We start from the raw sequence: 144,179 nt of genomic DNA, 5'->3' as shown, positions 1-144,179 counted from the left end.
AGCGGAGGAGTTGTGCCAAATAAGTTGACCGCCAGCTCAGATCCAGAGGAAAGTGGTAATGTGGCGACAACTGATGTGTATTTCCTGAAACAGATTGTCAAATGCGACGTAAAGTGAACGTTTTCCCAAATCCGAATCTGCAAACACAGTGGCTGAGCAAGGACTATCTTTCAGAACCGATCGTCAAACACAGCTGTTTCAAGGATTCAACTTAGCTCCATTTGATGGTCTTACAAATAATGTTGGCCTTTATTCCAAACAGTTAGAGCAGATGTATGCTGCACTACGCCAAAAATATCCTGCGTTGGTGAACCAAAAGCGTGTCCTGCTGAAACAGGATAATACAAAACCACACTTGGCTCGGAAAAGACAACCAAAATGTAGGAATTGGTGTCGTACCTAGCACACAATCTTACTATGTGTCAGTCTGTGGCACACTTCCTGAAATCACGAAGTTTCGTCAACCAGTGAGAGATGGAAACAGCAATGAGTGCCATGTTTGGCTCTAACGACAAGTTGTAGTATCAAGTGTAGTCGAGGAACTGATAGGTAGAAGGCTTCAGACAGTCCAACATAAGGAGCTACACTTTGAACATTAGTCTACTTTCATTATACTATAAGAAATACATGTATGTTGTGTATCAGAATATTACAAGACTTACGTCTCATTTTCGTATTATAGTCAATTAACAAAATGTTATGTATCATTTAGGTTACTAAGTATTTCCAGCATAAATGTTTCTAGTTTATGAATAATTTACATTATGCATTTATAATTTAAACTTGTATTGGGAAAATAAACTCTTGCTCACAATTATTATTAAATTCTTTAATAATATTAATATCCGAAGGGGAAAAAGTGTCTAAAGTCCAACGATATATCTTGTTGAGCAGAACAAAATTATGTAAAAGCTCATGCGTAGCTCATGAGAAAATGGGGAAAATATAATTAATTTGTATATCTAAAACTGATATTGCATTAAAACCATGCAACTTATTATGGTGAAAATAATACTGAAGTCTATTCTCAAGAAGCTATTTATTTTGACACTAGAATGACACTACATAATTTAGTTAATGAGATATAGCCTAAAATTATCATTAAGTATTGAGTTTTAATTTCTGCTTAATAGAGATAATACTACTCCAAGTTGAACAAAATAACATACTTGAAGATAGACTGCTCCAGTTGAACAAAATGACATACTTGAAGATAGACTGCTCCAAGTTGAACAAAATAACATACTTAAAGATACACTACTCCAAGTTGAATAAAATAACATACTTGAATTTAGACTACTCCAAGTTGAATAAAATAACATACTTGAATTTAGACTACTCCAAGTTGAACAAAAAACATACTTGAAGATAGACTACTCCAAGTTGAACAAAATAACATACTTGAAGATAGACTACACCATGTTGAACAACTTATCATATTTCAAGATAAGCTACTCTAAGTTGAACAAAATAACATACTTGAAGATAAACTACTCCAAGTTGAACAAAAAACATACTTGAAGATAGACTACTCCAAGTTGAACAAAAAAACATACTTGAAGATAGACTACTCCAAGTTGAACAACATATCATATTTCAAGATAAGCTACTCCAAGTTGAACAAAATAACATACTTGAAGATAGACTGCTCCAAGTTGAACAAAATAACATATTTGAAGATAGACTGCTCCAAGTTGAACAAAATAACATACTTAAAGATACACTACTCCAAGTTGAATAAAATAACATACTTGAATTTAGACTACTCCAAGTTGAATAAAATAACATACTTGAATTTAGACTACTCCAAGTTGAACAAAAAATATACTTGAAGATAGACTACTCCAAGTTGAACAAAAAAACATACTTGAAGATAGACTACTCCAAGTTGAACAACATATCATATTTCAAGATAAGCTACTCTAAGTTGAACAAAATAACATACTTGAAGATAAACTACTCCAAGTTGAACAAAATAACATACTTGAAGATAGACTACAACAAGTTGAACAAAAAAACATACTTGAAGATAAACTACTCCAAGTTGAACAAAATTACATACTTGAAGATAGACTACTCCAAGTTGAACAAAATAACATACTTAAAGATAGATTCCCATGTGTAGTTGCGTAAAGAAGTCACAAAAAGTCGACTTTTTGTGACACTAAAATGTAAACGTTCGTTACCAATAATACTAGACTGATTCTTTGCTGGAAGAAATTTCTATTTAATTATGTGCTGTATATTTAGCAGAATACACTACTAATTTGTTACTTGTCCTAGCTTATTGGTAATACATATATTAGGGTGTCCCTTATGTTGGGTAATTTAGTGTTACAATACGCACATATTCCTAATGTATTCTATGTGACCATAAAAACGCATTAGTGAAATAGCAGCTATCTACGAGAATGTTAACCCGTGCCGACTTGACGACAAAGTCATGAAATGGCGTTTTCACATTATAATATAATTTAGAATTTCCAACCGTGATAACGGATATACTGAAAGAGACAGAAAATCAAAACTTTGCACGAAGCAACTAAAGAAAGGGCGACATCTGTTCGTGTATTAGCAAATAGCATCGGATGAACAGTGTTGACAACATAAGACAAAATTTTGTTTTTATAAATAGAATGACCTAAATTGAACATCATCATTAGAAGTAGCAGTGAAGGTAAAGACAAAAGAGATTGTAAAGGAAGATCAGTGTTGCAAACGTTTCGAGCAATAACGTGTAATATGTGTTAGCGCACAGAGGGAGTGAGGTACTAGCGTTTTGTACACCTTAAATCAGATATTGACAAGAATTGTTTCCGTTGACTCTGTCTAGAAACATTCGCTGAACAGTGTGCCTATCAACAGAAGGGAGAAATTGATTCCGGAATAGATGCAATAACTCGGAAAAGGTCACTAGTACTGTGTGGTTTAAAACCTATAATGCAAGGCAGAAGAGCATGATTAATAGTGCCGTGGTTATGTGAGACTGATAACTCATTTACTCACATATATTTTCGGTATCTTGTTAAAACAAACAACTAAGGTTTGTACAAGATGGCAACGCTGCACAGCAGCAGCTTTTTTACTCTTGATTTCATCATTGTTATCAGCGTTCTCAAAAGCCCACGAGTAGATAAACCCATGCAAATTGAACGTTGTTTTCATATTTTAGCCAGGTTGTTGGGATTCCAACCCGTTGTGCAGCGTTGCAACCTTTCACAAACCTTACTTGTTAGTTTTTACAAGGTATCGTATATCTCGGTCAGTAATCGATCTCACATAACCACGGTTCTATTCCTCATGCTCTACCGCCTTGCATTATACGTTTTAAAGCATACAGCACTAGACCTTTTCCGAATTATTGTCTCCCTTCCAAACTCAATTTGTCTCTTCTGTTTATGGCAACACTGTTCAGCGGATGCTTCTAGACTTAGAGTCAATGCAAACAATTCTTGTCAATATCTGATTTAAGGTGTACAAAACGTTAGTACCTCACTCCCTGTATGCGCCAACACATATTATTTGTTATTTCTCGAAAAGTTTGCAACACTGATCTGCCTTTACAATCTCTTTTGTCTTTACCTTCACTGCTGCTTCTAATGATGGTATTCAGTTTAGGTCATTCTATTTACAAAAAAAAAAAAAAAAAAAAAAAAAAAAAAACTTTGTCTTATGTTGGTAACACTGTTCATCTGATGCTATTTGTCAATTCACGAGCAGATGTCGCCCTTTCTCTAGTTGCTTCGTGCAAAGTTTCGTTTTTCTATCTCTTTTAGTTTATCCGTTATCACGGTTGGAAATTCTAAATTATATTATAATGTGAAAACACCATTTCATGACTTTGTGTTCAAGTCGGCATGGGTTAACATTCTGGTAGAGATCTGCTATTTCACTAATGCGTGTTTATGGTCACATATAATACATTTGGTGGGGGTGCGTATTGCAACACTAAAATACCCAAAATAAGGGACACCCTAACATATATTCTTTACTCATAGCTAGTTATAAACCAACAAAGGTAGAAAGAAAATTGGGAATATTAACCAATGAACTTTTCAATTCCAATTTATTTCGTGGCCAGACCTGACAAAAAGGAAGTCCGCTAGATGGGAGTGTTGTACCATTTAAAACTAACTGCTCAATTGAACAGTTCAAGTTTGTTTCATGAGAAAGTAAATTTCCCGTACTTTTGTTCGAAATATTCTACATTAGCTTCGGTTGCCGTGCCTACACTTTGATTTCGATATTGTTCATTCAGTAGTATTTGACTAAATTTGTCAACTATGCAACTACCTTATTTTTTGTGGCTTTGAACATAACAACTTCAGTACAGTGATATGTGAATGTAACATCTGCATTGTTTTTCCCGTACATGAATAAATTGTAGAGTATATTATTAGTGCAAAACCAAGTGACAATACTTAAAATAGAAAAAAATAAGAATAATCCAACAAAGTAACATGCCTTAGTGTGAATGCAAATGATGTAATGTTAGAATTTTTGGTAGGTAACTTATATGTTCGACTGTTTTCAGAAACCTAGCGTATACTTATCCCTACATGCTTACCCTTGGCAAATCTAAGGTGAGTATAGGGTTATAAGAAATTAAATGGATATACGCTCTATTACATTCCTCTGTGAATTCTTATGCTTTGTTTTGAAAAAAAAAAAGTACTTTCGTAAACTTAAAGCTGTACTTAATGCTTTTGATAAAGTAGGTACTTTCAAATAACTAGGATCAATATTAACAGATGAAAATCATATTCACGAATAAATTAAATGTCGACTAAAAGAAGGGAATTCGTGTTATTATTCGATTCAAAATCTCTTGTCGCGAATTCTGTCGAGGAATTTGAAACTTAAAATATATAAAACGATAATCATGCCATGTTGTTCTGTATGTCTGCGAAACATGATCGCTTACTCTGTGGGAAAAACATATACTGAAAGTATTTGCGAACAAGATCCTGAGACGAATATTCGGATCCAAGAAGAACGGTAATGGGGAATGGCCGTTACTTCATAATGAGGAACTACATAATTTATAGGTTTACCGAACATTGTTAGGGTCTTCAAGTCTAGGAGGCTTAGATGGGCAGGTCATATACCTAGGATGGGAGAAAGTAGAAACGCTTTCAAAGACTTGACTGGAAAACCAATCGTAAAACGATCATTAGGAATACCTAGGCAAAGATGGGAGGACAATATTATGATGGATCTCGCAGAGATTGGAACACAAAGTAGAAACTGGATGCAGTTAGCTAAGGATAGAAGTCAGTGGAGAGCTTTTGTGAGCGTGGCATTGAACCTCCGGGTTCGATAACCTATAGAGTTAGTTATTTAGTTAATGTTGTACTATCATCCCGTTGCCTATTAATTGCAACTATGCCGAATTGTACTTCAATTTTTATGACCCCAACAAGACTGCAGTACAGTATGCTTAATGACACATGGTACAATTTCACTATTAACTCTTAACCTCCAATTGTTCTTTAATTATATCATCCAATGATTACAAAAATGTTAACCAATATACGGGAACCAGTTGAATTAAATGGTGTATTCGAGGGTGAATGTATAAAAGGAGTTTTCGATAAGAACAGGGAAATGAAACTAATTTTCATGACGCTAAAACTTACGAAAAGTTTAATTATTTATTGCGTATTGTGCACTAAAAAGTTTTAAGTATATAAGATTACACAAAATGTGCTGTTATGTATATCAGATTACTTAAAAAGTCGCTGATAAATGTACCAGATTACATAAGAATACCCTGTTAAGTATATCAAATTACATAAAAACAAGCTATTAAGTATATCAGATTACATAAAAAATACGCTGTTAAATATACCAGATTACGTAAAACTACGCTGTTAAGTATATCAGATTGTGTGTATTGTTGTTGCAATTCTTTTTACGCTGGCAAATATTCTCCTAATGTTGTTGTCTTGTATACTCTTCACAATCAAAAAGACATTCTTAAAAGATCTTGTTTGGTATAAACAATATATATATATATATATATATATATATATATACTCTTCTTTCTTAAATTTAGGAGATGTTCTTCCCAAACAACGCTTCTGACTCATAACATTGATACAATACTGCTAATAAGTTTTCTATAGACAATTAGTTTCCGACTTTGGATTTGCCGCAACAATCCCTCGAGATATGGTATCCATGATGTAGATGAGACTTGAGATACGTGCAACGATGTAAGATGGTTTCTTGAATGCTGTACATTCGTCAGGGATATGAAGGGGTGTTCGTGGACGACTGGCGACACGAGACCAGACTGTCCCCACCAAGAGAAAATCTCTCCTGAAATAAACGTGGATACAATGCATATTGCAGTGCAGATACGTGCGAGAGACAAGTTGCTAGCAATGAATTGATGAGTCGTATAAGATACATGATGGCTAGCGATAGAATTCGACAATACATTGAATAAGTACATACCCTTCGTGATTATGCTGTAACAGAATGTGAGATTACACAAGTGACATTGAGTAAAACCAATATGATGAAAAAGAATGTGATTAAAGGTAACTATATAGGCCTAGTGTGTATACAACATCTGATGTAAGATTTACATTTCGGTTTCATTAATTACAATTTCGTATCTCTCTCTCACGTCTCATGAATGTTAAGATGTCCAGTGCCTTAGAGAAGCCTGTCAATTTTTCAATTGAGTTTTGCATATAGAGTAAGTGAATAAGGTTACTAGCTTGTAGTGTAAAACATGTAGTTATAAGAATAGTTTAGATTAGTTCATTAATTTATGTTATGGCTATCTCCCAATCTTGTTAGTAACATACCTAGTAATTAATATTAATAATGTAGAGTGCTTGCCTGTTTAGGAATATATGTAGATGTAGTTATGACATAATGCAACTTAGTTCATATTAGGAAGTAGTTTGTTGAATGCCCGATTGTACATAGTGTTAACATTAGTAAAAAGTGTTATTTTTAGTTATGAGTTGCTTATATTGCTTACTGTAATAGCATTAGGAGATTGTGCAATGGTGGATAATAGTATTACCATTTCACATGTACCATCATTAACTTTGTTGATATTAAAAAATCTTTCTTTGCCGTTCATAGTCGTAAATTTATCATGTCGTGCTATTATTTAGATTATTATTATCATTCTTTGAGTTCTTCATGTATTTATCTCATTAATGTTATTTTGTTTTATTATTACTATTAACCAACAACAAAATTTTTCAAGCATATGCCTATATGCTTAACAAATAACTTATCATAAACTCCATTACCTCCACTAATAAATTAGTATTTCAAATTGTTTCCTCTTAAGAACAACGTATTACGATGCGCAACAAGTTGGAATTCAATTAAATATACGTTCAATGCTCGCAATGATTATATAATCTAGTGACATTGAGATTTCAGAAGAATTTCCTCGTGGCTAAAAGGTTAACATACGTGTATTTGGCATTGGAGACCCTGATTCGATTCTCGGCGGAAGCGCACGTTGTTCTGATCCAATAAATATTTCGTGAAAACAATCATATTTCTGTTATGCTGACAACCAAAACCATAATTATGTAGTTTATGGTTAAACAATTTATAACAAAGCACTTGACAGATAAACAGGTCACCGTGTAAACACATGAATTAAACATTATTCCAATTTATCATTTTTGGAATCCATTTTTGGCATCCAAGCAGTCCATATGCTTTACACTGTATGAGACATATACAGAAATAATGACCATAATTGTAATTCATTAAGATAATATTGTATGAAGTTTACTGGAATTATAAATTATTTATAGTTTTTATTTATTTATTTTATCATAAAAGTTGTATGAAAACCCGTAGGGCTCTTTAGCTTAAAACTTCGTATGTTCCTTTTCCCACATCATCATTATGAATCTTCAATATGCTGAACGGTAATTACTGTTGTTGCGCAAGTGTAAAGAATCTTCCACTGTAGGGACTAGATAATTATTTTGCAATTTATTATTATTATTTACCTAAAATTAAATTGGAGCTTATTTCTCGATGTATGAAACCTTATGAAAACAATCATATATATTATGCCTTTTTGCATAATATTCGAATTGCAACATTAATTTACTTCTATTTATTTTAGTAAACGATCTGCCAGCGCAGATATTTATTGCCAGTAGCAGTTTAGCAGAATTTTCCCAATACAGGTAAATATTACGTCGACATCGTTTGAAACAATAGTAAAACAGAAAATAAATGCATTGGATAATAAATGAACAACAGATAAGTAAACAAATAGAACAATAAAATGAAGATTAAACTGAAATTGATAATTATTTTCTTTCTTCCTTATTTAATGATCTCATGAAACAATTCTACTTTAGTTTAACAGGGATAACAGTACGAATCAGAGATGGGCATCCTCACTCATTTTTGCCCTCAGGAGGGCCGCCATCACTTTTATTTCGGTAAATGAGCGTGAGGATGAGCGCGACGGAGTCAACAACATGGTGGAGATGATGCCAACTAGACGGCTTGTGATACTTATTTCTTTGGTGATATCCTCGCAGTTAAAGCTAACTATCCAGAAAGAAGTTCGGTACTTCTTTCTTCAAGTTGTTCCCCAATTGTCCTCATGACGCTGGGCAAATTTCACAGTGTCAACATAGGGTTGTTCGATAAGGCCGAGGACCTATCGAACTTTGGGAGTGAAAATTTATCGAGTTGTCATCGGATACTCGAAACCGTTCGAGCATTTGAAATTATCGAAGTTTCGGGTATTATCAACATTTCGAGTATTATCGAAGTTTCGGGTATTAACGACATTTCGAGTATTATCGAAGTTTCGGGTATTATCAACATTTCGAGTATTATCGAAGTTTCGGGTATTATCAACATTTCGAGTATTATCGAAGTTTCGGGTATTATCAAAAGTAGTGATGAACAGTTCGGTTCCTTCACCTCTCCAATGATTTCTTCTTGCAGCCAAACTAGTCAAACAACTTTTTTTCATCTGACAAGTTATTGCAAAATAGTATTTGTCGAAATCATATGTAAAATTATTTTTCTGTTTGCCCCGTTATTGGCGCAATCGGCAAAGTGACTATTAGTAAACTAATGTTGTCTTGGATCCCAATTCCATTCGGGTGATGCATGTTTTCTCTTCCTCTTTCTCTTTTCTGACAGACTGCTTAAACCTTGTACAGATCTGTGGGGAAAAACTTTTCCTTCACTACATTGCTAAGGAGAGAAGTTTTAAAATGAACACACTGCATATATGTAATACATATTATATACAACTATGATAGCCTCGAATACACCGTTTCTTTCGAACACTCCGATAATTCCGAACTTTTCTAAATATTCAAGCGACTAGACAAATGCGATCATATTGATATATTTCTGTATTTGCTGCTTTCAAACAATTCGAGATTCTCGAACAGTTCGAGTATCTCGAAGATGTCTAATGTTTCTTACATTTCGAGTGCCTCGAACACTTCGAGAGTTTCGAACATTTCGGGAGTCTCGATCATTTCGAGAGTCTTGAACATTTCGGGAGTCTCGATCATTTCGAGAGTCTCGAACATTTCGGGAGTCTCGATCGTTTTGAGAGTCTCGAAAGTTCGATAATTCGATAAAATTAAAATTCTTTATCGATGAAACGGTTTTAAAATTTTTATCGAATTGTTATCGATTACTCGATTATCGGAACAGCCCTATGTCAACACCATCTACTGACTACGATCACATCTGCCTTCTGACAGTACCCGACCACTTCACTTAGCTGATCTCATGAGAAGTGGTATTCTAGTGCGGTAAAGCGACGGTTAATACAAGTATTTTAGTTAACTCATCCAAGGATTCATACACATCGCGCCTAATCTAATAGGCTTAAGTTAAAATAAGATCATATTATTTTTTATTTCCTACACACAGATAATGTTTTAGTTTCAACATCAATCTTCGAATATCCTAAAAATCCATCATTACAGCCTAATAATGATTTTTCTTTGATACGTACCTAAAAATTTAATTATATGAACCATTAATGACTACACACCAACTAATAACGCAACCGCATTGCCATTACAGAATATGATATTAATATATACATGAATTCCGTGCATTGCCAATAACTTTCCCTTATTCTGTTAACGTAAAATTAACCTATGTTCCCGACAGTAGTATCTGGCTTTTAACATATTGGAGTAGCAATTCATGGAAATAAAGTTTTCGTGTAGGTGTACAAAAGGAAAATAGAGAGCACTAACAGTAGTTCTTCTCCTTGGTAGCAGATTAGGTAATAGATGTTTTTAATATGAAACAGAAGTTATGTATATTTCTCACTAAAACACATTACGTGCACTTCTTATTCAAAATGCTTCGACTATGATAAGATAAAAAACATTAATATTTCACACTTAGTAGAAAGCACTGATACAAACGTGGCTTTATGTTGTTATATACTGGTGCCCCGTGAAATTTCACAACGATCATTTTCATTTCTCCGATTAGTGTAATGAGAAACATGTATTTAAGAACTGACGTAGCAGACGGTGAATGAATAATGTCTTTAGTATCTTGCTTTTAGCATCCTGCCCAAATCTAGCATAATTTCAGTAAGTTCATCAAAAAGCCGTAAAACCTGAAGATGAGAAAGAAGTTGATGGTGAGAAGAAAAAGAACGGCAGAAATGTATCCTCTTCCATTGATTCATACAGTCGGTAAACCATTCAGGCAGTCTTATTTTCCGAAGTAAGTTAGAAACGGCTTTGGGATTTTTTTTTTTTTTTTTTTTTTTTGTGGTTCCACTCAGGCATTTTCTAATACTTTAACTGCGAGGCATGGGTGGAGCTATGGGGGCCATTCTTCCCCCAACGTTTTGACACCTTCACCATCTTTATTTCTGACTTCATGACCATAAAGGTCCGAGACCGACCAAAAATCTGCTCCCCCCCCCCTCCAGCAGACAATTCCCAACTCCGCTTATGCTTCCAGGTAATTTTCTTTCAAAATATGTAAACAAACACTTTGCATTCATTTATACCATATATACACCATTGAGTCTGGCAACGACTGCACTAGTTTAGTTGAGTTAAAGCTTTGGTGCGCGAAGTATTGAGTTCTATCCACGCATTCTTGCGCTCTGCGTATTTTAAGTTACGTTATCGTATGTCAGCTTCGTTTTCTTCTTTTAAAACTCCTGAATTAGTAATTATGAGGATCTAGTATAATTTGACAGAATCTAGCATGATTTCGATTAGGTTTTGGAATAATTCCGAGCAGGAGTCTGGCAACGCTGGAGAGGAGGGACGGGTGATTGACAAATATTAAAAACTATTGCGAGTGAAGAAGCAGTTATGAAAACACGAGCGAGCAGTGATGATTTCAGAACATTTTCCCCCGAGCGGAGGGAATATTAATACACAGAGGGGAGGGGGAAGAAAAGTACAAACCATAAATGTCCTACAACAGTTCCCGCTATAATTCTTACTTGAAGAAGGGGCATAAATATTTATCGACTCTGGAAAGGTTAACAAAAATTGTGGAAAACTATTTAAATATTTTACAGTTAAAGTCTACTAATAGAGAGCAAATTTTTTAAATTTTAGAAAGCTGAGTTGTCGATACATATTCCTATATATTTGAACTGACAATTCGAAGACACAAGCTCGTGCACACACACACACAGACAAATACTTGTAACATACACTGAGCATAAACGAGGATATGACGTTAGGAAATTTTGATAATATATATGAAGAACTTATACATTATTCTGATCATTCGTACAGCTTATAATTGTGTCTCATAGAAGTAGACAAATCTGCACAGTAGTTACAAACTTGCATATAGTATAAATATCGTAATATATTATAGTATATCTAAGGGCGCCCATGATGTGGTTTCCAAGGGGGGGCAAGTATAAGCTACGTTTCAAAAATAGTTTCAAATTTTGCTGTAACTAATGTAAAAAATTCTATTGGATTTTCGATATTCTGAAGTACAATTTTCTCTAGGAAAGGGGAGCAAGCACCCCACCTTGCTTCTCCTGATGGGCCTCCTTGAGTGTATCATAATCATAGTACAGTATAGTATATCATAGTATATAATAATATATAATATAACATAATATAAATAACATAATAATAAATCATTATATCATAAATAATACATTATTCTTACACTTAAAAAGCTCTTAAACTTAACACTATTCTTAAACTTTAAATTTCATTATTTCCACTTTCTTTTTAACTGACAATAACGCAATTAGAGGTAATAAATGGTTATCAATATGAAAAAGGTAATATAAACTTAAAAATTTACAGCATTACAAATGTTTAATTACACTGAGAGACAAGTGTCGAGTTAGACTTATTTAACTGATAAAACGTACGCACAAATTCTGTAAATGAAAATTATTTATTGTATATGTGAGAAAAAAGCTTTCTTGAGATTTCCAATCACACACTATATTTCAAATTATTATTATAAAATGTAACAAAATAGAGCAGTCACATTTTTAAAAAAATATATCAGTCGAATGCGCCTGGGTTTCTTCGCAGCATACCTGTTGATAACCTCGTGAATAAATTCTTCTGTAGGCTCAATGCCTGCTTCGATCGATACTTTTAAACATGACTGAAGAGTATCTTGACGGATACGATTTCGCAATTTTGTCATGATTCTGTTCATAGCACTTAATGACCTTTCTACAGTAGCAGTAGAAACAAGGATACACAACACACACTCAGCCAGAGGTTAAAGAGCCTCATAACGAATACCAGCTTTTAAAATAAAAGATGCAACATCTGTTCCAGAATTTTCAAGTTTGCTGCGTGCAACATATCTAAAAGAACGTAAACCCGCAACGACAGCATCGACATCATTAATTCCAAATATAGCACAGAGTTCTTTACATTCATTTTCATTGATCTGTCAAAATGTAGCAAAGTTTAGAAAATACGTACCTAGTAGAATCAATTTCATGACCTTATCATTGAATCTTTCGTGCATTTCATTAACGACACTTTTCACAAATTGTTTTAATAATTATAAGGAGAAGACTGAAGCACCCGGGGGTGAATTTTGTAGCTCCGGGGAAAAATTCCGCCCGGGCCACCCCCTGAAATCATCACTGTGTGTATCCACATATCTACGCCGGAGATCCGTTTTACCTCTCAGTGATGATAAGATAATGCATCTTCTCCGTATTGTGCTTGTTAGATTTGTTGAGAATCAGAGTCAGAAAATGACTTCTACGATAGGTCGGGAAATGACTACCTGATACTTTATATGTTTTAGCTTTGGAAGAAAATACAGTTACAAAGTGTAAGCCAAATTTGAGGAGGAAAGAATGATAGTGAATATACATTAGTTTGAACGAACTAATAATAATAATAACACGAGAATAGGTAATAATCATGCAATGTTCTGGTTTACAACATATTTGTATCTTTTACAGCCCAAAGAAAGAAGGTGAACGTTGAAAGTCCTCGTTTTGGACTGTTTACAGTCATCTTCGTGTCAGTTCCTCGATAATACGTCTTGTCCCTAAAGACAAAGAAGGCAGTCACTTTTGAATATACCTCCTACTTGTTATTGAAGTATCGTGATTTTAGGAAGCGCGTTTTGGACCAAAACATGTAGTAACTCGAAGAGTGAAACAAAATCAAAAACTATATATCGGATGTGGCATCACTTTGATCCCATGAAATCCCTGCATTTTATTGTGGTTTTCGAGGCAAATGTGGTTTTCTGTTATCCTGTTGCAGCAGGGACAGCTTTCGGTTTACCAATCCATGATATTTTGAAGTAGTGTAGCATATATCTATTCTAACTACTTATTATAATGGTCAGCATTGATAATATGACCATTAGGAATGAATCCCAAATGTATTTCATCCTAGTGGTTAGAACAAGTTTATTTTCAAAATTTCCGTCTTTGATCGACGGGTTCTGGAAGTTGATCCTTACTCAACCACTGATTTTGCATATTCGGATTTCAGAAAAAACAACCAATTATCATCGTATGTTAGAATCCGTTTCGGGAAAAGCATATCAAGAGAATTTTGTAGCAATAATCGGTGCACACTCACTCTTCTATTGGCTTGAGCTGCGTCCAACTCATGTGTCACAATTCGACAACTCCTGATGGTTTTCCAGATTTCGTAAAAGTGACGCACTACACTGGACTGTAACAAGCAGATTTGGTTTCACAATCGTCATGTGCTTGTGGATTGAGTTTTCTTAATAGTATATTGTATGATCATGTAATCTGTCATCCTGGGGAGTCTGGACCTTGGCAGATCTTCAACATTTTTACAAGTTACACGAAATTTCTGGAACCAAAGAATTGCTGTGCTGAAACCAATGGGTTCACTACACCTTTCCTCTTGCATGATTGATGTTTTAAATTGCTGCCAAACATCAAGAATGGTCATCTGAAAGTATGTAGTTTTCTCAGTGTAAGCAATAACTGGGAAGTTTCCTCCGTCCATTTTCCAGTTCAGATGAAAAATGAATGATGTGCGTTGACAATCGTGAAGGTCAGGACAGTGGGTTTGATCGTGATCAACTTTAAGGATGGTTTCTTAAACCACCTTTCCACTCACAGAAGATGTTGATGCTGGCATGGTGGTTGTAGGATCGATAAATCATGTCTTTCTTAAAAGAGGTGAAATCATCAATTCAGATAGTGGCAGAACTAAAATTAAATGAAATTCACCGCAAAATGCATCCAACAATGATCAACAGACATAGTGTTCTCTTGTCCCAAGAAAATTCTCAAAAACATTTTGTGCAAAAAAATAATGCTGGCCAGGAGCGTCATTTCAGATTTTGCTTGGAGGGCAACATCCCTTGATGTCAGTAAAATTTCGCTTTTTTCACTGATTTACTCCAATTTTATTAATAAAATCTATATAAATTTCCAATTCAGGGGGGCAATTGCCCCTCCCCGCCCCTAAATAACGCCCCTGATGAGTTGCAGAATGATACCCTTCGAATACGGATATATATATATATATATATATATATATATATATATATATATATATATATATATATATATATATATATATATATATATTTTTTTTTTCAACCTCCCTGCATCGGGTCTAATAATAATGTGGATTAAGAATGCTTTATGTGATGCAGTTAGGTCGCTTCTGTCCATTATCCGGAATGGACAGGAATAAACCATAATTTAGCGAGAGGTTATAATAAATAACTGACATCAAATTACTTTAAATAACAACTATATTCTGAATTAATAAGTTAAGTGTGATGTGTGATGTTTAGTGTTTGGATATGACATGACACTCTCAGACTCAGAACCTACAAACTTCTGAGAATTTAAACGTAGGCCACAACACAGCCGATGACATACCTGGATACGCCTGTTGTCTGGACCATGGGTGATGAATTGGAACTATGTCTGGTGTCCAGCTGTCAACCGACAACTGGAGGTCGTCTGGTCTCGAACCTGAGACCGAGGTTTCACGCACCTCGTTCACTTCTTCCTAGGATGTTCACGCTTGAATCGCTCTATCCAAACTTCCTCTCAATCCAACAAAGAATAGCTTTTTATTCCATCTTCCAGACGATGGAATGTGTCCCCTCAACTTTGGAATGACGTCAAAATGTCATAGCTGTTAGAAACTTTCGTTTCTCCATTGCTGTGCCATGTCCAAAATTCTCAGGCAGCTTATTTCTGCTAGTCTGCATATTATGTCATATCCGAAATTATGTATTCTGTGAACAAAGCTGAATACACAAATATTTTACATCATCATAGAGCTTACAAGCTCTTTTCTTAATTTCTGTCTTTTCATCATAATGTACACATTATGTCTAGATGTTTGCATCCGGATAATGCACAGAAGCGACCTAACTGCATCACATTAAGCATTCTTAATCCACATTATTATTAGACCCGATGCAGGGAGGTTGAAAATATATAGATAGATATAGATAGATAGATAGATATAGATATTGCATCAACCTAATAGTGTCTGTAAATCCCTCCCTCCGTAAAACTGATACCGCGGGAAACGTGGGAGCAAAAACGATCGGCTCATGAAACTGGTCTTGATTGACCGAAATTTAAGTAAGCAAGCGGTCTTATCTGCATAATTAAATATCCCTTCATTGCCTGTCCGAGTGGTGCGCTCACTTGCTTTTACTACTTTTTTTTTATTATTATTATTAAATTGAGTAGTGTTTCGAATTTTGCCAGGAACAGTCAAGATTCTTCATCGACATAGGAGTTTCAGGTTTTTTGCTAGGATATTAGTATACAATTTAATAAAATGTATGTGCTTGTCAAATTCAGAGGGGCAATTGCGCTCCTCCGCCCACGCCAAAAGCTCCCCTGATTAATATCAGTACAGAACAAATTGCGTATATTATAAAATTATTAGAAATTAGACAGTGACAATAGTTTTTTTTGTAAACAAATTGGTGGTATCTGAAATAATTTTACGACATGTAAAAAAACTCCTCGAACTTACAGATTTCATGTACTATAAATTAAATTATATCCAAATACACGTTTATTCTGTTTGATTATTTAATTCTTATTGTTTCCATGCTGATTAATTACTTAACAATTTTGTAACAGGGATGAACATTTGTATGTAGAACGTCTGTAGACAAATAATAATAATAATAATTTAATGAAGTCTTTCATAAGTAACTTTATATTCGTGGCTTATATTTAGGTATGCATTTCGTGTACTTTTATAACCCTTCTAACCTTGCAAATTGTTCGTTTGTTTTGCGACTTCCTTTAAAGATCCATAACGCTGCCATCTCGTGCTGAGAAGATGGAGGAACATGTTAAATTTTTCCTATATTTGTCAGTGTCATCTGTTGAAAGATGCGGGACCACATGATGAAGGCTAATTATACAATAAAGAAGACGGAAATGAATCATTAGTGAGATGGCGTTGTCGCAACACTCGTCAACTCAAACACACACACACACACAAAGTCATTAGACACAAACACGGAGAAACTTTTGCAACAAAACATTATTTTTTCTTCTTGCTGTTATTTGCACAATACGTTGTGTTGTTTCTTACGAGATACGATTGTTTTATTTTCTTTCCTTTAAAAAAACATCTTTATTGTTTGCTAGCACCATCTTGACGTGTAAAAGACAAAATCATCTCTGATGTTAATTACTATTATGCCTTGAAGTTTTAATTATCGCATGGAATGAGATGTACGTATTTAAAGCAAACAGCTTCTACGAGCTCCCAAGTGGCTATGTAATCGGCGTACGCGTTTTCAGCACGGGGGACCCAGGTTCGATTCCAAGCGGGAGCTGATATGAGTCGGATTTCACAATTAAGCTGTAAGTCTACGTTTCATACAAGGGCGCCGATTTCTCTGTAAATTTGGGGGAGGGGCATTCAAATGCAGAAGGTATATATGTAAGGATTTTAAGACAAATTGCATTCAAATTATGCCAAATATTATATATTCCTAAATACAACAGAGGGCCCACATGAGCTTTGGGGGGCCCGGGCCCCTGGCCCCCAGGATCGGCGCCCTTGGTTTTATATACGAGGATTGCTTCAAAAGTTCTAAGATTACCTATGAAGGGAGCAGCAGAGTTTATGGATGGTGTTACTTATCAACATTATCACGTAACAAGTCAATTCATTTTGCCCATCGATGTTCAAGTTCGTTAGTGCTGGTGATAAAAAAAAAATAATAATTTGTCGAAGGGGTGTAAAAGTTCATCTACGGCATGCATGACATCATCAATGTCAAAATGAGTATTTTCCAAATTCTTTTCAAACTTTGGAAAGAGATGAAAGTCAGAATGTGCCAAATCAGACGAATAAGGTGGGTGGGATACAAATCCGTAGCGCAACCGTGAATCGCTGTCATTGCGATGACTAACTTGTGGCTAAATGCATTGTCCTTATGGAGAAGCACACTTGCTGTCAGTTTCCAAAGACTCTTCTGCCGAATATTATCACTCAGCTGTCGTAGAAGACATGTATATATAAGACTCCCTACTCACTGTTCCATCATCCCTATCCTGTTAGAATCCCAGAAAACTGTAGTCGTCAATTTTCCAGTTGAGGGCACTGACTTGGCCTTCTTCGGAGGAGGGATGAGAGATGATTCCACTGCATGGAACTTTGTTTGGACTGTGATTGGTTATTGTGGACCTGGGCCACATCTACTTTTATGAATTTGAGTGCGAAAAGCATCTGGGTTTGTCCGGAAAAGATATATATGTTGAGTTTTTGATGAGGTGTCAAAAGTTTTGGCACGCGAAAACCTTGCTCATTCTCAGATGCTGGGTGATGATTTCAGTCCACTGTCTCAGCAATCTGCCTGATGATGATTTGACGATCATTCATGATGATTTTATGCACTTTGTCAATGTTCTCCTTATTTAGTGCTTCCATAGACCTTCCTGATCGAGTGTCATCTTTAATGGAAGTTTCCTTTCTTAAATTCGGCTGCACGTTTCTTCACTGAAGCATATGAAGGAGCGCTATCATTTAAAATAGCAACAATGTCAGCGTGGATTTTCTGCTGCTTTAAACAATTTTGGTGGAGATATCCAATAACAGCTCTCCCTTTTAATTACTTCATTATTGATACCGGTACTCAATAACAGCTCATTGTTCTGTCTTTCTGGACCTGTAACAACAGAATAAAAGTACATACCGTATTAATACCAAATTTGATATGACATCATAGGGAGGTTCAAGAAATAGATATGAACTAAAAGTATTACGTGCTTAGTTGTTATATTTCTCTGTTAGACGAAAAAGAGGCTAAACTATTATAAACAGGTTTCTAACCTGAGGCCAACTCCCTTAACAGTCTTCGTCCCGGCGAAATTAAAATACCGCTAATTTTACAGTAATTATGTGATATCTTCAAATAGATAAAAGATAATCGAAATGTGGAACAAGCGCGCCCTAGACAATATTATTTTGCGTGAGGTACCGTTATCACAAGTCACCTAGTGGCTTTCGGTTTTCAGCTGTTTAGAAACGCGAAAATAAATGCCGATTTTCAAAATGGCTCGAAATCGAAAGCAGATAAGTGAGTCGTGATAACGGTTTCTCATGTAAAATAATATTGTCTAGGGCGCTATTGTTCCACATTTCGATTATCTTTTATCTATTTGAAGATATCACATAATTACTGTAAAATTAGCGGTATTTTAATTTCGCCGGGATGAAGACTCTTAAAGGGACGTGAAGCGCGAGCAAAGGAGACACATACTACTGAAAGGAATAAACCACGAAGTAATGAATACCGGTACTAGTTAAAATTTACCTTTACTTTACTTTAAAAAACACAGATGTTTTACTACTATGCACAGGGACGTATGCTTTGGTTGGTCATACGTGTCATATCCCTGCGAAACTCGGTACTTTTCGGTAAATTTAGTTTGATTTTTGTGGGTGGTTTTACAAATCTTAACCCTAGGAACACCAAGGGGGCCTCGGAGGCCCACAAATTATTTTTTGTAACATTTTGTAACATTTCTAATTGCATAAAAAAATCTGAAAAAAAAAAGCTTTTGTCAAGCTTGACCCCATTGATCATAAAACGTACTTTTAGTGTTTTGTTTTCTCTATTTAGACATGAAGAAAGTGCTGTGGACCTCAGAGCCCCCCTTAGAGTACTAAGGGGCTATTCACCGCATACGTCAACTGCTGTTTTCCAGTGTTTTCCTTATTTATTTCATTTTTCCTTTGAAAAAAAATGGCATTACAACATGCAGGGTTACCCTAAGCTATTATTCTGTGGAAATGTTGCCAACTGCACTTTATAAAAATTTACTATATACATTTTTCTGATTATTTTTAACACATGAATATTAAGTTCAATTTAGAAAGAACTTAAATAACTTTTAAATGAATCTGAGATAGAGGGTAGTGAGCACGAATATTGCAAGGTGGAAATAACACTGTCAGATTTTGATGCAACGGACAGTGATTTGAACATTTCATTTGATAACACAAATGGAACAAATGGAATTAGTGGTATATTTCTTGCAATGAATCCCTCGTAATATTCATGATGTTCTAGTGCTGTTAGTTTACAAAACTGACAGACAAATTGTAGTTTGTTTGCTTACGTTTTACATGTACATTACATAGGTGCAAAAAATTGACGCTGTGTTACTAGAAAAATTGTAACTTGTGTTGGCAACACTGTTTCTCTGGTGATATCCCTCTATAGTATCCAATGAACGTCCCTTACACTGTCTATCTTTTCGCTGAAACAAGATTTGAAAAAAAAATCGCCATTCCAAGGATAACCGGGATGGAGTTATAAAAGATTAATCCTGAAATCATTGTATTACTGAAGTATACCCCACTCTTCCCCATTCTACCCCACTTTACTGCACTACCACAAAATGCTTTCAGAAGCCTCCTTTGTACACATACTACACTCTACTAAGTTACTATTGATCTGCTTGATAGTTTTTCTACACAAACAAATAAAATAAATAGGTCATTGTTACGGACATAAATTTAAAAAATGGAAAAAACAATTACACACATATAGTTGGAAACACTGTACTTAGAATCAGTAATAATAGAGAATAAAAATATATGATGTCTTAGACATCTCAAATTTACGTCAGACAAAATAAATTATTTTCCGTGAGAAATAATGACCTTTTCACTGTGGGCCTCTGAGGCTCCTCCCCCCCCCCTTTGATGTTATATTTAACCCAAAAATACCTTGGTGCTCCTAGGGTTAATATAATTTATCCTTAAATTGGGACTGGAAACAGCGAAAAAGCTTTGGACTTCCCTTAAATAAATTTTTGAGTACGTGCCTCTTACATGTATATACCAAATCCTGCACTCTTTCTACATTACCCAAAACTATTCGTTTTTAAAAGTTTCTATTAAAAATACTAATTTCTTTGTTGTCGCTGATGGAAATGTTGAGAAAATATATAAGTGATATTAAACAAGTTATAACTGGTTAGAAAAAACCAGGAATGTATACTTAATTACAGTAATTCTTATACGAGGGCTATCCAGAAAGTAGATTACGTTTTGGAATAAAAAATCAACAAAGTATAGGAAACAAATTTTATTATATACAGATGAAAGCCACACACAAATACTACTTTTCGACATAGTCACCATTCAAATTAAGGCATTTATCGTAGCGATGTACGAGCTTGGAAATTCCTTCGTCGAAAAATTCGGCCGCCTGCGACTTCAACCACTTCGTTACCTCTTCTTGCAGCTGTTCGTCGTCATCAAAACGCTGCATAGCCAGCCACTTCTTCATTGCTGGGAATAGGTGGAAGTCGCTCGGTGCCAGGTCGGGACTGTACGGCGGATGAGGAAACAACTCCCACTGAAAAGATTCAAGAACTTCACGCGTGACATTTGCCGTGTGGGGCCGGGCGTTGTCGTGAATCAACAAGATCTTAGAGCTCAACATTCCTCTGCGCTTGTTTTGAATTGCTCTTCTGAGGTTTTGCAGAGTTTGGCAATACCTTTGAGCGTTTATTGTAGTGCCTCTTTCCAGGAAGTCCACCAAAATCACACCTTTTCTGTCCCAAAAAACAGTCGCCATCATCTTCCTTGCCGACATTGTTTGCATGCATTTCTTGGGTTTTTGGGGAGAACCTGTGTGCCCCCACTGCATTTATTGCAATTTCGTTTCACAGTTCACGTGTTTCACCCATGTTTCGTCACCAGTAACGATGCGATCGAGTAAAGAGTCACCATCCTTATTGTAGGCGTCCAAAAAGTGCAACGCTGCAGCCATTCGCTGATTTTTGTGGTCCTCTGTCAAGATTTTTGGAATCCATCTTGCACAAAACTTGTGGTAACCAAGCTTTTCGCTGATGATTTCGTGCAACAAACTTCGCGAAATTTGTGGAAAACTCAAAGAAAGTTCCGTTATTGTGAACTTTCGATTTTCACGGACTTTAACATCGACTTTTTCGACAAGTTCGGCAGTCACTTTGCTGGGTCTCCCACTTCGATCTTCGTCGTGAACATTGGTTCGGCCATTTTTAAATCTTATGACCCACTGTCGCACTCCACCTTCAGTGATAATGTTGTCCCCATACACTTCACACAGCTGCCGATAGATTTCTATCGGTTTACAGTTTTTTGCTGTCAGAAACCTTATTACTGCACGCACCTCGCAGCTCGCGGGATTTTCAATTAACGCAGACATTTCAAACCGTCACAGTATCTTAACGGAGCACAGCACGAACCTCTCACTAGCACGGCTAGATGCCGACTGAGCTGCGCAACGCTCTGACCCCAAGATGGCCGCGCTAGCCCCGCCCCTAGCGGACACAGACGAAAACGTAATCTACTTTCTGGATAGCCCTCGTAATTATTTAACTCCATACAAATTCCGTGTTACGAATAGCAACAGTAGCAAAAAAAAAAAAAAAAAAAAGTAAAATTGATAATGTGCGTGATGATTTTGGACGGACTAGATAGATAAAAACAAAAATACTAACATGTACGTAACAAATGAGTTGAAGTACATATTTAAAGAAACTTCATACATGGATATATATATATATATATATACATATAAACTACATTTGAATGCAAAGAAATATTTGGGAAACCCTAGGGCACACATTTCACACTGTAATATATGAAAATATCTTAGAACATATATGATAACGGCATTTTCTGTTAAGTGAAACCATAGCTTTCGTAATAGAAACCGGCATTTCAACAGAAAGCAAGATGATGGACCAACATGAACCAAACACAGAAAAAGAAATTCAAAAATGAATGAATTGTTGTAAACGAAATGAAAACCAGAGTTAATGTCAATACAGCTGCTTGCTACACCACCCACTGCACTGTCACCTATGATTACGAATGTTGTAGAAAAAAGAGGAGGTATACGTATTAAATTAATGTTGTGCAAACAAAATAACAATTGAGTGAGAACTGTGATTCCATTAGGAACAAAGGTGGCCAAAAATAAGGCATTAGTACTGTACCGCCGGACCAATTTGAAAATTAAAAAAGCACGAAAATGTACTACATTCGGTTATATTAGGTTAGGATTACATTAAGTTACGGTAGATTACGTTACATCAGGCGTGCAATATTACTATACGAATCCATAGTATAAGTAGTAGTAGTACTAACAATGCGTTAGAAGCCCCGCAAGAGTTGGTTGGGTTCTGTTCTCGATATGAAATGGGCAAATTAAAGAATTGCCGGAATTTTTCTGCACATTTTACAATCTATGGATCCGTATAGTAAAACAAGTGTACCCCTTCGCGATATAGTACATCCGCTTCCACATACAATGCAGCTTACAACACCAAAAACAGCCAATAAATACAACCACTTTCTTAGCTTTTAGTATTCCCCTTACCTGACTTTCACTCATTCTTTCTCACAAACTTAAATAAAGTCTCCAATTGAACCCATAAATTTCCTAAAGTTGGTCTGGCAATACAGTACTTAACCCAAACGTGATACTGCACTAAAATGTTATTCAAAAGTTTTGATGGAAATAAACATAAATTGTGAGATAATAGTCCTGGAACCTTATAAAAACTCGTCTTGAAAGGCAGAAAACCCATTTTTCCCTTATCTATCCTACGGTGTCGCTATACTAATGTTAAGTATATCATTTTCAAAATCTATAAAATTAGAAAATAGAAACTGTAACGCAATCCGATACGGAAACCACCAATTTGTAATGTGCTTATTTTTGTATATTTTATAGCGTTACACTATAGCCCACAGTTCGAATATGTCTAAAATCTAATCTACTATTTTACCAAAATTCCACTTAAACACTCCATCTTGATATTAACTTTTATTATAATACGTAATGAAGGAAACATTTACACGCTTTAAATAACATACATGTAGATTATACAAAATGGATCCTTTGTTATATCTTATATCTCTTGTTACTATGACGACCAATAACACATATCGTCAGATTACTATATTAATACAACATCAATCATAATATCAGAAAGAAATTAATTTTTTTTAATTTTTAAAATAACAATGATTATTTAAAAAACAACTGTTATAATGAAAATTTAAAATGAAACAGTAAATATCTATTCTTCGGTACTTTGTTCCCATAATGTTCGGCGGGTAGTACTAAATATTCTGCTTTCAAAGACTCCAACCTGTCATGTTATGTCACTGTCTCGGTACAGCATTCATGCCGTAATTTTTCATATAAACTTATGGACTGTGAGCTGTCTCTCCATACTCCTTGCTCGGTTGCTACATAAATTGATGCACCAATGATGTTTGTTTTTCTCCTAACCTCCCTTCTCCGCAATTACAGAAGAAAGACTTCTTCTAGCTCTTTACTAGTGGGTAACGTTCCCATTATAGCCGACACGTTCCCACGTTGAATGGCTATGCTTATGCGTTGAATCAGGAAACTTTTAGCTCGATTATCTCCTGATTTAATCGATAGACGGTGGCCGATTTCTTTTATAAATTTGAGGCCTTCTTCTTCCCAAGAGCCGCTAGACTCAATTGCTATTGCGACAAAGCAATAGTTATCGAGTAGATTGCTATATTTATTTCTTTTTTCTTTCGCTCTTCGAGCAGCTACGAGTCCAGCTTGTACTGAGGCATATTGTAGGTTGGAGGGGGCATAGGTGTCTGAATATGTGAAGTCCCAAATCAATGCCTTTCCTTTCTTCCAAGGTACTAATGTCATACCATCGGGTCTTTTTCCGTCAGATCGGCTGCATCCAATCGGTTCCCTCACTGCTGGGACTCCTGCTGATATTAATGCTCTTAATATTATATCATTTACACTTGAATGACGTGGGTGTCTGCCTGCGCTGCTTTTGCACGACAAACCATGTAATCCTTTTTTATCTACAAAGGTGTTACAAATGGGACAGCGGTGTGGTTCACATATATCTGCTCCCAACCGTAGTGCAACTGATACTCGGAAGGTCTCATTGGATAGGTGTAGGCCCAGAGATGGTGATGGTAGAGCTTGAAGCCATGCTCCGTTTTCTGGGGACATGACCGCTAAAAGTCTGGGTTTATCTCCAATGTTATTTGTAGTCTGCAATAAAGAAGCTACCTGGCAATTAATTCTATTTCTTTTTACATTTTGTTCTCCTTTTATCTAGCTTGTGCATATTTTAATAGCACACATTGCCCGTAAATACAAGTAACAATATTCAAAATACACAATATAGTTATAAAACTACTCTGTCACTAACTTTTTTTAATATTTGAGTGGATTATTCGCAAAACTCGATCTTCTCAACCCCTAATAAGTAATTTCCTTAATTAAAGGAGACATTTGAAGTTGATGTAAAGAAGCACGCTTTATTATCAGAATTATGGTATTTCTATCACGCTTTTCCACCATAATGTTCAACTGAAGGTAAACTACAAACTCCATTCTTCAATTATTCCGTGGGGGATGTTTAAAAAATTGGCTGTTTCTCGTTTGGTACTTTACTTCCTTACGTTCATGATATAAAAAAAATACATCAGAATACAATTTATGGTCCTTGTTGCTTGTGTTTTGAGATTCACAAGTTTGTGTATTAATCACTTTCACACTAACGTGCACTTTCCAATAACAAAATTTAACAATTAGCATGGTTTCACGTTTATTCAAAAGTCATTAGCGTACTTTCCACTTATAGAGAATTTTTTTGGTAAAATAAATATATGAAAAATCCCATATATGCTGCCAATTTTCAAGAAAGTTCCCTTTATCTCCATTTGAAAAAATAATGTAAAAATCCCACAAAATGGAATTTTCCCCACCGGTTGGCATCACTGGTTGTAGTGCTTTGTAGCTACTACAACCACCACCAGAATGCTATCACTACTTGATTATGTGATAGTAAGACTATTCATGGCTTTGGATTAATTGTTTTAGGAAAAGAGACACTGACCAAAGCTTAAAACTTTATTTTTAAAAAGTTTTAAGCTTAAAAAGGAAGTTTGAATAACATAGAGAAAAATAAATAAATAAAATAAAAAATAAATAAATAAATAAATAAAAATTTAAAAAATAAAAATAAAAATAAAAATAAAAGGCCCTTATAAGAACCAAAAATGAAGGAAGTGATGAATTGGAAAGTGAACACGAAGACTTATAGGATTGGCTGAAGGACTCGGTAAATAAGAAAAATAAATAAATAAATAAATAAAAATAAAAAAGTACAACAATGACTCTATATATGACTGTTAAAAGAATTTAAATTTTTTATAACAATGGATATATATACGACGGTTAATGAATTTAAACTCTGTTATAACAACATTTATATATATATGTCTGTATTTTCATTAATTTCGATCGTGTGTGAAGAAGGATATGCTAGATATCCGAAACAGTTACAAATTATAATTTAAAATAAAGTTTTAAGCTTTGGTCAGTGTCTCTTTTGCTAAAATAAAATTGATTATGTGATCTTATTTCAGCAGCCCTTCCAGCTTGGATGCATACACTAATTCGGTTGAGAAGGTGTCATACAGATGTTCTCTCTTTTGAAGCAAGTTGGCCCACGATTGTTGTAACTGGGATTTGATATTCTGACTATTGACATTGGGACGATTTGACGCCCGAACTGATCGAACACATGCTCTATCAAGGAGAAATCGGGAGAACTTACTGGCCAACAAATTACCTGAACATTGTGTATGTACTTCATAGGGGCATGTGTTGTGTGCGGATGAGCGTTGTAGTGTTGAAAGATTGTATATTGCCTAATCAACGGTAACATACGAAGACGCAGAATACCCGTAACGTGTTATTGTACCGTCAGAATTCTCTTAATCACTATCAGAGGTAACTTACAGCGATAACCGATAACTTATCTTTCTACAGCATAATTCAATAAGTAATACCAAAACAATGATACCAAAATAATGACAGATTATATTATTTTCCCTCGGTGCCGCCATACTCACAGACAATAGTCATCAAAGTTGGTACTGAAATATGATTCGACGTCACTGGTCAGCATTCCACGTTTCCTGGAAATGGCACTACTCCAAACGCAGGTGGTGTGTGTTATGGTGTTAATGGTAGGTAGGTAGGTTAATGGTAGGTATGTTGGCGATTCAGTAGTACTGCTGCTTCTGTAATAAGTCCATTACTTTTGGCCGGATGGTAGATGCAGATGTGAAGGGGCTACTACTTGGTTCGGGCAATATACTACGATTTTTCTTTAGTGTATTTAAACTTGATCGATACCTTAACGACAGGTGTGGTTGTCCCCATGTTTGCATTTAGGTTGAGCCAATGAGCATCCGAATACCCCATCATTGCCTGGATATTGTACGATTCAACCATCTAACCACATGCTGATTCGCAAAGAGGCCCCTTTCAAAATGTGTTAGATGGTTGTAACGTTGTCTCACACGAGTACATGTCATTCTCCGTGCTCCTTTACTGTGCTCACTGATCGGCTGACGCTTCCCATGTCTCTTATATACTACGTATATCAGGCAGTTCTAGCCACCACAAATTATTGCAATTTCAATCGTTTACATACATGTCCATAGCATGTACGTGTACGAAACGACTTCGACATCACACCGCTCATTCGGTGATTAACTTCTTTTGTCAGACAGTGTATTATTGTTAATGAAGATCTCATAATTCAAAGCTGCAACTGAAACAGTAGAAGTGGTCAAACAAAAAGTATGTATGACCAACGAACTGGAGGGAGAAGTGTTTGAAATATGCAGGATTTACAAATGGAGTACCGGATAAAAAAGATTGCTAACCACTGCTCTAATCCACTGATCCATCCATAGTTTTATTAAAGGCATATGACGTATGATTTAACTTGGAATCCATATCTTGTGAAGATTCTCGACTCACCCTCCCAAATTCTTCTGACACGAATCCGTAAAAAAGTAATGTTTCCGTCTGAACTTTGTCAGTAATTCTGATCTCCAATACGTGCTTCTCAAAGATACATACCGGTGATTATGAAAATAATAGAGACACCCTAAGAAAATGCAACTTATTTATTATTTGAGGTTGCCATTTTGAAACAGTGTATATAGTCCCAAAAAACTAGTATATAAAGACGGAGCAAATATTCTGTCTGTAGAAAATAAGGACGATCTGGAATATAATGTATGTTTGACAGGAAATTTTACTATTTACATCTTTCACAATGGCAATAATGACTACTTTTCGTTATTACATAGTCAGGCAGTTGGAGCACCATAGGTAATGGTTCCTTTTCTGATTAAAGAGAAAACGAATTAACTTGACATTTAGCTAAGAGGAATATTTGTACTATTTCATATGTAGTGCAGTAGTTAGTTCCGTCAGAGAATAAAAGAAAAATATCTGCTTTAGGATTTTCAGCACTGATCATAGGTATACTATAATGTTGAGGTCTTGTGATTCGGTGGAACGTGGGATATTGTATTCATCCGGATGCTCATGAAAGAAAAGGCTCAACAGATCCTAAAAGTGCCCACGAGATAAGAATTAAGGCTGACGCATCTCGAAATTTTGTAGTGAAAGAGATATCTCGTCTCGAAAAATGTATCTGTTTCAATTGGAAGAGATCTGTCTCGTCTAGAATCTCGTCACAAAAATTTTGTCTCATCTCGTTTTGTGTGCAACCCTAACAGCTCGAGTAATCAGACTTGAAGCATTATCATTTTGGAAATTTGATTCATTACCCGGACACAACATCCAGCTTTCAGGATACACGTAGCCACCCAAAGCTATCGATGGCAGCAACTCGTTTCTACGAGAGCAATCGCAGGAGTTACGGCCCGCCGACCATACGAGGTGCTGGGCCCAATTGGAAACATTCCCAGCTAACTTCGCAGGTCTACAAGATTCTATATGTAATACAAAATTGTACTTCAATACAAAATTTCATACATCTAATCCTGCAAGTAACTAACGATCACGTAAGAAAAGTACATTGTCACAATTCTAGTGTGTAAACGAATATGAAATTATTTATTAAAAAAAATTATATTTCTTTAGAAAAATTTGAAAATAAGAGTATTATAAAAGTAACCAAGAAAGTTTTGTCGCTTTTTGAGGATGTATGTGTTCTATTAGCACTCACACCGTGATTTGAATGCGAATGGAGATAAGGTGATCAGTTGTTGGTATGGCTATATACAACATACTATCTGGTTGTGGCAGTTCAGTTACACCACGAACTTGCGTAGGTACTGAGTTAACATGGGACCTCGAAAGAGCGTCATATGGGCATGTATGCTGTAGAGTTCAAACTGGGCCCAAACGCTGCTGCAGCGGGACGGAAGATATGCCAGACCTTTGGTAAGGGTGTCGTGACCACGCGGACAGCGCAGCGGTGGTTTAACAAGTTTAAAGACTATAACGAAACATTCGAAGACTCACCTCCTGCCGCAAGACCAATACATGTACAAACTATAGATCTTCAGGCAGCAATTGAGGCAAACAGTGGTCAGACATATGAGGAACTGGGAAGCACTACACGTTGGGTCGATAAGTCCCACATGATTCGACTCGGGGCCAAAAGGCAACGTGAGCAGACACTTGTGTTACTTTGCTGTCTCATCTGAGGAAGGAGCCATTTCTGGACAGGATATCGACATGTGATAGGAAGTGGGTCCTGTACGAAGCTCCACGGCGCTATCATTGTTTAGCATCCCATGAACCGGTTCCAAAACCGTCGAAACCAGCACTGCACCAGAAGGTGATTCTCCTGTGTGTTTGGTGGACTGCTCCCGCCATTGTGTATCGGTAACTGCTACCAACTTGTCAGAACATCAACGGAACTGTGTACTGTCAGCAGTTGAGCCGCGTTCAAGAAATAATCAAAACTCTGGAGCCAGCACTTCTGAATTACAAAGGGGTCTTCCTGTTACAGGACAACGATAAAACCCATGTGGCTAGGATGACCCAGGACACCATTCTACGCCTTGGATGGGAAACGCTATTATATTTACCATACTTTCGAACATTGTACCGTGTGATTATCACCTATTCTATTCCTTGAACAATCACCTTAGAGAACTCCAGTTTAAATCCCTAGTAGAGATGCAAAATGACTTGATAACTTCTTCGCTTCAAGGCCCACCAAGTTCTGCCGCGATGTAATTCATGGATTTCCATAACGCTAGTAGAAAGACGTCGATGCTGATGGGGACTATTTTGGATCTTCCAGGCACGTCTTAGATGACATATCGATGTTCGAAGGTGGTGGGTGAAAGTGCGACAGAACTTTCATGGTTACCTTTATAGAAACAAATTATGGAGCTAAGTACTGACAATTAACATTTATAAAGTATAAATGAGTCATATTGTTTTTATTTCTTTTTATTAAACTTACTTTTGTACATTTTCCTCTACAAAAGTCTTTTAGAATCTTGTCTGATGCAACCATTTACTAATTTCTAATTCAAACGTACTTGCTTAGTTGATGATCTCGTTTAAATTCAATCAATTTCAATTTGAAAAAAAGTCTTCCTGAAAATGCCATCGATACTGACATTGTTAAGAAAAGTGTACATTCCAGTATATTTTTTATATGTATTCAACAACCGAGAGCATATTACACTCTAGCGCAAGACTCCCTTAGGTGCAAGCTAAAATTCGAAACAATCGCTCCAATCGGTTTAAATTGAGCCCTGTAACGGAATATCACGAGATTGCGGTCTACAGTATCCACCACCATAAGATGAGAAAAGACATAGGAAGAAAAGGGAAGTTTACAATGGTTATAAGAAGATGTTTATATCTCGGAAATCCTTAAGTTTAGGGACATAAAATTTGATATTTGGATATTATTAAGCTGTACACAAATGTCAGCTATTTTCATGCTTTACCTAGAAACAAAAGTAATGTGTGTATGGGGGTAGGGAATTCACTAAGATACGATGCTTCGAGTTCAGACAAATTCTCTATTTATTGTACAATTTCATGCCTAGTGAAACGACGCAGAAACAAGATATCACTTTCTATCATATTCTGGACTAATGGAAATCCTACTTGTTTGTTTGTTTAGGATTTTGTTTTGTATCTATACTCCTTCCTAATTTCTCACTGCTTTGTATTTTCCTACTTGTCAAGAGCTTTCTTTCCTATAACTTTTATTTACCTTGTTGTCCTTTCAAAATCACAAATGTCACTGGTCACCAGCGAAAATGCTTCGGCGATTCTGAACTAATTCTCACTAATTTTAAAGTGCTAATAACGAATATGAAATTAGTTTTTAAAGATTAGTTGGGGTTTCAATTAAATACGCTATCACCAAATGTGCTTTTTTTGGTTATATAAGTGAGTGTGTACCTTTTTTTATTTTATTCTCACACATACAATAATAAAAAAGGTACACACTCACTTACATAACCAAAAACAAGTTTTCACACATATACACCGTTACACTTAGAGTCTCTACGCGGACCATAATGACGGGTCATTATTGCACTATTTTATCCTACACACACATTTGAATAACACTTGGATAAAGTAGCACTTGCTAGACATCCTACCTTTTCTTTCTGAGTCGGCTAATGACATGACTTGACTTGACATAACTTGTTATTGATGCATTAGCAAAATATACAAATTTTCGGTATAAGTTTAGCGATGGCAACAGTCCGTCCTATACACATTATATTCGTGCCGTTTATGGTTTGTTTGGAGTGTTATTTATGAGCGGTTAATATAAATGTTCTACTTGAGTGCAAAGAAAGCCGGTTGAGAACGATTTGAACGTGGCAATCCACCGCCAAAGAAATTACGGCTTTCTGCAGGTCAACATACCGAAAGAGATATAAACGTAGAAAGCGAAACAGAAACGCTAGCAGACGAAGAAACTTTTGACAATCGAGACTAGTGTCACCATCATGTAACATATCAGGTTCATACACGCTAAGAGCTGTCTGTCGAAGGTACCATTTTCCTCTCCAATAATTGTGAATGTACTATTTTCGCATATAACCAGACAGCGATTTATGGGTGTTATGTTATGATCATTTACTAAATACTGAAACCAAAATGTAGTTATCAAAACAGTAAGTGTAGGTATTATAGCCCAAAAACTTTGCCACTCTTTATTTCAAAATGCTTTAATTGTAACATATCAGGTTGTTGTATGCACTCACAGACTTAAACTCGAACTAATTCAGCATTTTTATATTATTTTCGTACTCAGCATCCTCATTTCCATAAGAAAATGTATTTCTCATTTACGAAGCATGAAGAAAGTTACAATTTGTTGTGCAGTCTATCCATAACAGACAACTCTTGCTTGGCAAATCCCAAACAAATTCAATTCCCAATGGGAGATCGTGTGCTTTGGATCCCATATTGTGTTGTAGATCCAAGCATCATGGAAACTCACTGTATGAAAGGGACGTTAAGTTTGTAGTCAACCAAACAAGATTGCGTTGTTTGTTTTCATAAAAAACAGAGAAAAACACTTAATGAGCTATAAGATCACATCATACTACGCCATAGTTTTATCCTAATATATGTTTACTATTTAACATTCTGCGCAAAAATAATGTGGGATAGATACAGTAATAATTTATTAATATTCACAAGAAAATGATTTCTGGAAAGTACTTGACACTGACAAAAACCGGAAAGTGTGAATATTATAGAATACTTTTAGAATGCTCAGATCAGGGATTATCATCTTTAACTATGGAACGTAACTGGTCAATTCATGTTCTGACATGCTTTGAGACAGCGAAAAGGAATTAATTCCACTTTTGACGTTTTTTTAAGTTATAAAAGAGTTTGTTCTTTTGATTGTGAAAATTGACGCAATTACTAATTCTGTTCAATTAATTCGTATTAATTCTCTTTTGTAGTATAATTCTTTTGGTTCCAAGCCCTTAGGACGGAGACAAGTGTCAGCTGCATTATCTGCACGCATCACGAATTAAGGCTGTAAATTGAAGAATGTGTGAGTCCCATACCCATATACATTACATGTTCTATAAAGAATGTAGAAGACAACAAAATATGTCAATATGATAGAAGATGATATGAGAACAGTATAATGAAATGAAAAAATATTAAATGTAAGAACATGGGCTTATAAGGTATATAAGAAACATAATAAATACATGGAAATTTCTCATGACCGTAATATTCCAAATTATGGATCTGTTAAAGCATCAAGTGATACTTTCAACAAAGTAGAATATAATGAATCCCATGAATTCTTAGCTAGCAATATCCAATGAAAGTGGGTACCTTCAAATGTCTATAATCAATATTAACAAACCAAAATCATATCCACGAAGAAAGCAGGAAATAACACGTTGCTTGAAAGCAGGAAATTTGTGTTATTATTGAGTCCACTTTTATTCTCTTCGGAAATTCTGTCGTCGTCAAATATATAAAACGATAGTTATGCCTGTTGTACAGTATGATTGAGATACATGACGACTTAGGCGAAAGGAAGAAATCAGACAGAATTTATTTGAAAATAAAATCCTGAGATGAATATTCGAACCCAAAAGGAATGAAGTTAAGAAATGGCTGAAACTTCATAACAAGGAATTCCATAATATATATCATTTGCTAAACTTTGTTACGATCGTTAAGTGTAGAAGCTCAGGTGGGCAGGTCAAACAGAATGTAGAAAAGTAGGAATGCATTCAAGATTTTAAATGAAAATTCAATCGAAAAAAGGCCTTTATGAAGACCTAGGCGGACAATAATAAGATGAATCTCGCAGAAATATGAATGCAAAATAGAAACTGGATCCAGTTAGCTAAGGACAAAAGTCAATGAAAAACTTTTTGCCAATGCGGCATTGAATCTTCGTATTCCATAGGCCATAGGATTAGTCAGAGAAAGGAACCATGAATTGGAATGTTATGGATGAAATGGAATGTAGGTATTTCAATCGAGTGAAATACATATTATAATTTCAGGTTTATACTAACATGAAATGTGCACTGTAATTTGTTTATGTTTTAATATTTATTTCAATATTTATGAATAAAACTTCAACACTTTTGTTAAATCACACTGCTATTAACCGAGAAATGCCTGAAAGTGAAACATATACCGGTTCATAGATCTTGTAATGCCGTGCAAAATGATACGAGTGACTACATTTTCGTGCATATTTGTCTAGAAAATCGAGAGAAACTAATTTTTGGTAAACTTAACAAATGAATGCTTTAAACTACCCACACCATCTAAATATGAAACTGATTTTGATGTATACAGTAGTAATCATTCTCTTCTTTATGGCATTAATAGGGTATCACTATGCAATGTATGTTATGAGATGTTAGACCAAAATTATGAACAAACCAAAATTATATATATAGGGTGTTTCAAAACAATACCGACAACGTTTGGGAGGTGAAGACTTCACTTAGGAACATTTATAATATGTGCCCTATCGAAATATCCATATTTCAGAAAAATGCAGTACTTCCGCAACATTTTTTACAGAGGTAGTTGGTTAGCACTTCAAATTATATGACCATAGCCAAAGTCCTTATATAAAAATTATTGCGGGAGTAACACAGAATTCTAATACTTGTGTTTTTGGATAGCGTTCCTAAGTGAAGTCTTGAACTTCACCCGACTATGGTAGGTCCTATAGTTTTGAAGCTATGGACCTTGAAAGTTCATTTTCTCATGTTCTCGACAGCCTTTAACTTTGAAATGACGGATTTCTACACTGAAGCTTGTCTATATGTTTTATCTTATCTTGGTTGTAAGGAATCATCTCCCAAACGTTGTCGGTGTTAATTTGAAACACCCTATATATATATATATATATATATATATATATATATATATATATATATATATATATATATATAACAATTTGATAGATCACATTCATATGGAGAAAATTGCATATTTTTTTCATGCATAGTTACGGAGATTTATCAATTATCAAGAAAAATGAAAATTTTATAGCACTAAAGATAGGCCTATGACATTCATTGTCAATGATTCTGTACTCGATTATTAATTAATTTATTTATTCATGTGCAATGTACCTAAGAAATACACACTATTACATGGTGTATAATATCAATTGTTGTCTGATTTCTCATAACAGTGACAGACACATACTCCTTGTGACACTATTGTTAAAGGAAATCAACCATATACATTGTGAACCTAAAAGATGTGCACAAACTCCGGGAGGTGATTCTTAACATCAAAAGAAGGCAAAAACTTCTCTTGAATGTTGTCGAATTCCGTGTCTTGTACAGGTAACAGGGGTGGAAACTTGGAATCGAAATTCAAATCATGACAATGAAATGTAACAGAAAGATGTGCACATACTTCGGGAGGTAATTTGTAACATTAAAAAAACACCAAAAGTCTTCTTGTATTTAGTCAAATTCCACGTCATATACGCTGTCGGCAGGTGTATCATGGCCTGCTATCCATCAAAGACTTTCGGCAGAATAGTGGAACTGCAACGGAATGTTTACGAATGAATTTTTAAAAAAAAATCAAAAATGGTTGCACGAGGAAGGGCCAGACGACCATCTATGACCACAAATGATGACAACAAGCGTTCATGTGACATGGTTCTGTTAGACTATCGTTGAAGTGGCACATAGTCTGGAAATTAGTTATAGCACCTTGATACACCTTCTAACTACAAAAATTCGGATCACTGCTCATTGTTCCTCTTTGGTGCAAACTTATAATGGAGGGGACACGATCTATCTGCAACAAAAGGAAGACAAATGGATGAATTGGGCACACATTTCATCGTATGGGCACAACACCATAACAATAAAATAGACGAGGAGACAGGGCAGTATGAACCATGTAAGAAAAGTTATGTTAAAATGTTAAAATTGTAAATAACTTTTGACTTACAATCGTATATATATACAGTATATAGTTAACGTATTAATTATGTAGCCATATATTTTAAAACACCTCGTATATTTTATCTAGGAACAAGTACCATAATTTTACATATTTGGAATACGACTGTCCCATGTATCTTTTATTTAATGTAGTCTGTACAACATATAGAGCTAAAGCGAGCTTTTGTTTGTTTTTACCAGTAAAAAGATTCCATTAAACTGAATTACATTTGAATTTAAATAAAGTATTCTAATATATAATAAAAAGCATTATATTCGAAATGACGCTTCTCACCCTCACTGGTCAGTTTCAGAAATATTATAAATTTTATTTAATACGAGAGTTTACCGAAAACCATTGTTGTGAGCTTTGCAAATTGAAAATCTATATATATAAAAGAGAACGTACAAATCCTTTGTCCGCTCATCACGCTAATACGGCTGAACCAATTTCTTTTATTTTTGGGGGGTTATTAGGATTTGGACCCTAGATGGTTTTTATCATATCACTTTAATTTTCAATTACCAGTGTCTTGAGATAATTGACCATTCAGGTGTCCATTACGTACAAATCCTTTATTAGTTCATCATAGGTATAAAAATAAACGTATGTATATGCAACCCGCATGACCGTGTCACTCGGCGAGTTAACATAAATGACAGGCGTTATAATGGTTTTTATCATATCACTTGAAAGCGAAAAAGTAAAAATTATCTAAGTAACAAAGTTTATTGCGTTCGGGGGTGACCGCAGCGAAGCGGGGCGGGTTAACATAAATGACAGGCGATATAATGTTAACATTTACTGCAATCTTCTATGGTTTTTATCATATCACTTGAAAGCGAAAAAGTAAAAATTATCTTAGTAACAAAGTTTATTGCGTTCCGGGGTGACCGCAGCGAAGCGGGGTGAACGCTGCTAGTAAATAATATATTTTAAACAGAATTTACGCAAACATTAAATGTTCATTGTTAATATTGTTTATCTAATATTTATTATAAATTCATCATCTACTGTGTGTTTGTTTTGTAAAAAAAAAATTAAAGAAGAACCTTTAGAAATATTTGCTAAAGGTCACTCATTCATTCTACCGTTCTATTTATTGCAAACCTATTTGAATGCTTTCTGTTTATAGAACACAGTGAAGTTTATAGAATTATTACAGAGACAAATTTGGCTAATTTGTAAAAAAAAATGTTTGAAATACAGATTTAACGGGCAGTTTAGTGGAAAATAAATATTCATACAAATGTGCATTAAAAATAAAATTGGAATTCGAGTGTGTCTCAACAGTCATTGTGCACTGATCCATTGAAAAAAGCCAGAATCATGAAATAAAGCTGTAGTTGAGGAAATATTAACGTATTGTGCTATGTGGGGATCGCAGGGACTAAAGAATATATAGCAAAGTTTGATCATCACCTTTCATACAGCTCTGGACACGATACTGCATGTCACAGGAGATATTGTTGTGTATTTCCGGATGGATGTGCTGTATATTGCGGTGAGAATGGCATATTAACACTTATGGATTATATTCACAAACATCTGGCTTGAGGTAACATCAAAGACAAAAGTCTGATTGAAGAGATCAGACGAGATGTCCTCGAGTAAAGCACAGATACCTTGGTTGTGTGCGCTGTGACTTTGACGTGCTATAACCAAGCGCCTATAGTTTCAGCCTCTCTGAGATGCTCATCGCGGAAGGAGCGTTTCGTATTTATCGAGTGCTGAAACAAATCGTCCTTGCAAATCGATGACGGGTTATGGCGCACTATACCTACAGTTTCTGATCTTAAAGAAGTTGTTTGTGGAGTGCAAGTCAATTGTGTACTCAACAACCTTGAATTCTGAATATTCACTTCACTAGAGGGATGGAAACATGTCTTATTAATAAAGAACGTCACATTCAGAATATTTTCACGTTTCTGTGATATAGTTTTGAAAAAGCAAACAATATTGTATTGTACAGTAGTATCTTCCTTGCAATTGATGAAAACCTGAGACCTTGTCTGGATACATGCACAGTTGCTTCTGAAGAATTCTATGATATGAAGACTTTCTCGATTTGGTGGTATGTTGTGACTAACTTCTGACAGTCAAAAAAGGCCTCTGTAAATCTTGTTGCAAATGTTACACAGACATTCTTCCAATCTTGATGGCTTCACACTGACAATATTTATTTTCAAATTTTGAGTCGTGTGTGTGCTAAGTTACAGAAATTTTCCTATTCGTTCCAGACTTGTGCTAAAACATACACACATGCATTATACCCCATTTTTTATAATATATATATATATATATATATATATATATATATATAAATGTTCCCTTGCTTACCCTTAAAGTAAAAGTTAAAAGAACGCTGGAGATGTCCGTTTATTCTTAATGAAGTATATATCTATATATATATATCCTAACTATATATAAAACTACATGAGCTGACATAAATTATAGAGCACTTCCTGTAGGGCTACAATGATTAAATTTGGCATGATTGTAGCTTTCCGGAACTAACCCACAGGAAAATTGTCAAAAGTGAATATTTTTAATTTTTAGGGGGTCTAAAGAGGGGATGAAAAATTTTCCCATGTTAATTAAATGGACCTTTTTTTGAACTTATAATCTCATGTTTTAGGTACTTAGAATTGGAATAGAAACTTGAAATTCGGTATGGTTACACATTTACGTTAGCACTACCTAAGTAAATCAGTACAAGTAAAAAATTCCGACCTTAGAGTGGTTTTATAGGGAACTGAAAAATCTTTCCCATGTTATTTATATGGGACACCTTTTACACCCTCAAATTATTGAGCACTTCCTGCAGGGCTACAATGATTAAATTTGACATGATTATAGCTTTTCGGGACAAACCCACAGGAAAATTGCCAAAAGTGAATATTTTTAATTTTTAGGGGGTCTAAAGAGGGGATGAAGAATTTCTCCATGTTATTTAAATGAGACTTTTTCTGGACCTATAAACTCATGTATTAGGTACTTAGAATTGGAATAAAAACTTCAAATTCGGTATGCTTGTACGTTTTTGTTAGCTTTACCGAAGTGAATCATCAGAAATGAAAATTTCTAACCGTAAAGTGATTTCATGGGGAACTGAAAAATCTTTCCAATGTTATTTATATGGGATGTCTTCTATACCCCAAAATGTTTAAACACTTCCGACAAGATTAGAATGATGAAATTTGGCATGATTGTAGCCTTCCAGGACTAACCGACAGAAAAATTGCCAAAAGTAAAAAATTCCAACTTTAGAGTGGTTTTATAGGGAACTGAAAAATCTTTCCAATGTTATTTATATGGGACATCTTTTACACCCTCAAATTATTGAGCACTTCCTGCAGGGCTACAATGATTAAATTTGACATGATTATAGCTTTTCGGGACAAACCCACAGGAAAATTGCCAAAAGTGAATATTTTTAATTTTTAGGGGGTCCAAAGAGGATGAAGAATTTTCCCATGTTATTTAAATGAGACTTTTTCTGGACCTATAATCTCATGTTTTAGGTACTTAGAATTGGAATAAAAACTTCAAATTCGGTATGCTTGTACGTTTTCGTTAGCTTTACCGAAGTGAATCATCAGAAATGAAAAATTCTAACCGTAAAGTGGTTTCATGGGGAACTGAAAAATCTTTCCAATGTTATTTATATGGGACGTCTTCTGAGTGACGTATTCGTTCACGGCCAACTGTACGTCGCACTTGGACGTGTCCGATCAAGGGATTCAGTTGTATTACTGGTTCAGTCTGAAAGAATAATTGAAGGAACCGCTTTTGTAAAGAATGTTGTATACCCACAACTTCTACGATAGTTCCTTTTAGTGAGTGATAGCTATGGAATTACCCAGGGAACAACACCATTGGACTTTCATTTCGGAGTATGATACATGTCTGCTGCAAAAATTCCTTTTCACTTATACTTGATGGTAACATAAGAGTCTACGCAAAAAGAAATCCCTTTAAGCTTCTTTATGGAGAATGCTTGGTGCCTGTCCAAATATAAATCATATTGAACTTCATTTTGACACTATGATACGAACCTTCCCAGACACAAATACCACTTACGTTCCAGTTTTTTTAGTATACGAAAAACATGACGAAGCAAAAGCTTTCATTCAAAGGAGTATGCGTGTAACAGGATACCACAGGGGTGGTGTGGAAATACTACAAAGTTACAAGAAAAAGAATCGACCTTTGTCTTACAAATTTGCAAGAGTTATGGTCGAACAAAAATCCCAGATTTCTTTTTTGAAAATTATAAATAAGAAAAAAACCTCTGAAAATGAGAATCCAACATCACCATTCATTATATAATAAGTCGATAAATTGTGGTTGACAAAACAAAGGTTCCTATATAAAAAAATAAACTGTGAGTTATTAAGCAGAGTATTAAGGAGCAAAGGATGATAAATATGAGATCTGGGGATTATGGGCCGATTTAAGGAAACATTAAGAATAAATGCACGAACATATGACATGCGAGGCCGTAGGCCGAGCAAATACGGGGGTCTGGGGGCGAAGCCCCCAGCTGGCCAAAGGCTAGTATATATATATACCGAGTTTCATGTTTCTAGGTTTGAGGAGTTCGGTAGATTCCAAATGTGTTACATATAGTATTACCCCGTTTCGCCCTTGGGATGTGCATTTTAATAAAAGAAGCACTTACAAAATCTCGTTTGAGATACGTGATAACTATATTGAATAAATGGTTTTAATCGGTTCATTCTTTTCCCCATGATTTGATATCGAACGTTGTCAGTTTTAGTTTTATATAATAGGTTTCACAATTCCCTCTGTGTAGTGTATCACTCAGTTCCGTGAGAGAGGATGAAGGCGGAAATTTGTGCCATAATTTGTCTCCTAAACGGAATGTTCAATTTATTCATATTATTAAGTATTCTGCCTTTTGGGCAGGTCCTGGGACTAATGAGGATTTTTTTTTTTCAATTTTAGATGTGGTCCTGGAAATGTTTCTTCCACTTCTGTCGATCTTCAGATTCCTCTTTTAACTCCCAATATTTCCTCCTATCTTTCAAATCGTCGGTCAGCTGTGCCCTTCTTCTTCCTATTCCTTGCCTCCCTTCCACCTTTCCTTCTATAGCGGTGTGAAGAAGACAATTTCTTCGCAAGATATGTCCAATCCAATTGGCCTTTCTACGAAGAATGATGGCCAGAAGTGTCCTCTTCTCTCCTATCCGTTTTAAAACATCTTCGTTTGTTGCTCTCTCTGTCCATTTTATCTTGTCCATCTTCCTCCAACTCCACATTTCAAAGCTCTCCAAATATTTCTTCTCTAACTTCTGTAATGTTCAAGTCAATGAACCATACAGTCCAATGCTCCATGTAGCACTTGACCAACTTCTTCTTAAGTCCAATATTGAGCCTGCTAGTTAAGAGTGATCTCTTCTTGTTGAATGCTTCTTTAGCTATGGCAATTCTTGACCTGATCTCTTTGGTGCAGTAAGCGTCTCTCATCAAAATACTTTGCAGATACGTGAAATTATCGACCTCCTCAAGTTCTCCTTGTTCTACTCTGATCCGTAATAGTATGTTTTCACGGGATATTCTCATGTTTTTCGACTTTTTGATGTTACTTTTCATTCCATACATTTTCCAGTGTCAACTATTTTGTCAATCATCTCCTGTAGTCCTTCGGTTTTAGCCATTATAACCGTATCATCAGCATATCTGATAATGATCTGCTCTCCAATCTTGAGATATCCAATTCCCATCAATGCTTCCTTCATTAAACATTCACTGTGAATATTGAATAATTGGGGCTACATCCTTGTCTGACTCCTCTTCCAATCTCCACACTATTGGTTTCTCCTTTATTCAAGCTCAGCTTCACTCGTTGTCCTGTGTACAGGTTTTGAATGAGTCGTCGGTCTCTCTAGTTGACTCTGATCCTTTAAGTATTTTCAAAAGTTTCGTCCAATTGACTCGGACGAAAGCTTTTCGCCAGTCGATGAAGCACAAACACAACGCTTCTTTAACATCAAGAATTCCTTCTGATATAATTCTCATCAATCCAATAGCATCTCTGGTGTTTTTTCCTTTCCGGAATCCAAACTGATCTTCTTCTAATCTCTGATCTATCTTACCTTCCAGACACCTCTTCAGCATGCGTGTAATTATCTTTCCAGTGCGGGAAATCAGGCTAATGGTTCTGTGGTCGCTGCACTACTTTGCTTTGCTCATATATATATATATATATAATGGGCTTACTATCATATATCGAATTGCTATAAACAATATTATTTTTATATTTACTGAGAGCTGTCTATGCTATTGGATAAGGTACTAATGCAAGCAGATTTCTAAATAAAAGCTTCAGAGAAAAGTCAAATTTTCCACCTCTTATATTTTCATGATCACATTATTAGGCACTGAAGTACTTTGGATGTTCGTTCCGCTCGCTCCGTCTCATTAATGTTATTGATGCTATAGAGGCAACCAAAATTCGGATACTTGTGATACTGTAGCGTCCTTTCTTTGTAACTCTGAATAACAAATTGATATTGTGAGTGTTGTTTTAACAAGAAGGTTTGAAATATGCAACAAGCTGGTGTTGGTGTGGGCAACACTGTTTAACTGGTGATATCATACGGTATATCAAACAATGTCTCCCATTACCCCCCTGCTGATATTTACATGGTACAAGATATCAGAGTTTTTTTGAATATTCGTTTAAGAGTTACAATTGTGTATCAAAATAAATGGTCCATCCTGCATATATGACACTTTGTGGTCCACCGGATTCTTTGCGGTAATAAGCGAAATGGAACTTGAAAGCAAATTTTGTTCAATCCAGTTCGATGTCGAGTTACACTTGACATGCTTTTTGCAGTTAATTTCGTCCAATGTCGAGTGTTATTTGGTTTCTTTGGTTTGCGGGGGAAGCAGTGGTAATGAACAGTTTCCAACTTTATACTCTAGAATCAAACCAATCACACATATAATCTATGAGTCACAAGAGGTTTAGAGAAAAAAAATACTCATAACTCAGGTTATTGGTGACTTGCGTAACAAGGAAAACAGAAAGAGGGTCGCCCATCAAGAGGAAGTGTTGAACCGTGAGATATAGCGTCGTATGAAGGTGGAAGGGAAACAAACACTAAGACTGTGCTGTGTGCAGTAACAGAAGGAAACAGTGGAAGAGGTAAGGAGTAGTTTAATATTGTGAAACATGTTCACGTCAACGTAATTACATATGGATATGTGCTTCATAAAGTATCAGAGAAACAATATTGGTAATGAGATGCTTCAAAACATTTAGAATGGTAGGTCTACCTTTTCGCATCTTCAATAGGTATATATTTTATGTAAGATTTGAAAAGTCAAGTACTATTTAGCAACACTGTAAGTTGGCCCATTCATTCAGACAAGAACGAGAAATATAAATGGACAGCAACGAGTTAGTAATAATTGAAGAAAGCTTAAAATAACCTCCAATTTCCCTTCATTTCTGAACTTGAATTTCTATTTTTACTCCCTCTCCGAAAAAAAAGAACTTTGTAGTTATAGTTAACATGCAATTTTCTGTTCCTATGAACTATCACACTTGGCATTTTATGTATGATCACCTTTATGTAGTCAATTACCTTGAAACACCTACGTGCTCTGCAACCCAAATTGCACTAGGTTTGTGAGGGTTAGCAGGTGTGACAGGATACGTTCCACTACTCTTATAAGGAGCATGTCTTCAGATTAATTTTGGAATGGAATTGTGTGCACGAAGTTTTTTCTTTTTAATATTTGTTCAATATGGGCCCAGTCACGTAGGGACTTTTTTAATGACATTAACTTCCATTCCCGTCAAATTCTTCTCATAATATGGTTGATTTTGCTCCAGAAATTGATTCTACTGTTTTCAGTATTACCTAATATTTGCGCTGGAACCTTTGAGTGTCCTTCAAAAGAGAAATTTTCATTTTTAAATGTAAACAATCGAGATAAATAACTAGTAGCCATTTTGTATTGAAAGGTTTGTCTAGTTCATACGAAGGAGTAATAATGTTTAGAAATATACATGTTATGATGTTATACTTTCTGAGATCGATTTCACTAAACAGGCAGCCGTTTAAATATCTATTTCCTTGTTACTGCTGCAAATTTTGCGATATTCCACTTATGACTATTTTATATGTGTGTCTTCTTTCTTTCTTTCTTTCTTTCCTTATTTATTTTTGAGTGTATTGAAGTGATATATGTATTATTAATTCTAAATAATTCTTACAGTATTGTCGCCATTATTATTTAACTTCGTTCTGGAATACGATATAAGGAAAATCAAAGATAGCAAACAGGGCCTACAGTTGAACGGTATTCACCAGGTTATGGCATATGCTGATGATGTAAATTTAATAGGGGATGCTAGGAGAACAATAGAAAGAAATGCAGAGATCTTATTAAACACTTACAGGGACATGGGTTTAGAAGTAAATGCAGAAAAAACTAAATACATGGAAGTGCGTCGGGACCGTAATACGGCAAATTATGGATGCGTTAAAATATTAAATAATACTTTTGATAAAGTGGATAGTTTCAAATATCTAGGATCAATATTAACAGAAAAAAATCATATTCACGAAGAAATTAAATGTCGACTAAAAGCAGGGAATTCATATTATTATTCAGTTCAAAATCTCTTGTCGTCGCGAATTCTGTCAAAGAATTTGAAGCTTAAAATATACAAAACGATAATCATGCCTGTTGTTTTGTATGGCTGCGAAACATGGTCACTTACTCTGAGGGAAGAACATAGACTGAAAGTATTTAAGAACAAGATCCTGAGACGAATATTCGGACCTAAGAGGAACGGGAATGGGGAATGGCGGAAACTTCATAACGAGGAACTACATAATTTATATGGTTTTCGCAACATTGATAGGGTCGTCAAGTCTAGGAGGCTTAGGTGCGGCGGGTCATGTAGCTAGAATGGAAGAAAGTAGAAACGCTTTCAAAGTCTTGACTGGAAGACCAATCGGAAAACGACCATTAGGAAGACCTAGGCACAGATGGGAGGACAATATTAAGATGGATCTCGCAGAGATTGGAATACAAAGTAGAAACTGGATGCAGTTAGCTAAGGATAGAAGTCAATGCAGAGTTTTTGTGAATGCGGCATTGAACCTCCGGGTTCCATAGGCCATAGAGTTAGTTAGTTAGTTAGTTATTTTCTTCCCACCTGCTCTTAGTTACAATCGACTTTCTAACTATTTACACAAATTATTTAGTTTATTATTATTCTCGAATACAGTCTACTAATTTACATTGAGGTCATTAATAACAACAATTTTAGGAATAATCAAAAAATGGATCAAAATATTGCGTTCTTGGCCAATTATTAGTTTTTGGATCAGATACCATAAAATTTTTGAACGGCTCCTAAATTTAGTTTTACATTTTTTTTTAAAGGAATAAGCACATTATACTGAGTTAAGTGATAGTTTGGGTTTGGCTACACTACATGTAGTTCTCCAAATATAACGCCTACAAGAAAATGTTTGAATGAAATATATCTTTTGATCCCGAAATAACAATTACAACAATATTGACGAAGGAAAAGAATGTGAAAGCTATGTCTTACTTTAACCCTTTCACAGAGGAAGTCGACTTTTGTCAACAGAACCAAATTTCCTTAACATGCCAATGTCGACTATAGTCGACGTGTTAAAATTTGTTTGTCCGTATCTTGGCTTTGTCGAGAGTAGTCGCCAAAGTTGTACCGTTCATTTTTTTTGTGTTATATTGTTTTCGATAAACAATAGAAATCACACAGAAAACCTTTGGCGACTACAATCGACAAAACCAAGATACAGACAAATTTTAACACGTCGACTATAGCTATAATCGACATTCGCAGGTTAGGGAATTTTTTTTCCGTCGCCTTCCACAGTGAAAGGGTTAAAAAACTTCCATTTCTATATTCGCATGGTGGAACTGAAGGAAAAGATTAGAAGAAACCTTAGTTAAGATAGTTCACCGGATTTGAACCAAGAACTGCTAGATTGCAATTCAAGAAATTAGACCACTAATCTAAGACCGTTCAGTAATTATTTTGGCTGCAGGTGTAAGAGTAAGTAGACTATATCAAATTTTTTGCATCACTTTGGATGGTTGTGATGGTATATTCCTTCGACAAAATTTCATATTATTATTATTATTATTATTATTATTATTATTATTATTATTATTATTATTATTATTATTATTATTATTATTATTATCTTTTTCCTAATATTTAGCAAATATTCTATTTTAGGTATTTTAAGTTCACTACTTTCTGCAGTTTGTTTTCTATAGAATGGTACTCAATTGAATTATGCGACCATGCATTGTTTTGCTTATCATTTCTAAAATTTGTACAGTTGTCGGTCGCTTTTTTCAGTGCTTCTCCGTTCCTTATTCCTACTTATGACAAGAATTCTATTCTTCTCAATTATCTCATTTAGCAGTATCAGAATGATCTGTCTTTATGTTAATCGAACGATTGGGATACAGCTGATCCTTGGGTTACACTGCTTCTGACAAAGGAGATGAGGTAAATCAGGATGAACTTATGTGACGAACTTCTGTAAAATTTCATGGAGTACCGATATAGCATCATCGGACCTCTATCTGTTTGGGCGAATGACGTCTCATCTGCCTAGGAAACAGTTAACACTTGTATATATGAAAAAGTGGTAAATTGACCAACCTCACAAATTTTACGAATACTTACTCGAGTCAGATTATAAAGAGCTTCAATATAGAGAAGCAAATAGATAATTTATCGAAAGGCATTTCTAAAAGAGCAAAGGACAAATGCTTCTACTTACAAACTTTATCTGCCTATGGCTCGCCATTACGGAGCTACAGTAGATTGTATATACATTAGTTTTTGATCGACATGTATATTTCCCGAAATTGCTATGTTTTGATCGTTAAAGAGCATCACAACATAAATCTTTTGTGCTTTCAATTCAATCTTTGATTCAGGGGTCGTTTACCTTAGAATGGATAATTTATGGATGATATACTAGTTAAAAGATAGAGATATACCCTTCTTGTAACTGTAACCCTCATCCGCCCTCATTTCCTTCACGTCGAATTTTTCCCAGCCCCCGCCAAGTGAACTTTGTGGTGGACAAACACCGTGCTCGTGGGTTTTCTCGGGGTTCTCCCGTTTCCTCCCACTTTCTTCATTCCACCATTTCACTCATCTCTCATCATCACCGTCTCCTTTAGCCTAACCGGCATAACCGTGGGACGTAAACTCAGATTTCATTTCATTTCATTCACGTCGAATTTTCTATCTTTGATTAATGATACCTTAGGTCTCTCTAAATTACAAGTTCCTAGGTTGAGCAGATTGTCCTAGTAGTTGATCAGTCACTCAGTCAAAATTACTTTTTTTTTTAAACCTAAACATGAATTTTACCATCTTGTTTTCTTTATCAAGCATTTAAACTTTTATTTTTTTAGTCTTTTCGATTATCATTTTACACTAAACAATTTTAATTACTCAAATTGTTTAGTGTTCATATCGAGGGCTGTTACCATTCGATAACAAGTGGCTAATGGTCATATTTTCTGTACACTATTGAGCATAGATTCATTACCTGACAGGGTTACAAAGTCCTAATAAAAGAAACCGAAGTTGTAATATGCCTCCTACTTTAAACAATAGTCCCTTTCTCATGTTATCTCCGTATTGTAAAGGAAAGTTCAGCTGTGATGAATTGCTCCCATCATTCTATACTACATAAGTTATAATTCATGCGATGTCTGGGTACACAACGTACCTGTATATGTTACAACTGTCACTCATGTTAGACTGTCTTCAGGCATTTTCCTTCCAGTTTCTCGATTCCACATCGATATCACGTCTTGTTCTTACGTTAGAAGGAAAAAAGTCACTCACTATCAATTCAAAATTCTGGTGGTCGGTAAAGCATTGTGATTTCAGAAAGTGTTCTATGTGCCGGAAAAGGTAGAAATCCGAAGGGTCAAAGTAGGGATTATATGCTGGGTATGATATTAATCCGATGCTATACAAATTCCTGAATTTCATTCCGTTTTACGAGATGAATTTTTTGTGCTGTTGTTCTCTTTTAGCAAATTGCGCTTTTAGTTCGCCAATGTAGAATTTTTTGACTTGGTGCAGAATACATTCGCCCTAATTGTATGGAATATATGTAGGTACGACGGTTAGGAATGAGCATAAAGTGAGTTACCTACTCGTAGTAGAACATAATTTTATGTTCGAAATGACCCTGCTTGACGAGCAGTTATGGAAATTATCTCTTCATCAACCACATCTTTTGCACATTCAGAATTCGGGTAAACATCCATTCTTCGTCGCATGTGATAACCCGTTAAAAATTAAGCATATTGCTTGGATTTTGTAGCAGCTTTAGGTGCATCCCTACTCTCCTCTGGACATTAGCTAAGTTAACTCATGTAACACAATCGACAGTTCCTGATGGTTTTCCCGACTTTGTGAGAGTGACGCACTTCATTAGACTTGAGATTTGATTTGACAATCGTCGAGTGCTGGTGGGTGGATTTTTCTTAATGAGGTATCGTATAACCTCAGAATCTGTTACCCTAGGATAACCGGACCTTGGCTGATCTACATTTTCACAACCTACAAAAAATTTCTGGAATCGACTATTTGCTGTGTGTTGCGGTTCATGGTAGGGTAATTGTTCATTATGCTTGGAAAGAGTAAATTAATCCCTCACCAATCCCGATCTTACTTAGCCTTAGTACTGAAATTGGACGTAAAACTAAAAAAAAAAAAAAACGACTAATCACTAACCAACACATTTTGTACTCTCCATTCTGGTGTAGCGGTTAGCGAGCGAGGCCTCTACTTCGATTTCAATTCGAGGTTATAGAATGTAATGTGTTACTTAAGATTATTCTATAAGAGATTACAAATCTTGTCGTATGGACCTTCGCCGCTAACAGAGGATGTAAATAAATGATAAATGAATTAAATAAAATGATTTGTTTAATTGCTAAAAAATGTATGTGTCTTAAGTTAATGGAGAATATTAACAGAAATACACACCCCATTATTACAATACATATTTTGGTAGAACCTCTCACTGAAGTTATCGTTAATTCTACGTTCGTGTTATGGAAGAGGTTTAGTCTGTCTTGTTAATGCTAAGCCATTCTTTTCATTGCAAGACCAACACGTAGTCCCAATACTTTCGAAACATTAAAGAAAATACAATATAAATTTCAATAGAACGTCAAAATGTAAGTCTTAAAGGATATCAAATGATACGAACTGGCACACATCACGGAATTTTTGTTATGAAGTGTCCAGGTTTTGGGGAGGAAGGGGCACAATACTAAAACAACCGCTATATCTATGTAGTATTAAACGGGAATTATTCTCCACTCGAAGAAAACGGTAAGTAATTGTAAAATTCTTCCACCCATCTTTCAAGAAAAAATGATAGAAATATATTGTTTTTTTTATTAGAGAAAGATCACACATGAAGTGTAAGATCAAATTTTCATGCTGCATCAATCAGTTTCCTGTGAGACATGTATAGTTTTATTGAGAAAGTGAATAAATGTATCTTAAGTTAGAAAGTTTTGGGGTAGGTCCGTACCCGGTGGACCCCTCCTGCCGTGGGTGAGTCCCTATCGAAGAATTCATAGTGGAATCCAGAAAATAGCAAGGGAAGTAATGTTGTCCATCGTTACTGGGTTAAAAGCAAAGACTCCTTCCTCTAGACTTGATAACTTCATTAATAAGCTATAATACCATGTATTATGTGTTTACAACTGATCAATTTATTTTGCTTTTTTTGCGATCGTGACTAAAAAAAAGAAAATATTTTTTAGTTATCATAAGCCAATGTAAATAAAAAAAACATTGAATTAGTATTTCATGGTGACAAAAGTTATTAACGTTTATGGTATTAGTAATTACAAAAACTTCTTTTAAATTTTCACTGAAATTAGTCTAAAATAAATTGAGTTTGCAACTCTGTATGGACGCAGCGCCTGAGGCTGTGAGACCAGAGCGTGTAGCAGAGGAGAACGTGCAACAGTTGATAGAACAAGTGAGACATGGGGTGGTACAGGATGTAACCAGTCTTACAAACGGAAATAGCTATCCATTGTTCAAAGACAAGACCAATGGAACGTTTCTACATTCTCTCTATTATTGGCTCCTCTCTTTCATATCATAGCTACGCGGTGCAATAATCTCTCTCGTCAGAATAAGTGGAAAACAACAGTTTATTTTCACTGAAAGTTTTAGCGGTACTTACCATATATAAATGTATATGTATCTGTGTTATGCAGGTTCGTGTTTTCAGATATTTTCATCTTGCATATATTTTATTTGTTTTAGCCATTGTTTGGTATTTCAGTGATACAGAACTCACATTTAGTAGGGAATATCCTGATCCGATTCTATATCATGTAAGATTATAAGAAGCTCCTCCCCAGTTATCTTGTTTCTTTCTATTTCTCGGTTTAATTTAGACAGGGATACAGTAGCTCAGTGGTAGAATTCTTACCTTTAGTGCATGGGGTCCCTGGTTTGATCCCCGCCCATGTACATTTGTGATGGGTAACTTTGTGTTCATGTTTTTTTCGGGGTACTTCCGTTTCCTCCCACTATCGCATTCCACCAATCCTTCAATCACTTTTCGCCTGCTTTAATCATCGCCTCCCTTAACCCAACGGGCATAAATGTGGGACGTTAAACTGAAAGATTTCATTTCATTTGGTTCAATCTACTCTATGTCACCACTTACCTCGTGTTATCGTGTGTTGCCACAAAATCGAAAAGTAACTTAAAAAGGGTAAACTTTAAAGATATCAAATTATTATTATTATTATTATTATTATTATTATTATTATTATTATTATTATTATTATTATTATTATTATTATTATTATTATTATTATTATTATTATTATTATTACAGTTCTGTGGAATCGTTTACGATCTTAGAGTTTCCCTTATAATTAGGAGATTGTATATGTTGGGAGAAGAATACGTTCTGGAGAAATATGAGGCCCGGATTAGAGCTTAGACTAGGTAAACTGGAAGAGTCTGGGTGTCATTTTAGGCTCCGTTTCTCTCTCTTTCTATATTACAGAACAAATACAGTGAAACGTGTACACCACCCGAGGGAGTTTGGTTTCTATGCGTAATGTTTTCTCGTATTAATACTGACATCGAAAGTGGCAGTAGAGAACTGCAACTTTCCTTTTTACTCGATAAATTAGAGTGAAAATGAAATATATTTCCGAATCGCTAAATTTGTTACAGTAAACCTCTTCTTCTTACCTATTAATGAAAGTTTGGACCTAATTCCTCCATGTCTTCCTTTTGCTGCAGGTAGATCATGGAAGCTCCAAAAGAAGTTTGCAGCAAAGAGGGACAACGAGTAGTCTGTTCGACAGACTATAGATAAAGTTGCACATCGTCTGGGAAATCAGTCATGGTTCTGCGTACGAAATCAACCGCAACAGACTTGAGTTTCATAAAGTCACTCGTCCGGCTCCTTCCTCATGCGTAACACTTATGCGAACATTTATTTTCTTTTTAATCCATTCGTAGACACTCCGTTGCGGCAAGACACTGTTTCCGTATTGTGCCGAAAGTCTTTGATGGATTGCCGCTGTAACGGTATCATTTTACCCCCGGGACAGGTTTACCCTCGGTAAAACTGTACTAGGGGGTAAAGATATCCCGGCTATAACGCGGGAACAGATTACCCCCGGGATCAGATTACCCCCAAATAAAACACAAGAAAATGAAGTAATACTCGAAATATTGTACCATATTTAAGTTAAACATCTTACAACACTAACTAGTTGCCCCACCACTTTAGTCCTTTCTCTAATTATACCCCTCCCACAAGAAAAGCGGCAAAATAGCACTCACAAAGGAAAAATCGACGCTATTAATGCTGGTTTCACTTAAAGCACATCTAAGACATTAGTACATATACCTCAATACTACCAATTGTCAGAACACGAAATTCAGCAATTAACATAGGAAATAATGGAGGGGGTAATCGTGTCCCGGGATCAGATTACCCCCATATAAAAAAACAAGCAAATCAAGTGATATTCGAAACGTTGTTCTGAATAAATAATAAATAGAATTGTACCGTGTAAAAATAATGTGTCCCTCTGAATACTAAGTGTGCCCCCGGAACGTTTTTCTGAAAGAAACACTGTTACAGAGGTCGGCATTCAATTTGTTTTTAGCATTCAGATACAAACCGCCTATTTTTCATGTTTATGCACGGTGTTCTTATGATAACAATAATAATAATAATTTGTAGTATTAGTAGTAACTTGGTAATTATATTTTCTATGTAGGATAATTGAAAAGAGTACTTGAAACTACACACACATTTTTTCCAGCCGAGTTCTCGAGTCGAGTTAAAAGATATCTGTTACGAGTCTTGTCGATTTTCAAAGAAAATTCGCTTGAACTCGCTCGTGCCCATCCCTACCTGTCAGCGTGTAAAGATGTAATATATATGCCTATTTAGATTATTGTTTTAAACAAAATAAACATTTTAAGCATGATTTTTGTTTAAAACAAAGTACACGCAAACATAAAAAACGTTCTTTTTTTTTAAAAAAAAAAAAAAACTTGTTTCTTTTCAACCACGGTATTAAGACAGTTGTTAATATACAGATATGAGTACCAATGCCGGAGACATGATTTAAGAGAAACCAGCATTAATAGCGTTGAATTTTCCTTTGTGAGTGCTATTTTGCCGCTTTTTCTTGTAGGGGGGGGGTATAATTAGAGAAAGGACTAAAGTGGTGGGGCAACTAATTAGTGTTGTAAGATGTTTAACTTAATATAGAACAACATTTCAAATATCACTTGATTTGCTTGTTTTTTTATATGGGGGTAATCTGATCCCGGGACACGACTACCCCCTCCATTATTTCCTAAGTTAATTGCTGAATCTCGTCTTGTGACAATTGTTAGTATTGAGGTATATGTACTAGTGTCTTAGATATGCTTTAAGTGAAACCAGCATTAATAGCGTCGATTTTTCCTTTGTGAGTGCTATTTTGCCGCTTTTCTTGTGGGAGGGGTATAATTAGAGAAAGGACTAAAGTGGTGGGGCAACTAGTTAGTGTTGTAAGGTGGTTAACTTAAATATGGAACAACATTTCGAATATCACTTCATTTGCTTGTTTTTTTAGGGGGGTAATCTGATCCCAGGACACGATTACCCCCCTCCATTATTTCCTATGTTAATTGCTGAATTTCGTGTTCTGACAATTGTTAATATTGAGGTATATGTACTAATGTCTTAGATGTGCTTTAAGTGAAACCAGCATTAATAGCGTCGATTTTTCCTTTGTGAGTGCTATTTTGCCGCTTTTCTTGTGGGAGGGGTATAATTAGAGAAAGGACTAAAGTGGTGGGGCAACTAGTTAGTGTTGTAAGATGTTTAACTTAAATATGGTACAATATTTCGAGTATTACTTCATTTTCTTGTGTTTTATTTGGGGGTAATCTGATCCCGGGGGTAATCTGTTCCCGCGTTATAGCCGGGATATCTTTACCCCTTAGTACAGTTTTACCGGGGGTAAACCTGTCCCGGGGGTAAAATGATACCGTTACACCGCCCCTGATGCGTCTTCCGACTACGAAAAACGGATCACTGCTCGTTGTTCGTCTTTGCTGTAAAGTTCTAATTCATCGGACATGATCTATCTCCTAACATAAGGAAGCTAAACGGAAGAATTTGGTCAAACTTTTATAGCATAACAATAAAATAAGCGAGGACAGAGATCTGTTGAAACTATGTGAGAAAAGTTGTAGCTATATGCGAATAATTTTTTACTTATTCTCGTAGTTAAGAATGGAAATAAAGTGTGGTCTTTGGACTCTTAACCGGTTCCTGAAACTTGCTTCTCGATATATATTACATTTTTTTGTTCTATACAGATCACCCTTAAAACCGGAACTGGTTGATTTTCTGCCTCGTCCGGTTTTAATAGAGAGATTAATTTGGAGATGGAATATATTCTCGATATCTTAATCAACCATAAAAGAACTGTTTATCTCCATCTGTCGCTGTCTTTGCTCAATAACGATTAACGTTAAAACAGGAACGGGTTACTTTCTGGCACTTCTGGTTTTCGTAGAGAGCTTAGGTTAAGTGAAGATAGAATATATTTTCGGGACTCTTAACTGATTACAGGGAATAGTTTCTCGCCTCTATTACGGTTTTAACTTTACGTTGATAAGAGTTAAAACCGGAAGTAGTTTATTTGAATAGGGGATTAAGAAAGAAAATAGTGTCTATTCTTATAACGCTAGAATCGATTTAGAATAACCTCCTAGCTATCTCTTATTGGTTTTACTCTAGATATATAGATATATCCTGGGGAACAAAATATCTCAGGAACTACTTGGCTAATCGCCATTAAATTTGATCATTATATAGAAGGTCATAAGATAGGATTCGAGTTTGTTGATAGAGTCAAAATTCAAACCGGAAGTGATAGAAATAATCCATTTCCGGTATTTATGCTGATTACTATACTGCAGGAAGGGAAATAGGAAGTAAAAATAGTATTCTTGAGACGCTTAAGTGGTTACAGAAAACTATTTTTACTTCCTGTTTCTCTTCTTGCAGTATAGTGATCAGCATAAAAACCGGAAATGGATTATTTCTACCACTTCCGGTTTGAATGTTGCATCTATCAACAAACTTGAATCCTAGCTTTGGACCCTCTATATCCTGATCAAATTTAATGGCGATCCGCCAAGTAGTTCTTGAGATATTTTTGTTCTCCAGGAAGACGCATACACGGACAAAGATGTAAATGAACTATACCGATAAACTGTAAGGGGGATTCATCACATCCAAATAAAAAGAAAAATGTCTATCTGGATCTGTGGGGAAAAGTGTGTGTTTTAGAGCTAGAGCCTCCAAAAGCGTGAAAAACATAAATTGCACCAGGCGTTACTTTAGATATGAGGAACCGTGGAGAGGTGGATCCTATGAGCTTGAAGGCAGTAACACAAACGGCATTCAAAAATGCATATTTAAGCAATGAGAAATAGGTGCTAAAAGATTCCCCACATTACATAATCCCAGACATGCCTCCAACATAATTCCCAAATACACTCGGATTTAAAGGTAGGTCCAATGTAGATAATTAAAGTCTTGACAATAATGAACATGTAATGAGTCGGTGGGAAATCTCAAGTGTTAGAGACCAAAAACTTACCCCTAAAACCGTTCACGGTTCTTTGTGTTCGGAAAATCGCGTGTTACCATATGAATATCACGGTACAATTCATGCTCTTTTTTCATGTTTGAGAGTCAAAAAATTGCAGGACGCATATATGTATTTTTTGGATATAGTGTATATATGACTTCCTTTACTTCGACACAGACTATCACTTCATGGTTCCTCGCGTTTGAAATAACGCGTGATGCAATTTGTTTTGGTGGGTGTTGATCCATTACCTAAATAATTTGTGATATCTCAGCAAGAAAAACCTACGTAAGTATGAATATACTGTAACTTTTCATAATTTGCGCCGGTCTTTTAGTCTAGAAATATGGGAACACTATGTCCAGGACAATTGGTAGTGTCCGTGCGGTAGCCGTATTTCGCAGAGATTCTATCCAAGAGGCAGCTTTACAGACTCCTTATCTATTTTCCCATATCTTTATCAAACTGTAAGGTGTTTGTATTCCTTGTCGAAGTGGAGTTGTTGACATCAATTCAAACACAAGAAGTTGGTCAAAGTGACTTGTTTCAGTAAGTTGTACTTCGGTGAATGATGTCAATAGATAGTTGTTTAGGATAGGATACTTTTCCATGCAAATCGGTGAGAGTAGATTTATCCTTACATTCTCCACAGAGGAGTAAAATTTGGTATAATTTCTATTATCTCCGGACTATTTTTGTACTATATACAATTCTATGGTTGAGCTAGCGTTGAGGACTACCATCCTCAAAACATAAGAAACACGGACTATAGTTTGTTTCATGTAAAGTGATTTGCTCTTTTTTTTTTTAACTTGTCAGTATTATAGGAGAATAGGGTACGTTTTGGTGTGATATTTCTTCTTATTTAGAATATTCGCCATTTACAAGTTGTGTCTGAAAGGTTAATTCTTTCCGAAAAGTTTTGCTTCTATGTAATTTATCGTATTTCAGTTCGTTACCTATATTTCTTGGAGCTATATTTATACCTTCTTGGATATAATCCTTCAATCTTTTTCTAAGAGTTGAAGCGTGTTACTGTTTAGTTTTATTAATACCACGTTTTAGTGGAAAAAAGGGAGGACATCCCAAAAAATTTTTTTCTTTTTAAAAAAACTTCTAAAAGAGAGGCATTAAAAACTTTAGTGAACAATAGAAAGAAGTAACTTTATGCAAAGCAAAAACAATAACTGTCCTTAACACGGAGGAGAATTTTTTTGCAAAACTATCAACAGCCACTGCACAAGAAAATTTAACGGTTTTTGAGTGACATTACAGTCAAATGAACCAGAAGAAATAGGTTTTTTGACGGAAATACATTTGAGCGTTCTAATTACAAGATAGATGGAAACCGGTGACCGAGTTTAGAAATATTAAAAATAATATTTTGGCCAAAGTGGAATAGGATACAGTGTTATGACGTAGTTGGGTTAAAGTTATGGTTTGTAATGTGGAAGAAAATTGAGATCGTTTATAACAACTTGTTTCAGTTTATTTGAGAAGAAATACGATTTAGACCTATGCGTGAGCTGGATCTCTTCGTACAGTTTATTGTGTTTGTAACCCGCGAAGACCCATCCGTGGCCTGTAGGGCAAGTAAATAATTAGCTCCGAGACTTATCTTTCTTAACTAAATTAACTTACGGCCAAAGTGTACTTGTGTTTAAGTCACTTTGTGTAGTCGCGAATTTTATTCGTCGTTACATTTTGTTTTATAGTGTAGGAATGATTGTAAATTATGTAAGTGCACTAAGTCTTATATTTCAAGTATGCATAACTGGTTAATTAAGGTAATGCAAGATAGAGTTAACTAGGTCCCATTATGACATTGGCCCTTATTCTGGAGTGTATTCTGGAGTAGATAGGGAGCTTAATATCGCTTTCTCTCGAAATTCGTCTTCATGGCGAATGACTCTTTGGGTACACTTATAAATTACACTGTGTAATATTTATGTTACATATTAATGCTGTCAATCAAGATTGGAATGATTTATGTTTTGGACAGCACGATCCTCAAACCTACCTTTGTTATGATCCTTTGTAATTAACTTAGAAAAGAACACACCACAATAAAAGGTATAGGAAGTTCCAATTGATTTGCTTTCATTTAATGGCTAATTGGTAACAGTGAATACCTAAGCTATTTCTAAACTATATTCTAAATTTATTTACATAAACCGACTGAAATTCAATCTCAATACATTTATTTTATGTAGAATTAATGAGTAGAAAGAGTTCCTTTTTCTTCTTCTTCTTTTTTTGATTTTCTTGTGAAATTGGTTATATACAAGCTGGACTGCATTAAACACTTTTTCCGCCCTGGACTTAAAAAAAATAAATGCCACACAAGAACATTTTGCGTTGCCCGTATTCAGATGTACGTGAGCAAAGGTAACATACCAACAACAGCATACATATTTGCCAAAATACAAAACGTTATAGTTTTACTCTGGCAGTGAATAAGTAATAGCATCAGCTCCTTACGTCAGTAGCGTCGTAACCAGAAAGCCTGATCATTCTGTAACATCATAATTGTTTTCGGTATAGATCTCCCTTAAATTACACTCTCATAGACACGTTCTTTCCCCCATATATCATACTTCAATCTTGACTTTTTTTTTTTTAATTTGCTGCCATATAAATTTGAAGCAATGGGGCTGTGTCTGGGCCAGGACTCATGTTTTACATTCATAAATAAATGCGTCTAAATAAGTTTAGTATTATTGGGCCTTATCCAGAGTCGTTCTGTCGCGTGATTAGTGCCATACTAAAGAGTTCGACAAACATATGCTTCCTGCAGTAGTCAAACCTTTAGTATGACGCTAATCATACGTCAAAACGACTCTGCATAAGATCTAGAATCTTTAAGAACAGAGACAAGTTCCAACTATGTTATCATACTGGATGTATTTTTGTTGGATGTTACCACGTGATCTAGACACAGATTTTTTCTTCCTTTTTTTTTCACAGGAACAATGCAGAGCGGACCTCAAAATGAGTATTAGTTTGGTTTTCGGTCAATTGCCATTATTCACCTTTCTTCTAATTTCCGAGGGTTCTTTTATCAAATGCCATGTGACGATCCAGCTATTAACAAGCAGTTTCTTTACTTGCGACCTTCCATGTAGCTTTTCACGAATTTGCTTTGAAGATTGTTTTGAATTCATAATTCTTTACAGTAGAGTGAATTTTGAGACCTTCGTTATCTTCCAGGATAAATTACCAACAAAACATTTTTGAGAAGGAACGTTCTATTGAACATTTCCTTAAACATTTCCTCCATCCTGAACTTCATTAATATTTCTTGCGGTTGTGCTTTAATTGAGTTTCAACTCTTAGAAGTATATTTGTTGAAAATTTTATTTTGATATCTTTTATTATTAGGAATTGTCCTGGGCTCTACCGGCATCTATGCAGTAGCATCACTTGGCAGGGTGGGGTTTGTCCACCGATAAAACGTTTTCACGTTTTTCAATGGTATATATAAGTATACAATTTATTAAAAATTCGTGTATATCTGAAACTTTTCAGAGATTTCTCCACTGCCCTCCGAAAATGACGGCTCTGTCCCTAGTCGAGCATACTATTCTGCGAAGGGGGAAGAAAGATGGGGAAGGGAGGAAGCAGCCTGGGACTTGCATCGCGAATTCCATTACAGTATTTGGCTAGTGTGAGGTAGGAAAACCCAGAAAAATTTTACTCAGGATATATCAGGCCTAAAAAATCTGTTACATCTTTACGTCCGTGTATCCCCACAGAGAATCGAACCCAGAACCGCTTGCACCAGAAGCGAGAGCATTTGCGGTTACGCTTGCAGAGCAACAAGAATGAATATAGACACAAACATGGGGACATATGTATCTTCTATAGATAATAATAGACAAAAGAAATAAAACATAAACTTACCAGTTATATATAGATATGTAGATAGATACGTAATAAAATATTGAACACTTTTTATTAGAATCACATAGTGAGATTTACAAGATAGTGAGATTTTGGTAATACGTTTATCCGTCTATTCATTACTTCACACGATACTTCTTGAACAGTTGCGAATTCTTTAATTCTGTTCCTTGCAATCTCTTCCTCAAGGGTGCAACACAGATCTACGGGAAGAAATTCTCGACTGCGCATGAGGGCCCCCTCTACATTTACACTGAAGAAAATGTCCCGCGCTTCATTGGCTTACGCAGGAAAAATAAGGTTCGGTATTTTTGAACATCTCGTATTTATAGCTAGAGCAATTATCTTTGCCTTGCTCATTAATGGAATCAAACCGTTTACATCTTAACGAATAACGGTGACTTTCGTCCGTCCGTTAGGCCTAACGCTTGAACTAAAGTGAATTTTTGAATTCTGTCTTGTGCAATGTACATAGATCAAGTTTTGTTAGTGAAGTCAACCAATTAACACGTTCAAGGTTAACAGTGGCTTCAAAAGTAGCAATTAATATTTCATATTCTACTATTGAAAAAAAGGTAGGCCTAGTAAAAGTAACGGATGTCACCGTTAGACGCCAGAAAATATCTTCCAGCGGCTGGCATCTACCGGATGAAATTGAAACTTCTAGTGTTTGATCTTTTTTTACTATTTACAAGAGATTTCATATTTACTATTTACAAGAGATTTCATATTTACTTTTTCTTCTTATAAAGTAAAATGGGTGTAAACGAGTTTTCCTCAATCTTACATTATACATGTCGAGTGTCTGTGTGTGTCAACTATTTGACTGGTTCAAAAGTAACGTGCAATAAAATCCAACTATCTTTAATGTGGCAAACATGCATTTTTTTGTTTATTTCTTAAATAAACTATTTCGCAGAGTTTAACAAGTACTAGCAGTGTCAGAATTACACCACAGAAAAGAGTTAAGTTTGGTAATGTGTTTCTATCACGTATTTTTAGTGGAGAGATTAGAACGCATATGGTCTTAAATAAACTATTTCACAGAATTTAACAAGTAGTAGCAGTGTCAGAAGTACACCACAAAAAAGAATTAAGTTTGGTAATGTGTTTCTACCACGTATTTTTAGTGGAGAGATTAGAACGCATATGGTCTTAAATAAACTATTTCACAGAATTTAACAAGTAGTAGCAGTGTCAGAAGTACACCACAGAAAAGAGTTAAGTTTGGTAATGTGTTTCTACCACGTATTTTTAGTGGAGAGATTAGAACGCATATGGTCTTAAATAAACTATTTCACAGAATTTAACAAGTAGTAGCAGTGTCAGAAGTACACCACAGAAAAGAATTAAGTTTGGTAATGTGTTTCTACCACGTATTTTTAGTGGAGAGATTAGAACGCATATGGTCTTAAATAAACTATTTCACAGAATTTAACAAGTAGTAGCAGTGTCAGAAGTACACCACAGAAAAGAGTTAAGTTTGGTAATGTGTTTCTACCACGTATTTTTAGTGGAGAGATTAGAACGCATATGGTCTTAAATAAACTATTTCACAGAATTTAACAAGTAGTAGCAGTGTCAGAAGTACACCACAGAAAAGAGTTAAGTTTGGTAATGTGTTTCTACCACGTATTTTTAGTGGAGAGATTAGAACGCATATGGTCTTAAATAAACTATTTCACAGAGTTTAACAAGTAGTAGTAGTGTCAGAAGTAAACCACGGAAAAGAGTTAAGTTTGGTAATGGGTTTCTCCCACGCATTTTTAGTAGAGAGATTAGAACGGAAATGGAAGGTATACTTGGTGCACTTAATCGACTGCTGAAATTTCTTTCTCAGCATCCACTATCGTTTTTACTCTATAGTAATCAAAACGTTAAAACTAGAAATGGTTGATTTGTATCACTACCGGTTTCAACCGGAAGTTGTACTGGATTTATATCAGTTCCGGCTTCAATAAAGAGTCAAGCATGAAGGTGAAATGTATTCTTAGAATGTTTAATTGATTGCTTTTCTCTTTATCTATTGCAGTTTTTGTACTATAGTGATCGACATTAAAGTAATATTTTTTTTTTAAATATTTCTACCACTGAGGTTCGCATATAGCCTCTATTAACGAACCGCTTTCCTAGCTTTTGACTCATTACATGCTGGCCAAATTTGGCGCCGATTCATGAAGATCTTTTTGAAATTTTGGCACCCGGACTTATGGATGGACATATCATCGTTATTATAGGCATTCTGCCATTATTAGCAGGTTACTAGCCGCAATCGAGAAGTTTCTATTCTGCAAGGGTTGTCAGCTAACTTCTTCATCTTTACATATGATATTTCTCTTTTGATACCATCCATCCTTCTTCCATCGTTCCTGTCTTTCCGGTAACCATATCCTGTAGCACGTCTCTCATTACACACATCCTTTTCAGGCAGTTTTAACCAATTCCTTTTCCGCTTTTCAATCACATCTAAAATTATTCTTTTTACCTCCATCATTTCTAACTCACCTCATTCGTTTCTCCACCCGACAAAGTTAAATCTGTCCACTCATCTTTATGCCCATATTTCTACTGTCCTCCCACAACTGTATTGAAACATTCCATTACAATTAGACATGCACTCTTGTACCTATGTCTATTTTCTTGTATCTTCTCAATTTTCCTCCACCTCTTCAGTAGTATGGGAAGTGATCATACGTTTGTGTGTATTACCACTACATATCTGTGATTTGCATTAAGTTTCCGTCATAATTCTGTCATCAACTAATTTTACTTTCACTACCTTCTCTTTTAAGAGCTTACCAAGAATTATTCTCACATTATTACGGCCACCCTCTTCATTTCTTGCAGTCTATATTATTCTCTTCTTAATTTCTCATTACATTCCCATGTAACTTCAAAAACTCCTACCAAGTTCATATTTTTCATTTCTTATTTAAGATATTTTAATGTCCTTATCCTAAATCTTTTACTTTTGCTTGCTTCCTTCCTCCAGTGATCTTGCTGTTTTGCCCTTTTGTCCAATATCTTTTTTTCTTCGCAGGATATCCTTCTTCTGCCGTTAACCCCTTGGTCGAGCCATAAGTGGTTCAAATTAGTTACGTATTTCCGGATTCACCACGTATTGACATAGAACAAAAATGGTATTAGATAGCGACAAATACGTAGTTATTTTCCTATCAGTTCAGGGTCTCAATAGATCATAAAATCACAATCCACAATACTCTAACAATGACGGAAGTGAATAAAATTTATTAACACGTCCGGTTTCAATATTGACTTGCAGATAGCAAACTGGTAAAAAGATATAGAGTTAAGCCTTTTCTTTCATTCGATTCACCTTGCCTGGAAGAAGGTTCATCTTTTCCCTTAGCATTTAGTCAAACTGAAAGTAGTTCAAAACAATGATATTTGATTTTAACTGTAATCAAATTTTAACTGTCATAGAACGAAGTGAGTAAGAGACAACGAGTAATGCCTTTGTGATATAAATTCAGTGTTTCTTCGATTTTGGATTCAGCATTCGAGAAGCACGTTCTATCATTAATCTTACTACTATATTGCAAGAAGGGCTGATGGTTAATTGCAAAATCTCCGAACACTCATTTCTAGGGGGTTAATTGCATCCTAGTCACCTGTTTGAAAAAAAACTAAGATCACTAAGCTCAGCACTTCCATTTGTTCATCAGAAATAAGTCTTCCACAGGTGATACAGTGCTGGGTGTTTGTGTGATAAGAAGAGAAAGAGATATGTCGCTTTTTATAGACAAAGGTTGCAAATTTCACTTTCATAGAAATTTGAAGGACAATATTCAGCGATGGATCAACAAATTAAGGGAAAATGGTATGGCAATTTTCTACTGCTTTCCACTCTGAATTATTCCAACCGTTAAAATAACTCTGTCCCTACCTGGGACTGATTTCCAAGCTACTATACCAATCACTATGTTTACAGCCAACTTGAACACTGGAGAATTGTTACCTTCTCCCAAGACATTGCTGCATGAAAACGTGCAAGACGTAAAATTAGATTTAAGAAATAACATAATCTACCTTTTCTAACAACATAGTCACGAGAAACAAGAAGAACACGTTTTAAATAGACAGGACTTAGCAATAATTTGCAACCCAAAGCTGTGGATGATGCTTCAAGCAAACCATCGAAACTTTTGTACAGTGAACATTAGCAAGGCGAAGTACCTACTTTATCTGATGTATACCTTATTGACAGAAACATTAGAAGATCTCGAATATCTGATCATCCGAAATTGAAAAAGAGTCACAAGGACACTACACCCATGTTGCATTATAACATATGGACATTAAAGCAAGAAGTGGTGAAAAATGTCTAGTGACAAATGACAGTCAGAAGGACATTGTTGTGTTTTCAATGCCTACAATTTTAAAGCTAAGAATGTTGAGTGAAAATAGTGCTGTGTATGTTAATGGAACTTTCAAAAGTGTTCCACCATATTTTAGTCAAATATTCGGTGTTCATGGACTTACTAATGAAGTACTAGCAAACCCGTACGTCCTGCGCAAGCGCATGACACTATTATTGTCTGAATGATTGAATAGGATACAAAATTAAAAATATTTATGTTTATTGAAAATTTGATGGAGTGGATCAAGAGTTAAGATTTATTTTTATATATCAATCTCCCCTTCTCCTCCCCCTCCCCTAGGTTCTACCATCAAAGTGAAAATATTAAAAAAAAAAAAAAAAAACTTTCCAGGCTCGAACGTCATCTATATTGAAAATTTGATCGAGATCGGTCAGGTGGTTCAAGAGTTATTAAGTTTTATTTATTTTTATATATCTCTCCCCTCCCATCCTCCTTCCGTAAGTACTACCGTCAAAGGAATATGTTGGTAATTTGATTAAGATCGGTTTGGTGGTTTAAGCGTGATGAAGTCACAAAGACGGTTACTTTTATTTTTTTTTACATATATGTTCCCCTTCCCCATCCCCTACATTGCGCAGTCAAAATAAAATGACGAAAACATCCCAGGTCCGAACCTTATCTATGTTAAAAATTTGAATGAGATCGATTGGGTGGTTCAAAAGTTATTAATTCACGAACATGGTCACTCTTATTTTTATATTTATTGATTTTTGTTTATCTCCCCCTCCTCCCCAACACCTACGTTGTTCCGTCGAAGTGAAATGGTGAAATCCATCCCAGGCACAAACATCATCTATGTTGAAAATTTGATCGAGATTGGTTTGGTTCAAGAGTTATTAATTTTTATAATTTCCCCTTTTCCCCCTCCTCTAAGTTCTACCGTCAATGTGGATAGCTAAAAACACTAACAGGCCAGAACTGCATCTACGTCAAAATTTCTAGAAAGAGAAAGTGATAAAAGCATTAAAACTGATATGGGAGAACAGTGTGTGTACAATAGGAGGAAAATTAGTGAAAATACAGGAAGGACTAAGTGTAGGATCGAAACTAAGCCCATTTTAATGAGGCATTCGACCATACAGTATTAGAAACTAAAAAGAGACTACAGTATTAAAACTGCAGGGAATAATGAACAGTATTTGAAATTGCTCGATTATTTGTTGCCATGGTCTGGAACATTTTTGAAGTCTTGAAGTATTGTCACATTCAGTCTCCTAAGTTGCGACAAACAATCTTTCGAATTAGAAGTTGAAGTCATTAAAATAAATATTTTATACAACAATATGAGGAGCAGTAATAATTTAAACACTTAAACATGTATCCGTATAAAGGTGTTGTTTGAAATTCAGGACATTTGGTGCTTCAACAGCAACATATGAGAACACATTACCCCGCAAAGAGAACCAGTCCTCCACGATAAAAATTCAACCTTGCTCTATTTGCCTTTGCCAAACATTACTCGAGTACTTTAGAAATAGAGCTCTTTGTCGAGAAATTTTGAAGATGCTATCAACGATAACTACTGTAGAAGGTTTTTCAGAAATAAATCAACATTAACGAGCTTTTTATGTGTTTTCTAGAGCAAGAGTACATAGAGAGCTATTAATGAGCATATCTTCTAATACGGTACTTCTTGTGCTACAGAGGCTCAAAAACAAACATGCTTGTTTTCCGATTTTTTCATAGTAACATGTTAGATAAGTAATAAGTTAACATTCTAAATTTTAATTTGAAATAAAATAGCTTAATTCTATTTCTTTAGATATTCACTACGCAAAAGATAGAAGTTCGTAACTGTAGTAAACTCGTATGTAGCTTGTTATGCATATCATGAAAATAATTTTTAGTAGGCTCCCAAGAAGAAAGTGTGTTCCAATGAAATAACTGTGACCACAGACGGGCCTGATCTGGTGGGGGAGCAGTCTTGGAGGGAAGAATGATGGCAATGGAGCACCTGCCTCGTTTCCCCCCACTTTATCATCGTTACTGGTAGCATGAAGGACACTTGGCAATACGTTTTCCTCTATGCTTATTCTTTTCTTCGAATTTAACATATGATGTGTTTCAGAGCATATCGAATTCAAGCACTGACATATAAAAGTATTTTCTAAAATTCAAATATTTCAAGGTATGTTTCGGCATCGCCGGCTACGACCACTTAGTGCCTTACCATATCCCTCTCGTAACATGAGATTTAGTATACAGGGGATAGTTGACCTTTCGGCCGTTGTGGCGCCACTAACGTGCATTAAACAGAAGGACAGGTTGTCTGTCACGTAAGCCTGAGCGGATTTAGACAAGTGTAGTGTGGTCAGGATTGCCAAATAAAAATAGTCTAAATAAGGGATGGGTTGACGAGTCTCAATGAGTATTAACGGGAAGGGTTTTAATAAACGTGATCTAGTGGTAGAAAATGAGCCAGGCATCACATAAAAAGTAATCCTTTTAGACTGAAAGAAATACAAAAGTATGAACTAATACAGAATTAATATAGATCTAAGAAAAAATAGATAAATCTTACTTTTAAAACATTGAGTTTACGTAATCTAAACTATTTCAAAAATCCTACTTCACGCTTGATTAACTGTACTGATAAAATTTTTCAAGTTTGGATTTTTCTTTAGGCTGTCGAAAAATTCAGCTGTCATCAACTGGGCAGAAACACATATTTCTGTGTCAGTCCATTTCAAATTCATATGTGAGAAAACTCTTTCCACAAATGAATTTGACGGTGGGATCCTTAGGCAAAAGGAGACGACTTTAAATAAATTTGGCAACCCGGAGCTTTTCTGAAATAGCATTTGCCATTTACTGGGCAGGATCATGACGACTCATTAAAAATTTGCGGGCTTTAAAGTCGTTGTCTGAGGTAAATTTGTCATTTAAGCAAAATACATGACTTTTGCTGCCCCGTATCGAAGCTCCCTGGGATGCGGGACAAAATCATAAAATAAGGGACTATCCCTAAAAATCCGGGACATTTGGGAACCCTGAGTCTTGTGTTTTACGTGATTTTTTCTCCTTGCTAAAGAAAAAAGTCACGTGGTGTATGTAGGCACTATAGTTGCATAATGCTTGCAGTATCTTTATGTAGTAAAATTGACACCACAAAAAGTATTGTTTTATTGTTTTAACTATGGTATATTGTTGTGTACCATTTTGTCTGGAAGCAATAATATGTAGGTTAGCAGAGCAGTTGTATTTACAATAAATCGAATTTTAAGAACTGGATTACTATCTCTGCCTTCCACCGCAAATTTTACTAAATATTTCAAAGGAAAATACATATTCCCGATCACTTTCCTGATTCTGAAGCATATATCCCCATACCAGATATAATTACAGAATTGTTGACTGGTCTACATACTGATCCTAATAAGTGTTGTTTATTATTTGTGTAATTTATTTTAGTTATTTGTTTCTGAGTAGTAATGGGGTCTATGCGTAGGTTGGTTCTTTTCTAAAGAAAAAATAGGCCTAAAACCTTTAGCTTATGAGCAAGAGTGCCGATTTCTGTGTAACTTTGGGGGAGCCCTATGGCAGATACGCTTTAGTAGAACAAGAAAACGAATTACCATGTACTGGTCCACCCCCACCCCCCATTAGGGGAGCCAATTTCAACTTCGGGGGGCCCGGCCTCCAAAGCTTCCCAAGATTGATGCCCTTGCTAATGGGATAGAAGAAGAACCCAGAGCTTTTATTTCGGATACTATCCCAGTATTTGGTGTACCAGTGGTAACCTCAAATTTCTCTAATATTTATCTAGATAAAATGATTTTATTTACTTTTGTGAAATATCGTAGTAATATATTAGTAGACTCCTATTTGCATCTTACTAAAACAGATAATATACAAAGATCCCAGGTTGTAGAAAGATATTTATGTATTTCTGACAATCTACCATATGAAACCTACTAATACGATAATGCGAAGGGAAAAAAATATAACCATTTTGCAATAGGAGAAAAATAGACCCATTCATTAAAGTGTAAACTAAAAGTGAAATTTAGTTAAATCATAACGCAAATGAAATCCAATCCTTAAAAATTCAGACTCTACACACTATATGCAAAATAAGAAATTAGAATTATAACATTTTAGCCTATTGTTCACTACTATTGTCAAAATTTGTATAATTCTTTAATGTTCCTATTTATAGTTTTCTTTTCAGACATTTTATCAGGAACAGTGAAATTAAATTCTATTGCTTTCTTAGGAAGTTTTCTTAGGGAGATCGAAAAATTATTCAAAGTATAGATTGTGCCTCATGTCGCTAACTTATCAGTAAGGACAAATGCAATTCCACGCTTATGAGCTTGATATATAAACAAGACAGTAGAAACGTAATGTGCTATCCTACAAAAGAACTATAGTACGGCCGCTGTCTCTGGCTCTGACAGCTATGCGAAAAAGAAAGCGAGGGTTGATACTACATTGACATCCCCCCATAAGGCCCAATGAGTGACCGAGCTGTCATCGCGCTGGCATGAAAACCAGATGTTGTTACAGTTCCGTATTCTTCCTTTTGTTTGTGCATAGTTGAGTGAAAACTGATTTGAGATCGTGCTTGGTTATTGCAACTTTTTTTCTTTTCTTTTTGTGTGTCTGGGTGTGCTGTTAAGAAGTATTGTTATTAATTGGTGACAATGGCTAGTTCTTCAGAACCGAAGCCAAAGAAAATAGTGTATAAAGGACAAATTGGCAACATTGTTTTGTCCACGTACAGAACTGTCAGAGTCAGAGACGTAGCGGCCGTATGAAAAGGTCCATCGGTTTGTGAACACCCGAATTTCGGAAACTCTTTCCGCCTATATTGTTTCCTTTCTGCAACACGCTGGGTATTTGCAGTGCCTCGTTTCGGACAATCATTCACTCAAATTAAGTGTAAAAATTTGCGATGTAATAGTTCCAGTGTTGCTGAAGAACATAGCAGATGTTGAAACAGGATGTTTTGAACATGCAACATTTCTAAATGCCAAGCCATTTTCTGGGGAAGTGCTTTGTTTGTAATTTATAAAGGATTTCTTCCCGGTGTGTTTGTATTATCTTTTATTCTTAATTAATCAATAGTATACTAATTGTATTCAATTTTATAAACAGTTTAGTTTTTGTGATACTATGGGGTGGGGACTTAAGAATTCGCTTCCTGTTATAGCTAGCTATTTCATTTACCTGCTACACAGAGAAAATATTAGTGCACGTAACTAGCGCCACAGCGGCTCCTAAAGGAACTAGGCCCTGTTCGCTTGTCTGTGCTATTTGGGAAGGCGCTAAGATATCGTAGCCGGCGATGGTTTCGGTATAAAAAGTAAGTGTGTCGTTGAGCAAAATAAGGTTTTATTTTCTTTGAAAGAACATTTCTGAATGAGTGAATTAACGTTAAAAGTTTCTACAATATAAGCAGAAAAGGTAGTTTTACAAAAACGAAAATACTAACACAAAATTATTAAAAAGGCGAAAAGTTTTTCTTCATTCATCTGCTGAACATCCAACAACAAATCCTGAGGAGATGTCTCGCATACTTCTACAGACTCAAGAGTGTACTCAATAACGGTGTCTCTGATTCATCATCTAAAACTTCAACAGAAAATTAATAAATACTACTGAATGTTCAAACATGTTCTGGTAAAAGAGCCCCATCTTTTATTTGTTTGAATTCCCACAACAAATCTTGAAGCATTGCTATTCAATGAGGAAATAGTCTAAGATCACACTATTTCTACACGAAATGTTTAATAGTACATTGATCATTAATTTAAAATTTCGATTTTAGGCCTATGTTTAGCAGATGGGGTCCAGCTCTTTTCTCTAAAAAATGTTACAATTTTGGTAATTTCTGTTCACATTCGGTTACTTTAGGGTAGGGTTGGTTAGTTTAAGTTAGGTTAGGCACGTTTAGGCCACGTTAGGTTAGTTTAGAGTATGTTATATTAATGTAGGAGTCCCGCATAATTTTCCAACAAATGATTGAGTTTCGCTTATTTCTACTATTACGTTAGTTTAGGTTAGTTCAGGTTAGCTTACATTAGTTTATGTTAGGTTAGGTTAGATTTGGTTACGTTATGTTACGTCTAAGTACTTGCATCACTCATTTCTCCTGTAAATTCTGTGTTTCGTACGTGCTTTTGGACCCCTTGTACTAAACATACCGCCGATTTTTTTTAAAAAGAAGTGTTCGTAAAGCAGTTATAATTTTCTTCAAACATTTAGGCATTGATTTCCAACTAAATGACAAACAATTCCAATTACTTAAGTTTCATAACAATAACTTTCTCTTGTTTCTGTTTAGGGTATTACTAATCTACTTGTCAGATGGCAGAGGAGGAACGTTATGAATTTTCTTAAATTTTATTGCGCAATGTTACGAGATAAGGTAAGTAGTAAAAGAAGAAAAATCATATAGTCATTCTAGGTTAATCTGCAAACAAACAGTGTCATTTAGGATATACTTTTTTTCCTGTTTTACTAATAAGAACAACTCGCGTTACTAACTGCTTTAATAATGTTAACTTACGTGAATCCCAAAACATCGTTAGTATCGATAATGACCTGATCATCATACAGTTCGATACTGCCTCCAAATTGACACATATTATTGGTTCAACATACGTAAATGATCCCTGTCGATCATCTCTACAGTAACCATCCATTATTATTGTACACCAGTGGCCACATAGAAGGCGTAACCATCTGCGACCCACCCATCGCGAGGTGGGAATGTAAGACAGTCAAAAAAACATCGTTAGTAAGTCTTATACGTTTCATACCATGGGGTATAGATTAGTAGCGATAAATCGTTAGGAAACGGTTAAAAATTATTACTAAAATGAAGAAGAAAAGAAATCGTTGAGAAACGGTTTGTGAACAACGGCTAAGTTCCGAGAAATGTGCAAATGCATTATGTACAGGAAAATATTTAGGATTGCCAACAATCACCGAAAAATCTTCGTCGGGAGACAACTCATCCTTGCTATCGACAAACCTCTGATTCTTTCAAAGATCCTAGCACTTCACCCTGTTGAGATCTAGATCATTCAAAGCCCCCTGATCAGCCTACCTACACTGAAGCTCTTCAAAGCCACTGAAAGCTCCTTAAATAACTTAAGACTCTCACTCAGTAGTTGGCACCTCTACTGTAACACTTATGGAAAAATCGCTTCCAACCCAACAATCATTTCCATAGTTTTCACAACTAGAGTCTGCTTTAGTAAAATCATTCTATATAAAGCTGGTGCGTTATTACACACATTTAGATTTGCATCAACTAATCAAAACTCAGAATGGTATTATTCTTAAGACCATTAATCCGAATCTCCATCATCATCTCATCTATAGAGTCTGTCAGCAATGTTTGGCACCAATGCAAAGATCCAATTACTGAAACACTACCTTTGAGTCACAAAACACCAAATCCACATAAACGTACACCATTGAGTTCAGTTGTGATCCGTGGTGTCGATCTCGCGATCACAGAGCAAGAAATTCAGGAGGAACTTAAGGCCTATGACATTCATAATTTTCCTGTTATTTCGTATTAAAAATGCTACAGGCCAACATACATAATTTGCTTAGTTACAGACGACAAGACTCGCATCCACGACATACTTCAAAATAGGATTTTCATATATCGCTGTCACCAGAGAGTTGAGCTATGTCGAACACTACCACCCTTCTCTTTAAGTTGCAAAAATTGCCTCACTTATAACTCTCATCCAAACAATACATGTACTTTATCGCTGATCTGTTCGCATTGCAAACTATCGCACAAACTCAAAAACTATACGTTACTTAAAATCAGTCTTCAATTTGCAACATTTGCAATGGCAATCATCCTACTTACTCTTAGCGATGTAAGAATAAGCCTAAGCCTCAGTCTGACGTGAGAAATCAGAGACTGTTGGTCTACTTCGTCTCCACACGTCTTCCAATTCGACCAATGTCCCAACAGGAACTGAAACCTCGCTTCTACCTCCTCCAATTGTAGAGAATATCTTACAATTTATCACATTAGCACTCCAGAATGTTGTTTTGTATTTCAACGTGAAGACGTTCTTACACATCCCACAAAAGCAGCGTACGAGAGTTTCCACCTTCATAACAGCCACCTATTCAGGCCTTTACTCATATTTCCATTTTCATTCCGTATCTAATAATCATGGACGGAATGGACAGGAACAGGAATGAAAGAGACGTTAATCTACTACATGCTAATATCAGCTACCATTACTACCATTTAAAACTAATAGATTTTTACTCGAAACCATGGCATCGTCACACCAAGAAGATTGCATTGCGCTCAATGAAACCTTCTTAAAAGCATCAGATCGATTTTCCACATTACCATCTATTTTGTTCTCATTTTCCTCAAAGTATTGCTCATCGTGGAGCAACTATTGCTATCAAACACTCATTACCTCGTCGTCACATTGTTCAAATCACATTCGACCTGAGAGTAACACTACACCTGATGTGATAATCAGTAATAATCTATTAACTAACACTAACGTACAGATACTCGGTTCTGTGGGCAGCGATCATTTGCCCATCCTTCTTACAATCACTCCATCTGGTACTCATACAACAAAATCACAAGTTTCTAGTGTGAAAAATAATTTCGTTAAAGATGACTGGGACAAATATTGTCTCTACATCTGCGAGCAGCTTCAATCTAATAACACTACTATCACATCTTTAGGTGACATAGACAGGTTATCTACATCTCTAAGTAACATCATCATCGATGCAACCGAATGTGCAATTCCTAAAGGAAACTTGCACTCTACCAATACTAGTTTACCTCCCCATACCATCACACTTCTTCACCGCTTTCAGATCTATCTAGAAGAATACAGGAGGACGCACGACCGCTATTTAATAATGCTTCATCACCAATTCCATCTTCATAACTGCCACCTATTCAGGCCTTTACTCATATTTCCATTTTCATAATGCTCAATAATGCTTCATGATAAAGTTATATCACCGCACGGAAACGATTAGATTGAAGAACTTTTTAGAGTCAGTTACGCAATGAAACAAACTGTACTAAATGCTGGAATTTATTCAAATTAATCAGAAGTGCGCTCGCACTATCCAATTCATGTTGAGGGCACTGTACCTACCACCGATACAGAGAATTTCACTTATCATTTTGATGATGTCTTCACCCCTCATTCTCCCCCATTATTTACTCATCCACCTCAGCGATACATGAGCAGAACTGGCAATCTTGAACAACCATTATTCACACCATTCGTAATTTTTGGAACTTTGCTAAAAATCGCCGCTTTCTGAAAATCCAGTAAACACCATACTAACAATGGCTACTATCGGCCAACCAATCTTACCAATGTATTTTGGAAAACATTGGAACGAATTTTGGAAAAAGAAATTTCATTCTTACCCCCTTGCTAAGTCTACCTTCAACACAAGCAAGCTTTAGATCGTTATTCAGCACTACCGACCAACTGTTAAAATTGTAGAGCTATCTTGATAACCATTTCAATAAAGACTGCCATCTGCTCTTATTTCCTTCGATATTTAGCTCGCCACAGTCTGGCACCAAGGACTTCTCTTCAAATTACTCCGCATTCTACCATTATCATACGCTAGGCTTATACCTAACTTTCTTCATAATTGCTCAGCTTCAATACAAATAAATCAGGCACAATCCCATCACTTCATTCTACAGGCCGGAGTTCCTCAAAGTTCTGTTGTGTTACCACTATTATACATCCTATATGTTGCCGATATGCCAATATCAGAACTAAGAACGTATGCAATTCAGTATATTAGTGATACAGCATATCTCGCTTTATGTTCTTCAGTAGATCGAATAAACGCAACGTTACAACCAACAATTGATAAACACGGCAGTTGGTGTCTAAGATGAAAACTTCAAATTAAATCCCTAAAATAATCAAATAACGCGATTTAGATCTAAATGGAACAAGTACTACTTAGCACGAAGTCCAGACCGTTTGCATGCTACATTACTAGGTTCGCCATTGCCATTACAAAATAGCGTGAAGTACGGTACCTTGGTGTCAATTTCGACAAACATCTATCTTAGAACGCCAAGCTCTCCAATCTACAAACTAATTTTCTACGTCGAATCAACTTGTTACGCATTTTTTAAAGGAACTAACTGGGTTCTTAATACCAAAAATATTCTATATACATACAAAATTTTTGTTTGTCCTGCTCATACGCATGGACATGTCGCTTTGTTATTGGCTCTACATAAAGTTTTATGATAAACTACAAGTCCTGGAACGCCAAGTCTTACGCATTGCTTATTCTTTAACACCATGGACGCCAACACAAGAGGTCTACAGTCGCATATCTATACTAACACTCTTTCCACATCTGTACAGTATTCCCTCTCGTTATATTTAACTACCTATTCTCCAGATAGAAAACGTACAAGAACATTTCTAATTAAAATATATTGGATGTTTTGATAAAAAAAAATAAAATAAAAAAATTGTTTTCTACGTGCAGCCTTAAATTAAGAACCAAAAACGCGTAAAATAATTAAAGAATGTTAAAAAGCTAGAAACAAGCCTATAAATTAAATTATCTTTCAGGCTGATTGGTGTTTGGTTTGACACAAAGAAAATTGCTTAAAGAGGTACCTTTCAAATATGCATGGGCTCCCGCTGGATTGTGTAGTTTTATAAACCATAATAGTGGCTTTGCAGAGAAGCCTTGTTAGTCTACCAACTTCATGTTCATCTGTCTCACATATTCCGATCTTTCACTGCGCAGTGAAATATTTTGTTTGTAACACGGCTCCTTACCTCTTCATCATCTTAGAGCTGCCCTAGGCGGAAGATATACATACACATCGTTCCATCGCTAACCTTAATCTCCTCTCATTCAATTTAGTGATCTATTATTTTAAGATCACTAAATTGCAATTAACAACTATATACGAGTAATGTTTCCTTCCTTAACTATGTGTATCATTTTGCTTCTTCTTAATTTCTGTGTTTAAGATTACTTTAAAGGGAAAAGTTTTGCCGACAGATGTCACTACAGTCTTCTTATCTCTCTCGTGTATTTTTTACCTTTCACGAAAATTCAAAATTCTCTTACAAAATTTCAATCTAGAGATTTCAAATTTTTAGAGAAGGAATTTCATAACCTATCGAAGGCAACAATCAGTGCCGATTTTTTATTTACAATTTTCTTCATTGTTGAAATGGCTTGTTTGTTGAAAGAGATATTCAAACCTTTAACAATATAACAGTTTCAACAATGAAGAAAATTCTAAATAAAAAATCGGCACGGATTGTTGCCTTCGATAGGTTATGAAATTCCTTCTCCAAAAATTTGAAATCTTTAGGTTGAAATTTGCAAGAGAAATTGTACATTTTCGTCAAAGGTAAAAAATCCATGAGAGAGATACGAAGACTGTAGTGACATCTAATGGCAAAACTTGTCCCTTTACACCAACCTTAACTTGTTCTTATGTTTTGCCTTGTTGTCTCGCTTCTGTACATTTGTATCAGCTCTTTATTTATAGCATGATATCCAAACGAAAACTCACTCTACAATTAACTTATGATTATGTTCGAAAAGAGCATAATGCCTTGATCCAACAATCTTAGTACAACCATCTATTACTACTGTATCACACAACACCTAAACTTCTCTCACTTAAGAGAGGGTATAACCCTCTAAAAAGATGCCAATCTTTGGCTAGCACTAATAATAATAACAGAAGCCTTGCCTGTATGAATAACAAATAAATATTACGATTATGCTCTTCAGGGACGTAGTAAGCAAGGGGGTTTCATGGATCCGGTCCTCCGAAATCCATACTTGTTTTGTAAATTGAGTATAATTTTAGGGTTAATTTGCAAATTTTAACCCCATATTGAATTTGGAACCCTCCAAAAAAAATCTTCCTGCATATGTGCCCGATGTGCATGACTATGTTTAAGAAACATTTCATAATGTTTTACATTTTAAATTCACTATGGTCGACAAAAGTTTTAATCCAGAGAGACAGCATTAGATCCACGAATAGACTAGATTTTGGCAAATAAACAGCAGCAAATTTTGAACTGAGCAGTGGTGGATCTAGAATGTGAAAACTGGGGGCAGTAAGAAGCCAGATTGTTATAGGTATGTAATGAGTTTACTGTGAACTTTGTAAAGTATATAAATAATTGGTTAAATTATTTTCGTCACTCAAAAAACTGGGGACTAGCCCCCAGTTCCAACCTAGATCCGCCACTAGGATTGAGTTCAGAAAATTGACTGTTCCAAAAATAATACATAGTTGTGTGAATAAAAGAAAATCAAAGCAAATATTAAAATATAATTGTAATATAATTTGCAATTTAATCAATTATTCCAATATCAAAAAAATTAATAAGGCTAATAATAAATACTACAATTAAAGATCTAAATGAAATGTAATATCACCTAGTTATTGTTTTCCAATGTTTTCTCCCTATTTTTGCCGGCCACGAATATCTTTAGAGTAATAAATTACTGTTGTAAAAGATAAACGGGATGCAGATGATTACTAATTTTACTATCGAAGAATACGATATAATTTTGGACATTACTTGTTTCCTAATGTTTCAGAAAACATCGGTGATTGATTAACTTTCTTCAGAATGTAAAACTGATAGTTTTAACTTTGGCTCAACAAATTTCCCCACGAGATGGGAGAAAGAATACAGAAACAAGTAAAAAGACAAGCGTTGGAAAACTGTAAATCAATTTTCACTAAAATAACAAGTTTTAAATAAATAACAAATTTTGCATTGTAAGTAACAAAAATATGATAGGAAATTAAAAGAGTTAAATTAAAATCATACTTGCTTTCACAACATTCATCTAAATACTGTTGGGTTCTCTTAGATATTTACGAATAGTTTGAATCGTAGTTCAAATATGTAGTAGATGCAGCTGGCTTTAAATGTAGGACTGTTGCTCCTTTTCCAACAATTTTAGTATAAAATATAGAAAAATAAAATATTTTAGAAAAGTAAACAACCACAAACAAAAACGTCATTAGTTTTAATGCCGTTTTTGGTCGTTTATTTTGTCCCATGCTTTACATGCCTTCACAAACCACTTCCAATTTGAAAATCAAAAGATTGTTCCACCCCAAAGTTTTGTGATCTCGTAACATGATGCAGATTTCCAAATATTGTATTTAGTAATGGAGGGAAATAGAATGCTCTCACTGCCTTTGACTTCGCAATTTATATATATATATATATATATATATATATATATATATATATATATATATCTTATATATAAAAGAGAACGTACAAATCCTTTGTTCCCTCATCACGCTAATACGGCTGAACCAATTTCTTTCATTTTTGGGGGGTTATTAGGATTTGGACCCTAGATGGTTTTTATCATATCACTTTAATTTTTAATTACCAGTGTCTTGGGATAATTGACCATTCAAGTGTCCATAACGTACAAATCCTTTGTTAGTTCATCATAGGTAAAAATAAACGTATTTATATGCAACCCGCATGACCGTGTCACTCGGCGGGTTAACATAAATGACAGGCGATATAATGTTAACATTAGTGCAATCTACTATGGTTTATATCATATCACTTGAAAGCGAAAAAGTAAAAATTATCTAAGTAACAAAGTTTATTGCGTTCCGGGGTGACCGCAGCGAAGCGGGGCGGGTTAACATAAATGACAGGCGATATAATGTTAACATTTACTGCAATCTTCTATGGTTTTTATCATATCACTTGAAAGCGAAAAAGTAAAAATTATCTAAGTAACAAAGTTTATTGCGTTCCGGGGTGACGGCAGCGAAGCGGGGTGAACGCTGCTAGTCTTATATATAAAAGAGAACGTACAAATCCTTTGTTCCCTCATCACGCTAATACGGCTGAACCAATTTCTTTCATTTTTGGGGGGTTATTAGGATTTGGACCCTAGATGGTTTTTATCATATCACTTTAATTTTTAATTACCAGTGTCTTGAGATAATTGACCATTCAAGTGTCCATAACGTACAAATCCTTTGTTAGTTCATCATAGGTAAAAATAAACGTATTTATATGCAACCCGCATGACCGTGTCACTCGGCGGGTTAACATAAATGACAGGCGATATAATGTTAACATTAGTGCAATCTACTATGGTTTTTATCATATCACTTGAAAGCGAAAAAGTAAAAATTATCTAAGTAACAACGTTTATTGCGTTCCGGGGTGACCGCAGCGAAGCGGGGCGGGTTAACATAAATGACAGGCGATATAATGTTAACATTTACTGCAATCTTCTATGGTTTTTATCATATCACTTGAAAGCGAAAAAGTAAAAATTATCTAAGTAACAAAGTTTATTGCGTTCCGGGGTGACCGCAGCGAAGCGGGGTGAACGCTGCTAGTATTCTATAAAGAAAAAATAGCGACACCTGCTCGGTTATGGTTTTCAAAAATACATTAACCAAAATGATTTTTTACATGAATTCTTGATAACATTACAATGCATATTCCAAATGAACAGTTCATTCTTAATACTTGCGGCAAAGTTTTAGGTTCTTGAGATGAATATAATGAATTTATATGCATATATAAGTAGCTATGTGTATTTTGAAAAAGATCGTTTGTAGAAAGAGTTATACATAAAAGTAAGAAAGATCAATAAGATTAGCATAAAATAAAAAATGAAATATCTTAAGGGTAAGATATAGTGTGTACGAACATCGTGAGGTACAATACACCAAACTAGTATTTTCTATGTCAACCAGGGGCTTTCTGTACTGCAGTGAATCAACCAGCCATGTTGGTAACAAGGCTATTGCAAAATGCAACCTCGACTTCATGGAATCATACTTGAATTATCTGTTCCCTGAGTTTCATTCTACTCGAGGTAATTTTCTAATCAGTCTTCTGCTCATACTGACTCAGTGATTTTCAATTGGATTCATATCAGGTGAGTTTGGAGGCCACATTAGTCTCTGAATACTTATATTCCTTCCTAAACCACGTATTAACGAATTTCGCTCTGTGACATGAAGCATTATCTCCATGAAAAACGAAATAGTCAATATTTGCTTCAGAAAAGTTACCTTTAGCTGTTGTAAGAACTTTACGTACCAGCGTTTGAAGATATTTTCGTGCACCAACTGACTCTTTACATATACCCCTCCTTCTGACACCTTTAATGTTAAACCAAGCCCATACCTTTACTCAGTAACTGAATTTTTGCCTCTGAGAAACACAATCCTTGTCAAGCTCCTCGTTCGTTTGTATCCACAACTTCACACCACCATCGATTCCCATTATTCTAAATTTCTTTTCAATTCGAAAATGTCTTAAGCCCAAGTCTTACGTCCAGTTGTCTTAAGTCCAAGTTGCATTTGGCTCCCACACCTAATTGTTGATGCCCTCTGTGAGTTTGTCCGCTTCGACTTCTTATGCAGTTTCTTCTTCGTAATATCCTCTCCATACAGTCAAGTCAGCTGTACGAGTAACTGCAGTTACCAGATCATTTTGAGTTACAGAAGCGAGTGTTCGGGAACTCATTTCTTCATTGTGCAGTGCTATTGATTTTATTTGGCCATCTGCTCTGGATGATGCTTCCTTTTCTGTATCACATTATTGATTTTTATGCTGTTTCTGTTTGTGAATTACGGTACTCTTCCTGCCGTTAAGTGGTGGATTTTGAGTACTCCACCCATCTCCCTTAGAGATTTACCTTAGCTGAGCAAAGCAAGAAATATGCCTTGTTCACATGGCGACAAGTCACATTTCTTAAACATTTTATTTGTTTACAGTCCGTATATGACAACAATATCACACTAAAACAACGCTGCATGACAATAATACTACCACTTGACACTGTACAAACAATGAGAAACCAAAGAACAATCACAAAATACTATTTACCTGGGCATATACATCACAAATTAAATGCAGAATTTTCACTACAGTAACATGCGAGGTACTCTTACTGCTATCTGGCTAGAATATTGCTGATATATAAACAATTTTCAAGCGCTGTGGTACACCAAAAGTGTCTCAGATAACGCAAATGAACTATCCCACTCCTAGTTTCCTTCTATTTCTTTTCCAGCGGGCTGCAACTATGTTTTTTTGTGTAAGAGACCTATTCCAAAGTTCTAATCTGTTTTGTTTTACATCTGTGAAGATTTATAACTTTAATAAATATGAAACGTTGTATATACTTAATGTAATGAAAATAATATTTGTAGAAACATTAATTCTGCCGAACTTAGCTATAATTTAGAGTTAATAGAACTAGGTAGTTATAAAAGAGCATATAGCCATACTTAGACATAAAGAACATATCTAAAATTGTACTATAACTACACACGTAGAAAGGGATAAATAGCCGTACAGTAATATTTATGTTATTCTATTTAATTCTTTTAACCCAACTGTTTTATCGTAATCAATGTTACACTCCTTTCTACAGACTTATTTACTAAATTATTAGTGTTTTTTGTTACCTGATTATACACTTTTACAATATCCTCGATTTAACAGGAAGAGCATCCTGCTTTATGTAATATATTTATTGTATAAGAAATCCTATTAAATTCTAGTTTAAATGGTGTTCAAATCATTGGAATTGTTTAAAAATTAATCATGTTTCGATATAATGTCTATTCAGCACTTCTAAAGAGAGAAACTACACTCCCCCATATATACACTCACTGTATCCTGTTGCTCTGATCGGACTCAACAACACAGCGCTCGGAACTTCTCGCAAGAATTATAGTAACGTTTATTCGATTAAGGTAAAATATGTGCTCAATTAAAGCTCCAGAGTGAAATTCAAAATGTAATTCAAGAATAGAATACTATAACGACTCACCAAGGGTAGTCGTTAACCTGGTTCGATCGATGATATAGGAATCTCGAGTGGTAGTAATAGTTTGCATGTAAAAATATCTTTAATAATTATACATATTATTATTCTCACCTTTTCTATCAAAATTATAAAGTCGACGAACGGTATCAAATGGTTTATTAGTTGATACACTTTTATGTATTTTCATTCAAATTGTCATGCACACATACAAGATGATTAGGTATCCATAAACAACAACTACATAGCAACTAATTACATAATACTATCCCATAATATATATTTTTACATATATTAAAACATTCTTCTTTTGTTATTATTAAATTAACATTCTATTAAGTATATTGCTTATGTATGAGCACTTTCTGCCCAAGGTGCAGGTAATTATTAATCTATCCAAAGTATTTCGTTATATAAAATGTCGCCCGACAATTGGACTGAATATAAAAGTCATAAGCGAGCTTGGCTTTTATCTTCAAGAACCACTGGTCCGTTTACAATAATGGTCTTACATTACATATGTCCATTACATTTTGATCGCCCCTCGTATGTATCTTCATTACATATCATAGATATAGATACATTTATAACAAATCTTTCATTTCATTAATACTTATTTTTGACAATAAAGTTTCAACACAAATTAATATAATGAAAACAATTTTTGTGTTTAATCAATCATGAATTAAATTGTAATCCTTCACGTTAATCAGAAAGAATTAAAATCATTGGAAACTTATCGTTGGTTAATGAAAATCAAAGAAAATAAAATTGACTAAAAATCAAAAATTAAACATAACCTACGTTCGAATGACCAAAAGGAAGAAAATAAATCTATTTTTACATAAACAGTAGACACCCTTTTGTTATTATTTTTTTTCAGTCTTCTTCATTCCTATTTATTTGAACAAGAATGTCAGGCGCAACTAACTCTTTCACTAGATGCATCCATTTTTCCTTTGTATACTCAGTAGGTTTCCAAACCTTTAACTCATCTATATTACGAAGTCCAATTGACGTACCCGTTTTAGCGTTCAACAATTCAAAAACTTTAGGATTTATTTCCTTAAAACATAAATAAGGACCTGAGAAAATGTCACAAAATTTATAAATCTTCTTTAACAACATATTACTTTGTGGATGTTGTTTAACAAAAACTAAGTCATTGACCTTGATCCGATATTTTCCTTCTTGCAGAGACTCTACTTGAGAATTATTATTATATTGACAAGCAATATTATCTAATTTTGGAAGCAGTTTCTGAACGATTTCCTGAGGTATACCAGGTATAGTCAACGTTTGGTTTTTAAAATCAAGCATGACACGTAATTGAGATAATAAATCTAAACCCATAATTAATTTCTCCTTAAGTTCCTTTGTTACCAGAATAGGGATTGATATTTCAAAATCTTGAATAGTTATCGTCACACGAGTAATTCTAGCTACTCTCTTTTTATGTTTACCGGTAAAATCAACTATAATAAGGTTCTCAGCCTTTTGTAGCTTAGGATTCGAATAATTACTAGTAATTGCTTTCCACAATGAATACGATAATAGAGAGGCATTTGCTCCTGTATCAAGTAAAGCTTCGGTGCTTAACCCATTGACTTTAATAGGTATTTTAGCTGTACTATATGATTTTAAAAATACAAAATTTTCTTCTATATTAAAACCATCATTGACAGTATCATCTTCGAACCAACAACGATTTACAACAGGTATAAATTGGTACTGACATCTATTAATTGCTATTTCCGAATAATTATTTACAGAGACGTCATGTGAAAGATCATTTTCATCATTAACATGAACATGTAAATTGGAAGATAAATGTTCATAAGAATTATCGCTTAAATTTGTAGATAAATGTTCATGAGAATCTACAGCTGATATGGGTTTAACCCCTACCACATCAGCCGCAATTAGTTTAAATTCATACTCGTGTATGGTTCCAATAAAGTACATTGTACTGCACAATCATGATTATGTCCCGTATTACTGTTCTGTACAGGAATTACTTCGATACCTGGATCTTGATGCGAAGTGCCATCTCTTGACCTCCAATTACGTCTATCCTCGTAGTTTGCTGTATTCCTGGAATTTCGCCATACATTCCGTCTATTTTTAAACCTATTTTGATTATATGGTCTTACATAAGGATTGCTACGATTAATTAGGTTAGGCGGATTCCCTACATAATTTTGCCTATTTTGCTCGTTTTGATTGCTAGAATTTACTCGGCTTAGGTTGTGTTCCGTATCATTCACACTTCGGATATTTAGATTCCGAACAGGTACAAAATGATCTGAATTATTTTTATTTTTACCTACTCCTGCTTGTTGACTTATAGCATGGTATTGAGTTTCATAGCATTGGACAAGCATTAATAAATGGTTGAAACTCATACACTGTGTAGAAAACAAGATCTGTTGTAACTTAAATGGGAGCAAATTTCGAATCGATGCTATTATTCTAGATTCCGATTGCAAAGGATTTACGACTTTTAATTCGTTGTATGTATTTACAACAAATTCAACAACAGATTTGTGAAAACGAGGATTGAAATGTTGATTTCTAATGGTGGCATCTCTATTTGCAAGCAAAAAGTCATTTTCATAATTCGCAATCGGCGCTGTTTTGAATTCCTCATAAGTATTGATGTGATCACGTACGGCTTTAAACCATAAAGAACATGGTGGGAGTAATACATGAGGGATTAATTTCATATATTGTGATCTATCTATACACATTATATTGCATTCGTCCTGAAATTTTTCCAGGAAAGAAGTAGCGTTTTCATTACATTTACCACTGAATTTACTCATAGCCCGTATTTCACTCATCTTAACACTTAACTTTACCTTCTTTTTATCATTCCATGTACTTATTGGGTGACAATTCCTATCCATGACGTGATGTGTCGTTGCACCATCCCTTTTCCGCCCATCTGTACTCTTCGGATGAATTTTTTCCAAAATAATATCCTCATCAGACACAGGTGAAGGCGAAGTCATCTCTGGTGAGTGGGGAAACTCCAAGCGATCACTACCCATATTATTGTGGTATGTGTTGTCCTTAACCTGTAGCGTTCTAATTTCTTCCTGTAGAGTAGCTATCAATTGCGTATTTGCACGTATGTTGTTAGAATTATTGATGACCTGAATCTTTTGCTGTTGAACAGAAGATTCTATTACTTCTAAATCCTTTTTTACATCACTGATTTCTTGGATTTGGTGGTTGTGCTTATCCTGACAATCCTCGGATATTCTTTTTAACTTTTCCTCGAACTGCGAGGTGATGTCATTCATCGCTTGAACAATTGACTGTTTCGTTTCATCTGACTTCTGTTCCATTCCTCTACTTAATTCCTCATATTGCTTGTTAGATTCTTCGGACTTATGCTCTATCGTCTGCTTTAATTCGACCAAATTTTGTTTCATGGCTTCAAAATCGTCCTTTCGACATTGTTCTTGCCGCTGTAAGGTTAGCAAGATTCGTTCCTCGAATGTCATTCCTGGTGCTACACTATGTTCACCGTTATCACCATCATTGGATTCATTTTGCATTGCCTCACCGTTCATTTTTCTTATAATTATTTTACCACTTCTCAGTCTTGTGAAATTTGTATTCATTAACTTTATTACAAAAGTAAATTCACCCTTACTTTGCTTCGGGATATGAATTTACAGCAAATCCCATGGTGAGGTAAACCAAAATTTTTAGCTAATCCCGGTGTGAAGGCACCAAAATTTTTATAACGACTCACCAAGGGTAGTCGTTAACCTGGTTCGATCGATGATATAGGAATCTCGAGTGGTAGTAATAGTTTGCATGTAAAAATATCTTTAATAATTATACATATTATTATTCTCACCTTTTCTATCAAAATTATAAAGTCGACGAACGGTATCAAATGGTTTATTAGTTGATACACTTTTATGTATTTTCATTCAAATTGTCATGCACACATACAAGATGATTAGGTATCCATAAACAACAACTACATAGCAACTAATTACATAATACTATCCCATAATATATATTTTTACATATATTAAAAACATTCTTCTTTTGTTATTATTAAATTAACATTCTATTAAGTATATTGCTTATGTATGAGCACTTTCTGCCCAAGGTGCAGGTAATTATTAATCTATCCAAAGTATTTCGTTATAATACATTATGGAGTTTTTGGTATTACACTTGTTTTAATATGACTATCCTAAGATGGACATGAGACTCAAGTATTTTCTATAAATTCATTCTCCTCTTCCGAAGAATGGGCATTTCAGATAAAACAACATGCAAGGAATGCTGTTTTCAGAAAAAAACGTAATACAAGGTCCGACAATGAAGTAATGAGATTTTTTTCAGCTGATGCTGGCAACCTTGCAGACTGAAACCGTCGCCAGCGTGTGACTAGCACAGCACGAGGTATTCACGAAATATTATTCATTGTAGAGTTAGACGTTGCGGTCGTGCGTTGGACCCCCGTCACAACAATGGAAGCACGTAATATTGAACAACACTACGCAATTGCGTATTGTGTGAAACTTGGTGAGACTTCCGGTACTTCAGCAGGCCTTTGGAAATAAAGTGTTATCAATGGCACAGGTGAATCTTTGGCACAAAATGTTTGCGAAAGGCAGAACAAAAATCGAAGATGAACGCAGCAGTGGGCGACCCACAACAATACGAAAGGTAAAGAACACATACAGGGTGAGGGAACTTGTGCGAGCGGATAGACGATTAACCGTGAAAATGATTGCGAATGAACTGAATATGAATCGAGAAACAGTGCCTCTGATATTAACTGAAAATTTGGGAATGCGAAAAGTGTGCGCCTAACTGGTTCAAAAAATCTCACACAGCAACAAAAAGATGGCCGGAGAACAGTGACGGCTGATTTGTTGGACCAAGTGGAATTTAACCCGAATTACAACGACTCACCAAAGGTAGTCATCAACCTGGTTCGGCTAATAATATAAGTAGATTTCGAGTGGTAGTAATTGTTTACACATTAAAATATCTTCCGTGATTACATTTACTAGTATTCTCACCTTTTATATTGAAATCACAAAACGATGATACGTATTAAACAATTTTATTCGTTGATTTTCTTTGAACGAATATGCACATAGACTGTATTGCAATCGTACATGTTTGTTAGATATCCATAAACAACTACATAGCAACTAATTATACAATAATGTATGTTTCTTACATATATTAAAAACATTCTTCTTCTGTTATTTTTAAATTAACATTATATCTGGTATAGTGCTTATGTAGAAGCACTTTCTGCCCAAAAATACAAGTAATTATCAATTTATACAAAGTATCTCGTTGTATAAAAATGTCGCCCGACGATGGGACTGAATATAAAAGTTACAAGGGAGCTTGGTTTTTATATTTAAGAACCATTGGTCCGTTTATGAGAACAATATTCCATTAATTATGTCCTATACATTTTGATCGACCCTCGCATATATATAACATTATTTATTTTCATTCATATAAATATATTTATAATTAATCTTTCATTTCATTATCATTTATCTTTTATTACATTAATATATATATTTTATTATTAAAACGTCGTCGCTTATTTATATAATTAACGAAGGGCACGAATTCAAAATAGTAAGAAGCAATTACATTTCAAAACATGAGTCACCATGATCAAGGGCGCATTATATATTAATTACTTTAGAGGATATTCTACAGTATGCATTGTATCAATCGGGCGTCAGAATATAGAAGAATCTTATTCAAGTAACATATAAGATTGTGCATGAAGACAGCCGTCGAATAATTAGCTTAATAGAATGAATTATATACTTAACATAATCTTTGACAATTAAGTTTCAACACAAATCAAATATACTATAAATAACCTTTGCTTTTAATGAATCGAACTATAATTCTTCATATTAACAAGAAAGAGTTAAAATCATTTGAAAATTATCATTTGTTGGAACAAATGTGAAAAAAAATATTTATGAGTTCATTAACTAATCCTATCAAGTATAATGCTTGTATATCGAAGTCATAAGAATTGTTTTCATTATTGATATTAACACAGATTTAAAAATAAATATTCACAAGAATCTATAGCTGAAATGGGTTTAACCCTTACTTCATTAACTAGAGTCAGTTTAAATTTGTACTAGCATATGATTCTAATAAAGTACATTGTACTGCACTATCATGATTAAGTTCCGCAATATTTTGTACATGTATTGCGTCGTGATTCTGATTTTGATACGACATGCCATCTCTTGAACAACGATTATGTCTATACATAGAATTTGTAGCATTTCTAGAATTTCGCCATGTATTTCGATTGTTTTTGTGTCTACTTCGGTTGAATGATCTGGCATAATTATTGTCACGATTGTTTAGGTTAGGTTGATTCCCTACATAGCTTTGTCTATTTTGCTCGTTCTGATTGCTTGAATTTACTCGGTTTAGATTGTGTTCCGTATCGTTCACACTACGGATATTTAGATTCCGAACAGGTACAAAATGATCTGAATTATTTTTACTTTTACCTATTCCTGATTGTTGATTCAGAGCATGGTATTGAGTTTCATAACATTGAACAAGCATTAATAAATGGTTAAAACTCATACATTGTGTAGAAAATAGGATCTGTTGTAACTTAAATGGTAGCAAATTTCGAATTGATGCTATGATTCTAGATTCCGATTGCAATGGATTTACGACTTTTAATTCGTTGTATGTATTTACAACAAACTCGACAACAGATTTGTGCAAACGAGGATTGAAATGTTGGTTTCTAATCGTGGCATCTCTATTTGCAAGCAAAAAGTCATTTTCGTAATTTGCGATTAGCGCTGCTTTGAATTCCTCATACGTACTAACGTGATCTCGTACTGCTTTAAACCATAAAGAACATGGTGGGAGTAATAAATGAGGGATTAGTTTCATATATTGTGATCTATCTATACACATTATATTGCACTCGTCCTGAAATTTTTCTAGGAAAGAAGTAGCATTCTCATTACATTTACCACTGAACTTACTCATAGCACGTATTTCACTCATCTTTACGCTTAACTTTACCTTCCTTTTATCATTCCGTGTTCTTGTTGAGTGACAATTCCTACCTATGGCGTGATGTGTAGTTGCACCATCTCTTTTCCGCCCATCTGTACTTCTCGGATGAATTTCTTCCAAAATAATGTCCTCATCAGATACGGGTGAAGGCGAAGTCATCTCTTGTGAACAAGGGAATTCTACACGATCATTATCCATGTTGTTGTGGTATGTGTTGTCCTTGATCTGTAGTGTCCTGATTTTCTCTTGTAAGGTAGCTATCAACTGTGTTTTCGCACGTATCTGGTTGGAGTTATCCGTGACCTGAATCTTTTGTTGCTGTACAGAAGATTCTATTACTTCCAAATCCCTTTTTACACCACTGACTTCTTGGATTAGATGGTTTTGATTATCCTGGCAATCCTCAGATATTCTTTTTAACTTTTCATCAAACTGCGAAGTGATGTCATTCATTGCCTGGATAATAAATTGTTTCGTCTCATCTGACTTCTGCTCCAATCGTCTGTTGGATTCCTCGGACTTCTGCTCCATCGTCTGCTTTAATTCTTCATATTGTCTGTTGGATTCCTCGGACTTCTGCTCCATCGTCCGCTTTAATTCTTCATATTGTCTGTTGGATTCCTCGGACTTCTGCTCCATCGTCTGCTTTAATTCCTGCTTCATGGCTTCCATATCGTCTTTTCGGCTTTGTTCTTGCCGCTGTAAGACTAGTAAAATTCGGTCTTCTAATGTCATTCCTGGTGCTGCACTTCGTTCACCGTTATCACTATCATTGGTTTCTTTCTGCATTGCCTCACCGTTCATTTTTCTTGTGATTATTCTACCACTTCTAAGTCTTGTCAAGTTCGTAGTCATTAACCTTATTACAGAAGTAAATTCACCCTTACTTTACTTCGGGATATGAATTTACAAGATTCCCGGGTGAGGTAAACCAAAATTTTTACAACGACTCACCAAAGGTAGTCATCAACCTGGTTCAGCTAATAATATAAGTAGATTTCGAGTGGTAGTAATTGTTTACACATTAAAATATCTTCCGTGATTACATTTACTAGTATTCTCACCTTTTATATTGAAATCACAAAACGATGATACGTATTAAACAATTTTATTCGTTGATTTTCTTTGAACGAATATGCACATAGACTGTATTGCAATCGTACATGTTTGTTAGATATCCATAAACAACTACATAGCAACTAATTATACAATAATGTATGTTTCTTACATATATTAAAAACATTCTTCTTCTGTTATTTTTAAATTAACATTATATCTGGTATAGTGCTTATGTAGAAGCACTTTCTGCCCAAAAATACAAGTAATTATCAATTTATACAAAGTATCTCGTTGTAGAATTTATTGAACAGAATTATCACTGGTGATGAAAGTTGGTGTTTTCAATATGACGCCGAAACGTCAAAGTGCGCAATGTGTTCGAAAGATTCCCTACGACCAAAGAAAGCCCGCATGTCGAAGCCCAAGGTGAAATGCATGCTTGTGTGCTTTTTTGTCTCCAGGGGAATTGTCCATAAAGAGTGGGTACCTCCACAGCAGACAGAAATCAACATTTCTACTTAGAAATTCTCGAAAGACTTCGAAAACGCGTCCGTCGTGATCGAACAGAGATTGCTGACACCTGGATCCTCCATCACGATAATGCACCAGTCCATACTGCATTGTCTCTTCGGCAGTATTGGCAGTATTCGGCATCAAAATCCATTACAGTGCTACAACTCCACCATTTTTCACCGGATATCACCCCGTGTGATTTTTTTCTGTTCCCAAAGGTGAAAGCAGTTCTTAAAGGACATTATTTTGAAGCAGAAACAGACATTCAAATAGCTGTAACACGGGCTTTGGCAGACATCCCAAAAGATGACTTCCAGCGATGCTACCAACAATGGAAACGCCGATGGAGTAAGTGTGTGCAGGCACAATGGGAGTACTTTGAAGGTGATCACATTGTGATTGGTTTAAAATGTAAGTAAAGTTGTTTTTTTTCAACAATTCTCATTATTTTATTGTCAGCCGTCGTAAAACTGTTAAACTTTTAATCGATTGCAATAACTAGAAATTACACCAGCATACACGTAAACGTAAGCAATAACAACACAGAGATAGATAGCTATTTACGTTCATCAGTTAGATAGCTACTTACGTTCAGTATTAAATTTGAGCCCTTCGTAGCATCTGAAACCTTAATAAACATTTTCATTACCCAATTTGCTTTTTAATAAAATAGAGTCGAGATTACATTCATGCTCATCTTAACCCTTTATTGTGCAGTGTTGCTCTCAAGCAACACCGCATTCTATTGCGTTATCCATAGGAATTATAAGTTCAGTGATAATTTAATTGACATTATTGCTTTCATACAATATTCATATACATGATTTGCGGGTCGCTTCTTTAGATACTTCTAATCTTCGTCAACCAAGGACAGTCAAATTTAGTATTGTAGAAGCTTTATCTCCTACATTCGGCAAGGTTCTATTTTATTATTTTTAATTTGTGGTTTCTTACTTTGTAAGAAAATATTTCAACGAAATTGTTGGTAATTACTGAGAGTATTCTTATGACATTTTACCATAATAAGGCAAGGCGCTCAATAGCTACATGTAAGACCTATTTTATGGCAATGTTGCTTTGAAATAAACACCCTATATTCTGTAACTAAAATACAAAAATACTTTAAAAATTACGAATCTATGACCAGGAAGACATTAAATCAAACTAAATATTTAATGATAATGCTATCAATACTTGCTAATTAAAGGGGGAATATATAAGGAAATATATATGGCAATGTTGCTTTGAAATAAACATCCTATATTATGTAACTAAAGTACAAAAATACTTTAAAAATTACGAATCTAAAATATGACCAGGAAGACATGAAATCAAACTAAATATTTAATGGTAATGCTATCAATACTTGCCAATTAAATTTTGAAATATATAAGGAAATATATTTGTTCAAATGATGAGCGAGTAGCATCATTTTAAATTATTTTTACTTCCTTTTGAGATGATATGATGGACCCATTCTATGTTTTAAAGTTAAATTGAGGGAGCAATATAATGAAAAAAGAGCCTTAAGAAATACATGTTTTATCTGGGGCCCTAGTAATTAACGTTTTACTAAAATGGGCATATATCACATTTTGTTCATTTTATGTTTTGTTGTTTTTCTCTGGGGAAGGTGCTGAATCTACTTCATTTATTCACCAACGTTCGTATCTTGTCATAGGAAGCAAGACATTTTTATTTTGAAGTGGAACCCCCATTTAACGCGTCTATCTGTAAGTATGTCAAGTCTTTTAGAATGGTTATGTTCGTCTATCTATAAGTATAGCAAACCTTATAGAACGGTTATGTTCGTCTATCTGTCTGTCGAGAGAATAGTTCAAAGCAAAGAGAGAGAACGAGAAACGAATTTCTGACACCGATTCAACATCCCTAAAGTAGCTTCCAGATCCTTCATTGCCCCCTGTTCTAAACTGTAGTAGTGAGATAAATCATTTCCGGGTTTTAATGTTAACCACAATAGATAAAGTGGTAAACGATAGCGCGAAACTTTTTAGTATACTAATTTAGTGTCTCAAAAAATAGTCACAATCTCGGTTCTGATACTTATATTCTCTCCGGTTTCGATATTGATCGCTATAGAGGAAGAAACAGCGACAACTGGGTTTTCTTTTTGATATTGATTCAGCATTCTAAGAAAATAATTCCTTCTTCGCCTTTAATCTTTATCTGGAACCGGATATAGTGGAATTTACAACACTTTCCGGTTTCAACATTTATTACCATAGAGCGAAACTGGTAATAACCTGTAAAAGCCTTCTATATCTGGAATTAGTCTCTCCCAAGATTAGGTTCAAGCTTGGCCCCAATGTCTCTATTTAAAACCGGAAATAGTAGAGATCGTCTGTCATTTCCGTTTTCAATTTTGATCTCTATAGTAAGAAAGATTTAGATTCTAGGTAATAGGTTGAATCTCGATTTCAGTTCTTATATTGAAACAGGAAGTTGTAGGCAGCTGTGGTTTCCGGATTTAATAATGAATGTTCATAGAGTAAGTTGGTGCTTTACAATATATAATCTTTTTCCTTTATCTTAATGCATTTTCATTTTGAATCTGCAGTGGATTAAGATTTATACTGTTACAAATTTTTAAAGTTTTAAAAATTAAAATCCACAGAATGATTAGTTTTTTTTAGTATACACTAGTGTAATAATACGAGTCCGCACTCATGCTCAATCAGAGGATTTCTGGCTCTTCCCCAAGATCAAAAAGGGCCTCATCGGTAACCGTTTTGCCATCGTAGAAGACATCCAAATCAATGCGACGGTTGAACATCGGAACATACCAAAATATGACTTTCAGCGTTGTTTGCAACAATGGCAGGATAGGTGGAACAGGTGTATTGTACGCATTCTCAAGGAGCCGATTTTGAAGGCAATTAAATGAATGTGTACCTATTGCGGTAATAGATAGTTACAACGAAATTCCGGGAAACTTTTGACTGCTCTCCATAAAAGGAACACGTTTTTTGAGTTTTGTTCGTAATAGTGTGAATATTGAAACATTAAAATCTCACTAAAAGCAATTGAATAATTATTTTGATCGTTGGAATTTATGTTTTTTACTCCCTACTGGAATTCAGTGATTACATTGATTACAAGATTTTACAATATCACTTTTTGTTTCAATTCACACTAAAATAATGGAAGTAAATAAGATAGGAGGAAAGAATATTACGAAACGGTATGAGAATTTAAAAAAAATAATCTAACATGTGCCCTTAAAAACGTTGAGACTTTAGGCCCGTTCCTTTTGAGTCTAATGGTACATCCAGCTCGGTAGTTAGCCACGATTGACTACTAAATATAATTATATAACAAAGAGTCATGTCTATCAAAATGTGATAACGGAAATGTAAAACTAAGGAAAGATATCAAAACGTAACCATGTTGTAAAAGTGCAGAAAAGAGAAAAAAACTAATACATTACAGGGACATTAAAGATTTTCTATTTCTAAAGTGGTGTAAGAAGGTTAATCATTCCCATAAACTTTATAGTGGAAATAACTAATAATTGGTAACTGAACAAAACTCTTGTTACGAGATAATTTTGGCGTATAAACTGCACAGAACAGCATGTAACTTTGGCATATTGCAAAAACTTGCAAGTACTAAACTAAGGACGATGGAAATATATTGTTATCTTTTCTCATAATTGATGCTGATGATGGAATAGATGCTGAATTCATAATGAAACGAATTTTTCAGTTTTCAGAATAAACCGGAGACATGCGTATTAGTACAGTATATCTGATAGGGATTTAACAGAAAAGTAATAATAATTTCTGGTTTGCAAGACAATGTTTAGGAATGTAAAAGTGTTTAAATTTATAAAAAGAGTGCTTTTTGAGCGACGTGGAGAGTGGGAACACGAATCTTGTAAATATCATAAATCTAATATAAATAAAATAAAGTGTTTGTTTGTGTGTTTGTGTGTTTGTCTGTGTGTCTGTGTGCGGCCTGAGGACCAGACGAGTGGATCTAGAGTTAGCAAATTTTGATCACGGGGCACTTGGTCCAGGTACTAGACGAAGACGAAGCATTTTTTTTTTTTTTTTTTTTTTTGCAAAATTCGAACCAAGGGAGTCTCAAGGAGGGTTCCGGACATGTAAAAGTAGTAGAAAATGACCGATATTAGTGTCCAATTCATAGTTTTCGCGGTCGCTGAGATCAATGGTGAAACTCCCATCGCATGAACTTCCAAATTCATTTCATTCGACTGTGTGCCCGGGGCACACCGGGGGGAGGATACCGAGACATGTAAAAACAATCCAAAATAAGCGATATTATTGTCAAATCCCTAGTTTTCGTGATCGCTGATATGATAGGTGACACTCCCATTAGCGATAACTTTCAAATTCAGCTACCATTGTACGCGGGCCATAGGTCACCTGCGGAAGAAGGTTACCGAGACATGTACAAAAAATCCAGTTATCTTTACATAGATATTTTATCTTACCTAGGTGAAAAACGAGGGGACGCCGTCCCCCACTTCCAAAATATATGTACGTGTCCCCCCAATTTCTAAAAAAAAAAAAAATACAATAGGCAAAGATAGGCAGGGGACGGCATAACGTTATGCCAGTATCTACCGTCCCCCTACCTTTTCAGATCCACTTTTACCCCTGATCTGACCCATGCGAAGAATGGATATTTCAGCTAATTTTCAATATAATAGGTGGATGATAATAATGCATATTCGTGTAATGTTAGTTTCGTCATAAGAAGGATCATATCCCAGACAGTCTCAATTCTAAATATGTACGCTGGACTCCAATAGATTAATCCTTGAAACGATCTATATAGTAGTGAATGGTATTTCACTACTACCATTCAACGAAGGATCGAATGTGTCGCAAAATCCATTTTCAGAAGCAAAAGTATAGAAAGAAATCAGAGGTTTTCGTATTTATATTTTTTAACGTAACTAATTTATTTGAGTTAGTACTAAATTTTTGAGTATATTATGATTATTTATGCCAACTGATGAAGCTCGATTTACTCCTTAGATAAGATGTTACACCAAAATTAGAACATTTTGTTCCGTAGTTTCGTCTGGTTTGTTTGAAGGGAACGATGTCTTAAAGCTTTATTCCTCTATCTTCTTAGACGACACAACTCACAGAATAATTGTAAAACCTTTTGCCTTTCAGTGTAGCAGCAGAATGTTCTATCCAGCACTTTCATCACATCCAGTTTGAAGATCCTTATTGGAGTCAAACTTGAAGGACTGCTGGTGTTGAGAGGACCCTATCATCTTTCTCCGTTGGTAACGATCCTTGCTGCACTTGAGCCATTCTTTGTCAACAAAGGTGTAGAAGCAAGCTTCTCTCTTGATCGAAGATTTGCATTAACCAACTTCCTGTTCGCGGCCCTTAAGAGGTTTGGTATTCCTTTCCTGATGCTCCTTGGTAGATGCCTTTTCTGCTTTATCTGCAAGAACTAGTGATTATCTAGAACTAGAACTTGTGATTGTCGGGAATCTCCAAGAAGAGATGAACTTCAATATCTATACTAAGTGTCTAGCTGTGTAGAAAATAGTCGAATAAAAAAATAAATAAAATGAAGTGATTTAGGTTTTTTTCTCATCAAATTCACGAAGTTGGATTGCATAAAAGGTTATATGTGTTATCATTAAGAGAAGACAAACAATTATAAATTTAATTAAATAATTTCTTCTTTTCTTATTTTCTTATAGTCCAGGCAATTTACAGTTGGACCTGGGCAAAATTGCAATAGAAGCTTTTTTAACAGTTTTTGATTCAGGAATCATTACTGAAAAACATATTCAAAATCCGACAAAATCGGATCACGGGAACACCCCCAAAAACGGTTTTCAAAATGGCGGACCATGGTTAAAGAATCTTGCGTCTATCTTGCAATTTTCTTCTGTATCTTGGGTTCATCTTATCCGATTTTCACTGTTTTGTTGATGATGACGTTTGAAGATGGTTCCTACAGTTTAACGTGGGATCTGAACCAAATGACGCTACCGGGAATCGAACCCGGGACCTCTTCACCACAAGGTGACGAGCGTAACCACTCATCCATCGGAGACATTATATAACTACATAAGGTTTCCTAAATCATAAGGGGAAAAAATTATAACCCTCCCAAAAATAGTATAAATTTATTCCAAATGTTCTAATATACAGGGTGGCCCAAAAGTAGGTACACAGTTCCATACGTATCTCCTGTATTTCATACCATTTCTTATTGTTATCACCTAGCTTCTTTATTATTTGTTCTTAATGTATTTTTACTTATACCTTAAGCCCGGAACAGCCGATGTAAATAAACCCATAAGCTAGAATGTTATACTTGATCAATGCAGGGGTGTATACCTCCGTTTGGGCCACCCTGTATTTCTAAATAATGTTTAATTTGTGTGTTAGTTGCCTGTTTTCTTAATTTGTTTTTATTATTAATTTTTGTTTTTACGGCTTTAATATTTTAAAAAGCAACTATTTATAATTTGCTTTTTTTCTGTTTAATTTAAAAATGGAGATGTCTGAATATTGTGTGATATGTAAGGAAAAATTGGACAGTTAGCAAGAGATAGTTAAAATTAAACAGAAAGGAGCAGATGGCATAAATGAAGCAAGCCACTGGCGCAGAACTGATGTTGTTGCTGTTCCTGGTATTAGTGTCCATGTTTCATGTCGGAAACGATTTACAGATTCAAAGGATATTGGTGTCAAGAAACGGCAGAGTAGTGATGAAACAAAACCAAGAAAAGTGTACGTTTAAATGAAGACCCAATTCGTAGTGCCACTCATTGCTTGTTTTGCGATACATTTGTGGACTGCGTCTATCATAACACTTGTAGTGTCAATTTTCGAACTGGTAGGAACATTCCCCGTGAATACTCTTCCTCCAATAAGTACATAAAGAAAGGTCGGCCAAGTAATGGAGAACAGTACCTTGCATTCCTTCAGACTTGTTCGTACTTGGAAAATAATGATGAAGAACAACTGCTGATGGGAGATCTAATTTAAAAAATGGAAGAATATCTTGAAGGGAGTCGAAGCTGTGCCTATGATAAGAGACATATGAAGAGGAAACTTTTGGAGTATTATGGAGAGAAAATGATTATTTCTGGTGGAAGTGGAAAGACAGATGTAGTCACTTTACTTGATACAGCCACTAAAATTCTTCAAAATTATCACCAAAAGTCAAAACAATGTGATATTGAATTACAGAAGATATACTTAATAGAAGCAGCAGCCAAAATAATCAGAAGTAAGGTGAAATCCCTCAACGTTTCTAATGTGGATGTATACCCATCTCCAAGTGACCTTACTGAAGAAAGTATTTTGCAATACGTACCTAAGAGTTTGAAATTACTGTTGTCAAAACTATTTGTGGGAAAGGATCCCTCTATAAAAATTGGCTCAATTGGTCAGAGCATTATGCAAGGTATACGTCCTAGAATATTACTATGTCCATTGCAGATTGGTTTAGCTATCCAGCTGCATCACAACTTTAGATCAAGGTACCTTGTTGATTTGCTTCACAGTCTTGGTTATTGTTCATCATATTCCGAAGTAATTAGATTTGAAAGAAATGCTGCAGTATCAGGTAGCCATATCTCGTTAAATACTGCCAACAACACTGCAGTTCTTCTAGCAGCTGATAATGTTGACCACAATGTTTGTACTTTGGATGTAAAGAACACCTTTCATGGGATGGGTATGATTGCAGCTACAATCTCAAAGAACAAGACCCATCCAATTATTCAACGCTGTAAGATTGCTGAAAGTGACATTAAGAATGTCGCAGCAGTTGATATTGTGGAATACAGACATTCAAGAAGCATGCTCAGGGAGATTTCATTCAGAAAACTTCCAATATTGGCCATTGCCTCTATAAGTAGGTTAAATCTTCTGTGGCAAATATGTGCAGCCGAAAGATCAGGTCCAAGTTGGTCAGGAGCTATGCAAACAATTCATTCTGGAACAAATGTTTCACATCCTGGTGTGGCATCAATCACATTTCTTCCTATCATTGATATGGCAGCTAGTGACATGACATGTATACTCTCAACATTGCAGTACTTGAACAAGTTAGCACATAAACAACGTATCCCTTGTATCATTAATTTTGATCAGGCTTTATTTTGGAAAGCTTCCCAAATTATCCATGGGCAGCAAGATCTCCAAGATATTGTTTTAATGACGGGAACATTTCATATTTTGATCAACCTTTTGAGTTCAAGTGGCACTTTGATGAATGGTTCAGGATTATCTGAAGTACTTCAAGAAATCTATGGATCAAATGCTGTGCTGCATATGATGTCTGGAAAAGCTGTTTCTCGAGCAATGCGAGGGCATATGATAGTAGATGTAGCTCTTTGTACCTTATAGGTTTCAGATGTTTTCCCTCGCAATGAAGATGGATCCCCTCATCATCTAGTTAAAGAAGCTTGTATCTTACTTGATAACGTCATAAATGGCAAACAACATGTTGAGGACGTGGAGCTGTCTATGGCATTATCTCAAATCAGTACTGCTTTGGAGAAGAAGAAAACTCACCTTCAGTCTTTCTCAAGAACAAGTAAACTTTGGCTAAAGTATATGCAAATGATCAACGTTGCACGTAACTTAATAACAGCAGATAGGACTGGCTCATGGGATTTACATTTGCAATCTGTGATGGAGATTCTCCCAATAGTTGCAGCAGCTGGACATCATAATTACCTCAAGTCATTATAATTAAATTTGTAGAAAATGTTCAGTTTGGAATCTGAAAATCCAGTTTTTCACAAAATGTTCCAGGAAGGGAAGTTTGTGATAAGAAGAAGTGATAGGGTATGGGCCGGATTAGGTTCAGATCTAGTGATAGAGCAAGTATTAATGCGTTCTCTGAAAAGTAGAGGAGGTCTGACACGAGGAAGTGGATTTACAGAGATTCAAAGAGAAACATAGCTACTTTCTATGCCTGTGTCTTCAACTTATAACTTAGCAATGCAGGAATACACTAAAAGTTTGTTGGAAAGCAGTGAACAACACAAAGAAATGAGGGAAAGTAGACAAACTAGGGACAGTAACGATATTTAAAAAGTTGTTGACCGACTAGAATCAATATCCCCATTCAATTCTGGCCCAGATCTTTCTAACATTGTCACAGGTGTAATAGCTGATCCTGGAGTAAATGTTGATGAACGGCATTCCATTGGTACAGACATCGTTCAAAAAATGATGGGCAATGATGTATTCAAATATTCTGGGAAAAGATCCGACAAAGCGAAAACTCTAGGATCTGATGCTGCTGTTGTGAGCCTAATTAATGATGATATACAAATAGATGCAGCACTTCTCTTTCAGAGAATGATGACTGTTGCTGCTGGTGGGGATATGAATCTTGAAGATGTGATGTGTTATGAACTTTGTTCTTATCCTCCTGCGTTATTTGAATCTCAGAGTGTGATGAGGAAAGCTGACAAGTCTCAGTTAGCTCATGCGATACTAAAATACACCAAAAAGTTCACATGGAAGAACCAATAATAATATTTTAATTTATTGAGCTTTATCAAATGATTAAATAGATAAATAAAAAAATACGTTGATTGTAAATTAATAGTTTTTTACACGAAACGGTATAAGATAGAAGAAAAGTGTCGTTATTAAAAACTTTAGCATTTATATGTAGCTCTTATTTAAAAAATGTTTCATGTAAATCCGATTGCAGATACCCGAGGTACAGACAATTATTTAAGGTGTAAATGTAAGAAATTATGATTTTTAAAATTAAATGTCGTTTTTCACAAGAAACTGTGCGAGATAAGACATCAGTGCTCCTAATAAAAAATATAGTACGTAAAATGACCTTTGATTTAAAAAAACAATCGTCAAAATCGGATTACAGGAAACCGAAATACAGAAGAAAATTGCAAGATAGACGCAAGGTTTTTAAATCATGGTCCGCCATTTTGAAAACCGTTTTTGGGAGTGTTCCCGTGGTTCGATTTTGTCGGATTTTGAATATGTTATTCAGTAATGATTCCCGAATAAAAAACTGTTTTAAAAGCTTCTATTGCAATTTTGCCCAGGTTAAGGGTATAATTGCTCTAGATTTCCTGGACTATTAATGCAATTTCATTCCCATCTGAAGATGAGCGGATCACAGAGAGTAACGCCATCTCTTGGGCTATGAAAATTTTACTTATTTGTAGTCTGCATTGGCAGATGAGTTAAAGAATTGATCGAGTTTGGTTGTTTACAGCATAAAGTTTCAAATTACAAATACAAAATACAATTTTTGTCGGTATTGTATTCATATTTTATTTATCTTAACTGCCGTTTAAAATGCTTGCAGTCAGTGTGTTTGAAACTCAAATTAACCCAGTTAAGAATGCTCCAAGGGCATTGCCAGAACGAACTTAAAAAGAATTAATTTTTCTTATTAATTTCTACAGGCTTTATACCAATTGTTCTATGTACTTTATTACTATACCCTTTAAACAATTCTTATAATATATCTATCCATTTATAATTTCTTTGAGTATTAAATTTTCGTCACATGTTTTGTTTAAGAGTTCTGCTTGTTAAAACGTTTTACAATATGTTGTTTTACGAAGACACACACTCAAAATAGAGGGTTCAAAATTGAAAAATTTTCAAAATATTATCTCTCCATGATTTACTGTTCCCGAGATACGGGACCTTAAATCTCTGCAAATCGGCCATTTTTTGACCAATATCTCGGGAACGGTAAGGGTGACGCGAAAACTTCAATCGGTTTCTCAGATAGTTTCTGATGCTCTATCAAATGGAGGACCCATTTTTAAAAAAAGTTGCAAATTACAGACAAACACACATACACACACACACACACACGCACACACACACACACACACAGAGAGAGAGAGAGAGAGAGAGAGAGAGAGAGAGAGAGAGAGAGAGAGAGGATTCAGTAACGAACTTTTTAAGTTTGTTGAAAAGAAAAGAAAAAAACATTTGGAGAACACCAAAAAATGAAATTATTATTTAACTACAGACATCTTCCTGAAAGTTATGCGGAATATCATGTTTTATCTTTCATCATATTTTATTTCAATAGAAATTAATATGTAAGAGTTAATGATAATTTGAGACTCGTAACTCATTAACTGTCATTTTCCTAGACTTACGCGTTATAAAGAACTTAATAAAGTATCATTTTCACGTCTGCAGTGATAATGTTTAGGCTTTAGGAAAAATTAGTTTTTCGCTGTCTTCTCGAAGAATAGTAAGATCTTATGCTTCAATTCAATTTTTACAACCAGTGTTGCACATTTGATCAAATAAATCTTTTATCTTCAGTTTTCTTCACGGTTTTTAGTGAAACTGTTGTACAACCAACTGCGTCTTTCTATTACAGCTCAAACGTGCTAAAAGTATCTTAATTCCGGAAAATTATTTACTAAATATTTTAGCCTGGCGTAGTAGTAGACAAAGTTACAACTTTACCAACATGGTAATAATTGTGGCCAAAGCGATTACATCCATCTATGTGACACATATATTAAATTGATATCTCAAACGTTATTATAGCTAGTACACGTGGCACTAAAGCACAAAACTATTCTTTTTGTTCGGAACGATTTTAAACACATATACTCACATAAAAATCAAATGGTATTCGTTTTGTATAAGGTGCTAAAAACAATTTCAAAAAGCTACATTCTTGACAAGAAAGTTAATGTTCGCCACCGTGAGATAAGTTGATACTTATATGAGTATGAACAGTTTCTTCCAGACCTTCTTTTGGGGGAGCACTGACCACCCGGAGCTGACCAAAATAATACGTCTATAATATAATCAGTGGCGTATTTAGAGGGGGACTTCCGGGCTTAAGCCCCCCTCGAAATCTTACTTACTATAGTAAAGTATATGAAATATCTTGCAGAATTTTCACATTTTCAGGCAAAGCCCCCCCCCAAGAGGAAAAGCCCCTCCCGAAACAAAGTCGTAAATACGCCACTGAATATAATAATAAATAGAATAGTATCAACAGTGCCCCCCCGGGAACATTGTTTCTGAAAGAAACACTGAGTATGAATTTGATAAGAATCAGCGTTGTCATTAGGAAGAGAGCTTGGGAGGACAATTGTCCCGTAAGTTTGAGATAAGAGTCTACATATTTTTCAATCAATAGTATAGTAAATATACTAATGAGAAACGTGAAGCTTGACTTACATCGGTGAAGAAACGTGTACCATCACTATACAAAAACTGGAATGATGCTGCTAATTACAACTAAACGATGTTGCAAATTAAGTGACATAAACTAATTGATTAATAACACAAAAAATATTCTTGTATATTTGCAACCATTTTGTATTAAGGCATTCATCTTTCACGTGTCTAAGACTGAGTAATGAAGCAATTGGCTAGTGAATTCTTAAGATATAATAGGTCCGTCATTGAAAAAGTTCACTACAAATAAAACTTAACATCCAAATTTTTAATATACTGTTTACACCAAGGAGAAAAATCTGTCAACTGAAAATAAAATTTCCACTTCTATACCATTTCCCTAATTCTAAACAACGAGAATACGTGTTTCTATTGGTTTATTAAATTATATTTTAAAAAATTCGAGAATATTTTATAAATGAAACTTTAAGAAATAAATAAAGTCTCAATATTGAAGTATAACAAGAATGTAAAATGTGCACGCGTATATATAAAAAGGAAAAGAAAATGAAGAGGCAGCGCAACATCTACCGACGTTAATTTCAGTTATTTGAAAACGTTTCTAGAAGTAATCAGCGTTGAAAACAGTTGAAATATAACTCTTCATGTGAAATCACCTAATTTTAAAGCATGAGAGTGCTTCAATGTCTAAGATTTTCTTCAATTTTTTTTCATACATAAACACCAATGAAATTATGCTAAAATAATTTTTTCCCGATTTTTTGGATGAGAAATGGGTCGGGGAGAATTTTTTTTTTTTAAAAAATGTGAATTTGACGCCAATTTCACTTTCCGGCACACAGCATTCTGGAACTAAAATTGCCATAACTTCTTTACTTTTGAAGTTATTGAGCTCATCCAAGTGTCAAATGAAAGCTTAATTTTCGGTCGTTCAGAAAAATTTAAGAAACCTTGCAAAAATTACACATTGCTCAAAAATTACAACTTTCTTTTTGTACATTCATCTTATCATTACTATTCTTCGTATTATAGATGTACGGAAATATACAGTTTTACCAATTGTCATTGCTCGTAAGTTACAACTATGAAACTTTAGAAACTTTTTTATTGAGTCATCTTAGTACATACATTATATGGTTAAAAAATAAAAAGGGTACTTTTGGTTTTTTGTTATTATTATTATTATTATTATTATTATTATTATTATTTGTATTTTACATGTACGGAGATACACGGTTTTAAATTTTGTTACAAATTGTGTCAATGCTCAAAAGTTACAACTATGAAACTTTTGAAACTTTTTATGCAATCATTTTAGCACATACATGACACGATTAAAAAAATAAAAAGGGTGCTTTTGGTATTTTTGCGATTATTACTATTATTATTATTATTATTATTATTATTATTATTATTATTATTATTATTATTATTATTATTATTATTATTATTATTATTATTTATATTTATATTTTAAATGTACAGAAATACCGTATACAGTTTTAGTGTTCTTACCAGATTATGCCTTTCTTCTGAAGTAGTAATGACCAATTCCGGAATTTTTACTTTACGGATTCCGGAAAGTAAAGTCGGAAAAAAACGGAATTCGGAAAATTTCCGGATTTTTCTGTATTTGGGGAATTGTTCCGAAATTCGGAAAGTGAAATTTCCTATCCCGGATAAATTAGGCCATCCTCCGTCTGAAGTGACAACTGGCATACTTTAAAACTTTTTCTAATAATCATCTTATTAAATATTAGGTACCGGTACGCTTAAATATAAAACTGGTGTGATGTGTAGTTTTGGTATTACCATAATATTATATTTTTTGTACTTTAACTATGACTTTCTTTTTTTCTCGAATGTACCATTGCTTACAACTATCAAACTTTTGTAACTTTTTATAGGATTAGCTTGCATTTACTTGGTATGATTAAATAACAAAAAGGGAGGCCTTTTTATGTAATAAGTTTGTGGTTTTGTGAATGGAAAATATAGGCCTAGCAATATAAGAGGTTGAGTGATTATTACAAAACTTATCAACAAAAATAAAAAGTAATAGACTAATGCACATAGATGAAAACAATGAACATACCGGTAATACTTCTTAGAATTACATACATTTACATACAAAATGTTCTGTCCTACATTTCGAAGCTCAATGTTTTCAGTGATGATATGATGTATTTCTTAAATTTTGCTTTCAGTTGCGTAAGTCCGGGCTGATTGGCTTGTAAGAGATGGGGCAGCAAGAGCGGCCATCAGGGATGGCAAGGTGGGGCGCTAGCCCCCTAAGAGGAAATTATACTTGGGAATATCGAAAACCCAATAGAATTTTTACATTAGTTACAGCAAAATTTGAAACTATATTTGAAATTTCGCTTATACTTGCCCCCCCCCTTGGAAAGCACAACATGGGCGCCCTTGCCCTTATGCAGGGTCTTCAAGAAATATAATGGGTTCTGTGAGCTCGCTGTGCACATTGCTGGTTAAATGATACACTGTTTCCTTTGGCAAACACTCATAGTTTATTAAGAGCAGAAATAAATGCCGTGCTACCAGGGATGCATCCACGAGGAGGGTCCACCGGGTTTGGACCTCCTCCAAAAAAACTTCTTAACTCAACATATATTTGTACAATTTCTCAATAAAACTATAGGCTATTATCTCTAACAGGGAAATTATTGATGTTGCATGAAAATATGATGTTACCTTTCGTCTGTACTCCTTCTCTTATAAGAGCTCCTTCGTGGCTAAGCGGTTAGCGTACTTGCCTATGGCGTGGGAGACCCGGGTTCGATTCCCGGCGGGAGAACATGTGGTTCGGATTCCACGTTCATCAGTATTTCCACGTCTCATATAGCCTCGCTGGTGAACGGGACGTTAAACTCGAAGAATCCAATCCTTCTCTTATAAAAGCAATTTAGTTCTATCATTTGTTTTGTGAAAACATAGGTGAAAGTATTTTACAATTACCAATCACACCCGTTCAATACTACTTACACGGAGTGGCTTCTAGTATTGGACCATTCCGAACTAAAATTTCTGGGTGCAAGCCTGAGTGAGTACTACCAAAATTTACTATATTGTGAGTAAGAAAAGAATTGAAATGCGCTTAAATACTATATTTTTTGGTTTTATTAACAGGAGCGGATCCAGGACAGAATCCTGGGAATGCATTCGGGGAGCGGTGAAAGATTCTAAGTCTTCGGTGGCTCACTGGTAGAGGGAGTCCCTGGAGGGAGGGAGGGAGGGAATCCACATTTGGTGCTTGGAGTCCCTGGTTCGATCCCATCTCGCGCCTTGTGGACTTTGTGGTGGACAAACACCGTGCTCGTGGGTTTTCTCGGGGTTCTCCCGTTACCTACCACAATTCCGCCATTTCATTTCTCATAACCATTGTCTCCTTTAGTCTAACCGGCATAAGCATGGAACGTAAAACTGAAAGATTTCATTTCATTTCTCTCTCTTATCGTACTTTTGCAACATTGGTGACTATTCTGTTGGGGGGAGAAAACGACGGTTACCCCCTAAATCTGCCTATGGGAGTAACAAATGAAGGACGTACTTTTTAAGCTCTACTAGCGTGATACTAATAACAGCTGAACACATATTCCATATTAATTTATAGGCCTATACTGCCTATCGAATCTATTCTTAAATATTTGCGCTTAACCATGATCTTCATTATGTCCCCTCTGTGGCCATATTTTTTTTTCTATTTCACTCTATATAAATATATTAGCAAAAGTCCCCTTTCTTCGCACGGGGAGGACAAAGTTTAGTGCAGTGTTTCCTTCAGAAAACAGTTCCTGGGAGAGACACTTAGTATTCGGAGGGACATGTGTTATTTTCACACTGTGCTATTCTGTTTACTATTATATTATAGACGTAATATTTTGTTCTCCTCCATGGGGAGGTTGCTCTCAGAGCTCTGGGGAGGAGCAGTGCTTTCCCAAAAATATGCCTTGAAGAAACACTGGTTTACTGAATAACTTTATCCTCAGGTGTTTGGTTGTTCACGGCGCTGTTCATTCATTTCGGCAAACTGCTACCGGAACGGATGATTGAAGATGGCGGCAAAGTGCAAGCTCGACTCGATCTACACTTTTTTCTACGTCAATTATCAAGAAATGCAGAAGCAAATGTTTAATTATTTTAAACGAAAACTCATGTCTCTAAACCTAAGAAATTTCAAGTTTCAAATGAGAAATCTAAATATCAATTCGAACTATTGAAATTTTGAATGAACCACTCATCTCTTTTTCTTCTCTGCAACAAATATTAAGAAACACTGAAACATGTTTTTAATTATTTTGAGGAAATCTAAATACCAAATTTTATGCCTCTACATTTAAGGAATTCTGAGATATGGAGATATCTTTACGAAGTAATGGTATCTCTAATTTTACCCACTTCCACGTCAATTTCCTTATCGGGTAAAAGGAGGCGAGTAAACCTTGGGATTTTCTTTATTTTAAACGATACTATATAACTACAAATAAGTTTTTTCGATGACGATTCCCAAAATGATTTAAGTTTGATACTGCGTTACGTACACTCTCACAGATCCAGAAGACCCGGTTTTGAGAGTTGCACCAGTGAACTCTGTTGGAAGAGTCATCTTTGAAGATTCAGAAGCAGTCCTTTGAGATTCAAGAGCAAGAGATTGACTCACCTTTCCTCTCCGGATATTTTAAAAATTAGTTCCACTATAATTTCGTGACAATTATTCGAGTTTAATGTTGTGTGGTATTTGTATATTCTTTTGAAGCTTGCCATTAAAATCAGCCAAGAATGAAGTGAGTTCAATGCAATCAGAGATTAATTACGCTCTTGCCACTTAAAAGTTTCTTCTACGGTAACGTTGTAAAAAAATACCCAATTTTGGTGCAAGGATCTTAGTTTCGTATATAATTTCTGAGGTTTTCCAGCCATCACAATTGTTTCGTTTTAAAATCAATGAATAATGAGGGAGTATATTAACCCCCCTCCGGCTATTTTTCCTTTTTCTAAAGAATTTTCGCAATATTTTTCGTCGTTTATATATACAGTACGGTGTGTACCATATTCTAGTTTTTTTTTTATTGGACTTAAAATCAATCAGGAATAAGAGGTTATTTAGCCAAATGATGGCAAATATTCCCCTCGTTCAAAAATATTGCTTTAGAAAAAGAAGTAAATGTCTTCGGCTGTGTTGCTAAGTTTGCATTCAGTCTTTTGGTCTTGGGGAGTAAAGATCCTAGGCTACTTACTAGGATGACTCCAAAGTTGGGGATTGAATGTGGGGATAACCTATATATTTGCTGAAAGGGCTTGGCAAACAAGTTTCAAAACAGGTTTCAGTTCCTTGCCTGGAAGTCACCCTACCCCTACAGGGTTGGAAATATACAGAACAACTTCACCCATATATCCTATATATCAAAGTACTTTGCATGACTTCTAATATGCATTATCCAATTATATCCTATATCAAGGTAATAAATCCAAAAAATGATTATTTCACTATACATATCCTATATTAGTGAACCTCATTATCACGTCATAGAGTGATCTTAAGACAGTGTGAGTTGCGTGGCCCTCACACCTTAAAAACAAAGCCCAAGTACAGGCAGCACCATCTTGCCAGAACCGTGACGTACTGTATAGCCAACCGACAAATGACATCCAGCCGCCACCTTCTTCCCTTTTAATACTTGGGCCTTGTCGTGGCTAGAGGGCTTAATCCCTGAAGGGTGACCAATCAGGTTTGTATAGCTACAAATAAAGAGCTGTTCGGATCGAGTAAATGAGCTCAAATTATCCCCACGACTAGTTTACCCTAATTAGTAACTCAAAATCTATTGAACGTTTTTGTATCGTGTGAACTATCAAACAACTCGTCTAGATGAGCATTTGACAAACATATAATGAACGTACTGATCTGACAACGTATATAGGTGTGAAATCGTGGAAAATATAGAAATTGAAATACATACACTGAATGTGTCACATCTAGCCATAACAATGAGTCACATTAGTTGTGATACCAAATTACTTGTTGTTGACTAGATATTATGAATATGCTTTTGTGAACTTTATAGGTCCACTAATAGGGATATAGGATATTTATAGAGAAATAATCATATTTCGTTTGGTAAGTCATGCAGATCACTTGGACAAACCCTTTCAGGAAACATATAAGTTATCCACAGATTCAATGTTCAACTTTGCAGTCATCCCTTGTTAGAATGTCTAACAAGAGAATGTACAGCGAAGCCTATGAATTAATTCATTGTGGCAATTCTGTCCGATCCAACTATTGAAGTATTTCTGCCACAGCAACAGGTTCCTCCTCTTTCGAGGGAGGTTCTAGAAAACACACATTGACAGCAGCACCAGCAGTGGCACACTTGAAATAAAAAGGTCCTGAAAAACTAAATGATTACTCAAAGTGTATTTGAAGCTTATGGAGATAGTAATGCGTCCCGCTATTACTTGGATATTTTTTTTTTTTTTTTAATTATTTTCTCTGAAGTGGACCAGAATTTTAATGATTTGATTTTACTAGTTTGTTCCTTGTGTCAATTTACATGTTCCTTACTTCGTGAAAATTAAAGTTTGTGAATTTTAATAGCCTATTTATATTTAAAAATGACATTTTAACTATATATAAAATTTAATTCAAAGTTATATTAAATTGATACATCATTCAGATTCATTTTGGAAAGCTATGGGACATTTCATTATATTTGAAGGACAACTCAGTAAAATCACAACATTAAAATTGGTGATCATTTCAAAGAGAACGAAAACCATATTTCTTCTTTATAGAAAGGTAACCAAGAAAGTTCTGTCGCTTTTTGTGGATGTCTGTGTTTAATTGATCCTCACACCGTGAGTTGAATGCAAATGAAGATAAGACGAAAGTCAGTTATCGGCATGGGTTTATCCAACATATTACGTGTTTGTGGTGGTTCAGTTACACCGTGAACTTGCGTAAGGACAGAGTGAACATGATACCTCCACAGAACGTCATAAGGGCATTTATGGTGTATGAGTTGAAACTGGGGTCAAACCCGCTGCAGCGGGGCGGAAGACATACCAGGGCTTTGGTGAGGGTGTCGTGACTACGCGGCCAGTGCAGCAGTGGTTTAACAAGTTTAAGGACGGTTTAATATGTGGCGGGGACACTCGAAGGAATGTCAGGTGCCGGAAGACCAACACATGTACAAAATGAAGATCTTCAGGCAGCAATTGAGGCGAAGAGTGGCCAGATATGTGAGGAACTGGGACTACAATTCAGTGTTAGTGGAGAAACCATTTGGCAGAACCTCCATCAACTTGGGAAGCATTACAAGTTGGGTCGATGGATCCCACACGATTTAGCTCCGGGCCACAAGGCAACGCTAGTAGACGCTTGTGTTTCTTCGCTCTCTTGTCTGAGGAAGAAGCCATTTTTCTTACATTGTGTTGACATGTGATGAGAAGTAGGTCCTGTACCAACCTCCATGGCGCCTCATCATTCGTTATCATCCCATGAACAGGTTCCAAAACAGCCGAAACCAACAATGCCCCATGAGAAGATCCTCCTCTGTGTTTGATGGACTGCTCGTGGCATCATGCATTGGGAACTGCTACCAACTGTTCAGAGCATCAATGGAACTGTGTACTATCAACAGTTGAGCCGTATTTAAGAAAACCCCAAAACTCTGGAGCCGGCACTTCTGAATCGCAAAGAGGTCCTCCTGTTACAGGACAACTCTAATCCCCACGTGGCTAGGATGATCCGGGATACGATTCTACGCCTCGGATGGGAAACACTATTGCATCCGCCATTTTATACATCAATGAGCAAGAAACAAAGATGGTGTAAGTGATCGATCGTAAAGGTAAGCAGACAAAAATATTTATAGTTTAACTTATTTCTACATATTCCGTAACTAACTTTTTAAAAATTGGTTTACGTATATAGGGGAATTACAAAGAAAACAAGGGCTGTTAATTTAAGGTCTTAAATGAAGTCGACCTTCACGCTAAACGAACAGGATGATTTATGAATTAAATTATTACAATGGAATTGATAGATTTAGAATATGGGAAGAAAAGGGAGAACAACGTTGAAAATCAATGGTTATGATGTTGTTCACCACAAAATCTCTTGTCCTGGAATCTAAAGAGAGACTCTCCAGGTCAGAAGTAAGAGATCTACTACTGAGTAGCAGTAGTACTCTAATTTGAATCTATATCAGTACATTCTATAAATCTCTCGTCTCTTGACATACTCTTTGTACTTGCACTCATACCTCAATACAGCTGATATAATTGCGACCTAATTCTAAAATAAGATGTTTCGTCATGGTCGAATATAATTAATTAGTTGAGCTCCTCCGTAGCTAAGCGGTTAGCGTACGCGCCTTTGGCGCGGGAGACCCGGGTTCGATTCCCGGCGAGAGCTCATGTGGTTCGGATTTCACGTTAATCAGTAGGTCTACGTCTCATATAGCCTCGCTGCTGAAAAGGGACGTTAAACTCAAAATCAACTCAATTAATTAGTTTAAAGTCTAATGTTTCGACTTGTTTAAAAGTTGTGTGAACCACATCACTAATTACGGGAAAAAATCATTTTGTATATCGCTCGATGCCTCTTGGAAACAAAAGATGAGCCCAGAGGAACAGTTTTAGTTAACGTTTACTTCTATAAAGCTAGTTGTAAAATTGATAATTAGAAACTGCAAAATGCCTGATATAATAGGTCTATTTCCTTCTCTCAGCAACTTGAGCTGTCAAGGATTTAGCAAAGAAAAGTGCCAATCATTACAATGTCGTCAGCTTTTTTTTTTTTTTTTTTTCAAATTGAAGCAAATCAAAAATATTTCTCTTTTATCTGAATCAGATTCACAATAGTACCAGTTCCGGGTATTCCATAGTAATGATATTGATTACTGTCAATGGCATTCATTTGATATATTTAGTGAAACACAAATAATCACATCTTCAACAGTCAGCAATATATATGTATATAAGAACAACGTTGAGACTTTGCTGTGGAAGTCTGTGTTTCTCTGTAATTAGACTGCGTGCTTGGTTTGGTTTGATTGGGAAGTACAGTCGCACGTTACCGAATACATCCAAAGATGAATGTATTCGCTAAATTCATAAGTGACTGGGGACGCTTAGCAGCAATTACATTAGAGTTGATACGTAAAAAAAGTGAGAGGGTATAGGGAGGGTGATAGTGGATTCTACTTTTGTGATTTTGACGCATCGCTAAGTTCATAAATGACTAGGGCAGCTTAGAATCAACTACATTAGAATGGATAGATACAAAAGTGAGACGGGTATACGGAGGGTGTTAGTGGAGTCTAGTTTTGTAATTCAGACGCGCTGAATGTTTTGTGAAATCCTTGAATATTTCCAGCTGTTCCATTCGGTCCTTTGGAAAATTTCGTACAAATATGCATATATTCTGATTGATTTTTAAGCTCTAATAATAAAACCTTTAAACTATGATACTAATATTATTTTATTTTGTTATCGTCGCTTCTTCCGATGACCGGAAATTTCGCCATTAAATATATCGTAATGTAATCGGTACAAGTTAAATTATAGTTGGATTACTTATTCATCTGCTCTATTGTCTCCTCTGAAAGGAAGTTGACATTGTGCAATATCTGAGGATTTAGCTACTAATTGGTGCTTTCTGTATTAATCCTGACGTTGCATATTATACAAATGCAAAACGAGATTATCGTTGTTAGAGATTTTTTTTTAGAAATTACACAACCTACGTGCGTTGTACTTCTGACCATACTGGTTTCTGTTGAGATTTACACCCAATGTGCAACACACCTATGATTACAAAAATGTTACCCCACACTAATTTGTATGGTTTTCTCTGTTTGGTACATATTTGTCTTCCAACATGACTCTAGATTTATTAAGGATCGACTTAGCCTTATTACTCATGTAACCATTAGCCCTTTAAATCAATCAATATTCTCCATGGATGGCACTCATAAAACAGGTTATTCAATTTAAATTAAAGAATTTTCCTTACATTAATATGAAATAAGTTTTATTCTGTTTTTAACGAACCATATAACAAAACATGAGAGAAGTATTCTTTCTATGGTTGATCGCATTTCTGAAGCAAATATTTCTACTATAAACCGTCTTTCAGAAAATATTCTTCTTGGTCTTTCAATATAATTTTATTTACACTGTAAATTGTTACGTATATACTGATATCCTGAACCATTCCGAAGTCTCTTAAGTTATTTTCAAAAATGTAAGAACGAAATATTATGAAACGTGATTTACACTTGAAATTTGGTTATCAAGATATAAATGATAAATGAACTATAGTGAACTGGCCCTTCGTGACCTCTACCGCCCCCATACATTTTTGTGCTGGCTACGGGCCTGAATACGACTGCCATTTTCGTCTGATGGCTCCCGGGAAAAGCCAGTGTTCAAGGAAACGAGCATACCGACAAAGCAACAAAGAACACTACATAGCAGAAATTGCACTGGACCCGCTCTCTCCGATCTCAGTATTTCCTCCAACGGATGTTCTCTGACTGGAAAGTGAATAGAAACTAGACCAACGAACTTAGTCTCCTCTCATTAAATCCTCTTCTGGGCAATTGGCAGGTACCGTCGCTTCCTAATTGAAATAAGAAGCCGAGATGGAATAAGTTAGACTCGCTTACCATCTGTATTATGAAGTGTGTTGGTCCTACTTAGGACCTTGATTACATTCGTTTTGGGTTTCCAGAAGATGCAGACTTCAGAGAACGTTCTGAAACTGTCTAAAAACAATCATAGGTTTTGATTGATTGGCTAATGTGATCTTTAGTGATCTTATTATCAATTTTATTCGTGAGATTGAAATGGCTAACTTACCCTGAGATTTTTTTTCGACTTTTCATATTATGTATTATTATTCTTGCTTCTTTTTAAGAGTTACTTTCTTATTACTTATTCTATATTTGTCGTTTGTTCTTTTAATCTTTTCATGACTTCATTTTTAGTTTCTCTATCTTTTATCTTTTTGTTTTGTTTAAATCTTTTATTTGATCGAGTTGGAATTTTTGTAACCCCAGGCACGTAGCCAAGGTGGGGGGTCCGGACCCCACCCTTCGGTACCAGAAAGGAAAAAAAAATTGAGGATGAAACAAAATGAAGTAAGAAAAAGGAACATCAGCGTTAAAAATTAAAAAAATATACAGGAATCTTTTGGTCACTCTTTCTTATGAGGAGATTTGTATTATTTGAAATACATGGTGGCGAGGTGAGCGAGATATCCTGGAAGAGTCAGGGAATTTGAAATTTCTTGAAAAGTTACCGATTGCTCAGAATTTCTGCTGCTAGTCAGGGAGATTTCAAAGCGTCCGAAAGCATAGTGCCGTTGTGTAACAGCATGGACATTTTTTTATCATAATTTTTCGTCAACACATCCTTGCAGTATTAAACATGTATTTCAAAACAATTTGGTACTGCTCCTTTATTAACCTGTCATTTGGAACAGACAGTAGTTGATGGAATAATAAAAAAAAAAAAAAAAATGTGGAAAGAAAGTTCTGTTAGCATTTGATTCAACACAGAAAGAAACCAGATATTGTAAAATATTTTACAAGACATTATTGAGTATGTACTTTTCATAATAGTTGAGGTCATAATGAAAAGAAAATTGTTATATAGGGTGTTTCAGTGAAAAAGCCGTGATTTTGAAGTGCAATAACGTGTTTTAGTGGTGACCATAGTAAGAGAAATTAACATTTTATGATAAGTGAAAGACTAAAGTTTAATATAACACTAAAATTTAATGTAACACATGTTCAAAGTGTCCCCCCTGACCTTGATGCTCGTGTTATCAAAAACCTTCAAAGGATGACGTCACTAACTGCTGCCGAACACTGCTGTTTGCTCATAATTCATTTAAAGGCCGGAGTTTAAACTTGAACACCTTCTGCTTGAGGTAAAACCATAAAAAGATCACAAGGGTTAATGTCTGGGCTGCAGTGAAGCCACTCTAAGCCTGTTCCAAAAAGCAATGGATACCGATTAGAGATCACACGATTGTGATATTTTGTATGAAGGAAATTAAGGACAGGTTCTGTTGGATGCGGTTTAGCTCCATCCTACTGGAACCATTGCCGACGAAGTAGACACCTTTTACGACGAATGACAGGATAGAAGTAAAGCTCAAGCATTTCCAAATAATTTTCTGATGTGACATAGCCATCAAAGAAGAAAGGTCCAATTATGCCACGTTTTGATACAGCACACCAAACCGAAACCTTTCTCGAATGCAGAGGTGAGTCTACCATTTCATGCGAATTTTCTGTTGCCCAAAATATTACCTTTTGTTTGTTTACTTCACCTGACAGATAAAAGTAAGCTTGGTCTGTACACCACAACTTTTCAATAATGTCGGAATCATCAGCAATTAACGCGCTGAACTGATTTGGAAAATGCCGGCGCCTTCTTTTTGCAATGTCTATTAATTTTTGAAGCATCTGCATTTCGTAGGGAAACATCTACATGTCTTTTCGCCAACATGATGTTACAGGTATTGCGTTTTCTACTGACAAACATCGCAGAGATTTTTTAGTCGGGCTATTCATAATAGATGCTTGCACTACTGCAATGCGCTATTGTGTAGCCACAGTTGGTCTGGATCCGGCTCTTCGAAGTCCTGTAACATTACCACTCTTATTGAACTGATTAACATAACGTCATATGGACTTGGTGGATGGTCCCTACGCACAATGATTCTCCAGTCGGAATCGTCGTTGGACACCAACAATGGAGCGTGATTCAATGAACCAAGTCACAAATGAGATCTTCTGCTACAACGTAAGTCTACTGTCCGCCATTATTATTCTGGACTATGCAACCTGAATCAAAAACAAAACATTTACATATATATATATTACTATACTATTATTCAAATAAATTTTGTAGCCACTAGAAATCGCGGCCTTTTCGGTGAAACACCCTGTATTTGAAGGAACAACTTGAATATTGTAAAAATCTTTTTCAACGCGTCTTTTTTTTTTCTTTCACCTGATATTTCTTCATAGTTTGTTATGAAAATACTTACCAACATATCCTCATTTTATTGTCCTAACAAACTGTTGATAGTAAAGTAGTTTAGCTTGATCGAGCTCCTGGGCCTTCAGAATTTCTTGTCACGCCTCCCACTCCCGTTACGAAATCCTGGCTTAAAAAAATATATATATGTTCCAGTAAAATACTTTAGAATGGTCGTGCCCCTCGTGATTGACCTCAGTATTTCATGTCACGGACTCCTCCCCCTTCGCGAAATCCTGACTCCCAATGATCTTAACATTACGAGGACAAATGGCCTCGGTGCTGATGTGCACATTAAATTATACAATAAATGGTGGCCCAAAAGTAGGTATACAGTCCTACAAAATATGACATTTTAGTTTATTAAGATAATTAGTTTATTTGCTTCTGTTTATTTCAAGCTTAAGGCATGAGTTAAAAAGAGATTAAAAACAAATAATAAACTGTGTCACTGCTTGTATGAATAACAATAAGGAAATTACATAAATTGCCAGGAGCCGATTAGTACGGGACTGTATAATTACTGTTGTGCCACCCTGTTTAACCCATTAATCAATCATAGCCTTATTTTTTATGTAACCAGTGGCGTATTTAGAATTTTGTTTCGGAGGAGCTATGCAAAATATGGAGAAGCAGGGGTCACTATCTACTTGAGTTTGAGAATTAAATATATTTTAATCGATCGTCTACTAATATACTACGTAAAAACGTGAAACTCGTATGTCGGTGTAAGATCTTACCCACGAAGCAAATCTGAAATCACGTTTCAGCAAATACATGTTGAAATATTTGTAATCTCATCTCAAGATAACTAATTTTATTTTAGAAAGAAATGGAAATATTCAGTTTTATCTTTGTACGATTTTACCTGAAATAGAATGTTGAGGGAAATTGAAGCTGAAATATACTAATTGCAGTTTTAATGGCAAGAATTGCAGACTGGTGAATCTTATGTCATATGATAAAAAATCTTAGCAGTGAATCTAACTTTTTATTCTATTCATAGAAGAAAAAGGAAGAAGTATCCCATTGCGCCTATCTAATGCTACCTATTCCTAAGGGCGCTGATCCTGGGGTGGCGGGAGCCCCGGGTCCCCGCAAAGCTCGTGTGAGCCTCCATGTATTTATATGAATATGTAGTTTCATATGTATTTTTATTGTTATATGTATTGCTATATGTATTTTTTTATGAATGCTCCCCCGCAAAAGTCACAGAGAAATCAGTGCCCTTGCCCATTCCCCCACTTGATTTTCTTTAATTCAAACATTTCCCTTTCTTATAACTAAACTATGTACACTCACGTCCAAAATGATTGTCGCATATGTATAACTGTCTTCTTGTATAAGAATATAATTTGATAATGATGTTGCAGGGTACTTTTAATACTGATACTATTTGTATAATCGGGAAATGTATATCTGTCGCAAATTTCATAGGAAAAGAATTATAAATACGAAAATTAGAATGAGCAAAACAAAATATTAATAAATGAACAAGAAAGTTGTATTTTCGTTTTATTGTTCTTATTTACTGCTCTTTTGACATGAAATTTTCCACATACATGTCTCTGCCGATTATACACATACTAACATTACACAAAATACCAGGCGGATTCGTTATCAAATTATGTTCCTACAACAACATATTTTTAGACATGCGACAATAATTTTGGACATGAGTATACATATTCCTTTGCTATAATAACTAAAGTCCATTTATGTTGATATCCGTTCCACACCAGTTTCGCTTATCAGCTTCTCTTAGTTTTGGTGTTACTGACGACGGCCGACTTGAATCACAACTGATAGTGGTCGAAGGTATAATAGGAGAAACGAAAGTAACAACTAAGAAAAACAAAAAGAAGAGTACAATGGACGAAAGAAAGAAAAAAGAACGCAGTTCGTACATGGAATGAAATTTGATAAATGTAGTATTATTTCTGAATAAAGAGCATAAGAAAATGGAAAGTCAATGAAATAATACTTAGAAATGATAAGGATTAGTGTTGTACGTGGAATGTGAAAAGCTGAGAAATTTATTTGAGGCTTGAGCCCGATAGCGTCCGTAAATATGCCACTGCATGTAGCCATTACTTCGTTAATAAATTAATCAATATTCTCCCTTGAGGTCGCCCATAAGAAAAGTTGTTCAATTTAAATTAACGACTTTCCCTTATATTAATATGAAACAAGCTATCTTTAATTTTAAAGTAACCATGTAAGAAAACATGAGAAAAGTATTCCTTTTATGTTTCAGTGCATTTTTCAATAAATATTTTCAACTGTAAACTGCCTCTCACTGATAAAATGGTTTTGGTTTTGTAATTATATTTGCAATGTAAATTGTCAAGATGTACTCAAGTATTCTACAAGTGCAACGACAAAACATTATCAAATGTGATTTACACTTGAAGTTTGGTTACCAAGTTATAGATGATAAATATAATTATAAATATAAGTGATATTTATCATGTATCATCCATAGGTATAAATTCAGGAGAGTGGCCGAAAGACTTTCTGAAGACAATCATGATACCAATCTCTAAGAAATCGAACTCAAAGATGTGAGGATTATAGCACTGTTAGGCTCATATCTCATGCAGCAAAAATGTTGCTTCTAGTCCTAAAAAGGAGGTTGTATGGAAGAAGAAATGATAAAGTTGAGGTGGAACAGTTCGGGTTCAGGAGAGGTAAGGACACAAGAGATGCAATTGAATTATTAAAGGTGATCGGTGAAAGGTTTATAGAAAAAAAGAAAGAAGTGTATGTTGTATTTATTGATTGATAGGCCTGTGAATTGGGAATTGTTGTTGGAAGTTCTAAAGAAGGTTGGGTTGGTATGAAAAGTTCGAAGTCTCATAAGAAACTTTTTTATGAACCAACAAGTAAGTTTTAGAATATGGGAGGAATTGCCACAGGAGAGTGTAATTAGAAGAGGAGTTCCACAGGCATGTTATCTTTCGCCAACATTATTTAATATATATCTAGAAGAGATAGTGAAGAAGAGTCTACATAATGAAGATGAAATTTCGATAGGAGGTAAAATGATTAGATACATAAGATTTGCAGACGATATGGCGCTTGTTGAGAAATCTGAAAAGAAAATGAATAAGATGTTAGAAAACTTGAGGGATAGGTGTGAAGAACATGGGATGAAAATAAATCTAAGAAAGACAAAAGCATGATGATTGGAACGAAGCGGTAGGTGTCAAGTAAAGATGTAAGAGGGAAGAAAATATAACAGGTATCTAGTTTCAATACATGGGTAGTATTATTAGTAATGATCTGAAGAACGAACGTTAAATAAAAGCAAGGATAGGAATGGCGAAATAAGCTTTCAGAAGGAAGAAAAGACTGTTTTCTGGAACCTAGAATAAAGAGTTGAGGAAAGGATTAATAAAATGTTTCTTGTGGAGTTGTGTACTAAAAAGTGCAGAAACATGAACATGACACTAAGAAACGACTGGAAGCTTTCGAAATGTGTGTGCGGAGGCGAATGGAGAGAATTAGCGGGGTCGAGTACAAAACAAATGAGAGGGTTAGTAATGCTGGGGGAGAAAGAACAATTTTAGATATTATTAAGAATAGAAACAGAAAGTGGTTTGGACATTGGCTAAGAAGGAACTTAACCTAGAGCAATGTTTTAGTGGGTATGGTGGCAGGAAAAAGAGGGAGGGCTGAAGGAAACTACAATGAATGGACAATGTCAAAACAGAAAAAAAATGTATGTGAAGAAGGAAGAGGTCAGCAGAAGACCGTAGATCATGGAAGCTTCTCTGTTGTTGCAAGTGACCTGCCAATAATCGCACAATACCTATGATGAAGATACCATTTATTTGCCAAAGTAAAAATCGTTGACTAAAACCAAAATAATTGTTATTTGGATACTTCCTAGCGAGGATATTGATTGATTTATTGCCGGATTTACACTCACCCGTATCATTATTGTCAGCTCAATGAGATCTACCCATTTGTATATGTTTTATCCCCCTTATTTCCTGTAATGCATTTAAAAAAATATGTTTCTTATTCACATTGGCGGTAACTTTGCATGGTTTCTCTATGTGGCTATACTCAGACCTGTATTTATGCACACACCGCAGGGCTTTGAGCTTATGACGTGCAAATTTCCAGGGGGGAATATTAAAAAGAAAAGTAGAGATTGGCGTATAGTAAGCAGGAGAAAGAAGCTGTCCGTGGGAGAGAAATCTAAGGAAAATTATATTGAAAACAATGTTGGTACCACAGTGCGACTAGGGATGCGCACGAGACGAGTAGAGACAGGATTTTTTTTTTTACAAAATTCGAGTCGAGACACGGCTCTTCCAATAGAGAAATAGATTTTTCGAGTCGAGACATCACTTTTACAGCACATTTTCGAGACGAGACAGCCACAAATCTTGTCTCGTGCGCATCCCTAAGTGCGACCAGTGATTCTCTATACGACGCTACTGGTGCTAGATGAAGCTGAGGTTGTTGTGTATTGACTCCTAGCATAAAACTATGTTTCATCTTTTGCCTGTTTTTGTGTTATTTTCCTTGACGTATAACTAGAGATGCAAAAAGCCGGCTTTTTTGAATCGATGGTTTTTTTCACATAAAAAGCCGGCTTTTTTGGGGAAAAAACGAGAATTTTGGAAATTTTGGCTTTTTTCAACTTCATGATTTTTCTATCTAAATAGCTTTCTTATAGTATATCCTATAGTTAGATAAAAATTCCATGACCTGAATGTGATATTTCGCTCTGAAATTCACCATCAAGATGGATGGAGCACATGTTTTACGAATTAAAGCTAACATGAAGAATGTAGTATTTGAGGGTAATTTTAGAGGCTATTTAACTTTATTTTAACTTTTGAGTTATCGACATCTGTTTTCTTCTCTAGTTTGTCATCCGTGTTTCATTTCTAAGAGCTTTTAGTACTCTAGCTTCTAGCGCAAAAGTTAAACTTGCCCGTTTTTCTGTTTATCCGTCAAAGCGTACGTTTTTCAATATATCCGTCAAACCGTACTTCCACATTTCTGTTATACTGTTATGTTTAATTAATTATTGAAATGTTAAAAACGAAACTTTTGTATATGAGTGTACAATTAAGAACATTTCATCAGTGTTATACGAAAAAACAATGTTAGACGTCATAAGACAAACAACTTTCAAAGAAAAACCCACAACGAAAATGAGTTACAAGGACTGCTTACGTACAAGTTGTTTGTCACATACTTACTCTCTCAGACTAGTATAAAAGCTTAAAATTTTAGAACCATTTATCTTTTAATCTCAATCTTCATCATACTTTGTCTTCGCTACTCCGTCATCTTGCGACTTACAATTGGACTTTGAAGCTTCAACGATGATGGTCAACATCGAGCTGAGAGAGAGACCTCCTAACGTTAAGAGTAAGTTCTTTACCTTTTGAATAATTCAAGTCTCTTTGAAGAAGTAATTTCTTCAGGCAGTCTCCTGCTATGGCCTCAAGTATAACAGCTCTTAAAGCTAAGAATTTATCATTTATTAATGAATACTGTTGTAATGTTTTGCAGACCTTTTGAGCTCATTTTAATACTTAATGTTTGATAATATTACGTCTGCACATTTGTAACAATGATTTAGATATCCTTGTAATAAACATATACATTGAATTCCTTTCTTTAATATACTACCAAATTATTATTTAGCTGTTTAACTTGAGTAATAAGATACTAACCACTATACGCATCTAAATTTCATAATCAATAATATATAGACAAATATTTTAAATTAAACATGGCTTTCCCTAGCGAACAATAGAGACTAATCATTCAAAAGGCGTATTAGCATTTGCTATGCCGATAATAAGAGGCCTACATTATGAAAATACTTCTTCCTGAGCATTGAAATACTACATGTATACATATCTCTGCATGTCTTAATGGTTTCTGGCTTACATTTCTATTTTGGGCTTTAAAACACTTAGTGCAAGAAATATTTACAAAATGGCTCGTAGACAGCACAACAATAATACATCGTCCAGTGCTCCTTCTGTTACTTTCCCTACGTTTATTGATACCTTTTCAAATTCTGACGGTCAAGACGCGGAAACATTCATACAGAATTTTGAAAGATTTTCCTTATTACATAAATTGAATAAAGACACCCAGAAACAGGTCTTCAAACTTTCGTTGACACAATTTCCAGCGCTTTGGCTTAATAGAAGTGAACAGTATTTAAGTTTGTCGTGGTCCGCATTGAAGGACAAATTCTTGGAACAGTTTTCTCCCACCTCCTCTTCCCTCGAGGCTACACTCTTATTTCAGAAACGACAACAAAACAAAGATGAGAAGCTCCTTCCGTTTCTATATGAGAAGTATGATCTGTCTCAGCGCATTTCTCCCCCCATGCCTTTCAAATCGTTTTTGCTGCAAACGATCATATCCCTTCAACCACGTTTTGTACCGCTATTTGCTCAACATCAATTTGATAACTTTTCGCAATTAATAGCAAAAGCACAAATAATAGAAAATTCTGATGCATTGTTAAGATATAGAACTGAGCAGGAAAACAAACATGTAAAATTCCAAGATTCTGCTACCTCCACTCCCTCCCCTTCTCTTTCGTCCGAAGAACAGTTAAACAAGATTTCAAAACAGCTCGAGGCGTTACAAGTAAGTTTAGCTATGCGAGATGAAGCAACACAGGTTATTGCCACTGTTTCAAAACAACAACTTGAAGAAAATAAGCAAAGTCAGTATCAAAAGAAATCTAGACGTGCTTCCCCTCACACGTATAATAATAAACAAAACGGTGAAACTAGACAAGCTTCTTCTCAAGGTAATAATAAGAAGAAAAATAGGTTTTCAAATGGCAGGCAAAATTCTAAACGATTTTATCAACAGTATTATGCTGTTCCCCCCTTTCCGTATCACATGCCACCATTTGGACAGCCTTATGGCTCTTTCTTTCCCCACAACGCCTTTCCAGCTTTAGAATATGCACCAATGCCAAAAAACGGGCATCAATAGGGGCTGGGCACCCTGCATCTTTTTGGTTTCCAACCCCACAATTGAATCAAACTATACCAATATATTCACCTCAGAATTTTAGGCCGAATAATTTCTTGCATGGAAATTCAAAATTAAATCCGGAAGCTCCATCCTTTCTACCATCTGCAAAGAGTGCAAACACTCTTCAAGTTAAGCATTCATTTGACTTGCCGTTCAAGTCAAATTCCAGTCAAGGGTTTCATGATAACATTTCTCCGTTACAGATTCATTCTATTACCAATAGTACTAACTATGAAAATGTTAAGAGTACAATTGGTACTCAATATGAATCACATGCCGTTTCTCACCATACCGTTCCGTCTATTCAAACAAATACTAAAGTAACAGTGCCTTTGATATTCAAGAATCAACTTCCTTATGTAACTGGTTCCATTTTAGACCAGCCATATAACTTCTTACTAGATACAGGTGCTATGACGTCACTAATCCATTACTCTCTGGTACCGCGAAATTGCAAGATATTTCAATTAGCTACTAAAGTTTATGGCATAAGTTCGACACCTTTACACTTAACAAAAGCAGCCTATATTCCCATAGTTATATCTGGTAAAACTTTTCAGGTTTTATTCCGTATTTCACCTATCGCCAACATTCCCATTCTACTTTCCAATAAATTCCTAACTAATCATGAGGCAAACATTTCGTACCAAGCTAACACGATCACTCTTACCCATTATGGGGACACACACAGATTTCCCCGGGAAAGTGATAAAGAAACCTCATTGTCCGCTAAAGTCAGTAGAAATTGTAGATTTAACTTCTATGTTAGACAAGGCACGGCGATACCCCCTAATTCAATAAGATATGTACCCCTCACTCTTGACACTCCAGTTTCCAACACTTAATTTGTCATTCAAAATCCTATAATAAAGAATATGCAAGGATGTGTTTTTATGCAAACTGCAGTAAACTCAAATAATATGTATTTACCAATAGTGAATCCAGGAAACTCTAAACGTTATTTGCAGAAAGGTACTCACATTGCTCAGGGCGCTTTGTTACCGAAAGATACACAATCTGCTCACATGTATCTTATCCGTAAAATTTATGAGCCAACAAAAAAGCAAACACGAGATAGGGTTGCCAAACGCCTAGAGAAAATTAAACCTTATATTGATTACAGTAAATTTAATATAAACCCAGATTTAACACAAGAACAGAAAGACAAATTACTTGCAGTATTGAAACGACACCCTACATGTTTTTCTTGGCATAACAAAGATTTTCAGGTAATAGATTGTTATTCAGCTACACTCAATGTGGTTGATAGAGAACCATGGACGGTTCCCACCTACACAATACCGTTTAGACTGCGAGCTAGAGTCAAAGAAAAAATACAAGAGATGATTGATAATGGTATCATCTCAAAATCGGATAGCTTTTATAGAAACAATCTGATTGCTATTCCCAAACGGGACTCGAACCAAGTCCGATTAGTTCTAGATCTTAGAGAACTTTCTTCTCGTTCCAAACCTGTAAGTGAATTATCTCCGGGTGTACAAGATATATTAGACCAATTAGCACAGGCTAAGTATAGTATTAAAACTGACATGGAGCAAAGCTTTCATTAGATAAAATTAGATGAAGCAGATCAAGAATTAACTAGCTTCAGTGTTCATCAATTAGGATTTCCACAAGAATTTCTTTCGTATGTAGATGATTTAATATTTTTCAATAGTACATTTGAAGGTATGCTTAGAGTTCTAGAAAAAGCATTACAAACAGCAGAGAAATTTGGTCTTTTATTTAGTCTCAATAAAACGCAATTTGGTGTTCAGAAATTTAAATTCTTATGCTATATAGTAGATCAGGGCCATATCTCACAGGACCCTGACAAAGTTAAAGCCTTAACTTCCCTCGAACGACCACGCACCCCAAAACAATTAAAAGCATTCTTAGCAGCTTTACAATACAATAGAATGTTTTATAATAAACTATCAATAGTTGCTGCTCCTTTACATAAATTTGCTGCATCGAAAGACAAAAATTTACAGTGGACTCCTGAACTAACTGAAACTTTTGAGAAATTAAAACAAATGGTAACATCTGCTCCAATATTACAAATTTATAATCCCTCAGCTGAACACATGTTAGTCACAGATGCTAGTTCTGTCGGCTGTGCGGATGCGCTCCTCCAAAAATTACCGAATGAAAAACACTGGTCTATAGTTCAATTTGCTAGTGCTACTCTCCCACCTAGAGTCAAAGCATATCCTATATATTATGCAGAATTGTTTGCTGTTTTCTTTGCGCTCCGTAAATTTTACAGATACTTAATAGGAGGACATTTCACCATCTTAACTGACAATTTAGCATTAGTAGCTGTTAAGAAAACCACTAATCTTACTGCACAAATGGTCCGATGGTTAAGTTATATTCAAATCTTTGATTTTACTATTAGGCACATCAAATCAAAACAAAATTCTCTTTGTGATTATCTCTCCAGACATCCTTTGGAATTATCTCCGGAAGAATATGAAGAGATAGAACCGGAAGAACACCCGTATGCTTTTTTGGTTTTAGATAGCAACACCGACATAGCGGAATTACAATGTTTAGATCCCAAATTTTCTAAGATATACAGGGTGTTACAAAATCAAGACACTAATCATCCCAAGTATGCCTTTTCGTCCAAACAATATGTCATACAAAATCATAAGTTATATAGGATAATTTATACACCAGCAGGAAACAAATTACGCTTATGCATTCCCGATTCATTGAAGGACACAGTCTTTCAAGAGTTTCACTCAGACACCCATCCTGGCTTTCATAAAATCAAATTTCTCATTAAAGATAGATATCATATTCCTAACCTTCAAAATTGGCTAAGGACAAAGATAAATGGATGCATAGAATGCAATAAGTTTAAACGTAATTATCGCTCAAATGAAATTCATATACAAACCCATCCCCCGTCGGCACTTTTTGATACTTGGTTTGTAGACGCCATAGGCAAGCTACCAACTTCTAATGGTTATAATTATATTTACGTTGCAACAGAAGCAGTAACCTCCTTTGCGGTAGCACAACCTGTCAAAGATATGACCACAGATACATTCCTACAATTTATTTATGAGAATATCATTTTGCGTTATGGCACACCAAAAGTTATACATATGGATAAGGCTCCCAACCACACTGCTATCAAAGTACAAGAATTTTTCAAATCCCTCAATATTCAAGCCAAATATGCATTACCAGCGTCACATCGCTCAATAGGCTCTGTTGAAGCAACAATTTCAAAAATTCAATCGGCTATTCGCTTTCTTTCAAAATTAAATCATTCATCCTGGTCCCAATACGTAACACAAGCAGTAAGCGTCTGTAATAATACGCCACTGACACAATCAGGTACAGCTCCATTTACGTTACTTTATGGGCAACAATTTAGGTTTCCAATAGACAATATCTTACAAATTCCTTTACAGACAATGGATCAAGATAATAGATTGTTGCAAATAGATGAACTTAGATCCTTGGTCCAATTTCATAGGAACAGAGTATTTCAACAGTTGAAATCGAAAGCGCAAACTAAGCCCAGAGATTATCCGTTAGGTAGTCAGGTGATGGTAAAGAAACTATACACGAAAAAGGGTGAATCGCCATCAATGTCTGAGTTATATACTGGCCCACATACAGTTAAAGCCATATCATATCACAATAATGAATATATCATTGACATCAATGGCACATTACAGCCCGTAGCAATAGATCGTTTAAAGATCTACATCCCAGACACATCACCAGATCCTGCCTTTCAGGCCAAATATCGTAAATATATGGCTAACAATGCTCCAAAATAATATCATATCTATATATTAGAGATATTTCTCATTTACTACGAATAGTTATTATATATATATATACACAAAGTAATTGCTTTCTTTATCATAGAAATGTTTTACATTTCCTTCAGGTAGAGATGAGAGAATTAAAAAAAAATAAATATATATATAGTATTTGCTTTCATATTTAGCATAATTTCTTTTATATTTAGTGTATACTTATTAGAATATGTATTATATTTGTATATAGGTAATATATATATCTGTAAATAGATAGCTATAAATGCCTAAATTTTAATATTATTTACTTTGGATTAAGTTAATATGTCACCCACCCACCTATTCTTTCCCTTCCCCTCTACATTCTGTCAAAAAATACCACCCGAATATAGAGATAGTACTCATTCCCTCTGCGTCTGATTCTCACTCGCTAAGACTCAGGCAACAGAGTTTGACTGACAGGTTTATGGGTGTTAAGTTGAAAACGAATTTCGCTCAAAGATTTATACAATATTCTTGACACAAAGAATTTTGAAAAGTATTACTTTCTTTTCTTACAGTATTTCAGAGCTTCTTTCGGAACACAATAATAGTGTTCAAATCTCTTATGAATTTCCAAAATTTACTTACATATTAAAATTTTCAACAGCCCATAATTCACATTGTCAGACTTTATTTCTAACCGACAAAATAAGTTTTCAAATCAGTCATAAGTCTCTTAAATTCTGTTACTTTTATATTTCGACGTAAAAAAAAAAAATATCAAAATCTCTTTAAGAAGTGTACATAGTTTATTATTTTCAAGCCAGCCACTATGGGATATGTTGAATATATGTATATGTGTAATAAAACACAAACCCATTTCCCATTATCCCATTAATTTCGCGTTTCTTCCCACCCTATATACCATTTCCTTCCCGTTTATGTATATAATTTGATATCAGATATTAATCTCTCTCTCATCTCTCCTCATCCTACACGGCACCATGCCATCATGTCGTCACCAGCGGCATTCAGCTGACTTCAGCCTCCTGGATGATCTCGTCTCCAGAGATCACAGAAGTCTTCATCACATGGACATTCAGTCAAGTTTAACCGCAGACAGCAGTCAACACAGCATTCCTGATTCTTCAATTATCATCAGCAGCATCCCATGCAGTCAACGTTCCAGTTCCAGCAGGTGTTTCCAGTGGTTCTCCAGCAGATGCCTCATCGAAGTGGACTCAGCATGGACACGAACCAGTCACCTCCAGTGATCCAGTCCCACCTGATGGACCCCAGTTCAATTCCCACCCCACCCCATGTGTTTTCGCTACAAGAAGCCACAAACTATCGTCTTTGACTATCGTTTGTGTTACATCTTGTATTCATCTTCGCTCTCCAGCATCACTAGATGACCAGCGGCAGTATTGACATCTTCACACATCAGTTCGCAGCCAGGGTTCCCGTCATCCGACATGATGTTCAGTGCAGTCATCCCACGAAGAGCTGGTCTCTCAACAAAGATGCTCCCTGTTAAGTCGCCCCTGCCTGATATGCAGTCAGCGTGATTCTATGGAGTCCGGACCATGAGAATCAGCACGCTCCTGTCCAATGGTTTCGTCTCATAAGATGCTCCATCTTCTCAAGTCATCGCTCATCGCAGTTCATCATCCTAGGAAGACGTTCCTTCTCCTTTGACCCACTTGCTGTATCTACACTGTCAAGGTTAACTTTCTCTATGACAATGAACTTGGTTTCATGACACAGTAAACCACCACGCTACTATGTTTACAAACACTTGTGTAGTGATTCACAAAAGTGAAAGTGATACCAACTCCACCCGATATCAGTGTCTCTGTCTCAAGTTACAATAACTATATACAGTGAACACTCGCTACTTCGTACTATTTATTGAAATATTAAAAATTTTTTCATTGCTCTCTTTTAAAATTTGATGACTCTGCATTCAAATAAGAGAACAATTTTAGCAAAAGAGGCTATGTTATGTTTAATTAATTATTGAAATGTTAAAAACGAAACTTTTGTATATGAGTGTACAATTAAGAACATTTCATCAGTGTTATACGAAAAAACAATGTTAGACGTCATAAGACAAACAACTTTCAAAGAAAAACCCACAACGAAAATAAGTTACAAGGACTGCTTACGTACAAGTTGTTTGTCACATACTTACTCTCTCAGACAGTATAAAAGCTTAAAATTTTAGAACCATTTATCTTTTAATCTCAATCTTCATCATACTTTGTCTTCGCTACTCCGTCATCTTGCGACTTACAATTGGACTTTGAAGCTTCAACGATGATGGTCAACATCGAGCTGAGAGAGAGACCTCCTAACGTTAAGAGTAAGTTCTTTACCTTTTGAATAATTCAAGTCTCTTTGAAGAAGTAATTTCTTCAGGCAGTCTCCTGCTATGGCCTCAAGTATAACAGCTCTTAAAGCTAAGAATTTATCATTTATTAATGAATACTGTTGTAATGTTTTGCAGACCTTTTGAGCTCATTTTAATACTTAATGTTTGATAATATTACGTCTGCACATTTGTAACAATAATTTAGATATCCTTGTAATAAACATATACATTGAATTCCTTTCTTTAATATACTACCAAATTATTATTTAGCTGTTTAACTTGAGTAATAAGATACTAACCACTATACGCATCTAAATTTCATAATCAATAATATATAGACAAATATTTTAAATTAAACAATACTGTAGCTGTGAAGTGATTTAGCAATAATTTTCCGGACACAACCTTGAATACCAATTTATACAAATAATCAGTAGCGGATTTAGAAAAGTACTTTAGGAGGGTTTTTTCTGATTGTTTCGTTTCCTAAAAAGTCCTAATTTTATTTGGGAAGTGCTTGAAGTTTATGAGTACAGGCATAACTAATATTTCGTTTCGTTTATATGTTTAGCAATAATCTTCCGGATACAACTTTAAAAATCATTTTATACTGAGAATCAGTGGCGGATTTAGAAAAGTATTTTGGGAAGGATTTCTTACTAATGTTTAGTTTTTTTAAACATTCGTAATTTTTATTTGACGGGAGCTTAAAGTTTATGAGTAAAGGCATAAATAATAGATATTTCGTTTATTGCAGACATTCCGTAACTTTGGGGAACGGGCTTCAGTCCGAAAGACCGCCCCACTAACCTTCGCAAAACCGTCACTGCTGGTAATTAGTAATAATAACGATTTAAAAACAATAAAAAAGGAAGTCGCCCAACTCACAGTACACGCACTATTTCTACATTCACAGATGGAATGAAGAAAAACTTTGTCAGAATGGTCGAATGCTGGTTGAATCCCGGACTTCCCGATAGAAACGCAAAAGCTAATCACTCAGTCATGTTTGTTATGCAGTTGTATTTAGCTTAACTTAAATATATTCCGTAGTCTTTTTTTGGGGGGGAGGGAGTTCCGTAATGATATGTTGAATCCCTCTTGTTAAAAATTCAGAAAACTTGAGGATTGGGTAAACTGTGATGGTGGTTCTATAAAACTTAACTGTAGAATTTCAAGAATATACAGAACCAAAAGCTCTAGATGTGCAGCCTTTAAGTGTATCATATAAATCTAAGTATTTCTCTTATGTTTTATTTTAATTTTATTTTGTTTCAAAAAGAGGGTATGGAATATTTTGAAGTAAAAATACTACATACTATTTTGCTAGTTATTTGTGTATTCTTTAAAAAGAAGTGTTTACTTTTAGGGTTGGCTGGTTTACACCAACTTTTTTTTTTAATAACTGGTTTAAACCACAAAAATAAAAAGAATGAAAAATGCGAATCGTGTGAACTTCATGGTGACGTTTCCAGATATCAAACTACCTGCAATAGTTTTATTTCCCTTTCACCTTTTAATCAAGGTGTCCCATGTTCAATTCTCGGTCGAACCACAATCCTTTTCATGCGTAACCCAAGTAGCGGTTCGGAACGGATGTCAGTTTAAGCGAAAGTCTTCTCCTTGATAACCTCGGTATTTCGTAAGGATGTTAAGCCTAAATATACGAAACAAACCAAATTGTATATTTCTACGTGCCTAAATGCGTGTTGTTTTATAAAGAAGCCAATATTGCTTAAATATATTGATAGAAATTGGCAAAATTTATCGATTGCCTACGTAGCTTCCAACATTAGCTTGGATTGGACTTTCAATGATATCTACGTACCGGTACTAAATTTGTAATTTAATACCTCAGTTTTAGCGTACTGATTATGGTACGTTGACCTTTAAATTTTACATGCAAAGCAATAACAGGATTTTCCCGTTATTGTCTTACATTTCTAGTAATGACGGGATTTTCCCAATGCCTAGGGCGGGAGATTCTCAACTTAAGAAATTTACTGACCGCACTTCTTTAAGCTTATGGGAGTTCTTCCGGCATAACCCCGCTGTTGCATAATAACATCAAGGCGAAACAAACTTAGGCTATTTCTGTGAATATGTAATATAAATACATAAAGCAAAAAATCTAAGTCAAAAAAGCCTGGTTTAAACCAAAAAAGCCTGGTTTAAACATCCCCCAAAAAACGGGTTTTTGGCATTTTCAAAAATAACCACGGTTCTTGCCAACTCTGCTTACTTTTGTATATAGGAGGTTAAAAAATTCTTATTATATACATTGGTTAATCCTGTGGAATTCATAATGTAAATATGTTGAAGAAAAATTGTTTGAAATATTTTTTCGAAATTCATAGTTTATTTTCGATGTTTTATATTATTATCAGCATCAACCACTAATTAAATGATTTTTTGTGTTATAGAGAAGCGATACAAAGTCTGTTTTATCAATTTAAAGCAGTATTTTGAAAAAAGCCCAAAATTTCCGAAGCAAAAAAGCAAAGCAGAAAAAACCGAGTTTTTTTCCAAAAAAGCCGGTTTTTTTCCGAGCCCTTTCATCTCTACGTATAACTAAATATAAATAAATATAGAGGTATTTTCTTTGGACCAGGATCAAGAAGGCGGCTTTTTTAATGGCCCAGAGCGGCAAAAATACTAAAAACGGCCCTGCTTTTCTTCAATGTCCGATTTTGAATGTATTTATCACTTTTCCCTATCTCGTTTTCTTAAGTGGCACTAGTGTGTGCTGATGAATATATAGTTTCTTGAGTAGACTTAACTAACTTTTAGACGAGTGCAAAATAGAGATAAAAATCTGATTTCGAATAATAATTAAAAAAATGAAAATGAAATCTTTAAGTTTTACGTCCCACAGTTATGCACGCTAAACTAAAGGGGACGTTGATGATGAGAAAGGAAGAAAATGGTAGGATGAAGAAAGTGGGAGGAAACGGAAAAGCCCCGAGAGAACCGCCACACACGATGTTTGTTCCCCCCACAAAGTTCACTTGACGTGAGCTGAGATCGAACCAAGGACCCGATGCACCAGAGGTGAAGGCACTACCACTTTTTTTTTAAAGTTAACTTAATCACCGAATGTTCCTCATTAACTTGCTTAACTATTTATTACTGTTTTGACTTGTTTTACTCGCTTAATTCGTTTTTTCTATTAACCTAGAACTACAGAAGCAGTTAAAAGAGGACAGTTAAAATTCCAAAGCTTCTCCCCGGGGATTGAATCCGGGACCCCATACGTGCAAATGCGAGCCACTAGACCAGCGGGTGGTCTTCACTAAACCACTTCTTCCCCTGGATAATAAAGAATACAACTTAAATAATGACATAGATATATAGGGTGGATGTGAATTAACTTTTTATTATTATTGAATTTTTTATTGAAAAGTTTTATAACTTTTTTAATATCTGACCAATTTTCATTAAACAAAAATCATTTTGTTCTTTGCAATAGTAGAATTTATTATGTGATATCTCATGCCATGAATCAACGGTTTACCTTGCGTGACATCCCGGTACGAAATGTGACAGTTTGTGGTACAAACATATAGACAGTGCAGAAGTTTTAAAGGTAGATGCAAAAACCATAAGAATTTGCCATTCGAAGATAATTGACACAGGTTTCGTTGCAAATATTGGGAGAAGCAGTCGCCCCTCAACAAAGACATAGGAAAATGTGCAAGTGGCTCACAAAATGTTCACAATATCTTTAGAAATTTCGAATACGGACATATCGGGAAAGTACTTTAACTTGACCCATAATCCGAACTGTTCTGAAGGAAAAGTTGTATTTTTATCCATGGAAACCACGTTACTACCAAGAATTATCTCCAGAAGACTGATTATTGGTTGGAGTATGGGAAGATAATGCTTGATTGGTATGAAGACTTGAAGACTGGTCCGCTCTTTTGGGTAATATGCTGTGGTCACATGAATTCGAGTTTCGCGTTGGGCGGCTCAATTATCATTATCGGGCAGGTGAGGATATGACGGTGATTGTTGAAAAGGCCAACATCATCCAAAGGTCGTAGTGCTATGCAGCATGATATCCACGAACTTTGAGGATCCATACATCATTCGAAATACAATGAGTGAAGAACGATACATTGCTATAGTTAAAGGTTATGTTACAGCGACCTAATCTTTATGCAAGATGGGGCCCCGCCTTATTTTACATGTCATGTCCGTGTGAGGCTCTTTACCCGTTTTTCCAGGACGCTGTTTGGAATGTAGTGGTCCCCTTGAATGGTTAGTAAAGAGTCGCAATCTTATACCTTGTGACAAACCAAAAAACTTTTGAAGAATTGCAGAAGCAAATTCGCCAAGTTCTTGTAAACGTAACGCTTAAATATCTGCAGACGTTTGTCGCAAATATCTCCAACTATTTATGAATATTGGTGGATAATGATGCAGCTCATATGGGATTTTAGCAATGTATAACAATTGTACCATTCTGCGGAAAGAAATACTTCTCGTTATATGAAAGTTGGTTACTCGTATTAAAATATTTTCAATATATATATATATATATATATATATATATATGAATTTTGATGATATTCCTGGTGACTAGTGTGCGAGTTTTTGGCACGGGAGACCCGAGTTTGATTCCCAGTGGGAACTCCAGTGATTCGGATTCCACCTTAAGTTCTAAGTCCACGTCTCATATAACATTGTTGTTGAAAGGGACACACAGACCATTACTGGAAACAACTACCAAGGCTTGATATCAAATATAGTGTTGAATAGAAGCCTAATTCGTTATCAGACTTCAAACGTTTGCTGATCGAACACAAGACATAACAAATCATCCTTAAATGCCGAGTATTGAACACAAAAATGTAAATTTGATATTACATTGACAAAAAAATCGCTATGAAATGAGACCCTTGTAATGAGGAAAACTGTGACATATATTTTTCGTTTCATACTCGTGAAAAGTAATGGAGAAGAAAATTTTGAAGGAGCTACCCTACGCGCCTGGTGTAAGTGTGTGTGTGTGTGTGTGTGTAAATGAGAGGAACCTACATCTTTAGCGTTTAGTTTGATATTAGTAGCAGATAAGCTGGAAATTCAACCAATTTCTAGGAATTTCTCTAGGATATACGTTCAACAATTAGATAAGTCTTCATTCTGCAGAGGAGTTAGACATTCAACCAGGAAGATAAGTCCTAATCCTGCAGAGAAGCTAAACGTTTAATCAACAAAATGAATCCTAATCCTACAGAAGAACTAAACGTTTTCACTCAAAAGGTGAATATACTTACGTTCTTGCATATTGTGTATGCAGTTAAGCTCATCCATTTTTTTTAAAACGAACGTTACTAATGTACTTTTTACTGTGTATAAGAAGCGCAATAAATAGAAATTTATCAAGGTGGGCGCCAGTGCTGGACAAGCTAAACAAACTATAGATTCGGTTCTTTCGTTAGGTTGATTCGCGCATGTTCTTTCTTTTCTTCAAATAAAATAGGATCTCTCTTTTGGTAGGCGTGAATAGTTTGTTGAAGTTACGAAGAAAACAAAAATTACAAGTTCCGCAACAAAGTAATTATTAAGTATTACTAACTATTTTTTCAAGTAGAATTAGTTAAGATCGACTTTCGTTTTAAAACAGATATACCAGCCAAACCAGACAAAGATCGAAAGGTTAACAAAAACAATATAAAAAACTTTTCCCAGAAAGTGCCGAACCTAGTATTCTAACTAGTATATAAAATACATTGTAAGCACAAAGATTAAATCATCACATGAGTTTGCGTCGACATGTGGGTACACATGAAGACTTATCATAAAGACTTTGAAACTGGACTTGGTAATCCAGGCTCTCACTGCGTGATGTATACGCGCGTACATTATCATATTTTCTTAAGAAAGAGACCATTACAAAAATGAATATTATGAAAATATATAATAGTATTATCACAAATGTATGACCCTTCAGTGACCTTATAACCTGTTGTTTCTAGGTTGGCACACTATCAACATCTTAAAGAATAAAGATTCTTCTTACACAGACGTTGGGAGATAGACAAGATGTGTTAAGCGCGTTAGTAATGGCAATATGTAAACATATTAAAGAAGAAAGAATTGTATTCACTGTGCTTTTTTATGTTCGTTTTTATGTCTTTTACAGGAGTATATTAAGCATGAATTTATATTGATGTCATTTTCAGTGAAAATCATATGTGGTATTAAAGTACGTGTCCAGTGGTACATTTTGGTTAATGATTCTTTTACAGAATTGTTTTATAATTTATATATGATAATGCTTATGTGTATTTAGGCCTATTTAGTAAGCCTAACGCTATATGCAAATTTCTTATTGAAATATCTACTGCAGCACCTACAATAAATTTAAATACATGTAACAACAATACTAACATTCATTTCAGAAATAATATAACTATGAAATAAATTAACTTATAATGAACCTCGAACTTTTATATACAATATATACAGTGACGTTACAGGTAAGTCCTGAAAAGAGGGAAGGTGCATCAAAGGTGATAAACAAAATAAGAAAAAATAAAGAAAAAAACAATGAATAAATGTTCATACAACAGCCCCATGTTCCTGGGGGGTCCCAAAAGTTAAAGGAGAAAAATGAATGCACATTTCCAAAATATAAGAAAAATAATAAAATAAAATAAAATCTACAAATAGCAACAATGCTTCGTTCGTGTAGGCCCCTATGATGTAAGTAATGGGGCCCCTTCTGCTAGCCTGGTTCATAAAATTTCACTAGTTCTTTCATTTCTGAATGTAGGGTCCTGTGTTCATCTGGATATCTAAAGAACTCCATTATCTTCAGTACCTTAGGACCCCACCAAACCTAAATCCAGCTCTGGTGGGCGCTCTTCATTAGTGATGTGACATAGTGTTATCAACGACTCGAGTGGCTCGGCTCATGGCTCAGTCACCACCGAGTGCGAGCCGAGAAGTGAGCCGAGCCAACAGCTCACCAAACCGAGCCGGCTCGAGCCTTCGGCTCATTTGGGTCGAACCGAACCCAGCCGATGGCTCATCTAAGCTGAGCCGAGCCGAGCCGAGCCGAACTGAGCCGATGGCTCATCGCAACCAAGCCGGCTCGAGCCGATGGCTCACCTGAGCCGAGCCGAACCGAGCCGGTGGCTCACTTGAGCCGAGCCGAACTGAGCCGACGGCTCGTTGCAACCGAGCCGGTTGACATCACGTTCTGACAAACCAGCTCATTCGCTCCAGCACTGATACGGAAATCGTTCGAAAGTACCAGTTCATTTCTGGACTGGCTGTCGAACTCAGTGTTGAAGTGGTGCTGTCATTCACGACATCATCTGCTTTGAAAAAAAAATCGATCACTGAGTTCCCATGGTTTCTAACAGATAGTATGCTCTGCTACTTGCTTCATAATTGGTCTGTATTAATATTACAAAGAACTTATCTATGTAACATGGTGTTCCGCAGTATAAGCATTGGCACGATTACAAATTTACTGCAAATCTTCAGAATTTTTGTAGCAACAAGGAACACAAAAATCGAGTTGTTACTTGAACAATGAACAAGCTCAAAAGAGAAATAACGGCACTTTTTTTTTTTTCATTTTATACAATAAATTTTATTTCAAGGATCAATATCTGCCAGGAAAAAAAATACCTGGATTATGAGTTATAGAGTAGCTCATCCCTGTGCAGCAGGAGATATCTTCTGAGGAGGTGCATTCGACTATGGCATTCTTGATTTGTGGTTAATAAATACAAATATTTGCGCAAAAAAAAAAAAAAAAAAAGAGATGGAAATATTTATTTCAACTTCCTATTTTTTCTCGAATTGATAAAAAACCCGACAATTCACTATGGGAGAAAATATACTCGTATGGGTGTTAAAAGGATGACACGATAAAACATGATGCGATAAACCCTGATTGCATGTTTTTCGACAATTTCGGTATTGGTTCGTGTGTGGTGCTGAGAGCCGCATGAGTGAGGGAGTTACTTTGGTGCTGGATTCATGGCAGTTATTTTGAACGAGCAGTTGAAAATTAGCTAAATGGTTCGTTATTACTTCACACGAATGTACCGTTCAAAAGAGTCAGTTCATTCATGAAGAACGAATCACTACTCTTTATTATTTTTTGACTCGTCATATGTATTGACTAATGCAACTGCTGCGACGCAAGGACGCAACCGTTGCGTCAAGGATTTAAACTTTAATAGCTCAGCCCCTATTTAAGCTAGGAAGATAATTTTGATATCAATGTATTCCTGAAGAATGAAACTTAAGGCCAATATCCATTTTATGTAGGGCTACCACATCGGAGAGCGGGGAGGGTAAATTTGGTGTTTTTTTTTTTTGGCGTCGTTTCCTGGGTACCATTCCCCCATTGGGGATAGAGTCATAAACATTAGTATATGAAACAATGAAATACTCTAATACCCCGCAAAAGTACTTGTTGGTTTTATGGGAGGAGTAGAGGAGGGGTAAAGTTGGCCAATTTTTTGAGATTTAGTTTTTTTGACGCAAATTACATTTATTTTCTGGACGGTTCCATGTAAGACATCTTTCCACTGAATTGGTCTAGAAGCATAATTCTTGTTTCTGTATTTTTTACGGACAATAATGGACATAATGATATGCATATAATATGGCACTATGGTGGGGGAGAAAATGTGAAGGTCTGCAACAGCCCTTCGAAAATGATATACAGGGCATTTTTATGGGAATTTTGTTTTAATTTTTTTTATCTCGCTTTATATTGCAGCAAAGGCTACCATTTTTTTTACATTATTGTCACAAGTATATTGCCTACACATTATCTTCATTTTATCAGGGTAGACTGACTGTAAGGGTTGCCAGTCCTCCTAATTATGATCTCCGTATTTGTTGTACTTTGTATTACAACAGTGTAACGTGGGTTCCTGTCACCACGGCATGGCGCGTCCTCAGGTTGCGGATCGAGGAGAAGGCCTCTAGATATAGAAGTTAGCTGCGAATATACTGAATAAGCAGTCGCGGACAGACGGGGGTTTGGGTAAGGCTAACACCCTCATCCTGTAAAAAAAGGTACTTGTTCGGAAATATTCACAAAAGCCTCGGACATGCAGAGAAAACTAAATACATGGAGGTGCGTCGGGACCGTAATACGGCAAATTGTGGAGGCGTTAAAATATTAAATAATGCTTTTGATAAAGTGGATACTTTCAAATATTTAGGATCAATATTAACAGACGAAAATCATATTCACGAAGAAATTAAATGTCGACTAAAAGCAGGGAATTCGTGTTACTACTCGGTTCAAAATCTCTTGTCGTCGCGAATTCTGTCGAGGAATTTGAAGCTTAAAATATATAAAACGATAACCATGCCTGTTGTTCTGTATGGTTGCGAAACATGATCGCTTACTCTGAGGGAAGAACATAGACTGAAAGTATTTGAGAACAAGATCCTGAGAAGAATATTTGGACCCAAGAGAAACGAGAATGGGGAATGGCGGAAGCTTCATAACGAGGAACTACATAGTTTATACGGTTTACCCAACATTGTTAGGGTCGTCAAGTCTAGGAGGCTTAGGTGGGCAGGTCATGTAGCTAGAATGGAAGAGAGTAGAAACGCTTTCAAAGTCTTGACTGGTAGACCCATAGGAAAACGACCACTAGGAAGACCTGGGCGCAGATGGGAGGATAATATTAAGATGGATCTCGCAGAGATAGGAATACAAAGTAGAAACTGGATGCAATTAGCTAAGGATAGAAGTCAGTGGAGAGCTTTTGTGAACGCGGCACTGAACCTCCGGGTTCCATAGGCCATAGAGTTAGTTAGTTAGTTAGTTTGTATTACAAAGTACACAGTCCAATTCCATTCCGTCAACGTTTTAAATATAAAAGATCTTACGTATTGCATTGCTATCTCTGCACCAGGCCGGTAGCCAGCCCAAAAATTTAAGGGGCGGGGGCAGTAGAAGTTAGGGGAGTCCGATACAACCATATTATAGTACAGTGCATCACCATATAGTTCATTTGCAAGCCTACCGTGAAAAATTTAGGGGGGCAGCAAAAATGTAGGGGGGCCTAGTTCCCCCGTGGATACGGGCTTTCTCTGCACTTACTTCTTCATTAATAATCTTTATAATCAATAATCCACTAATACGACTTACTTTTTCCCGCGTGAGTCCTGATTCAAAGTTGTCAAAAAATAACAAATCTATTATTTCAGCTAACTGGACAGACTGTTACGTAAGCACACGTGCACAACAAGAAAGAGTCACTCTTAAAAATGGATAAGTTTGTTTCAAGTCTTTTTCTTTTAAACTGCAGGATCTTTTGCCCTTGACTTTAATCACTTTCCCTTTAGATTGCGTTCTAACACCGTGCACTTCATCTCATTACTTAGTCAGAGGATGCCCTCTGCATTTTGTATGATATGCTGTCATAGCAACTGTGTGGGCGGCATTAAGCTCTTCAATATAAGTAAAAGAAGATGTTCGTTCTCTACAAAATAACAAATACTGGCAGCTGCTTTGATAGAAAAGTTTAGAAATTAAACAACTTCCGTTATATTGAAAGAGGTGTTTCCAGTTCACTAATTTATTTCCTTTCTTTTTTTAACCGTTCCTCTCAGTGTAGTGGAAATTAATAGGAAATTGTTTCTATCTTTAGAGGCACAAATTAGAAGCTGAAATAGACCTGTGGTTTCCAACCTGTAGTGCGCAGAGTCCTTGAGAATAAAATAACCTCAGCTTTGACTTTTACTGCCCTGTAAAATAATAAGATAAGAATCATTGGCAAACGCATTCTCATTAAATTACTTTTAAATTGCATCAATTTATATCACGAAAAGTTGCAAAAAAGGACAGTTGAAGACAATGTAATTTAAGCATATCAGAATGATCAGGTAATTCAGATATCATGTACAATTAGATAGTTAAATGAGGTAAACTTCGAAGTCAAACTTTGACTATGTACAAGAGATATAACCTTGACAAACAGATCAACACCATCTAGTTTGGGTAACTGAAGCACGTTATTTATCCTATTTTTAAAACAAATTTATAATTGACCATCAAACTCTCGTCATTGAGCACCGTCATTACTGAAACTGCAAAATTAAAAAAAAAAGAAAGAAATGTTTCAGGATATTTGCAGTGAGAGTGTATCGTGTGTAGATAATGGAACACTTTCAATGGAAAGAAATGAAATGAAATCTTTGAGTTTTACGTCCCAAGATTATGCCGGCTAGGCTAAAAGAGAAGGCGATGAATGAGAAAGGTGTATTGAAGAAAGTAGGAGGTAACGGGAGAACCCTGAGGAAACCCACGCACACGGTGTTTGTACTCCATATAGTTTACTTGGCGCGAGCTGGGATCAAACCAGGGACCCCATGGCCACCACAAGTAAACGCTCTACCACTGAGCAACCGCGGCTCCAAACTTTCAACGGATAAGACACCAAACTTTGGAGGGCCATGAGTCACTGTAGCAGAGATGAATTACCGAGGGCCGATCGCTGTGTAGTTGTTGATATTTCACGACCAAGAGTTCTCTTTAAGTGTTTCCAAGACAACAATTCATCGAAGTTGGAACCGTATGAAAGTCTGCCTCCAACGCCTGAAAGGAACGTATTTCCTCAGAATTCATCTTCAATTTGGAAACCAGTACTGAAATGATCTTCTCTCTTAATGATACTTTTCAAATGAATTTCGATTTTCGTTTCACGTAATGGATGGGCGATAGCATCCTAGACATGAAGTAACAAAGTCAACCCTCTGATACACAGTTTCACATAACAGAGGTTCCTGGTGGTAACATCACACTTTAGTGATTGGCTGCTGTCACTGTATTCGTCTTCTGATACCAATGGAAAGTGATCGTGACCGACTTGGTTACTTTCCCGTACTTTCTGAAGCTGTAAGCTAAACGTGTTTACTGCCTTTCCTGATGGAAATATGATCTTCTAACACACTATCATGTTATTTGCCATGCTACTCCAATCATCAAGGCCTGGTTGGACGATTATGGCCAAAAGTTTCATCAACTTGCTGGTCTCCAATCTTTCCAGACCTTAATCTCATCTAGGATCTTTTCATATTATGTCGGTAAACATGATCGAATGGAACCTTTATCATATAAAGTACAACAGTTTCTAGGTTCTCTACAGTCTGCTTATCTTAAATTACCAGAAACATCATTCCAAATCTACATTGTATTACATCTGGTTCCTATTTATGTAAAAATCTATATATTTTTATGTAGGTAGGTTGTTAAAATGATTTGACTCTATATTTAATTATATTTAGTGTGCATCGTACAGGAGGAATTGAGTGTTCAACGTACCTTCCTCTATTGGAATAAGCATAGGGTAGCCAGAGAGGACACTACCCCCTGAACACTCTTACTCTTCCAGAACACATGTAAGGTTCGTCCAATTATCATAAGTAAGAGGCTATGTCCATCCCTCTCCAGCAAGATATCCTAGTAATGAAAATGTCCCCTTCTATTATAAATGATTAGGAAGCGATCGCTTGAATATATGTTTACTCTGAACTCTAGCAAATATTTAAACTACTAATTCTTCTTCCGAAAGTCCAACTCAGTTATAATCAAAATTGCGGTTGCAGTCAACAAACGAATGTTAACCGATCAAAAACATCCAACGTTTCGAAGAAATACCCACTATAAGTATTCAGAATGAATAAAATAGCAAAGAAAGTAAAACACACAGGCAGTGGAGTATTTAGGATATTGTTTCGGAAGGGGGAAGCTATGCATAACACGTGAATAAGCATTTATATTTTTTCTTTTGGGTGCCGAAAAATTTTAATGAACTTGTGCAAACAAGAAATTTATTTCAGGGGGGATAGAACCCGATAGCCACCCCCCTAAATACGCAACTGCACACAGGGTATGTTCTAGATCTAAAATTCAGCAGGATAAGATAGAGGTAATATTCATAAAGTTGTGGCACAGCTAGCTAATACCACCTCCATAATGAATTCGAATAATTTATACTAAAATGAGTTTTTCTTACTTTTACATTCTTCGAAAATACAAAATACAAGACACATCGTAATACCAACAAAACGAAACTTTGTTCTCAATATATTTTTTTAGAGAGTAGTGGTTGTAGCTAACACTTTATTTCTGTAGACGGAATATTTAGGGCATCTTATTATGAGTGGAACAATCTTTATTTGTTTGGGTAATTGGAATAAACATTAGTTGTATATAATCTGCCAATAGAGAGTTTCGTCCTCTCTCTTGGCCTGGGGTTTGAGATCATCAATTATGCTTTATTCATATTATGATCGGTCAAGGGGCTGTGAAAGAAATATTTGTTTTAGTCATTAACAAAATCAAAATACAAAGATTATATCAAAATAAAAGATTAATTTTATATATCAATATCATGAACAAAGCGAAATACGAAAACAAAATGTTATTAAACAAAACAATATTAAACAAAGTATTAAACTAGTAAACAAAGGTGCGAGTGCAGAAAAAGAACATAAGTGCAAAAAGTGATAAGAGAAGTAGAGCAGAATAAAATTTTGTGAAATGTATAGAAGGTACTGTTGAAAGAAATTATAGTAGGGTCTACAAATTTATGAGAAATGAATAGTGATGAGTGAGGTGCTCTGGACGTCGCAACACAGTAGATGGATGTTAGAACAGACAAATGCATATTAATCTCCTGTCCTGGGGCGGCTCAGGACTGATGGAAGACATATAGATAGCCCTTATTAGTGGTGTGGAGAAACAGTCCTATGATGGGAAAAGATGAGAAATATGCTGCTGGATAAGTTGGTGACGAAAGAATGCTTTGTGATGATGATCTGCTGGAATATTGTATGATCTGCTGGTGTATAACAGTATTTATATGCGAATTCTTGCTGTAAGCCTGTAAATATTGTATCAAGAAATATATCCTTACGATGCTGGAGATTCTTGGCTATAAATTTCTCACGCAAGTTGGCAATGTGGTGAACAATCGAAGGAAAGTCAATTTTATCATATAGGTCAGTATTGTGATAAGGAATTTAGATCCGATATGCTAAACGAATGGCGTGTCGCTCTAGAAGCTCAAGTCTGTTGTAGAATTTTTGTAGGGCTGAGCACCAAGCTACGTGACCAAAAGTAAGGACACTCCTCATGAATGCTTTGTAGGTGTTAAGTAGTAATTGAGAGTTCAGTCCCCAGTTCTGACCAACAAGGCGACGAAGAAGTTGTGATCTGTTTTTAGCCTTCGTAACAATTTTTTGTAACTGAGGTGTCCATCGCAATTTATCATCGAAGATGATACTTAAGTATGTAACAGTTTTAGAGGGGTGAAGAAGGTGATCGCCTACTCGTATCTGTAACAAATTTGGATTGCGCCTAACTTTACTACGACACTTTGTTGGTAGAATAACTAGTGTCTGAGTTTTGTCTTCGTTTACTGATAGACGCCATTTACGGCACCATTGCAGAAAAGCTGTAATCGTAGTCTGCAAATGTATGTTAATATGTTGAATTGTTTTGCCTAGTGTTAGAAAGGCTGTATCATCAGCATATTGGAACAGATAAGTATTCGGCGCTGGAGATGGCAAATCTGAGGCATACAAGATGTACAAAAGAGGCGATAAGCTAGAACCTTGCGGTACCCCCGTGTGTGGAAATACTGGATGGAATAGAGAGTTATTGACGCTGACATAGGCAATACGGTTAAGTATGAACGAATAAATAACTCTGAGATATGAGAGAGGAAGACTCAATTTAAGCAGTTTATAAAATAATCCGAAGTGCCAAATCCGATCAAATGCCTTTTCAAGGTCCATCAGTATGAGACAAGGCGGAAGAGATTTATTGTAGTGGTTGGTTATGATGATGGTTAGGCGAAGTAACTGATCATTTATACTGTAATAGGGTCTAAATCCAGCCTGATGAAGTGGTAAAAGTTTATGATCAGTGATATAAGAATGTAAACGTAAGACCAGTATTTTTTCAGACTTTCCCAAGTGTGGACGTTAGTTGGATTGGACAATATGATTGCACAGAATGTGCTGGTTTGTTCGGTTTCAAAAACATGCAGACTTTGGATACCTTCCAATCGGAAGGATAGTAACCTGTTCGAAGTATAAATGTATATATTGTAGCCAGAAAAATGAAAAAGTTGGTCGAACATTCTTTCAGACGTCTGTACGATATTTGGTCAAAGCCGGGGGCAGTGCTACGTTTCCGTTTAATGATGGATAGAATGTCTCCAGAAGTGATTTCCTGGGTTAAAGGATTATTGTTGTCTAACCTGTGATGGATGGAAGGGTGTAATAGCTGGTTTATTGTTTCTTCGGAAACTTTAGGACTGCTGCGGTGAATACAGGTAGGAGGTGTACAGACAGATTGGAGATGGCCGGCGAAAGCATCTGCTTTCTCATTGTCCTTGTGTAAAGGTTGATCATTCTGTATAAGAGGATAAGATGAATTTACTTTTTGCCCAGTTAGAAGGTGATTTTTTTTTTCAATATTTTGTTGGATGTGACTCTGTGTTCAGTTGATTACAGGTTTTGCTCCCGCTAATCTGCTTGTGAACAACGATATAATTATGCACCGTCATTTGCCACCTACGGGCCTGCGTTAGGTACTCTGGATTGCGTGTTTTTTTCGTATTCTCGAAAGTAATAGCTTGATTTACGTATGGGAGCCAAATATTAAGAAGGTAATGTTTTCAATATTTAGTTCTCAAAGAAATAAACAGAAATCTTACAGAACTATTAGTAAGTGCTAACTGAAGATCAAAAAAGAAAAAAATACCATACTTCCTATTCTATTAAAACCAATAATGTGCTGGAAGTAAATTAAAATGCATATTTTATACTTTGATTACAACAATAATCTAGTGAGCTATAAATACACACAACATTTTCACAATATAAGGAGTAGGACGCCGGGTCCATCTTAACTACTCAAAACTAACTACTGTAGAAATATTTACCGGTGTATGAGACTTGCTTTTCACTGAATGTAAATTTAAAAAAATGATCCATTTCATTCGCCACCATACAGAGGTATTGGGTATTTACATGTTAATAAGTTTTCCAGATTCTATGAAGATTACTTCATTCCTTTCTGACGGATAAAAAAAAAAAAAAAAAACAATTGTTACATTGAGCATCCCATAGATTTCTTGTTAAATGTCTTTAAGAAAAACAGAAAGGGGGTTTGTTATATAGTCGGTAAGTATAGGAATTATATTACCAACAACACTGTTAATGAAAGTGAAAATGAAATGAAATCTTTGACGTCCCATGCATATGCCGGTGAGGTGACGGTGATGATAAGAAATGAATGAAATCGTGGAATGAAGAAAGTGGGAGGAAACGGGGGAACCCTGAGGAAACCCACGCACACGGTGTTTGTCCACCACAAAGTTCACTTGGCGGGAGTAGGGTTTCAACGCGGGGCCCCATGCACCCGAGGTGAACGCTCTACCACTGAACCACCATGGCTCCAACACTGCTAATGCGTCAAAGAACATATTCTCTTTAAAAAGTTCAACACTGTATCTAATAATCATCTAATAATCTAATAATCCAATACTCTAATAATCACTTCGCCCAACTTGAAATACTCTGATCCTACCATATTCTATTTCTAATATTTCCTTGAGCATATTAGTATTACTTACAGTGGCATCTCGTAACATAATCTTTTGGTAGTTCACAGCCGTTAGAAAATTCTAATTCTGGAATTATTTCAATATTCTAAATAAAAACGATAAAAATGAATGAAAGTTACCCTATATATACATTTTTATATAGTAGAAGTACCCATTCATAAACAAATGCTCCATTTCATTCGTATATGAAATCACTTCTGATGTTCTTCTGGGCAATCAACTTGTCAATACCTCTT

General features: G+C 35.4%; 1 long non-coding RNA gene across 1 annotated transcript; it reads left to right on the top strand.

Moving 5' to 3' along the window:
- Positions 1–49,891: 49,891 nt before the first annotated feature.
- LOC145688911 (uncharacterized) lies at positions 49,892–94,389 on the top strand. Its single transcript, XR_014132017.1, has 3 exons — positions 49,892–50,148; positions 69,667–69,750; positions 94,052–94,389. It is a non-coding gene; the product is annotated as an uncharacterized LOC145688911 (long non-coding RNA).
- Positions 94,390–144,179: the final 49,790 nt, after the last annotated feature.

This window comes from Thermobia domestica, chromosome 7, assembly GCF_964235325.1.
Source record: "Thermobia domestica chromosome 7, izTheDome1.hap1.1, whole genome shotgun sequence".
Classification (NCBI taxonomy): domain Eukaryota; kingdom Metazoa; phylum Arthropoda; class Insecta; order Zygentoma; family Lepismatidae; genus Thermobia; species Thermobia domestica.
This window is presented reverse-complemented; position numbering and strand designations above follow the sequence as displayed.